This window comes from Schistocerca serialis, chromosome 4, assembly GCF_023864345.2.
Source record: "Schistocerca serialis cubense isolate TAMUIC-IGC-003099 chromosome 4, iqSchSeri2.2, whole genome shotgun sequence".
Classification (NCBI taxonomy): domain Eukaryota; kingdom Metazoa; phylum Arthropoda; class Insecta; order Orthoptera; family Acrididae; genus Schistocerca; species Schistocerca serialis.
The window spans coordinates 976,393,516-976,537,694 of record NC_064641.1 but is presented as its reverse complement, the minus strand read 5'-3'; positions in this window follow the sequence as shown (position 1 = coordinate 976,537,694).

Genomic DNA, 144,179 nt, shown 5'->3' with positions numbered 1-144,179 from the left:
TCTTATTGACGATGAAACACAGAAATTGCATCGGAATTAAATAGAAAAGGCACAATGCCGACTTAAGTACAAGAAGACTGACTCTTCCTACTGACTATATTTTGAACCATTCCTGTGACACTAGTTATGGATTCCGATGCTTCACTCCAGGTTTACTGTATCCCTTGGACCTTGTTATTGACGATTAAACACAGAAATTGAATCGGAATAAAATAGAAAAGGCACAATGCCGACTTAACTACAAGAAGACTGACTCTTCTTACTGACTATGTTTTGAACCATTCCTGTGACACAAGCCATAGATTCCGATGCTTCACTTCAGGATTAATGTATCCCTTGGACCTTCTTATTGACGATGAAATACAGATATTGCATCGGAATTTAATAGAAAAGGCACAATGCCGTCTTAAGTACAAGAAGACTGACTCTTCCTACTGTCTATGTTTTGAACCATTCCTGTGACACTAGTTATGGATTCCGATGCTTCACTCCAGGTTTACTGTATCCCTCTGACCTTCCTATTGACGATGAAACACAGAAATTGCATCGGAATTAAATAGAAAAGGCACAATGTCGACTTAAGTACAAGATGACTGACTCTTCTTACTGTCTATGATTTGAACCTTTCCTGTGACACAAGTTATAGATTCCGATGCTTCACTCCAGGTTTACTGTATCCCTTGGACCTTCTTATAACCGATGAAACACAGATATTGCATCGGAATTAAATAGAAAAGGCACAGTGCCGACTTAAGTACAAGAAGACTGACTCTTCCTACTGATTATGTTATGAACCATTCCTGTGACACTAGTTATAGATTCCTATGCTTCACTTCAGGGTTACTGTATACCTTGGACCTTCTTATTGACGATGAAACATAGAAATAGCATCGGAATTAAATACAAAAATCACAAAGCCGACTTAAGTACAAGAAGACTGACTCTTCCTACTGTCAATGTTTTGGACCATTCCTGTGACACTAGTTTTGGATTCCGATGCTTCACTTCACGTTAACTGTATCCCTCAGACCTTCCTATTGACAATGAAACACAGAAATTGCATCGGAATTAAATACAAAAGGCACAATGCCGACATAAGTACAAGAAGACTGACTCATCTTACTGTCTATGTTTTGAACCATTCCTGTGACACTAGTTATGGATTCCGATGCTTCACTCCAGGTTTACTGTATCCCTTGGACCTTGTTATTGACGATGAAACACAGAAATTGCATCGGAATTAAATAGAAAAGGCACAATGCCGACATAAGTACAAGAAGACTGACTCTTCTTACTGCCTATGTTTTGAACCATTCCTGTGACACTAGTTATAGATTCCGATGCTTCACTTCAAGTTTACTGTATCCCTTGGACCTTCTTATTGACGATGAAACACAGAAATTGCATCGGAATTAAATAGAAGAGCCACAATGCCGACTTAAATACAAGAAGACTGACTCTTCTTACTGACTATGTTTTGAACCATTCCTGTGACACTAGTTATGGATTCCGATGCATCACTCCAGGTTTACTGTATCCCTTGGACCTTATTGTTGACGATGAAACACAGAAATTGCATCGTAATTAAATAGAAAAGGCACAATGCCGAATCAAGTACAAGAAGACTGACTCTTCTTACTGACTATGTTTTGAACCATTCCTGTGACACTAGTCATAGATTCCGATGCTTCACTTCAGGTTTACTGTATCTCTTGGACCTTTTTATTGACGATGAAACACAGAAATTGCATCGGAATTAAATAAAAAAGGCACAATGCCGACTTAAGTACAAGAAGACTGACTCTTCTTACTGACTATATTTTGAACCATTCCTGTGACACTAGTTGTGGATTCCGATGCTTCACTCCAGGTTTACTGTATCCCTTGGACCTTGTTATTGACGATTAAACATAGAAATTGAATCGGAATAAAATATAAAAGGCACAATGCCGACTTAACTACAAGAAGACTGACTCTTCTTACTGTCTATGTTTTGAACCATTCCTGTGACACAAGTCATAGATTCCGATGCTTCACTTCAGGTTTAATGTATCCCTTGGACCTTCTTATTGACGATGAAACACAGAAATTGCATCGGAATTTAATAGAAAAGGCACAATGCCGTCTTAAGTACAAGACGACTGACTCTTCCTACTGTCAATGCTTTGAACCCTTCCTGTGACACTAGTTTTGGATTCCGATGCTTCACTACATGGTTAACTGTATCCCTCAGACCTTCTTATTGACAATGAAACACAGATATTGCATCGGAATTAAATACAAAACGCACAATGCCGACTTAAGTACAAGAAGACTGACTCTTCTTACCGTCTATGTTTTGAACCATTCCTGTGACACTAGTTATAGATTCCGATGCTTCACTTCGGGTATACTGTATCCCTCTGACCTTATTGCCGATGAAACACAGAAATTGCATCGGAATTAAATACAAAAGGCACAATGCCGACTTAAGAACAAGAAGACTGACTCTTCTTACTGACTATGTTAGAACCATTCCATTGACACTACTTATAGATTCCGATGTTTCACTCCAGGTTTACTGTATCCCTTGGACCTTCTTACTGACGACGAAACACAGAAATTGCATCGTAATTAAATAGAAAAGGCACAATACCGAATGAAGTACAAGAAGACTAACTCTTCTTACAGACTATGTTTTGAACCATTCCTGTGCCACTAGTTATAGATTCCGATGCTTCACTTCAGGTTTACTGTATCCCTTGGACCTTCTTATTGACGATGAAACACAGAAAATGCATCGGTATTAAATAGAAAAGGCACAATGCCGACTTAAATACAAGAAGACTGACTCTTCTTACTGTCTATGTTTTGAACCATTCCTGTGACACTAGTTATGGATTCCGATGCTTCACTCCAGGTTTACTGTATCCCTTGGACCTTATTGTTGACGATGAAACACAGAAATTGCATCGTAATTAAATAGAAAAGGCACAATGCCGAATCAAGTACAAGAAGACTGACTCTTCTTACTGACTATGCTTTTGAACCATTCCTGTGACACTAGTTATGGATTCCGATGCTTCACTCCAGGTTTACTGTATCCCTTGGACCTTGTTATTGACGATTAAACACAGAAATTGAATCGGAATAAAATAGAAAAGGCACAATGCCGACTTAACTACAAGAAGACTGACTCTTCTTACTGACTATGATTTGAACCATTCCTGTGACACAAGTCATAGATTCCGATGCTTCACTTCAGGTTTAATGTATCCCTTGGACCTTCTTATTGACGATGAAACACAGAAATTGCATCGGAATTTAATGGAAAAGGCACAATGCCGTCTTAAGTACAAGAAGACTGACTCTTCTTACTGTCTATTTTTTGAACCATGCCTGTGACACTAGTTATGGATTCCGATGCTTCACTCCAGGTTTACTGTATCCCTTGGACCTTATTATTGACGATGAAACACAGAAATTGAATCGGAATTAAATAGAAAAGGCACAATGCCGACTGAAGTACAAGAAGACTGACTCATCCTACCGTCTATGTTTTGAACCATTCCAGTGACACTAGTTATAGATTCCGATGCTTCACTTCAGGTTTACTGTATCCCTTGTACCTTCTTATTCACGACGAAACACAGAAAATGCATCGGAATAAATACAAAATGCACAATGCGAAATTAAGTACATGAAGACGGACTCTTCTTATTGACAATGATTTGAACCAATCCTGTGACACTAGTTATAGATTCCGATGCTTCACTTCAGGTCTACTGTTTCCCTTGGACCTTCTTATTGACGATGAAACACAGAAATTGCATCGGAATTGAATACAAAAGGCACAACGCCGACTTAAGTACAAGATGACTGACTCTTCTTACTGTCTATGTTGTGAACCATTTCTGTGACACTAGTTATAGATTCCGATGCTTCACTCCAGGTTTACTATATCCCTTGGACATTCTTATTGACGATGAAACAAAGAAATTGCATCGGAATTAAATACAAAAGGCACAATGCCGACTTAAGTACAAGAAGACTGACACTTCTTACTGACTATGCTTTGAACCATTCCGGTGACACTAGTTATAGATTCCGATGCTGCACTTCAGGATTATTGTATCACTCTGACCTTCTTATTGACGATGAAACTCAGAAATTCCATCGGAATTAAATACAAAAGGCACAATGCCGACTTAAGTACAAGAAGACTGTTTCTTCTAACTGTCAATGTTTTGAACCATTCCATTGACCCTAGTTATAAATTCCGATGCTTCACTGCAGGTTTACTGTATCCCTTGGACCTTCTTATTGACGATGAAACACAGAAATTGCATCGTAATTAAATAGAAAAATCACAATGCCGACTGAAGTACAAGAAGACTGACTCGTCTTACTGACTATATTTTGAACCATTCCTGTGACACTAGTTATAGATTCCGATGCTTCACTTCAGGTTTACTGTATCCCTTGGACCTTCTTATTGACGATGAAACACAGAAATTGCATTGGAATTAAATAGAAAAGGCACAATGCCGACATAAGGACAAGAAGACTGACTATTCTTACTGACTATGTTTTGAACCATTCCTGTGACACTAGCAATAGATTCCGATGAGTCACTTTGGGTTTTTCTGTATCCCTCTGACCTTCTTATTGACGATGAAACACAGATATTACATTGGAATTAAATACAAAAGACATAATGCCGACTTAAGTACATGAAGACTGACTCTTCTTACTGTATATGTTTTGAACCATTCCATTGACACTACTTGTAGATTCCGATACTTCAATTCAGGTTTATTGTATCCCTCTGACCTTCCTATTGACGATGAAACACAGAAATTGCATCGGAATTAAATAGAAAAGGCACAATGTCGACTTAAGTACAAGATGACTGACTCTTTTTACTGTCTATGTTTTGAACCTTTCCTGTGACACAAGTTATAGATTCCGATGCTTCACTCCAGGTTTACTGTATCCCTTGGACCTTCTTATAACCGATGAAACACAGATATTGCATCGGAATTAAATAGAAAAGGCACAGTGCCGACTTAAGTACATGAAGACTGACTCTTCCTACTGATTATGTTATGAACCATTCCTGTGACACTAGTTATAGATTCCTATGCTTCACTTCAGGGTTACTGTATACCTTGGACCTTCTTATTGACGATGAAACACAGAAATTGCATCGGAATTAAATACAAATGGCACAAAGCCGACTTAAGTACAAGAAGACTGACTCTTCCTACTGTCAATGTTTTGAACGATTCCTGTGACACTAGTTTTGGATTCCGATGCTTCACTTCACGTTAACTGTATCCCTCAGACCTTCTTATTGACAATGAAACACAGAAATTGCATCGGAATTAAATACAAAAGGCACAATGCCGACTTAAGTACAAGAAGACGGACTCTTCTTACTGTCTATATTTTAAACCATTCCTGTGACACTAGTTATAGATTCCGATGCTTCACTTCAGGTTTACTGTTTCCCTTGGACCTTCTTATTAACGATGAAACACAGAAATTTCATCAGAATTAAACACAAAAGGCACAATGCCGATTTAAGGACAAGAAGACTGACTCCTCTTACTGACTTTGTTTTGAACCATTCCTGTGACACTAGTTATAGATTCCGATGCTTCACTTCGGGGTTACTGTATACCTTGGACCTTCTTATTGACGATGAAACACAGAAATTGCATCGGAATTAAATACAAAAGGCACAATGCCGACTGAAGTACAAGAAGATTGACTCTTCCTACTGTCAATGCTTTCAACCATTCCTGTGATACTAGTTTTGGATTCCGATGCTTCACTTCAGGTTATCTGTATCTCTCAGACCTTCTTATTGACAATGAAACACAGAAATTGCATCGGAATTAAATACAAAAGGCCCAATGCCGACTTAAGAACAAGAGGACTGACTCTTCGTACTGACTATGTTTTGAACCATTCCTGTGACACTAGTTATAGATTCCGATGCTTCACTCCAGGTTTACTAAATCCCTTGGTCATTATTATTGACGATGAAACAAAGAAATTGCACCGGAATTAAATACAAAAGGCACAATGCCGACTTAAGTACAAGAAGACTGACACTTCTTACTGACAATGCTTTGAACCATTCCTGTGACACTAGTTATAGATTCCGATGCTTCACTTCAGGTTTATTGTATCACGCTGACCTTCTTATTTACGATGAAACTCAGAAATTCCATCGGAATTAAATACAAAAGGCACAATGCCGACTTAAGTACAAGAAGACTGTTTCTTCTTACTGTCTATGTTTTGAACCATTCCATTGACACTAGTTATAAATTCCGATGCTTCACTCCAGGTTTACTGTATCCCTTGGACCTTTTTATTGACGATGAAACATAGAAATTGCATCGTAATTAAATAGAAAAGGCACAATGCCGACTGAAGTACAAGAAGACCGACTCTTCTTTCTGACTATATTTTGGACCATTCCTGTGACACTAGTTATAGATTCCGATGCTTCACTTCAGGTTTACTGTATCCCTTGGAACTTCTTATTGACGATGAAACACAGAAATTGTATCGGAATTAAATAGAAAAGGCACAATGCCGACTTAAGTACAAGAAGACTGACTCTTCTTACTGTCTATGATTTGAACCATTCCTTTGACACTAGCTATGGGTTCCGATGCTTCACTCCAGGTTTACTGAATCCCTTGGACCTTATTATTGAGGATGAAACACAGAAATTGAATCGAAATTTAATAGAAAAGGCACAATGCCGACTTAAGTGCAAGAAGACTGACTCTTCATACTGATTATATTTTGAACCTTTCCTGTGGCACTAGTTATAGATTCCGATGCTTTACTACAGGTTTACTGTATACCTTGGACCTTCTTGTTGACAATGAAACGCAGAAATCGCATCGGAATTAAATACAAAACGCACAATGCCGACTTAAGTACAAGAAGACTGACTCTTCCTACTGTCTATGTTTGAACCATTCCTGTGACACTACTTGTGGATTCCGATGCTTCACTTCAGGTTTACTGTATACCTCTGACCTTCTTATTGACGATGAAACACAGAAATTGCATCGGAATTAAATACAAATGGCACAATGCCGACTTAAGGACAAGAAGACTGACTCTTCTTACTGACTATGTTTTGAACCATTCCTGTGACACTAGCAATAGATTCCGATGCTTCACTTTGGGTTTACTGTATCCCTCTGACCTTCTTATTGAAGATGAAACACAGATATTGCATTGGAAGTAAATACAAAAGGCATAATGCCGACTTAAGTACATTAAGACAGACTCTTCTTACTGTCTATGTTTTGCACCATTCCATTGACACTGCTTGTAGATTCCGATACTTCACTTCAGGTTGATTGTATCCCTCTGACCTTCCTATTGACGATGAAACACAGAAATTGCATCGGAATTAAATACAAAAGGCCCAATGCAGACTTAAGAACAAGAGGACTGACTCTTCGTATTGACTATGTTTTGATCCATTCCTGTGACACTAGATATAGATTCCGATGCTTCACTTCAGGTTACTGTATCCCTCTGACCATCTTATTGACTATGAAAGACAGAAATTGCATCGGAATTAAATACAAAAGACACAATGCCGACTTAATTACAAGAAGACTGACCCATCTTACTGTCTATGTTTTGAACCAATCCTGTGACACTAGTTATAGATTCCGATGCTTCACTTCAGGTTTACTGTTTCCATTGGACCGTCTTATTGACGATGAAACACAGATATTGCATCGGAATTAAATACAAAAGGCACAATGCCGACTTAAGTACAAGAAGACTGCCTCTTCTTACCGTCTATGTTTTGAACCATTTCTGTGACACTAGTTATAGATTCCGATGTTTCACTCCAGGTTTACTATATCCCTTGGACATTCTTATTGACGATGAAACAAAGAAATTGCATCGGAATTAAATACAAAAGGCACAATGCCGACTTAAGTACAAGAAGACTGACACTTCTTACTGACTATGCTTTGAACCATTCCTGTGACACTAGTTATAGATTCCGATGCTTCGCTTCAGGTTTATTGTATCCCTCTGACCTTCTTATTGACGATGAAACTCAGAAATTCCATCGGAATTAAATACAAAAGGCACAATGCCGACTTAAGTACAAGAAGACTGTTTCTTCTTACTGTCTATGTTTTGAACCATTCCATTGACACTAGTTATAAATTCCGATGCTTCACTTCAGGTTTACTGTATCCCTTGGACCTTCTTATCGACGATGAAACACAGAAATTGCATCGGAATTAAATAGAAAAGTCACAATGCCGACATAAGTACAAGAAGACTGACTCTTCTTACTGTCTATGTTTTGAACCATTCCTGTGACACTGGCTATGGATTCCGATGCTTCACTACAGGTTTACTGTATCCCTTGGACCTTATTATTGACGATGAAACACAGAAATTGAATCGAAATTAAATAGAAAAAGCACAATGCCGACTTAAGTGCAAGAAGACTGACTCTTCATACTGATTATTGTTTGAACCATTCCTGTGGCACTAGTTATAGATTCCGATGCTTTACTTCAGGTTTACTGTATACCTTGGACCTTCTTATTGCGATGAAACACGGAAATCGCATCGGAATTAAATACAAAAGGCACATTGCCGACTTAAGTACAAGAAGACTGACTCTTCCTACTGTCTATGTTTTGAACCATTCCTGTGACACTAGTTGTGGATTCCGTTGCTTCACTTCAGGTTTACTGTATCCCTCTGACCTTCTTATTGCCGATGAAACACAGAAATTGCATCGGAATTAAATACAAAGGCACAATGCCGACTTAAGGACAAGAAGACTGACTCTTCTTACTGACTATATTTTGAACCATTCCTGTGACACTAGCAATGGATTCCGATGCTTCACTTCGGGTTTACTGTACCCCTCTGACCTTCTTATTGACGATGAAACACAGATATTGCATTGGTATTAAATACAAAAGGCATAATGCCGACTTAAGTACATGAAGACTGACTCTTCTTACTGTCTATGTTTTGAACCATTCCATTGACACTACTTGTAGATTCCGATACTTCACTTCTGGTTTATTGTATCCCTCTGACCTTCCTGTTGACGATGAAACACTGAAATTGCATCGGAATTAAATAGAAAAGGCACAATGTCGACTTAAGTACAAGATGACTCACTCTTCTTACTGTCTAATTTTGGAACCTTTTCTGTGACACTAGATATAGATTCCGATGCTTCACTCCAGGTTTACTGTATCCCTTGGACCTTCTTATTGACGATGACACACAGAAATTGCATCGGAATTAAATAGAAAAGGCACAATGCCGACTTAAGTACAAGAAGACTGACTCTTCCTACTGACTATGTTTTGAACCATTCCTGTGACACTAGTTATAGATTCCTATGCTTTACTTCAGGGTTACTGTATATGTTGGACCTTCTTATTGACGATGAAACACAGAAATTGCATCGGGATTAAATACAAAAGGAACAATGCCGACTTTAGTACAATAAGACTGACTCATCCTACTGTCAATGTTTTGAACCATTCCTGTGACACTAGTTTTGGATTCCGATGCTTCACTTCAGGTTAACTGTATCTCTCAGACCTTCTTATTGACAATGAAACACAGAAATTGCATCGGAATTAAATACAAAAGGAACAATGCCGACTTAAGTACAAGAAGACTGACTCTTCCTACTGTCAATGTTTTGAACCATTCCTGTGACTCTAGTTTTGGATTCCGATGCTTCACTTCAGTTTAACTGTATCTCTCAGACCTTCTTATTGACAATGAAACACAGAAATTGCATCGGAATTAAATACAAAAGGCACAATGCCGACTTAAGTACAAGAAGACTGACTCTTCTTACTGTCTATGTTTTGCACCATTCCATTGACACTGCTTGTGGATTCCGATACTTCACTTCAGGTTGATTGTATCCCTCTGACCTTCCTATTGACGATGAAACACAGAAATTGCATCGGAATTAAATAGAAACGGCACAATGCCGACTGAAGTACAAGAAGACTGACTCTTCTTTCTGTCTATATTTTGAAACATTCCAGTGACACTAGATATAGATTCCGATGCTTCACTCCAGGTTTACTGTATCCCTTGGACCTTCTTATTGACGATGACACACAGAAATTGCATCGGAATTAAATAGAAAAGGCACAATGCCGACTTAAGTACAAGAAGACTGACTCTTCCTACTGACTATGTTTTGAACCATTCCTGTGACACTAGTTATAGATTCCTATGCTTTACTTCAGGGTTACTGTATATGTTGGACCTTCTTATTGACGATGAAACACAGAAATTGCATCGGGATTAAATACAAAAGGAACAATGCCGACTTAAGTACAATAAGACTGACTCATCCTACTGTCAATGTTTTGAACCATTCCTGTGACACTAGTTTTGGATTCCGATGCTTCACTTCAGGTTAACTGTATCTCTCAGACCTTCTTATTGACAATGAAACACAGAATTTGCATCGGAATTAAATACAAAAGGAACAATGCCGACTTAAGTACAAGAAGACTGACTCTTCCTACTGTCAATGTTTTGAACCATTCCTGTGACTCTAGTTTTGGATTCCGATGCTTCACTTCAGTTTAACTGTATCTCTCAGACCTTCTTATTGACAATGAATCACAGAAATTGAATCGAAATTAATTACAAAAGGCACAATACCGACTTACGTACAAAAAGACTGACTCTTCTTTCTGTCTATATTTTGAAACATTCCAGTGACACTAGATATAGATTCCGATGCTTCACTCCAGGTTTACTGTATCCCTTGGACCTTCTTATTGACGATGAAACACAGAAATTGCATCGGAATTAAATACAAAAGGCACAATGCCGACTTAAGGACAAGAAGACTGACATTTCTTACTGACTATGCTTTGAAACATCCTGTGACACTAGTTATAGATTCCGATGCTTCACTTCAGGTTTACTGTATCCCTCTGACCTTCTTATTGAAGATGAAACACAGATATTGCATTGGAAGTAAATACAAAAGGCATAATGCCGACTTAAGTACATGAAGACTGACTCTTCTTACTGTCTATGTTTTGCACCATTCCATTGACACTGCTTGTGGATTCCGATACTTCACTTCAGGTTGATTGTATCCCTCTGACCTTCCTATTGACGATGAAACACAGAAATTGCATCGGAATTAAATAGAAACGGCACAATGCCGACTGAAGTACAAGAAGACTGGCTCTTCCTACTGTCATTGTTTTCAACCATTCCTGTGATACTAGTTTTGGATTCCGATGCTTCACTTCAGGTTAACTGTATCTCTCAGACCTTCTTATTGACAGTGAAACACAGTTAATTCATCGGAATTAAATACAAAAGGCACAATGCCGACTTAAGTACAAGAAGACTGACTCTTCTTACTGTCTATGTTTTGAACCATTCCTGAGACACTAGTTATAGATTCCGATGCTTCACTTCAGGTTTAGTGTTTCCCTTGGACCTTCTTATTGACGATGAAACACTGAAATTGCATCGGAATTAAATACAAAAGGCATAATGCCGACTGAAGTACAAGAAGACTGACTCTTCCTACTGTCATTGTTTTCAACCATTCCTGTGATACTAGTTTTGCATTCCGATGCTTCACTTCACGTTAACTGTATCTCTCAGACCTTCTTATTGACAATGAAACACAGTTAACTCCTCGGAATTAAATACAAAAGGCACAATGCCGACTTAAGTACAAGAAGACTGACACTTCTTACCGTCTATGTTTTGAACCATTCCTGTGACACTAGTTATAGATTCCGATGCTTCACTTCAGGTTTACTTTATCCCTCTGACCTTATTGCCGATGAAACACAGAAATTGCATCGGAATTAAATACAAAAGGCCCAATACAGACTTAAGAACAAGAGGACTGACTCTTCGTATTGACTATGTTTTGAACCATTCCTGTGACACTAGATATAGATTCCGATGCTTCACTTCAGGTTTACTGTATCCCTCTGACCTTCTTATTGACTATGAAAGACAGAAATTGCATCGGAATTAAATACAAAAGACACAATGCCGACTTAATTACAAGAAGACTGACCCTTCTTACTGTCTATGTTTTGAACCAATCCTGTGACACTAGTTATAGATTCCGATGCTTCACTTCAGGTTTACTGTTTCCATTGGACCTTCTTATTGACGATGAAACACAGATATTGCATCGGAATTAAATACAAAGGGCACAATGCCGACTTAAGTACAAGAAGACTGCCTCTTCTTACTGTCTATGTTTTGAACCATTTCTGTGACACTAGTTATAGATTCCGATGTTTTACTCCAGGTTTACTATATCCCTTGGACAATCTTATTGACGATGAAACAAAGAAATTGCATCGGAATTAAATACAAAAGGCACAATGCCGACTTAAGTACAAGAAGACTGACACTTCTTACTGACTATGCTTTGAACCATTCCTGTGACACTAGTTATAGATTCCGATGCTTCGCTTCAGGTTTATTGTATCCCTCTGACCTTCTTATTGACGATGAAACTCAGAAATTCCATCGGAATTAAATACAAAAGGCACAATGCCGACTTAAGTACAAGAAGACTGTTTCTTCTTACTGTCTATGTTTTGAACCATTCCATTGACACTAGTTATAAATTCCGATGCTTCACTTCAGGTTTACTGTATCCCTTGGACCTTCTTATTGACGATGAAACACAGAAATTGCATCGGAATTAAATAGAAAAGTCACAATGCCGACATAAGTACAAGAAGACTGACTCTTCTTACTGTCTATGTTTTGAACCATTCCTGTGACACTGGCTATGGATTCCGATGCTTCACTACAGGTTTACTGTATCCCTTGGACCTTATTATTGACGATGAAACACAGAAATTGAATCGAAATTAAATAGAAAAAGCACAATGCCGACTTAAGTGCAAGAAGACTGACTCTTCATACTGATTATTGTTTGAACCATTCCTGTGGCACTAGTTATAGATTCCGATGCTTTACTTCAGGTTTACTGTATACATTGGACCTTCTTATTGCGATGAAACACAGAAATCGCATCGGAATGAAATACAAAAGGCACATTGCCGACTTAAGTACAAGAAGACTGACTCTTCCTACTGTCTATGTTTTGAACCATTCCTGTGACACTAGTTGTGGATTCCGTTGCTTCACTTCAGGTTTACTGTATCCCTCTGACCTTCTTATTGACGATGAAACACAGAAATTGCATCGGAATTAAATACAAAGGCACAATGCCGACTTAAGGACAAGAAGACTGACTCTTCTTACTGACTATATTTTGAACCATTCCTGTGACACTAGCAATGGATTCCGATGCTTCACTTCGGGTTTACTGTATCCCTCTGACCTTCTTATTGACGATGAAACACAGATATTGCATTGGAATTAAATACAAAAGGCATAATGCCGACTTAAGTACATGAAGACTGACTCTTCTTACTGTCTATGTTTTGAACCATTCCATTGACACTACTTGTAGATTCCGATACTTCACTTCAGGTTTATTGTATCCCTCTGACCTTCCTGTTGACGATGAAACACAGAAATTGCATCGGAATTAAATAGAAAAGGCACAATGTCGACTTAAGTACAAGGTGACTCACTCTTCTTACTGTCTAATCTTGGAACCTTTTCTGTGACACTAGATATAGATTCCGATGCTTCACTCCAGGTTTACTGTATCCCTTGGACCTTCTTATTGACGATGACACACAGAAATTGCATCGGAATTAAATAGAAAAGGCACAATGCCGACTTAAGTACAAGAAGACTGACTCTTCCTACTGTCTATGTTTTGAACCATTCCTGTGACACTAGTTACATAGTTCGATGCTTCACTTCAGGTTTACTGTATCCCTTGGACCTTCTTATTGACAATGAATCACAGAAATTGAATCGAAATTAAATACAAAAGGCACAATACCGACTTACGTACAAAAAGACTGACTCTTCTTTCTGTCTATATTTTGAAACATTCCAGTGACACTAGATATAGATTCCGATGCTTCACTCCAGGTTTACTGTATCCCTTGGACCTTCTTATTGACGATGAAACACAGAAATTGCATCGGAATTAAATACAAAAGGCACAATGCCGACTTAAGGACAAGAAGACTGACATTTCTTACTGACTATGCTTTGAAACATCCTGTGACACTAGTTATAGATTCCGATGCTTCACTTCAGGTTTACTGTATCCCTCTGACCTTCTTATTGAAGATGAAACACAGATATTGCATTGGAAGTAAATACAAAAGGCATAATGCCGACTTAAGTACATGAAGACTGACTCTTCTTACTGTCTATGTTTTGCACCATTCCATTGACACTGCTTGTGGATTCCGATACTTCACGTCAGGTTGATTGTATCCCTCTGACCTTCCTATTGACGATGAAACACAGAAATTGCATCGGAATTAAATAGAAACGGCACAATGCCGAATGAAGTACAAGAAGACTGGCTCTTCCTACTGTCATTGTTTTCAACCATTCCTGTGATACTAGTTTTGCATTCCGATGCTTCACTTCACGTTAACTGTATCTCTCAGACCTTCTTATTGACAATGAAACACAGTTAATTCATCGGAATTAAATACAAAAGGCACAATGCCGACTTAAGTACAAGAAGACTGACTCTTCTTACTGTCTATGTTTTGAACCATTCCTGAGACACTAGTTATAGATTCCGATGCTTCACTTCAGGTTTAGTGTTTCCCTTGGACCTTCTTATTGACGATGAAACACAGAAATTATATCGGAATTAAACACAAAAGGCACAATGCCGAATTTAGGACAAGAAGACTGACTCCTCTTACTGACTTTGTTTTGAACCATTCCTGTGACACTAGTTATAGATTCCGATGCATCACTTCAGGGTTACTGTATACCTTGGACCTTCTTATTGACGATGAAACACTGAAATTGCATCGGAATTAAATACAAAAGGCATAATGCCGACTGAAGTACAAGAAGACTGACTCTTCCTACGGTCATTGTTTTCAACCATTCCTGTGATTCTAGTTTTGCATTCCGATGCTTCACTTCACGTTAACTGTATCTCTCAGACCTTCTTATTGACAATGAAACACAGTTAACTCATCGGAATTAAATACAAAAGGCACAATGCCGACTTAAGTACAAGAAGACTGACACTTCTTACCGTCTAAGTTTTGAACCATTCCTGTGACACTAGTTATAGATTCCGATGCTTCACTTCAGGTTTACTGTATCCCTCTGACCTTATTGCCGATGAAACACAGAAATTGCATCGGAATTAAATACAAAAGGCCCAATACAGACTTAAGAACAAGAGGACTGACTCTTCGTATTGACTATGTTTTGAACCATTCCTGTGACACTAGATATAGATTCCGATGCTTCACTTCAGGTTTACTGTATCCCTCTGACCTTCTTATTGACTATGAAAGACAGAAATTGCATCGGAATTAAATACAAAAGACACAATGCCGACTTAATTACAAGAAGACTGACCCTTCTTACTGTCTATGTTTTGAACCAATCCTGTGACACTAGTTATAGATTCCGATGCTTCACTTCAGGTTTACTGTTTCCATTGGACCTTCTTATTGACGATGAAACACAGATATTGCATCGGAATTAAATACAAAGGGCACAATGCCGACTTAAGTACAAGAAGACTGCCTCTTCTTACTGTCTATGTTTTGAACCATTTCTGTGACACTAGTTATAGATTCCGATGTTTTACTCCAGGTTTACTATATCCCTTGGACAATCTTATTGACGATGAAACAAAGAAATTGCATCGGAATTAAATACAAAAGGCACAATGCCGACTTAAGTACAAGAAGACTGACACTTCTTACTGACTATGCTTTGAACCATTCCTGTGACACTAGTTATAGATTCCGATGCTTCGCTTCAGGTTTATTGTATCCCTCTGACCTTCTTATTGACGATGAAACTCAGAAATTCCATCGGAATTAAATACAAAAGGCACAATGCCGACTTAAGTACAAGAAGACTGTTTCTTCTTACTGTCTATGTTTTGAACCATTCCATTGACACTAGTTATAAATACCGATGCTTCACTTCAGGTTTACTGTATCCCTTGGACCTTCTTATTGACGATGAAACACAGAAATTGCATCGGAATTAAATAGAAAAGTCACAATGCCGACATAAGTACAAGAAGACTGACTCTTCTTACTGTCTATGTTTTGAACCATTCCTGTGACACTGGCTATGGATTCCGATGCTTCACTACAGGTTTACTGTATCCCTTGGACCTTATTATTGACGATGAAACACAGAAATTGAATCGAAATTAAATAGAAAAAGCACAATGCCGACTTAAGTGCAAGAAGACTGACTCTTCATACTGATTATTGTTTGAACCATTCCTGTGGCACTAGTTATAGATTCCGATGCTTTACTTCAGGTTTACTGTATACATTGGACCTTCTTATTGCGATGAAACACAGAAATCGCATCGGAATGAAATACAAAAGGCACATTGCCGACTTAAGTACAAGAAGACTGACTCTTCCTACTGTCTATGTTTTGAACCATTCCTGTGACACTAGTTGTGGATTCCGTTGCTTCACTTCAGGTTTACTGTATCCCTCTGACCTTCTTATTGACGATGAAACACAGAAATTGCATCGGAATTAAATACAAAGGCACAATGCCGACTTAAGGACAAGAAGACTGACTCTTCTTACTGACTATATTTTGAACCATTCCTGTGACACTAGCAATGGATTCCGATGCTTCACTTCGGGTTTACTGTATCCCTCTGACCTTCTTATTGACGATGAAACACAGATATTGCATTGGAATTAAATACAAAAGGCATAATGCCGACTTAAGTACATGAAGACTGACTCTTCTTACTGTCTATGTTTTGAACCATTCCATTGACACTACTTGTAGATTCCGATACTTCACTTCAGGTTTATTGTATCCCTCTGACCTTCCTGTTGACGATGAAACACAGAAATTGCATCGGAATTAAATAGAAAAGGCACAATGTCGACTTAAGTACAAGATGACTCACTCTTCTTACTGTCTAATCTTGGAACCTTTTCTGTGACACTAGATATAGATTCCGATGCTTCACTCCAGGTTTACTGTATCCCTTGGACCTTCTTATTGACGATGACACACAGAAATTGCATCGGAATTAAATAGAAAAGGCACAATGCCGACTTAAGTACAAGAAGACTGACTCTTCCTACTGTCTATGTTTTGAACCATTCCTGTGACACTAGTTACATAGTTCGATGCTTCACTTCAGGTTTACTGTATCCCTTGGACCTTCTTATTGACAATGAATCACAGAAATTGAATCGAAATTAAATACAAAAGGCACAATACCGACTTACGTACAAAAAGACTGACTCTTCTTTCTGTCTATATTTTGAAACATTCCAGTGACACTAGATATAGATTCCGATGCTTCACTCCAGGTTTACTGTATCCCTTGGACCTTCTTATTGACAATGAAACACAGAAATTGCATCGGAATTAAATACAAAAGGCACAATGCCGACTTAAGGACAAGAAGACTGACATTTCTTACTGACTATGCTTTGAAACATCCTGTGACACTAGTTATAGATTCCGATGCTTCACTTCAGGTTTACTGTATCCCTCTGACCTTCTTATTGAAGATGAAACACAGATATTGCATTGGAAGTAAATACAAAAGGCATAATGCCGACTTAAGTACATGAAGACTGACTCTTCTTACTGTCTATGTTTTGCACCATTCCATTGACACTGCTTGTGGATTCCGATACTTCACTTCAGGTTGATTGTATCCCTCTGACCTTCCTATTGACGATGAAACACAGAAATTGCATCGGAATTAAATAGAAACGGCACAATGCCGAATGAAGTACAAGAAGACTGGCTCTTCCTACTGTCATTGTTTTCAACCATTCCTGTGATACTAGTTTTGCATTCCGATGCTTCACTTCACGTTAACTGTATCTCTCAGACCTTCTTATTGACAATGAAACACAGTTAATTCATCGGAATTAAATACAAAAGGCACAATGCCGACTTAAGTACAAGAAGACTGACTCTTCTTACTGTCTATGTTTTGAACCATTCCTGAGACACTAGTTATAGATTCCGATGCTTCACTTCAGGTTTAGTGTTTCCCTTGGACCTTCTTATTGACGATGAAACACAGAAATTATATCGGAATTAAACACAAAAGGCACAATGCCGAATTTAGGACAAGAAGACTGACTCCTCTTACTGACTTTGTTTTGAACCATTCCTGTGACACTAGTTATAGATTCCGATGCATCACTTCAGGGTTACTGTATACCTTGGACCTTCTTATTGACGATGAAACACTGAAATTGCATCGGAATTAAATACAAAAGGCATAATGCCGACTGAAGTACAAGAAGACTGACTCTTCCTACGGTCATTGTTTTCAACCATTCCTGTGATTCTAGTTTTGCATTCCGATGCTTCACTTCACGTTAACTGTATCTCTCAGACCTTCTTATTGACAATGAAACACAGTTAACTCATCGGAATTAAATACAAAAGGCACAATGCCGACTTAAGTACAAGAAGACTGACACTTCTTACCGTCTAAGTTTTGAACCATTCCTGTGACACTAGTTATAGATTCCGATGCTTCACTTCAGGTTTACTGTATCCCTCTGACCTTATTGCCGATGAAACACAGAAATTGCATCGGAATTAAATACAAAAGGCCCAATACAGACTTAAGAACAAGAGGACTGACTCTTCGTATTGACTATGTTTTGAACCATTCCTGTGACACTAGATATAGATTCCGATGCTTCACTTCAGGTTTACTGTATCCCTCTGACCTTCTTATTGACTATGAAAGACAGAAATTGCATCGGAATTAAATACAAAAGACACAATGCCGACTTAATTACAAGAAGACTGACCCTTCTTACTGTCTATGTTTTGAACCAATCCTGTGACACTAGTTATAGATTCCGATGCTTCACTTCAGGTTTACTGTTTCCATTGGACCTTCTTATTGACGATGAAACACAGATATTGCATCGGAATTAAATACAAAAGGCACAATGCCGACTTAAGTACAAGAAGACTGCCTCTTCTTACTGTCTATGTTTTGAACCATTTCTGTGACACTAGTTATAGATTCCGATGTTTTACTCCAGGTTTACTATATCCCTTGGACAATCTTATTGACGATGAAACTAAGAAATTGCATCGGAATTAAATACAAAAGGCACAATGCCGACTTAAGTACAAGAAGACTGACACTTCTTACTGACTATGCTTTGAACCATTCCTGTGACACTAGTTATAGATTCCGATGCTTCGCTTCAGGTTTATTGTATCCCTCTGACCTTCTTATTGACGATGAAACTCAGAAATTCCATCGGAATTAAATACAAAAGGCACAATGCCGACTTAAGTACAAGAAGACTGTTTCTTCTTACTGTCTATGTTTTGAACCATTCCATTGACACTAGTTATAAATTCCGATGCTTCACTTCAGGTTTACTGTATCCCTTGGACCTTCTTATTGACGATGAAACACAGAAATTGCATCGGAATTAAATAGAAAAGTCACAATGCCGACATAAGTACAAGAAGACTGACTCTTCTTACTGTCTATGTTTTGAACCATTCTTGTGACACTGGCTATGGATTCCGATGCTTCACTACAGGTTTACTGTATCCCTTGGACCTTATTATTGACGATGAAACACAGAAATTGAATCGAAATTAAATAGAAAAAGCACAATGCCGACTTAAGTGCAAGAAGACTGACTCTTCATACTGATTATTGTTTGAACCATTCCTGTGGCACTAGTTATAGATTCCGATGCTTTACTTCAGGTTTACTGTATACATTGGACCTTCTTATTGCGATGAAACACAGAAATCGCATCGGAATTAAATACAAAAGGCACATTGCCGACTTAAGTACAAGAAGACTGACTCTTCCTACTGTCTATGTTTTGAACCATTCCTGTGACACTAGTTACATAGTTCGATGCTTCACTTCAGGTTTACTGTATCCCTTGGACCTTCTTATTGACAATGAATCACAGAAATTGAATCGAAATTAAATACAAAAGGCACAATACCGACTTACGTACAAAAAGACTGACTCTTATTTCTGTCTATATTTTGAACCATTCCAGTGACACTAGATATAGATTCCGATGCTTCACTCCAGGTTTACTGTATCCCTTGGACCTTCTTATTGACGATGAAACACAGAAATTGCATCGGAATTAAATACAAAAGGCACAATGCCGACTTAAGGACAAGAAGACTGACATTTCTTACTGACTATGCTTTGAAACATCCTGTGACACTAGTTATAGATTCCGATGCTTCACTTCAGGTTTACTGTATCCCTCTGACCTTCTTATTGACGGTGAAACACAGAAATTGCATCGGAATTAAATACAAAAGGCGCAATGCCGACTTAAGTACATGAAGACTGACTCTTCTTACTGAGAATGATTGAACCATTCCTGTGACACTAGTTATAGATTCCGATGCTTCACTCTAGGTTTACTATATCCCTTGGACCTTCTTATTGACGATGAAGCACAGAAATTGCATCGGAATTAAATACAAAAGGCAAAATGCTGACTTATGTACACGAAGACTGACTCTTCTTACTGCCTATGTTTTGAACCATTCCTGTGACACTAGTTATAGATTCAGATGCTTCACTCCAGGTTTACTGTATCCCTTGGACCTCCTTATTGACGATGAAACACAGAAATTGAATCGGAATTAAATAGAAAAGGCTCAATGCCGACTTAAGTACAAGAAGACTGACTCTTCTTACAAACTTTGTTTTGAACCATTCCTGTTACACTAGTTATAGATTCCGATGCTTCACTTCAGGTTTACTGTATACCTTGGACCTTCTTATTGACGATGAAACACAGAAATTGCATCGGAATTAAATACAAAAGGCACAATGCCGGCTTAAGGACAAGAAGACTGACTCTTCCTACTTTCTATGTTTTGAACCATTCCTGTGACACTAGTTTTGGATTCCGATGCTTCACTTCAGGTTTACTGTATCCCTCTGACCTTCTAATTGACAATGACACACAGAAATTGCATCGGAATTAAATACAAAAGGCACAAGGCCGACTTAAGTACAAGAAGACTGACTCTTCCTACTGTCTATGTTTTGAACCATTCCTGTGACACTAGTTATAGATTCCGATGCTTCAGTTCAGGTGTACTGTATCCCTCTGACCTTATTTACGATGAAACACAGAAATTGCATCGGAATTAAACACAAAAGGCACAACGCCGACTTAAGGACAAGAAGACTGACTCTTCTTACTGTCTATGTTTTGAACCATTCCTATGACTCTAGTTATAGATTCCGATGCTTCACTTCTGGTTTTCTGTATCCCTTGGACCTTCTTATTGACGATGAAACACAGGAATTGCTTCAGAATTAAATACAAAAGGCACAATGTCGACTTAAGTACAAGAAGACTGACTCTTCTTACTGACTATGTTTTGAACCATTCCTGTGACACTAGTTATCGATTCAGATGCTTCACTTCAGGTTTACTGTATCCTTTGGACCTTCTTATTGACGATGAAACACAGAAATTTCATCGGAATTAAACACAAAAAGCACAATGCCGACTTAAGGACAAGAAGACTGACTCTTCTTACTGCTTTGTTTTGAACCATTCCTGTGACACTAGTAATAGATTCCGATGCTTCACTTCTGGTTTACTATACCCCTCTGACCTTATTGCCATTGAAACGCAGAAATTGCATCGGAATTAAATACAAAAGGCACAATGCCGACTTAAGAACAAGAAGACTGACTCTTCTTACTGACTATGTTTTGAACCATTCCTGTGACACTAGTTGTAGATTCCGATGCTTCACTTCAGGTTTACTGTATCCCTCTGACCTTCTTATTGACTATAAAACACAGAAATTGCATCGGAATTAAACAGAAAAGGCACAATGCCGGCTTAAGAACAAGAAGACTGACACTTCTTACTGTCTATGTTTTGAACCATTCCTGTGACACTAGTTTTAGATTCCGATGCTTCACTTCAGGTTTACTGTATCCCTTGGACCTTCTTATTGACGATGAAACACAGAAATAGCATCGGAATTAAATACAAAAGGCACAATGCCGACTTAAGGACAAGAAGACTGACTCTTCTTACTGACTATGTTTTGAACCATTCCTGTGACACTAGCAATAGATTCCGATGCTTCACTTCGGGTTTACTGTATCTCTCTGACCTTCTTATTGACGATGAAACACAGATATTGCATCGGAATTAAATACAAAAGGCATAATGCCGACTTAAGTACATGAAGACTGACTCTTCTTACTGTCTATGATTTGAACCATTCCATTGACACTACTTGTACATTCCGATACTTCACTTCAGGTTTACTGTATCCCTTGGACCTTCTTATTGACGATGAAACACAGAAATTGCATCGGAATTAAATACAAAAGGCACAATGCAGACTTAAGTACAAGAATACTGACTCTTCTTACTGTCTATGTTTTGAACCATCACTGTGACACTAGTTGTAGATTCCGATGCTTCACTCCAGGTTTATTGCATCCCTTGGACCTTCTTATTGACGATGAAACACAGAAATTGCATCGGAATTAAATACAAAAGGCACAATGCCGACTTAAGGACAAGAAGACTGACTCTTCTTACTGACTATGCTTTGAACCATTCCTGTGACACTAGTTATAGATTCCGATGCTTCACTTCAGGTTTACTGTTTCCCTTGGACCTTCTTATTGACGATGAAACACAGAAATTGCATCGGAATTAAATACAAAAGACACAATGCCGACTTAAGTACGGGAAAACAGACTCTTCTTACTGTCTATGTTTGAACCATTTCTGCGACACTTGTTATAGATTCCGATGCTTCACTCCAGGTTTACTATATCCCTTGGACCTTCTAATTGACGATGAAACAAAGAAATTGCATCGGAATTAAATACAAAAGGCACAATGCCGACTTAAGGACAGGAAGACTGACTCTTCTTACTGACTATGCTTTGAACCATTCCTGTGACACTAGTTATAGATTCCGATGCTTCACTTCAGGTTTATTGTATCCCTCTCACCTTCTTATTGACGATGAAACTCAGAAATTCCATCGGAATTAAATACAAAAGGCACAATGCCGACTTAAGTACAAGAAGACCGTTTCTTCTTACTGTCTATGTTTTGAACCATTCCATTGACACTAGTTATAGATTCCGATGCTTCACTCCAGGTTTACTGTATCCCTTGGACCTTCTTATTGACGATGAAACACAGAAATTGAATCGGAATAAAATAGAAAAGGCACAATGCCGACTTAAGTACAATAAGACTGACTCTTCTTACTGACTATGTTTTGAACCACTCCTGTGACACTAGTTATAGATTCCGATGCTTCACTTCAGGTTTACTGTATCCCTTGGACCATCTTATTGGCGATGAAACACAGAAATTGCAGCGGAATTAAATAGAAAAGGCACAATGCCGACTTAAGTACAAGAAGACTGACTCTTCTTACTGGCTATGTTTTGAACCATTCCTGTGACACTAGTTATGGATGCCGATGCTTCACTCCAGGTTTACTGTATCCCTTGGACCTTCATATTGACGATGCAACACAGAAATTGCATCGGAATTAAATACAAAAGGCACAATGCCGACTTAAGTACAAGAAGACTGACTCTTCTTACTGTCTATGATTTGAACCATTCCTGTGACAATAGTTATAGATTCAGATGCTTCACTTCAGGGTTACTGTATACCTTGGACCTTCTTATTGACGATGAAACACAGTAATTGCATCGGAATTAAATACAAATGGCACAATTCCGACTTAAGTACAAGAGGACTGACTCTTCCTACTGTCAATGCTTTGAACCATTCCTGTGACAATAGTTATAGATTCCGATGCTTCACTCCAGGTTTACTATATCCCTTGGACCTTCTTATTGACGATGAAATACAGAAATTGCATCGGAATTAAATACAAAAGGCACAATGCCGACTTAAGTACAAGAAGACCGTTTCTTCTTACTGTCTATGTTTTGAACCATTCCATTGTCACTAGTTATAGATTCCGATGCTTCACTTAAGGTTTACTGTATCCCTCTGACCTTCTTATTGACTATGAAACATAGAAAATGCATCGGAATTAAATACAAAAGCCACAATGCCGACATAAGTAGAAGAAGACTGCCCCTTCTTACTGTCTATGTTTTGAACCATTCCTGTGACACTAGTTATAGATTCCGATGCTTCACTTCAGGTTTACTTTTTCCCTTGGACCTTCTTATTGACGATGAAACACAGAAATTGCATCGAAATTGAATACAAAAGGCACAATGCCGACTTAAGTACAAGAAGACTGACTCTTCCCACTGTCTATGTTATGAACCATTTCTGTGACACTAGTTACAGAGTTCGATGCTTCACTTCAGGTTTACTGTATCCCTTGGAAATTCTTATTGACAATGAATCACTGAAATTGCATCGGAATTATATACAAAAGGCAAAATGCCGACTTAAGTACAAGAAGACTGACTCTTCTTTCTGTCTATATTTTGAACCATTCCAGTGACACTAGTTATAGATTCCGATGCTTCACTTCAGGTTTACTGTATCCCTTGGACCTTCTTATTGACGATGAAACACAGAAATTGCATCGGAATTAAATTCAAAAAGCACAATGCAGACTTAAGTACAAGAATACTGACTCTTCTTACTGTCTATGTTTTGAACCATCACTGTGACACTAGTTGTAGATTCCGATGCTTCACTCCAGGTTTATTGCATCCCTTGGACCTTCGTATTGACGATGAAACACAGAAATTGCATCGGAATTAAATACAAAAGGCACAATGCCGACTTAAGGACAAGAAGACTGACTCTTCTTACTGACTATGCTTTGAACCATTCCTGTGACACTAGTTATAGATTCCGATGCTTCACTTCAGGTTTACTGTATCCCTCTGACCTTCTTATTGACGGTGAAACACAGATATTGCATCGGAATTAAATACAAAAGGCGCAATGCCGACTTAAGTACATGAAGACCGACTCTTCTTACTGAGAATGATATAACCATTCCTGTGACACTAGTTATAGATTCCGATGCTTCACATCAGGTTTACTGTATCCCTTGGACATTCTTATAAACAATGAAACACAGAAATTGCATCGGAATTGAATACAAAAGGCACAATGCCGACTTAAGTGCAAGAAGAGTAACTATTCTTACTGTATATATTTTGAACCATTCCTGTGACACTAGTTATAGATTCCGATGCTTCACTCCAGGTATACTGTATCCCTTGGACCTTCTTATTGACGATGAAACACAGAAATTGCATCGGAATTAAATACAAAAGGCACAATGCCGACTTAAGTACAAGCAGACTGACTCTTCTTACTATGTTTTGAACCATTCCTGTGACACTAGTTATATATTCCGATGCTTCACTTCAGGGTTACTGTATACCTTGGACCTTCTTATTGACGATGAAACACAGAAATTGCATCGGAATTAAATTCAAAAGGCACAATGCCGACTTAAGTACAAGAAGACTGACTCTTCCTCCTGTCAATGCTTTGAACCATTCCTGTGACACTAGTTTTGGATTCCGATGCTACACTTCAGGTTAACTGTATCCCTCAGACCTTCTTATTGATAATGAAACACAGATATTGCATCGGAATTAAATACAAAAGGCACAATGCCGACTTAAGTACAAGATGACTCACTCTTCTTACTGTCTACGATTTGAACCATTCCTGTGACAATAGTTATAGATTCCGATACTTCACTCCAGGTTTACTATATCCCTTGTACCTTCTTATTGATGATGAAACACAGAAATTGCATCGGAATAAATACAAAAGGCACAATGCCAACTTAAGTACATGAAGACCGACTCTTCTTATTGACAATGATATGAACCATTCCTGTGACACTAGTTATAGATTCCGATGCTTTACTTCAGGTTTACTGTATCCCTTGGACATTCTTAATGACGATGAAACACAGCAATTGCATCGGAATTAAATACAAAAGGCACTATGCCGACTTAAGTACAAGAAGACTGGCTCTTCTTACTGTCTATGATTTGAACCATTCCTGTGACAATAGTTATAGATTTCGATATTTCGCTCAAGGTTTACTATATCCCTTGGACCTTCTTATTGACGATGAAACACAGAAATTGCATCGCAATTATATACAAAAGGCACAATGCCGACATAAGGACAAGAAGGCTGACTCTTCTTACTGACTATCCTTTGAACCATTCCTGTGACACTAGTTATAGATTCCGATGCTTCACTTCAGGTTTATTGTATCCCTCTGACCTTCTTATTGACGATGAAACTCAGAAATTCCATCGGAATTAAATACAAAAGGCCCATTGCCGACTTAAGTACAAGACGACTGTTTCTTCTTACTGTCTATGTTTTGAACCATTCCATTGACACTAGTTATAAATTCCGATGCTTCAATCCAGGTTTACTGTATCCCATGGACCTTCCTAATGACGATGAAACACAGAAATTGCATCGTAATTAAATAGAAAAGGCACAATGCCGACTGAAGTACAAGAAGACTGACTTTTCTTACTGACTATATTTTGAACCATTCCTGTGACACTAGTTATAGATTCCGATGCTTCACTTCAGGTTTACTGTATCCCTTGGACCTTCTTATTGACGAGGAAACACAGGAATTACATCGGAATTACATAGAAAAGGCACAATGCCGACTTAAGTACAAGAAGACTGACTCTTCTTCCTGTCTATGTTTTGAACCATTCCTGTGACACTAGCTATGGTTTCCGATGCTTTTACCCAGGTTTAGTGTATCCCTTGGACCTTATTATTGACGATGAAACACAGATATCGAATCAGAATTAAATAGAAAAGGCACAATGCCGACTTAAGTACAAGAAGACTGACTCTTCATACTGATTATAGTTTGAACCATTCCTGTGGCACTAGTTATAGATTCTGATGCTTTACTTCAGGTTTACTGTATACCTTGGACCTTCTTATTGACAATGAAACACAGAAATCGCATCGGAATTAAATACAAAAGGCACAATGCCGACTTAAGTACAAGAAGACTGACTCTTCCTACTGTCTATGTTTTGAACCATTCCTGTGACACTAGTTGTGGATTCCGATGCTTCACTTCAGGTTTACTGTATCCCTCTGACCTTCTTATTGACGATGAAACACAGAAATTGCATCGGAATTAAATACAAAAGGCACAATGCCGACTTAAGGACAAGAAGACTGACTCTTCTTACTGACTAAGTTTTGAACCATTCCTGTGACACTAGAATAGATTCCGATGCTTCACTTCGGGTTTACTGTATCCCTCTCACCTTCTTATTGACGATGAAACACAGATATTGCATCGGAATTAAATACAAAAGGCATAATGCCGACTTAAGTACATGAAGACTGACTCTTCTTACTGTCTATGTTTTGCACCATTCCATTGACACTACTTGTAGATTCCGATACTTCTCTTCAGGTTTATTGTATCCCTCTTACCTTCCTATTGACGATGAAACACAGAAATTGCATCGGAATTAAATAGAAAAGGCACAATGTCGACTTAATTAAAAGACGACTGACTCTTCTTACTGTCTAAGATTTGAACCTTTCCTGTGACACTAGTTATAGATTCCGATGCATCACTCTAGGTTTACTGTATCCCTTGGACATTCTTATTGACGATGAAACACAGATATTGCACCGGAATTAAATAGAAAAGGCACAATGCCAACTTAAGTACAATAAGACTGACTCTTCTTACTGTCTATGTTTTGAACCATTCCTGAGACACTAGTTATAGATTCCGATGCTTCACTTCAGGTTTAGTGTTTCCCTTGGACCTTCTTATTGACGATGAAACACAGAAATTTCATCGGAATTAAACACAAAAGGCACAATGCCGACTTAAGTACAAGAAGACTGACTCTTCCTACTGTCAATGTTTTGAACCATTCCATTGACACTAGTTATAGATTCCGATGCTTCACTCCAGGTTTACTGTATCCCTTGGACCTTCTTATTGACGATGAAACACAGAAATTGAATCGGAATAAAATAGAAAAGGCACAATGCCGACTTAAGTACAATAAGACTGACTCTTCTTACTGACTATGTTTTGAACCACTCCTGTGACACTAGTTATAGATTCCAATGCTTCACTTCAGGTTTACTGTATCCCTTGGACCATCTTATTGGCGATGAAACACAGAAATTGCAGCGGAATTAAATAGAAAAGGCACAATGCCGACTTAAGTACAAGAAGACTGACTCTTCTTACTGGCTATGTTTTGAACCATTCCTGTGACACTAGTTATGGATTCCGATGCTTCACTCCAGGTTTACTGTATCCCTTGGACCTTATTATTGACGATGCAACACAGAAATTGCATCGGAATTAAATACAAAAGGCACATGGCCGACTTAAGTACAAGAAGACTGACTCTTCTTACTGTCTATGATTTGAACCATTCCTGTGACAATAGTTATAGATTCAGATGCTTCACTTCAGGGTTACTGTATACCTTGGACCTTCTTATTGACGATGAAACACAGAAATTGCATCGGAATTAAATACAAATGGCACAATTCCGACTTAAGTACAAGAAGACTGACTCTTCCTACTGTCAATGCTTTGAACAATTCCTGTGACACTAGCTCTCGATTCCGATGCTTCACTGCAGGTTAACTGTATCCCTCAGACATTCTTATTGACAATGAAACACAGATTTTGCATCGCAATTAAATACAAAAGGCACAATGCCGACTTAAGTACAAGAAGACTGACTCTTCTTACCGTCTATGTTTTGAACCATTCCTGTGACACTAGTTATAGATTCCAATGCTTCACTTCAGGTTTACTGTATCCCTTGGACCTTCTTATTGACGATGAAACACAGAAATTGCATCGGAATTAAATACAAAAGGCACAATGCAGACTTAAGTACAAGAATACTGACTCTTCTTACTGTCTATGTTTTGAACCATCACTGTGACACTAGTTGTAGATTCCGATGCTTCACTCCAGGTTTATTGCATCCCTTGGACCTTCTTATTGACGATGAAACACAGAAATTGCATCGGAATTAAATACAAAAGGCACAATGCCGACTTAAGGACAAGAAGACTGACTCTTCTTACTGACTATGCTTTGAACCATTCCTGTGACACTAGTTATAGATTCCGATGCTTCACTTCAGGTTTACTGTTTCCCTTGGACCTTCTTATTGACGATGAAACACAGAAATTGCATCGGAATTAAATACAAAAGACACAATGCCGACTTAAGTACGGGAAAACAGACTCTTCTTACTGTCTATGTTTGAACCATTTCTGCGACACTTGTTATAGATTCCGATGCTTCACTCCAGGTTTACTATATCCCTTGGACCTTCTAATTGACGATGAAACAAAGAAATTGCATCGGAATTAAATACAAAAGGCACAATGCCGACTTAAGGACAGGAAGACTGACTCTTCTTACTGACTATGCTTTGAACCATTCCTGTGACACTAGTTATAGATTCCGATGCTTCACTTCAGGTTTATTGTATCCCTCTCACCTTCTTATTGACGATGAAACTCAGAAATTCCATCGGAATTAAATACAAAAGGCACAATGCCGACTTAAGTACAAGAAGACCGTTTCTTCTTACTGTCTATGTTTTGAACCATTCCATTGACACTAGTTATAGATTCCGATGCTTCACTCCAGGTTTACTGTATCCCTTGGACCTTCTTATTGACGATGAAACACAGAAATTGAATCGGAATAAAATAGAAAAGGCACAATGCCGACTTAAGTACAATAAGACTGACTCTTCTTACTGACTATGTTTTGAACCACTCCTGTGACACTAGTTATAGATTCCGATGCTTCACTTCAGGTTTACTGTATCCCTTGGACCATCTTATTGGCGATGAAACACAGAAATTGCAGCGGAATTAAATAGAAAAGGCACAATGCCGACTTAAGTACAAGAAGACTGACTCTTCTTACTGGCTATGTTTTGAACCATTCCTGTGACACTAGTTATGGATGCCGATGCTTCACTCCAGGTTTACTGTATCCCTTGGACCTTCATATTGACGATGCAACACAGAAATTGCATCGGAATTAAATACAAAAGGCACAATGCCGACTTAAGTACAAGAAGACTGACTCTTCTTACTGTCTATGATTTGAACCATTCCTGTGACAATAGTTATAGATTCAGATGCTTCACTTCAGGGTTACTGTATACCTTGGACCTTCTTATTGACGATGAAACACAGTAATTGCATCGGAATTAAATACAAATGGCACAATTCCGACTTAAGTACAAGAGGACTGACTCTTCCTACTGTCAATGCTTTGAACCATTCCTGTGACAATAGTTATAGATTCCGATGCTTCACTCCAGGTTTACTATATCCCTTGGACCTTCTTATTGACGATGAAATACAGAAATTGCATCGGAATTAAATACAAAAGGCACAATGCCGACTTAAGTACAAGAAGACCGTTTCTTCTTACTGTCTATGTTTTGAACCATTCCATTGTCACTAGTTATAGATTCCGATGCTTCACTTAAGGTTTACTGTATCCCTCTGACCTTCTTATTGACTATGAAACATAGAAAATGCATCGGAATTAAATACAAAAGCCACAATGCCGACATAAGTAGAAGAAGACTGCCCCTTCTTACTGTCTATGTTTTGAACCATTCCTGTGACACTAGTTATAGATTCCGATGCTTCACTTCAGGTTTACTTTTTCCCTTGGACCTTCTTATTGACGATGAAACACAGAAATTGCATCGAAATTGAATACAAAAGGCACAATGCCGACTTAAGTACAAGAAGACTGACTCTTCCCACTGTCTATGTTATGAACCATTTCTGTGACACTAGTTACAGAGTTCGATGCTTCACTTCAGGTTTACTGTATCCCTTGGAAATTCTTATTGACAATGAATCACTGAAATTGCATCGGAATTATATACAAAAGGCAAAATGCCGACTTAAGTACAAGAAGACTGACTCTTCTTTCTGTCTATATTTTGAACCATTCCAGTGACACTAGTTATAGATTCCGATGCTTCACTTCAGGTTTACTGTATCCCTTGGACCTTCTTATTGACGATGAAACACAGAAATTGCATCGGAATTAAATTCAAAAAGCACAATGCAGACTTAAGTACAAGAATACTGACTCTTCTTACTGTCTATGTTTTGAACCATCACTGTGACACTAGTTGTAGATTCCGATGCTTCACTCCAGGTTTATTGCATCCCTTGGACCTTCGTATTGACGATGAAACACAGAAATTGCATCGGAATTAAATACAAAAGGCACAATGCCGACTTAAGGACAAGAAGACTGACTCTTCTTACTGACTATGCTTTGAACCATTCCTGTGACACTAGTTATAGATTCCGATGCTTCACTTCAGGTTTACTGTATCCCTCTGACCTTCTTATTGACGGTGAAACACAGATATTGCATCGGAATTAAATACAAAAGGCGCAATGCCGACTTAAGTACATGAAGACCGACTCTTCTTACTGAGAATGATATAACCATTCCTGTGACACTAGTTATAGATTCCGATGCTTCACATCAGGTTTACTGTATCCCTTGGACATTCTTATAAACAATGAAACACAGAAATTGCATCGGAATTGAATACAAAAGGCACAATGCCGACTTAAGTGCAAGAAGAGTAACTATTCTTACTGTATATATTTTGAACCATTCCTGTGACACTAGTTATAGATTCCGATGCTTCACTCCAGGTATACTGTATCCCTTGGACCTTCTTATTGACGATGAAACACAGAAATTGCATCGGAATTAAATACAAAAGGCACAATGCCGACTTAAGTACAAGCAGACTGACTCTTCTTACTATGTTTTGAACCATTCCTGTGACACTAGTTATATATTCCGATGCTTCACTTCAGGGTTACTGTATACCTTGGACCTTCTTATTGACGATGAAACACAGAAATTGCATCGGAATTAAATTCAAAAGGCACAATGCCGACTTAAGTACAAGAAGACTGACTCTTCCTCCTGTCAATGCTTTGAACCATTCCTGTGACACTAGTTTTGGATTCCGATGCTACACTTCAGGTTAACTGTATCCCTCAGACCTTCTTATTGATAATGAAACACAGATATTGCATCGGAATTAAATACAAAAGGCACAATGCCGACTTAAGTACAAGATGACTCACTCTTCTTACTGTCTACGATTTGAACCATTCCTGTGACAATAGTTATAGATTCCGATACTTCACTCCAGGTTTACTATATCCCTTGTACCTTCTTATTGATGATGAAACACAGAAATTGCATCGGAATAAATACAAAAGGCACAATGCCAACTTAAGTACATGAAGACCGACTCTTCTTATTGACAATGATATGAACCATTCCTGTGACACTAGTTATAGATTCCGATGCTTTACTTCAGGTTTACTGTATCCCTTGGACATTCTTAATGACGATGAAACACAGCAATTGCATCGGAATTAAATACAAAAGGCACTATGCCGACTTAAGTACAAGAAGACTGGCTCTTCTTACTGTCTATGATTTGAACCATTCCTGTGACAATAGTTATAGATTTCGATATTTCGCTCAAGGTTTACTATATCCCTTGGACCTTCTTATTGACGATGAAACACAGAAATTGCATCGCAATTATATACAAAAGGCACAATGCCGACATAAGGACAAGAAGGCTGACTCTTCTTACTGACTATCCTTTGAACCATTCCTGTGACACTAGTTATAGATTCCGATGCTTCACTTCAGGTTTATTGTATCCCTCTGACCTTCTTATTGACGATGAAACTCAGAAATTCCATCGGAATTAAATACAAAAGGCCCATTGCCGACTTAAGTACAAGACGACTGTTTCTTCTTACTGTCTATGTTTTGAACCATTCCATTGACACTAGTTATAAATTCCGATGCTTCAATCCAGGTTTACTGTATCCCATGGACCTTCCTAATGACGATGAAACACAGAAATTGCATCGTAATTAAATAGAAAAGGCACAATGCCGACTGAAGTACAAGAAGACTGACTTTTCTTACTGACTATATTTTGAACCATTCCTGTGACACTAGTTATAGATTCCGATGCTTCACTTCAGGTTTACTGTATCCCTTGGACCTTCTTATTGACGAGGAAACACAGGAATTACATCGGAATTACATAGAAAAGGCACAATGCCGACTTAAGTACAAGAAGACTGACTCTTCTTCCTGTCTATGTTTTGAACCATTCCTGTGACACTAGCTATGGTTTCCGATGCTTTTACCCAGGTTTAGTGTATCCCTTGGACCTTATTATTGACGATGAAACACAGATATCGAATCAGAATTAAATAGAAAAGGCACAATGCCGACTTAAGTACAAGAAGACTGACTCTTCATACTGATTATAGTTTGAACCATTCCTGTGGCACTAGTTATAGATTCTGATGCTTTACTTCAGGTTTACTGTATACCTTGGACCTTCTTATTGACAATGAAACACAGAAATCGCATCGGAATTAAATACAAAAGGCACAATGCCGACTTAAGTACAAGAAGACTGACTCTTCCTACTGTCTATGTTTTGAACCATTCCTGTGACACTAGTTGTGGATTCCGATGCTTCACTTCAGGTTTACTGTATCCCTCTGACCTTCTTATTGACGATGAAACACAGAAATTGCATCGGAATTAAATACAAAAGGCACAATGCCGACTTAAGGACAAGAAGACTGACTCTTCTTACTGACTAAGTTTTGAACCATTCCTGTGACACTAGAATAGATTCCGATGCTTCACTTCGGGTTTACTGTATCCCTCTCACCTTCTTATTGACGATGAAACACAGATATTGCATCGGAATTAAATACAAAAGGCATAATGCCGACTTAAGTACATGAAGACTGACTCTTCTTACTGTCTATGTTTTGCACCATTCCATTGACACTACTTGTAGATTCCGATACTTCTCTTCAGGTTTATTGTATCCCTCTTACCTTCCTATTGACGATGAAACACAGAAATTGCATCGGAATTAAATAGAAAAGGCACAATGTCGACTTAATTAAAAGACGACTGACTCTTCTTACTGTCTAAGATTTGAACCTTTCCTGTGACACTAGTTATAGATTCCGATGCATCACTCTAGGTTTACTGTATCCCTTGGACATTCTTATTGACGATGAAACACAGATATTGCACCGGAATTAAATAGAAAAGGCACAATGCCAACTTAAGTACAATAAGACTGACTCTTCTTACTGTCTATGTTTTGAACCATTCCTGAGACACTAGTTATAGATTCCGATGCTTCACTTCAGGTTTAGTGTTTCCCTTGGACCTTCTTATTGACGATGAAACACAGAAATTTCATCGGAATTAAACACAAAAGGCACAATGCCGACTTAAGTACAAGAAGACTGACTCTTCCTACTGTCAATGTTTTGAACCATTCCATTGACACTAGTTATAGATTCCGATGCTTCACTCCAGGTTTACTGTATCCCTTGGACCTTCTTATTGACGATGAAACACAGAAATTGAATCGGAATAAAATAGAAAAGGCACAATGCCGACTTAAGTACAATAAGACTGACTCTTCTTACTGACTATGTTTTGAACCACTCCTGTGACACTAGTTATAGATTCCAATGCTTCACTTCAGGTTTACTGTATCCCTTGGACCATCTTATTGGCGATGAAACACAGAAATTGCAGCGGAATTAAATAGAAAAGGCACAATGCCGACTTAAGTACAAGAAGACTGACTCTTCTTACTGGCTATGTTTTGAACCATTCCTGTGACACTAGTTATGGATTCCGATGCTTCACTCCAGGTTTACTGTATCCCTTGGACCTTATTATTGACGATGCAACACAGAAATTGCATCGGAATTAAATACAAAAGGCACATGGCCGACTTAAGTACAAGAAGACTGACTCTTCTTACTGTCTATGATTTGAACCATTCCTGTGACAATAGTTATAGATTCAGATGCTTCACTTCAGGGTTACTGTATACCTTGGACCTTCTTATTGACGATGAAACACAGAAATTGCATCGGAATTAAATACAAATGGCACAATTCCGACTTAAGTACAAGAAGACTGACTCTTCCTACTGTCAATGCTTTGAACAATTCCTGTGACACTAGCTCTCGATTCCGATGCTTCACTGCAGGTTAACTGTATCCCTCAGACATTCTTATTGACAATGAAACACAGATTTTGCATCGCAATTAAATACAAAAGGCACAATGCCGACTTAAGTACAAGAAGACTGACTCTTCTTACCGTCTATGTTTTGAACCATTCCTGTGACACTAGTTATAGATTCCGATGCTTCACTTCAGGTATACTGTATCCCTCTGACCTTATTGCCGTTGAAACACAGAAATTGCAACGGAATTAAATACAAAAGGCCCAATGCCGACTTAAGAACAAGAAGACTGACTCTTCTTACTGACTATGTTTTGAACCATTCCTGTGACACTAGTTATAGATTCCGATGCTTCACTTCAGGTTTACTGTATCCCTCTGACCCTCTTATTGACTATGAAACACAGAAATTGCATCGGATTAAATACAAAAGCCACAATGCCGAATTAAGCACAAGAAGACTGACTCTTCCTACTGTCTATGTTTTGAACCATTCCAGTGACACTAGTTATAGATTCCGATGTTTCACTTCAGGTTTACTGTTTCCCTTGGACCTTCTTATTGACGATGAAACACAGAAATTGCATCGGAATAAATACAAAATTCACAATGCGAACTTAAGTACATGAAGACCGACTCTTCTTATTGACAATGTTTTGAACCATTCCTGTGACACTAGTTATAGATTCCGATGCTTTACTTCAGGTTTAATGTATCCCTTGGACATTCTTAATGACGATGAAACAAAGAAATTGCATCGGAATTAAATACAAAAGTCACAATGCCGACTTAAGTACAAGAAGACTGACTCTTCTTACTGTCTATGATTTGAATCATTCCTGTGACAATAGTTATTGATTCCGATGCTTCACTCCAGGTTTACTATATCCCTTGGACCTTCTTATTGACGATGAAACACAGAAATTTCATCGGAATTAAACACAAAAAGCACAATGCCGACTTAAGGACAAGAAGACTGACTCTTCTTACTGACTTTGTTTTGAACCTTTCCTGTGACACTAGTTATAGATTCCGATGCTTCACTTCTGGTTTACTGTACCCCTCTGACCTTATTGCCATTGAAACGCAGAAATTGCATCGGAATTAAATACAAAAGGCCCAATGCCGACTTAAGAACAATAAGACTGACTCTTCTTACTGACTATGTTTTGAACCATTCCTGTGACACTAGTTGTAGATTCCGATGCTTCACTTCAGGTTCACTGTATCCCTCTGACCTTCTTATTGACTATGAAACACAGAAATTGCATCGGAATTAAACAGAAAAGGCACAATGCCGGCTTAAGGACAAGAAGACTGACACTTCTTACTGTCTATGTTTTGAACCATTCCTGTGACACTAGTTATAGATTCCGATGCTTCACTTCAGGTTTACTGTATTCCTTGGACCTTCTTATTGACGATGAAACACAGAAATTGCATCGGAATTAAATACAAAAGGCACAATGCCGACTTAAGGACAAGAAGACTGACTCTTCTTACTGACTATGTTTTGAACCATTCCTGTGACACTAGCAATAGATTCCGATGCTTCACTTCGGGTTTACTGTATCCCTCTGACCTTCTTATTGACGATGAAACACAGATATTGCATCGGAATTAAATACTAAAGGCATAATGCCGACTTAAGTACATGAAGACTGACTCTTCTTACTGTCTATGATTTGAACCATTCCATTGACACTACTTGTACATTCCGATACTTCACTTCAGGTTTATTGTATACCTCTGACCTTCCTATTGACGATGAAACGCAGAAATTGCATCGGAATTAAATACAAAAGGCCCAATGCCGACTTAAGAACAAGAAGACTGACTCTTCTTACTGACTATGTTTTGAACCATTCCTGTGACACTAGTTATAGATTCCGATGCTTCACTTAAGGTTTACTGTATCCCTCTGACCTTCTTATTGACTATGAAACACAGAAAATGCATCGGAATTAAATACAAAAGCCACAATGCCGACTTAAGTACAATAAGACTGACTTTTCCTACTGTCTATGTTTTGAACCATTCCTGTGACACTAGTTATAGATTCCGATGCTTCACTTCAGGTTTACTGTTTCCCTTGGACCTTCTTATTGACGATGAAACACAGAAATTGCATCGAAATTGAATACAAAAGGCACAATGCCGACTTAAGTACAAGAAGACTGACTCTTCCCACTGTCTATGTTTTGAACAATTTCTGTGACACTAGTTACAGAGTTCGATGCTTCACTTCAGGTTTACTGTATCCCTTGGAAATTCTTATTGACAATGAATCACTGAAATTGCATCGGAATTATATACAAAAGGCAAAATGCCGACTTAAGTACAAGAAGACTGACTCTTCTTTCTGTCTATATTTTGAACCATTCCAGTGACACTAGTTATAGATTCCGATGCTTCACTTCAGGTTCACTGTATCCCTTGGACCTTCTTATTGACGATGAAACACAGAAATTGCATCGGAATTAAATGCAAAAAGCACAATGCAGACTTAAGTACAAGAATACTGACTCTTCTTACTGTCTATGTTTTGAACCATCACTGTGACACTAGTTGTAGATTCCGATGCTTCACTCCAGGTTTACTGCATCCCTTGGACCTTCTTATTGACGATGAAACACAGAAATTGCATCGGAATTAAATACAAAAGGCACAATGCCGACTTAAGGACAAGAAGACTGACTCTTCTTACTGACTATGCTTTAAACCATTCCTGTGACACTAGTTATAGATTCCGATGCTTCACTTCAGGTTTACTGTATCCCTCTGACCTTCTTATTGACGGTGAAACACAGATATTGCATCGGAATTAAATACAAAAGGCGCAATGCCGACTTAAGTACATGAAGACCGACTCTTCTTACTGAGAATGATATAACCATTCCTGTGACACTAGTTACAGATTCCGATGCTTCACATCAGGTTTACTGTATCCCTTGGACATTCTTATAAACAATGAAACACAGAAATTGCATCGGAATTGAATACAAAAGGCACAATGCCGACTTAAGTGCAAGAAGACTAACTATTCTTACTGTATATATTTTGAACCATTCCTGTGACACTAGTTATAGATTCCGATGCTTCACTCCAGGTATACTGTATCCCTTGGACCTTCTTATTGACGATGAAACACAGAAATTGCATCGGAATTAAATACAAAAGGCACAATGCCGACTTAAGTACAAGCAGACTGACTCTTCTTACTATGTTTTCAACCATTCCTGTGACACTAGTTATAGATTCCGATGCTTCACTTCAGGGTTACTGTATACCTTGGACCTTCTTATTGACGATGAAACACAGAAATTGCATCGGAATTAAATTCAAAAGGCACAATGCCGACTTAAGTACAAGAAGACTGACTCTTCCTCCTGTCAATGCTTTGAACCATTCCTGTGACACTAGTTTGGATTCCGATGCTACACTTCAGGTTAACTGTATCCCTCAGACCTTCTTATTGATAATGAAACACAGATATTGCATCGGAATTAAATACAAAAGGCACAATGCCGACTTATGTACAAGATGACTCACTCTTCTTACTGTCTATGATTTGAACCATTCCTGTGACAATAGTTATAGATTCCGATACTTCACTCCAGGTTTACTATATCCCTTGTACCTTCTTATTGATGATGAAACACAGAAATTGCATCGGAATAAATACAAAAGGCACAATGCCAACTTAAGTACATGAAGACCGACTCTTCTTATTGACAAAGATATGAACCATTCCTGTGACACTAGTTATAGATTCCGATGCTTTACTTCAGGTTTACTGTATCCCTTGGACATTCTTAATGACGATGAAACACAGAAATTGCATCGGAATTAAATACAAAAGGCACTATGCCGACTTAAGTACAAGAAGACTGGCTCTTCTTACTGTCTATGATTTGAACCATTCCTGTGACAATAGTTATAGATTTCGATATTTCACTCCAGGTTTACTATATCCCTTGGACCTTCTTATTGACGATGAAACACAGAAATTGCATCGGAATTATATACAAAAGGCACAATGCCGACATAAGGACAAGAAGGCTGACTCTTCTTACTGACTATCTTTTGAACCATTCCTGTGACACTAGTTATAGATTCCGATGCTTCACTTCAGGTTTATTGTATCCCTCTGACCTTCTTATTGACGATGAAAAACAGAAACTCCATCGGAATGAAATACAAAAGGCACATTGCCGACTTAAGTACAAGAAGACTGTTTCTTCTTACTGTTTATGTTTTGAACCATTCCATTGACACTAGTTATAAATTCCGATGCTTCAATCCAGGTTTACTGTATCCCTTGGACCTTCCTAATGACGATGAAACACAGAAATTGCATCGTAATTAAATAGAAAAGGCACAATGCCGACTGAAGTACAAGAAGACTGACTTTTCTTACTGACTATATTTTGAACCATTCCTGTGACACTAGTTATAGATTCCGATGCTTCACTTCAGGTTTACTGTATCCCTTGGAGCTTCTTATTGACGAGGGAACACAGGAATTACATCGGAATTACATAGAAAAGGCACAATGCCGACTGAAGTACAAGAAGACTGACTAATCATACTGATTATAGTTTGAACCATTCCTGTGGCACTAGTTATAGATTCCGATGCTTTACTTCAGGTTTACTGTATACCTTGGACCTTCTTATTGACAATGAAACACAGAAATCGCATCGGAATTAAATACAAAAGGCACAATGCCGACTTAAGTACAAGAAGACTGACTCTTCCTACTGTCTATGTTTTGAACCATTCCTGTGACACTAGTTGTGGATTCCGATGCTTCACTTCAGGTTTACTGTATCCCTCTGACCTTCTTATTGACGATGAAACACAGAAATTGCATCGCAATTAAATACAAAAGGCACAATGCCGACTTAAGGACAAGAAGACTGACTCTTCTTACTGACTATGTTTTGAACCATTCCTGTGACACTAGAATAGATTCCGATGCTTCACTTCGAGTTTACTGTATCCCTTGGACCTTCTTATTGACGATGAAACACAGAAATTGAGTCGGAATTAAATACAAATGGCACAATGCCGACTTAAGTACAAGAAAACTGACTCTTCTTACTTTCTATGTTTTGAACCATTCGTGTGACACTAGTTATAGATTCCGATGCTTCACTTCAGGTTTACTGTATCCCTCTGACGTTATTGCCGATGAAACACAGATATTGCATCGGAATTAAATACAAAAGGAACAATGCCGACTTAAGGACAAGAAGACTGACTCTTCTTACTGACTATGTTTTGAACCATTCCTGTGACACTAGTTATAGATTCCGATGCTTCACTTCAGGTTTACTGTTTCCCTTGGACCTTCTTATTGACGATGAAACACAGAAATTGCATCGGGATTAAATACAAAAGGCACAATGCCGACTAAGGTACAAGAAGACTGACTCTTCTTACTGTCTATATTTTGAACCATTCCAGTGACACTAGTTATAGATTCCGATGCTTCACTTCAGGTTTACTGTATTCCGTGAACCTTCTTATTGACGATTAAAACACATAAATTGCATCGAAATTAAATACAAAAGGCACAATGTCGACTTAAGTACAAGAAGACAGACTCTTCTTACTGTCTATGTTTTGAACCATCACTGTGACACTAGTTTTAGATTACGATGCTTCACTCCAGGTTTACTGTATCCCTTGGACCTTCTTATTGACGATGAAACACAGAAATTGCATCGGAATTAAATACAAAAGGCACAATGCCGACTTAAGGACAAGAAGACTGACTCTTCTTACTGACTATGCTTTGAACCATTCCTGTGACACTAGTTATAGATTCCGATGCTTCACTTCAGGTTTACTGTATCCCTCTGACCTTCTTAAAGACGGAGAAACACAGAAATTGCATCGGGATTAAATACAAAAGGCGCAATGCCGACTTAAGTACATGAAGACCGACTCCTCTTACTGAGAATGATTGAACCATTCCTGTGACACTAGTTATAGATTCCGATGCTTCACTTCAGGTTTACTGTATCCCTTATACATTCTTATAAACAATGAAACACAGAAATTGCATCGGAATTGAATACAAAAGGCACAATGCCGACTTATGTGCAAGAAGAATAACTATTCTTACTGTCCATATTTTGAACCATTCCTGTGACACTAGTTATAGATTGCGATGCTTCACTCCCGGTATACTGCATCCCCTGGACCCTCTTATTGACGATGAAACACAGAAAATGCATCGGAATTAAATACAAAAGCCACAATGCCGACTAAAGTACTAGAAGACTGACTCTTCTTACTGTCTATGTTTGAACCATTACTGTGACACTAGTTATAGATTCCGATGCTTCACTCCAGGTTTACTGTATCCCTTGGACCATCTTATTGACGATGAAACACAGAAATTGCATCGGAATTAAATAGATAAGGCACAATGCCGACTGAAGTACAAGAAGACTGACTCTTCCTACTGTCTATGTTTTGAACCATTCCTGCGACACTAGTTTTGGATTCCGATGCTTCACTTCAGGTTTACTGTATCCCTCTGACCTTCATATGGGCGATGACACACATAAATTGCATCGGAATAAAATACAAAAGCCACAATGCCGACTTAAATACAAGAACACTGACTCTTCATACTGTCTATGATTTGAACCATTCCTGTGACACTAGTTATAGATTCCGATGCTTCACTTCAGGTTGACAGTAACCCTTGGACCTTTTTCTTGACGATGAAAAACAGAAATTGCATCGGAATTAAATAGAAAAGGCACAATGTCGACTTAAGTACAAGAAGACTGACTCATGTTACTGTCTATGTTTTGAACCATTCCTGTGACACTAGTTATAGATTCCGATGCTACACTCCAGGTTTACTGTATCCCTTGGACCTTCTTATTGACGGTGAAACAGAGAATTTGCATCGGAATTAAATAGAAAAGGCACAATGCCGACTTAAGTACAAGAAGACTGACTCTTCTTACTGCCTATGCTTTGAACCATTCCTGTGACACTAGTTATAGATTCCGGTGCTACACTTCAGGTTTACTGTATACCTTGGAAGTTCTTTTTGACGATGAAACACAGAAATTGCATCGGAATTAAATACAAAAGGCACAATGCCGACTTAAGTACAAGAAGACTGACTCTTCCTACTGTCTATGTTTTGAACCATTCCTGTGACACTAGTTTTGGATTCCGATGCTTCACTTCAGGTTTACTTTATCCCCCTGACCTTCTTATTGACAATAAAACACGGAAATTGCATGGGAATTAAATACAAAAGGCACAATGCCGACTTAAGTACAAGAAGACTGACTCTTCCTACTGTCTATGTTTCGAACCATTCCTGTGACACTAGTTATAGATTACGATACTTCACTTCAGGTTTACTGTATCCCTCTGACCTTATTGCCGATGAAACACAGAAATTGCATCGGAATTAAATACAAAAGGCACAATGGCGACTTAAGGACAAGAACACTGTCTCTTCTTACTGACTATGATTTGAACCATTCCTGTGAAACTAGTTATAGATTGCGATGCTTCACTTCAGGTTTACTGTTTCCCTTGGACCTTCTAATTGACGATGAAACACAGAAATTGCATCGGAGTTAAATACAAAAGGCACAATGCCGACATAAGTACAAGAAGACTGGCTCTTCCTACTGTGTATGTTTTGAACCATTTCTGAGACACTAGTTATAGAGTCCGATGCTGCACTTCAGGTTTACTGTATCCCTTGGACCTTCTTATTGACGATGAAACACAGAAATTGCATCGGAATTAAATAGAAAAGGCACAATGCCGACTTAAGTACAAGAAGACTGACTCTTCTTACTGATTATGTTTTGAACCATTCCTGTGGCACTAGTTGTAGATTCCGATGCTTCACCTCAGGTTTACTGTATCCCTTGGACCTTCTTATTGACGATGAAACACAGAAATTGCATCGGAATTAAATACAAAAGGCACAATGCAGATTTAAGTACAAGAAAACTGACTCTTCTTACTATGATTGAACCATTCCTGTGACACTAGTTATAGATTCCGATGCTTCACTTCAGGTTTACTGTATCCCACTGTCCTTCTTATTGACGGTGAAACAAGAAATTGCTTCGGAATTAAATACGAAAGGCACAATGCCGACTTAAGTGCTAGAAGACTGACTCTTCTTACTGACTATGTTATAAACCATTCCTGTGACACTAGTTATAGATTCCGATGCTTCACTTCAGGTTTACTGTATCCCTCTGACCTTCTTAAAGACGGAGAAACACAGAAATTGCATCGGGATTAAATACAAAAGGCGCAATGCCGACTTAAGTACATGAAGACCGACTCCTCTTACTGAGAATGATTGAACCATTCCTGTTACACTAGTTATAGATTCCGATGCTTCACTTCAGGTTTACTGTATCCCTTGGACATTCTTATAAACAATGAAACACAGAAATTGCATCGGAATTGAATACAAAAGGCACAATGCCGACTTAAGTGCAAGAAGAATAACTATTCTTACTGTCCATATTTTGAACCATTCCTGTGACACTAGTTATTGATTGCGATGCTTCACTCCCGGTATACTGCATCCCCTGGACCCTCTTATTGACGATGAAACACAGAAATTGCTTCGGAATTAATTACAAAAGCCACAATGCCGACTAAAGTACTAGAAGACTGACTCTTCTTACTGTCTATGTTTGAACCATTACTGTGACACTAGTTATAGATTCCGATGCTTCACTCCAGGTTTACTGTATCCCTTGGACCTTCTTATTGACGATGAAACACAGAAATTGCATCCGAATTAAATAGATAAGGCACAATGCCGACTGAAGTACAAGAAGACTGAGTCTTCCTACTGTCTATGCTTTGAATTATTCCTGCGACACTAGTTTTGGATTCCGATGCTTCACTTCAGGTTTACTGTATCCCTCTGACCTTCATATGGACGATGACACACATAAATTGCATCGGAATTAAATACAAAAGCCACAATGCCGACTTAAATACAAGAAGACTGTCTCTTCTTACCGGCTATGATTTGAACCATTCCTGTGACACTAGTTATAGATTCCGATGCTTCACTTCAGGTTTACTGTATCCCTGTGACCTTCTTATAGACGATGAAACACAGAGATTGCATCGGAATTAAATAGAAAAGGCACAATGCCGACTTAAGTACAAGAAGACTGACTCTTCTTCCTGTCTATGTTTTGAACCATTCCTGTGGCACTAGTTTTAGATTCCGATGCTTCACTTCAGGTTTACTGTTTCCCTTGGACCTTCTTATTGACGATGAAACACAGAAATTGCATCGGAATTAAATAGAAAAGGCGCAATGCCGACTAAAGTACAAGAAGACTGACTCTTCTTACTGTCTATATTTTGAACCATTCCAGTGACACTACTTATAGATTCCGATGCTTCACTTCAGGTTTACTGTATTGCTTGGACCTTCTTATTGACGATTAAAACACATAAATTGCATCGGAATTAAATACAAAAGGCACAATGCCGACTTAAGTACAACAAGACTGACTCTTCTTACTGTCTATATTTTGAACCATTACTGTGACACTAGTAATAGATTCTGATGCTTCACTCCAGGTTTACTGTACCCCTTGGACCTTCTTATTGACGATGAAACACAGAAATTGCATCGGAACTAAATACAAAAGGCACAATGCCGACTTAAGTACAAGAAGACTGACTCTTCTTACTGACTATGATTTGAACCATTCCCGTGACACTAGTTATAGATTCCGATGCTTCACTTCAGGTTTACTGTATCCCTTGGACCTTCTTATTGACGATGAAACACAGAAATTGCATCGGGCTTGAATAGAAAAGGCACAATGACGACTTAAGTACAAGAAGACAGACTCTTCTTACTGTCTATGTATTATACCATTCTTGTGACACTAGTTATAGATTCCGATGCTTCACTCCAGGTTTACTGTATCCCTTGGACCTTCTTATTGACGATGAAACACAGAAATTGCATCGGAATTAAATAGAAAAGGCACAATGCCGACTTAAGTACAACAAGACTGACTCTTCTTACTGATTATAGTTTGAACCATTCCTGTGACACTAGTTATAGATTCCGATACTTTACTTCAGGTTTACTGTGTACCTTGGACCTTCTTATTGACGATGAAACACAGAAAATGCATCGGAATTAAATACAAAAGCCACAATGCCGACTTAAATACAAGAAGACTGACTCTTCTTACTGTCTATGTTTTGAACCATTCCTGTGACACCAGTTATTGATTCCGATGCTTCACTCCAGGTTTACTGTATCCATTGGACCTTCTTATTGATGATGAAACACAGATATTGCATCGGAATTAAATACAAAAGGCACAATGCCGACTTAAGTACAAGAAGACTGACTCTTCTTACTGACTATGTCTTGAACCATTCCTGTGACACTAGTTATAGATTCCGATGCTTCACTTCAGGTTTACTGTATCCCTCTGACCGTCTTATTGACGATGAAACACAGAAATTGCATCGGAATTAAATACAAAAGGGACAATGCCGACTTAAGTACCCGAAGACTGACTCTTCTTACTGTGTATGTTTGAACCATTCCTGTGACACTAGTTGTAGATTTCGATGCTTCACTTCAGTTTTTCTGTATACCTTGGACGTTCTTATTGACGATGAAACACAGAAAATGCATCGGAATTAAATAGGAAAGGCACAATGCCGACTTAAGTACAAGTAGGCTGATTCTTCCTACTGTCTATGTTTTGAACCATTCCTGTGACACTAGTTGTGGATTCCGATGCTTCACTTCAGGTTTACTGTATCCCTCTGACCTTCTTATTGACGATGAAACACAGAAATTGCATCGGAAATAAATACAAAAGGCACAATGTCGACTTAAGTACAAGAAGACTGACCCTCTTTACTGTCTCTGTTTTGAACCATTCCTGTGACACTAGTTATAGATTCCGATGCTTCACTCCAGGTTTACTGTATCCCTTGGACCATCTTATTGACGATGAAACACAGAAATTGCATCGGAATTAAATAGAAAAGGCACAATGCCGACTTAAGTACAAGAAGACTGACTCTTCTTACGATGAAACACAGAAATTGCATCGGAATTAAATACAAAAGGCACAATGGCGACTTAAGGACAAGAAGAGTGTCTCTTCTTACTGACTATGTTTTGAACCATTCCTGTGACACTAGCTATAGATTGCGATGCTTCACTTCAGGTTTACTGTTTCCCCTGGACCTTCTTACTGACGATGAACACAGAAATTACATCGGAATTAAAAATAAAAGTCACAATGCCGACTTAAGTACAAGAAGACTGACTCTTCCTACTGTCTATGTTTTGAACCATTTCTGTGACACTAGTTATAGAGTCCGATGCTGCACTTCAGGTTTACTGTATCCCTTGGACCTTCTTATTGACGATGAAACACAGAAATTGCATCGGAATTAAATAGAAAAGGCACAATGCCGACTTAAGTACAAGAAGACTGACTCCTCCTACTGTCTATGGTTATAACCATTCCTATGACACTAGTTATAGATTCCGATGCTTCTCTTCAGGTTTACTGTATCCCTCTGACTTTATTGCCGATGAAACACAGAAATTGCATCGGAATTAAATGCAAAAGGCACAATGGCGACTTAAGGAAAAGAAGACTCTCTCTTCTAACTGACTATGTTTTGAACCATTCCTGTGACACTAGTTATAGATTGCGATGCTTCACTTCAGGTTTACTGTTTCCCTTGGACCTTCTTATTGACGATGAAACACAGAAATTGCATCGGAATTAAAAACAAAAGGCACAATGCCGACTTAAGTACAAGAAGACTGACTCTTCCTACTGTCTATGTTTTGAACCATTTCTGTGACACTAGTTATAGAGTCCGATGCTGTACTTCAGGTTTACTGTATCCCTTGGACCTTCTTATTGACGATGAAACACAGAAATTGCATCGGAATTAAATACAAAAGGCACAATGCCGACTTAAGTACAAGAACACTGACTCTTCTTACTGTCTATGTTTGAACCATTCCTGTGACACTAGTTAGAGATTCCGATGCTACACTTCCGGTTTACTGTATCCCTCTGACCTTCTTATTGACGGTGAAACACAGAAATTGCATCGGACTAAATACCAAAGGCACAATGCCGACTTAAGTACAAGAAGACTGACTCTTCTTACTGTCTATATTTTGAACCATTACTGTGACACTAGTAATAGATTCTGATGCTTCACTCCAGGTTTACTGTACCCCTTGGACCTTCTTATTGACGATGAAACACAGAAATTGCATCGGGATTGAATAGAAAAGGCACAATGACGACTTAAGTACAAGAAGACTGACTCTTCTTACTGTCTATGTATAATACCATTCTTGTGACACTAGTTATAGATTCCGATGCTTCACTCCAGGTTTACTGTATCCCTTGGACCTTCTTATTGACGATGAAACACAGAAATTGCATCGGAATTAAATAGAAAAGGCGCAATGCCGACTAAAGTACAAGAAGACTGACTCTTCTTACTGTCTATATTTTGAACCATTCCAGTGACACTACTTATAGATTCCGATGCTTCACTTCAGGTTTACTGTATTGCTTGGACCTTCTTATTGACGATTAAAACACATAAATTGCATCGGAATTAAATACAAAAGGCACAATGCCGACTTAAGTACAACAAGACTGACTCTTCTTACTGTCTATATTTTGAACCATTACTGTGACACTAGTAATAGATTCTGATGCTTCACTCCAGGTTTACTGTACCCCTTGGACCTTCTTATTGACGATGAAACACAGAAATTGCATCGGAACTAAATACAAAAGGCACAATGCCGACTTAAGTACAAGAAGACTGACTCTTCTTACTGACTATGATTTGAACCATTCCTGTGACACTAGTTATAGATTCCGATGCTTCACTCCAGGTTTACTGTATCCCTTGGACCATCTTATTGACGATGAAACACAGAAATTGCATCGGAATTAAATAGAAAAGGCACAATGCCGACTTAAGTACAAGAAGACTGACTCTTCTTACGATGAAACACAGAAATTGCATCGGAATTAAATACAAAAGGCACAATGGCGACTTAAGGACAAGAAGAGTGTCTCTTCTTACTGACTATGTTTTGAACCATTCCTGTGACACTAGTTATAGATTGCGATGCTTCACTTCAGGTTTACTGTTTCCCCAGGACCTTCTTACTGACGATGAACACAGAAATTACATCGGAATTAAAAATAAAAGTCACAATGCCGACTTAAGTACAAGAAGACTGACTCTTCCTACTGTCTATGTTTTGAACCATTTCTGTGACACTAGTTATAGAGTCCGATGCTGCACTTCAGGTTTACTGTATCCCTTGGACCTTCTTATTGACGATGAAACACAGAAATTGCATCGGAATTAAATAGAAAAGGCACAATGCCGACTTAAGTACAAGAAGACTGACTCCTCCTACTGTCTATGGTTATAACCATTCCTATGACACTAGTTATAGATTCCGATGCTTCTCTTCAGGTTTACTGTATCCCTCTGACTTTATTGCCGATGAAACACAGAAATTGCATCGGAATTAAATGCAAAAGGCACAATGGCGACTTAAGGAAAAGAAGACTCTCTCTTCTAACTGACTATGTTTTGAACCATTCCTGTGACACTAGTTATAGATTGCGATGCTTCACTTCAGGTTTACTGTTTCCCTTGGACCTTCTTATTGACGATGAAACACAGAAATTGCATCGGAATTAAAAACAAAAGGCACAATGCCGACTTAAGTACAAGAAGACTGACTCTTCCTACTGTCTATGTTTTGAACCATTTCTGTGACACTAGTTATAGAGTCCGATGCTGTACTTCAGGTTTACTGTATCCCTTGGACCTTCTTATTGACGATGAAACACAGAAATTGCATCGGAATTAAATACAAAAGGCACAATGCCGACTTAAGTACAAGAAGACTGACTCTTCTTACTGTCTATGTTTGAACCATTCCTGTGACACTAGTTAGAGATTCCGATGCTACACTTCCGGTTTACTGTATCCCTCTGACCTTCTTATTGACGGTGAAACACAGAAATTGCATCGGAATTAAATACCAAAGGCACAATGCCGACTTAAGTACAAGAAGACTGACTCTTCTTACTGTCTATATTTTGAACCATTACTGTGACACTAGTAATAGATTCTGATGCTTCACTCCAGGTTTACTGTACCCTTTGGACCTTCTTATTGACGATGAAACACAGAAATTGCATCGGGATTGAATAGAAAAGGCACAATGACGACTTAAGTACAAGAAGACTGACTCTTCTTACTGTCTATGTATTATACCATTCTTGTGACACTAGTTATAGATTCCGATGCTTCACTCCAGGTTTACTGTATCCCTTGGACCTTCTTATTGACGATGAAACACAGAAATTGCATCGGAATTAAAAACAAAAGGCACAATGCCGACTTAAGTACAAGAAGACTGACTCTTCTTACTGACTATGATTTGAACCATTCCTGTGACACCAGTTATAGATTCCGATGCTTCACTTCAGGTTTACTGTATCCCTTGCACCTTCTTATTGACGATGAAACACAGAAATTGCATCGGGATTGAATAGAAAAGGCACAATGACGACTTAAGTACAAGAAGACTGACTCTTCTTACTGTCTATGTATTATACCATTCTTGTGACACTAGTTATAGATTCCGATGCTTCACTCCAGGTTTACTGTATCCCTTGGACCTACTTATTGACGATGAAACACAGAAATTGCATCGGAATTAAATAGAAAAGGCACAATGCCGACTTAAGTACAACAAGACTGACTCTTCTTACTGATTATAGTTTGAACCATTCCTGTGACACTAGTTATAGATTCCGATACTTTACTTCAGGTTTACTGTGTACCTTGGACCTTCTTATTGACGATGAAACACAGAAAATGCATCGGAATTAAATACAAAAGCCACAATGCCGACTTAAATACAAGAAGACTGACTCTTCTTACTGTCTATGTTTTGAACCATTCCTGTGACACCGGTTATTGATTCCGATGCCTCACTCCAGGTTTACTGTATCCATTGGACCTTCTTATTGATGATGAAACACAGATATTGCATCGGAATTAAATACAAAAGGCACAATGCCGACTTAAGTACAAGAAGACTGACTCTTCTTACTGACTATGTCTTGAACCATTCCTGTGACACTAGTTATAGATTCCGATGCTTCACTTCAGGTTTACTGTATCCCTCTGACCGTCTTATTGACGATGAAACACAGAAATAGCATCGGAATTAAATACAAAAGGGACAATGCCGACTTAAGTACCCGAAGACTGACTCTTCTTACTGTGTATGTTTGAACCATTCCTGTGACACTAGTTGTAGATTTCGATGCTTCACTTCAGTTGTTCTGTATACCTTGGACGTTCTTATTGACGATGAAACACAGAAAATGCATCGGAATTAAATAGGAAAGGCACAATGCCGACTTAAGTACAAGTAGGCTGATTCTTCCTACTGTCTATGTTTTGAACCATTCCTGTGACACTAGTTGTGGATTCCGATGCTTCACTTCAGGTTTACTGTATCCCTCTGACGTTCTTATTGACGATGAAACACAGAAATTGCATCGGAAATAAATACAAAAGGCACAATGTCGACTTAAGTACAAGAAGACTGACCCTTTTTACTGTCTCTGTTTTGAACCATTCCTGTGACACTAGTTATAGATTCCGATGCTCCACTCCAGGTTTACTGTATCCCTTGGACCATCTTATTGACGATGAAACACAGAAATTGCATCGGAATTAAATAGAAAAGGCACAATGCCGACTTAAGTACTAGAAGACTGACTCTTCTTACGATGAAACACAGAAATTGCATCGGAATTAAATACAAAAGGCACAATGGCGACTTAAGGACAAGAAGAGTGTCTCTTCTTACTGACTATGTTTTGAACCATTCCTGTGACACTAGTTATAGATTGCGATGCTTCACTTCAGGTTTACTGTTTCCCTTGGACCTTCTTACTGACGATGAACACAGAAATTACATCGGAATTAAAAATAAAAGTCACAATGCCGACTTAAGTACAAGAAGACTGACTCTTCCTACTGTCTATGTTTTGAACCATTTCTGTGACACTAGTTATAGAGTCCGATGCTGCACTTCAGGTTTACTGTATCCCTTGGACCTTCTTATTGACGATGAAACACAGAAATTGCATCGGAATTAAATAGAAAAGGCACAATGCCGACTTAAGTACAAGAAGACTGACTCCTCCTACTGTCTATGGTTATAACCATTCCTATGACACTAGTTATAGATTGCGATGCTTCACTTCAGGTTTACTGTTTCCCTTGGACCTTCTTATTGACGATGAAACACAGAAATTGCATCGGAATTAAAAACAAAAGGCACAATGCCGACTTAAGTACAAGAAGACTGACTCTTCCTACTGTCTATGTTTTGAACCATTTCTGTGACACTAGTTATAGAGTCCGATGCTGTACTTCAGGTTTACTGTATCCCTTGGACCTTCTTATTGACGATGAAACACAGAAATTGCACCGGAATTAAATACAAAAGGCACAATGCCGACTTAAGTACAAGAAGACTGACTCTTCTTACTGTCTATGTTTGAACCATTCCTGTGACACTAGTTAGAGATTCCGATGCTACACTTCCGGTTTACTGTATCCCTCTGACCTTCTTATTGACGGTGAAACACAGAAATTGCATCGGAATTAAATACCAAAGGCACAATGCCGACTTAAGTACAAGAAGACTGACTCTTCTTACTGACTATGATTTGAACCATGCCTGTGACACTAGTTATAGATTGCGATGCTTCACTTCAGGTTTACTGTATCCCTTGGACCTTCTTATTGACGATGAAACACAGAAATTGCATCGGGATTAAATAGAAAGGCACAATGACGACTTAAGTACAAGAAGACTGACTCTTCTTACTGTCTATGTATTCTACAATTCCTGTGACACTGGTTATAGATTCCGATGCTTCACTTCAGGTTTACTGTATCCCTATGACCTTATTGCCGATGAAACACAGAAATTGCATCGGAATTAAATACAAAAGGCACAATGGCGACTTAAGGAAAAGAAGACTGTCTCTTCTAACTGACTATGTTTTGAACCATTCCTGTGACACTAGTTATAGATTGCGATGCTTCACTTCAAGTTTACAGTTCCCCTTGCACCTTCTTATTGACGTTGAAACACAGAAATTGCATCGGAATTAAAAACAAAAGGCACAATGCCGACTTAAGTACAAGAAGACTGACTCTTGCTACTGTCTATGTTTTGAACCATTTCTGTGACACTAGTTATAGAGTCCGAAGCTGCACTTCAGGTTTACTGTATCCCTTGGTCCTTCTTATTGACGATGAAACACAGAAATTGCATCGGAATTAAAGACAAAAGGCACAATGCCGACTTAAGTACAAGAAGGCTGATTCTTCCTACTGTCTATGTTTTGAACCATTCCTGTGACACTAGTTCTGGATTCCGATACTTCACTCCAGGTTCACTGTATCCCTTGGACCTTGTTATTGTTGATGAAACACAGAAATTGCATCGGAATTAAGTAGAAAAGGCACAATGCCGACTTAAATACAAGAAGACTGACTCTTCTTAACGGCTATGATTTGAACCATTCCTGTGACACTAGTTATAGATTCCGATGCTTCACTTCAGGTTTACAGTATCCCTTGGACATTTTTCTTGACGATAAAAAACAGAAATTGTATCGGAATTAAATAGAAAAGGCACAATGTCGACTTAAGTACAAGAAGACTGACTCATGTTACTGTCTATGTTTTGAACCATTCCTGTGATACTAGTTATAGATTCCGATGCTACACTCCAGGTTTACTGTATCCCTTGGACCTTCTTATTGACGGTGAAACACAGAATTTGCATCGGAATTAAATAGAAAAGGCACAATGCCGACTTAAGTACAAGAAGACTGACTCTTCTTACTGCCTATGCTTTGAACCATTCCTGTGACACTAGTTATAGATTCCGGTGCTACACTTCAGGTTTACTGTATCCCTCTGACCTTCTTATTGACGATGAAACACAGAAATTGCATCGGAAATAAATACAAAAGGCACAATGTCGACTTAAGTACAAGAAGACTGACCCATTTTACTGTCTCTGTTTTGAACCATTCCTGTGACACTAGTTATAGATTCCGATGCTTCACTCCAGGTTTACTGTATCCCTTGGACCATCTTATTGACGATGAAACACAGAAATTGCATCGGAATTAAATAGAAAAGGCACAATGCCGACTTAAGTACAAGAAGACTGACTCTTCTTACGATGAAACACAGAAATTGCATCGGAATTAAATACAAAAGGCACAATGGCGACTTAAGGACAAGAAGAGTGTCTCTTCTTACTGACTATGTTTTGAACCATTCCTGTGACACTAGTTATAGTTTGCGATGCTTCACTTCAGGTTTACTGTTTCCCTTGGACCTTCTTACTGACGATGAACACAGAAATTACATCGGAATTAAAAATAAAAGTCACAATGCCGACTTAAGTACAAGAAGACTGACTCTTCCTACTGTCTATGTTTTGAACCATTTCTGTGACACTAGTTATAGAGTCCGATGCTGCACTTCAGGTTTACTGTATCCCTTGGACCTTCTTATTGACGATGAAACACAGAAATTGCATCGGAATTAAATAGAAAAGGCACAATGCCGACTTAAGTACAAGAAGACTGACTCCTCCTACTGTCTATGGTTATAACCATTCCTATGACACTAGTTATAGATTCCGATGCTTCTCTTCAGGTTTACTGTATCCCTCTGACTTTATTGCCGATGAAACACAGAAATTGCATCGGAATTAAATGCAAAAGGCACAATGGCGACTTAAGGAAAAGAAGACTCTCTCTTCTAACTGACTATGTTTTGAACCATTCCTGTGACACTAGTTATAGATTGCGATGCTTCACTTCAGGTTTACTGTTTCCCTTGGACCTTCTTATTGACGATGAAACACAGAAATTGCATCGGAATTAAAAACAAAAGGCACAATGCCGACTTAAGTACAAGAAGACTGACTCTTCCTACTGTCTATGTTTTGAACCATTTCTGTGACACTAGTTATAGAGTCCGATGCTGTACTTCAGGTTTACTGTATCCCTTGGACCTTCTTATTGACGATGAAACACAGAAATTGCATCGGAATTAAATACAAAAGGCACAATGCCGACTTAAGTACAAGAACACTGACTCTTCTTACTGTCTATGTTTGAACCATTCCTGTGACACTAGTTAGAGATTCCGATGCTACACTTCCGGTTTACTGTATCCCTCTGACCTTCTTATTGACGGTGAAACACAGAAATTGCATCGGACTAAATACCAAAGGCACAATGCCGACTTAAGTACAAGAAGACTGACTCTTCTTACTGTCTATATTTTGAACCATTACTGTGACACTAGTAATAGATTCTGATGCTTCACTCCAGGTTTACTGTACCCCTTGGACCTTCTTATTGACGATGAAACACAGAAATTGCATCGGGATTGAATAGAAAAGGCACAATGACGACTTAAGTACAAGAAGACTGACTCTTCTTACTGTCTATGTATAATACCATTCTTGTGACACTAGTTATAGATTCCGATGCTTCACTCCAGGTTTACTGTATCCCTTGGACCTTCTTATTGACGATGAAACACAGAAATTGCATCGGAATTAAATAGAAAAGGCGCAATGCCGACTAAAGTACAAGAAGACTGACTCTTCTTACTGTCTATATTTTGAACCATTCCAGTGACACTACTTATAGATTCCGATGCTTCACTTCAGGTTTACTGTATTGCTTGGACCTTCTTATTGACGATTAAAACACATAAATTGCATCGGAATTAAATACAAAAGGCACAATGCCGACTTAAGTACAACAAGACTGACTCTTCTTACTGTCTATATTTTGAACCATTACTGTGACACTAGTAATAGATTCTGATGCTTCACTCCAGGTTTACTGTACCCCTTGGACCTTCTTATTGACGATGAAACACAGAAATTGCATCGGAACTAAATACAAAAGGCACAATGCCGACTTAAGTACAAGAAGACTGACTCTTCTTACTGACTATGATTTGAACCATTCCTGTGACACTAGTTATAGATTCCGATGCTTCACTCCAGGTTTACTGTATCCCTTGGACCATCTTATTGACGATGAAACACAGAAATTGCATCGGAATTAAATAGAAAAGGCACAATGCCGACTTAAGTACAAGAAGACTGACTCTTCTTACGATGAAACACAGAAATTGCATCGGAATTAAATACAAAAGGCACAATGGCGACTTAAGGACAAGAAGAGTGTCTCTTCTTACTGACTATGTTTTGAACCATTCCTGTGACACTAGTTATAGATTGCGATGCTTCACTTCAGGTTTACTGTTTCCCCAGGACCTTCTTACTGACGATGAACACAGAAATTACATCGGAATTAAAAATAAAAGTCACAATGCCGACTTAAGTACAAGAAGACTGACTCTTCCTACTGTCTATGTTTTGAACCATTTCTGTGACACTAGTTATAGAGTCCGATGCTGCACTTCAGGTTTACTGTATCCCTTGGACCTTCTTATTGACGATGAAACACAGAAATTGCATCGGAATTAAATAGAAAAGGCACAATGCCGACTTAAGTACAAGAAGACTGACTCCTCCTACTGTCTATGGTTATAACCATTCCTATGACACTAGTTATAGATTCCGATGCTTCTCTTCAGGTTTACTGTATCCCTCTGACTTTATTGCCGATGAAACACAGAAATTGCATCGGAATTAAATGCAAAAGGCACAATGGCGACTTAAGGAAAAGAAGACTCTCTCTTCTAACTGACTATGTTTTGAACCATTCCTGTGACACTAGTTATAGATTGCGATGCTTCACTTCAGGTTTACTGTTTCCCTTGGACCTTCTTATTGACGATGAAACACAGAAATTGCATCGGAATTAAAAACAAAAGGCACAATGCCGACTTAAGTACAAGAAGACTGACTCTTCCTACTGTCTATGTTTTGAACCATTTCTGTGACACTAGTTATAGAGTCCGATGCTGTACTTCAGGTTTACTGTATCCCTTGGACCTTCTTATTGACGATGAAACACAGAAATTGCATCGGAATTAAATACAAAAGGCACAATGCCGACTTAAGTACAAGAAGACTGACTCTTCTTACTGTCTATGTTTGAACCATTCCTGTGACACTAGTTAGAGATTCCGATGCTACACTTCCGGTTTACTGTATCCCTCTGACCTTCTTATTGACGGTGAAACACAGAAATTGCATCGGAATTAAATACCAAAGGCACAATGCCGACTTAAGTACAAGAAGACTGACTCTTCTTACTGTCTATATTTTGAACCATTACTGTGACACTAGTAATAGATTCTGATGCTTCACTCCAGGTTTACTGTACCCTTTGGACCTTCTTATTGACGATGAAACACAGAAATTGCATCGGGATTGAATAGAAAAGGCACAATGACGACTTAAGTACAAGAAGACTGACTCTTCTTACTGTCTATGTATTATACCATTCTTGTGACACTAGTTATAGATTCCGATGCTTCACTCCAGGTTTACTGTATCCCTTGGACCTTCTTATTGACGATGAAACACAGAAATTGCATCGGAATTAAAAACAAAAGGCACAATGCCGACTTAAGTACAAGAAGACTGACTCTTCTTACTGACTATGATTTGAACCATTCCTGTGACACCAGTTATAGATTCCGATGCTTCACTTCAGGTTTACTGTATCCCTTGCACCTTCTTATTGACGATGAAACACAGAAATTGCATCGGGATTGAATAGAAAAGGCACAATGACGACTTAAGTACAAGAAGACTGACTCTTCTTACTGTCTATGTATTATACCATTCTTGTGACACTAGTTATAGATTCCGATGCTTCACTCCAGGTTTACTGTATCCCTTGGACCTACTTATTGACGATGAAACACAGAAATTGCATCGGAATTAAATAGAAAAGGCACAATGCCGACTTAAGTACAACAAGACTGACTCTTCTTACTGATTATAGTTTGAACCATTCCTGTGACACTAGTTATAGATTCCGATACTTTACTTCAGGTTTACTGTGTACCTTGGACCTTCTTATTGACGATGAAACACAGAAAATGCATCGGAATTAAATACAAAAGCCACAATGCCGACTTAAATACAAGAAGACTGACTCTTCTTACTGTCTATGTTTTGAACCATTCCTGTGACACCGGTTATTGATTCCGATGCCTCACTCCAGGTTTACTGTATCCATTGGACCTTCTTATTGATGATGAAACACAGATATTGCATCGGAATTAAATACAAAAGGCACAATGCCGACTTAAGTACAAGAAGACTGACTCTTCTTACTGACTATGTCTTGAACCATTCCTGTGACACTAGTTATAGATTCCGATGCTTCACTTCAGGTTTACTGTATCCCTCTGACCGTCTTATTGACGATGAAACACAGAAATAGCATCGGAATTAAATACAAAAGGGACAATGCCGACTTAAGTACCCGAAGACTGACTCTTCTTACTGTGTATGTTTGAACCATTCCTGTGACACTAGTTGTAGATTTCGATGCTTCACTTCAGTTGTTCTGTATACCTTGGACGTTCTTATTGACGATGAAACACAGAAAATGCATCGGAATTAAATAGGAAAGGCACAATGCCGACTTAAGTACAAGTAGGCTGATTCTTCCTACTGTCTATGTTTTGAACCATTCCTGTGACACTAGTTGTGGATTCCGATGCTTCACTTCAGGTTTACTGTATCCCTCTGACGTTCTTATTGACGATGAAACACAGAAATTGCATCGGAAATAAATACAAAAGGCACAATGTCGACTTAAGTACAAGAAGACTGACCCTTTTTACTGTCTCTGTTTTGAACCATTCCTGTGACACTAGTTATAGATTCCGATGCTCCACTCCAGGTTTACTGTATCCCTTGGACCATCTTATTGACGATGAAACACAGAAATTGCATCGGAATTAAATAGAAAAGGCACAATGCCGACTTAAGTACTAGAAGACTGACTCTTCTTACGATGAAACACAGAAATTGCATCGGAATTAAATACAAAAGGCACAATGGCGACTTAAGGACAAGAAGAGTGTCTCTTCTTACTGACTATGTTTTGAACCATTCCTGTGACACTAGTTATAGATTGCGATGCTTCACTTCAGGTTTACTGTTTCCCTTGGACCTTCTTACTGACGATGAACACAGAAATTACATCGGAATTAAAAATAAAAGTCACAATGCCGACTTAAGTACAAGAAGACTGACTCTTCCTACTGTCTATGTTTTGAACCATTTCTGTGACACTAGTTATAGAGTCCGATGCTGCACTTCAGGTTTACTGTATCCCTTGGACCTTCTTATTGACGATGAAACACAGAAATTGCATCGGAATTAAATAGAAAAGGCACAATGCCGACTTAAGTACAAGAAGACTGACTCCTCCTACTGTCTATGGTTATAACCATTCCTATGACACTAGTTATAGATTGCGATGCTTCACTTCAGGTTTACTGTTTCCCTTGGACCTTCTTATTGACGATGAAACACAGAAATTGCATCGGAATTAAAAACAAAAGGCACAATGCCGACTTAAGTACAAGAAGACTGACTCTTCCTACTGTCTATGTTTTGAACCATTTCTGTGACACTAGTTATAGAGTCCGATGCTGTACTTCAGGTTTACTGTATCCCTTGGACCTTCTTATTGACGATGAAACACAGAAATTGCATCGGAATTAAATACAAAAGGCACAATGCCGACTTAAGTACAAGAAGACTGACTCTTCTTACTGTCTATGTTTGAACCATTCCTGTGACACTAGTTAGAGATTCCGATGCTACACTTCCGGTTTACTGTATCCCTCTGACCTTCTTATTGACGGTGAAACACAGAAATTGCATCGGAATTAAATACCAAAGGCACAATGCCGACTTAAGTACAAGAAGACTGACTCTTCTTACTGACTATGATTTGAACCATGCCTGTGACACTAGTTATAGATTGCGATGCTTCACTTCAGGTTTACTGTATCCCTTGGACCTTCTTATTGACGATGAAACACAGAAATTGCATCGGGATTAAATAGAAAGGCACAATGACGACTTAAGTACAAGAAGACTGACTCTTCTTACTGTCTATGTATTCTACAATTCCTGTGACACTGGTTATAGATTCCGATGCTTCACTTCAGGTTTACTGTATCCCTCTGACCTTATTGCCGATGAAACACAGAAATTGCATCGGAATTAAATACAAAAGGCACAATGGCGACTTAAGGAAAAGAAGACTGTCTCTTCTAACTGACTATGTTTTGAACCATTCCTGTGACACTAGTTATAGATTGCGATGCTTCACTTCAAGTTTACAGTTCCCCTTGCACCTTCTTATTGACGTTGAAACACAGAAATTGCATCGGAATTAAAAACAAAAGGCACAATGCCGACTTAAGTACAAGAAGACTGACTCTTGCTACTGTCTATGTTTTGAACCATTTCTGTGACACTAGTTATAGAGTCCGAAGCTGCACTTCAGGTTTACTGTATCCCTTGGTCCTTCTTATTGACGATGAAACACAGAAATTGCATCGGAATTACAGACAAAAGGCACAATGCCGACTTAAGTACAAGAAGGCTGATTCTTCCTACTGTCTATGTTTTGAACCATTCCTGTGACACTAGTTCTGGATTCCGATACTTCACTCCAGGTTCACTGTATCCCTTGGACCTTGTTATTGTTGATGAAACACAGAAATTGCATCGGAATTAAGTAGAAAAGGCACAATGCCGACTTAAATACAAGAAGACTGACTCTTCTTAACGGCTATGATTTGAACCATTCCTGTGACACTAGTTATAGATTCCGATGCTTCACTTCAGGTTTACAGTATCCCTTGGACATTTTTCTTGACGATAAAAAACAGAAATTGTATCGGAATTAAATAGAAAAGGCACAATGTCGACTTAAGTACAAGAAGACTGACTCATGTTACTGTCTATGTTTTGAACCATTCCTGTGATACTAGTTATAGATTCCGATGCTACACTCCAGGTTTACTGTATCCCTTGGACCTTCTTATTGACGGTGAAACACAGAATTTGCATCGGAATTAAATAGAAAAGGCACAATGCCGACTTAAGTACAAGAAGACTGACTCTTCTTACTGCCTATGCTTTGAACCATTCCTGTGACACTAGTTATAGATTCCGGTGCTACACTTCAGGTTTACTGTATCCCTCTGACCTTCTTATTGACGATGAAACACAGAAATTGCATCGGAAATAAATACAAAAGGCACAATGTCGACTTAAGTACAAGAAGACTGACCCATTTTACTGTCTCTGTTTTGAACCATTCCTGTGACACTAGTTATAGATTCCGATGCTTCACTCCAGGCTTACTGTATCCCTTGGACCATCTTATTGACGATGAAACACAGAAATTGCATCGGAATTAAATAGAAAAGGCACAATGCCGACTTAAGTACAAGAAGACTGACTCTTCTTACGATGAAACACAGAAATTGCATCGGAATTAAATACAAAAGGCACAATGGCGACTTAAGGACAAGAAGAGTGTCTCTTCTTACTGACTATGTTTTGAACCATTCCTGTGACACTAGTTATAGTTTGCGATGCTTCACTTCAGGTTTACTGTTTCCCTTGGACCTTCTTACTGACGATGAACACAGAAATTACATCGGAATTAAAAATAAAAGTCACAATGCCGACTTAAGTACAAGAAGACTGACTCTTCCTACTGTCTATGTTTTGAACCATTTCTGTGACACTAGTTATAGAGTCCGATGCTGCACTTCAGGTTTACTGTATCCCTTGGACATTCTTATTGACGATGAAACACAGAAATTGCATCGGAATTAAATAGAAAAGGCACAATGCCGACTTAAGTACAAGAAGACTGACTCCTCCTACTGTCTATGGTTATAACCATTCCTATGACACTAGTTATAGATTCCGATGCTTCACTTCAGGTTTACTGTATCCCTCTGACTTTATTGCCGATGAAACACAGAAATTGCATCGGAATTAAATGCAAAAGGCACAATGGCGACTTAAGGAAAAGAAGACTCTCTCTTCTAACTGACTATGTTTTGAACCATTCCTGTGACACTAGTTATAGATTGCGATGCTTCACTTCAGGTTTACTGTTTCCCTTGGACCTTCTTATTGACGATGAAACACAGAAATTGCATCGGAATTAAAAACAAAAGGCACAATGCCGACTTAAGTACAAGAAGACTGACTCTTCCTACTGTCTATGTTTTGAACCATTTCTGTGACACTAGTTATAGCGTCCGATGCTGTACTTCAGGTTTACTGTATCCCTTGGACCTTCTTATTGACGATGAAACACAGAAATTGCATCGGAATTAAATACAAAAGGCACAATGCCGACTTAAGTACAAGTAGACTGACTCTTCTTACTGTCTATGTTTGAAACATTCCTGTGACACTAGTTAGAGATTCCGATGCTACACTTCAGGTTTACTGTATCCCTCTGACCTTATTGCCGATGAAACACAGAAATTGCATCGGAATTAAATACAAAAGGCACAATGGCGACTTAAGGAAAAGAAGACTGTCTCTTCTAACTGACTATGTTTTGAACCATTCCTGTGACACTAGTTATAGATTGCGATGCTTCACTTCAAGTTAACAGGTTCCCTTGGACCTTCTTAATGACGATGAAACACAGAAATTGCATCGGAATTAAAAACAAAAGGCACAATGCCGACTTAAGTACAAGAAGACTGACTCTTGCTACTGTCTATGTTTTGAACCATTTCTGTGACACTAGTTATAGAGTCCGAAGCTGCACTTCAGGTTTACTGTATCCCTTGGTCCTTCTTGTTGACGATGAAACACACAAAATTGCATCGGAATTAAAGACAAAAGGCACAATGCCGACTTAAGTACAAGAAGGCTGATTCTTCCTACTGTCTATGTTTTGAACCATTCCTGTGACACTAGTTCTGGATTCCGATTCTTCACTCCAGGTTCACTGTATCCCTTGGACCTTGTTATTGTTGATGAAACACAGAAATTGCATCGGAATTAAGTAGAAAAGGCACAATGCCGACTAAAATACAAGAAGACTGACTCTTCTTACCGGCTATGATTTGAACCATTCCTGTGACACTAGTTATAGATTCCGATGCTTCACTTCAGGTTTACAGTATCCCTTGGACCTTTTTCTTGACGATAAAAAACAGAAATGGCATCGGAATTAAATAGAAAAGGCACAATGTCGACTTAAGTAGAAGAAGACTGACTCATGTTACTGTCTATTTTTTGAACCATTCCTGTGATACTAGTTATAGATTCCGATGCTACACTCCAGGTTTACTGTATCCCTTGGACCTTCTTATTGACGGTGAAACACAGAATTTGCATCGGAATTAAATAGAAAAGGCACAATGCCGACTTAAGTACAAGAAGACTGACTCTTCTTACTGCCTATGTTTTGAACCATTCCTGTGACACTAGTTAAAGATTCCGGTGCTACACTTCAGGTTTACTGTATACCTTGGAAGTTCTTATTGACAATGAAACACAGAAATTGCATCGGAATTAAATACAAAAGGCACAATGCCGACTTAAGTACAAGAAGACTGACTCTTCCTACTGTCTATGTTTTGAACCATTCCTGTGACACTAGTTTTGGATTCCGATGCTTCACTTCTGGTTTACTGTATCCCCCTGACCTTCTTATTGACAATGAAACACAGAAATTGCATCGGAATTAAATACAAAAGGCACAATGCCGACATAAGTACAAGAAAACTGACTCTTCTTACTATGATTGAACCATTCCTGTGACACTAGTTATAGATTCCGATGCTTCACTTCAGGTTCACTGTATGCCACTGTCCTTCTTATTGACGGTGAAACACAGAAATTGCATCGGAATTAAATACGAAAGGCACAATGCCGACTTAAGTGCTAGAAGACTGACTCTTCTTACTGACTATGTTACGAACCATTCCTGTGACACTAGTTATAGTTTCCGATGCTTCACTTCAGGTTTACTGTATCCCTGTGACCTTCTTATTGACGATGAAACACAGAGATTGCATCGGAATTAAATAGAAAAGGCACAATGCCGACTTAAGTAGAAGAAGACTGACTCTTCTTACTGTCTATGTTTTGAACCATTCCTGTGGCACTAGTTTTAGATTCCGATGCTTCACTTCAGGTTTACTGTTTCCCTTGGACCTTCCTATTGACGATGAAACACAGAAATTGCATCGGAATTAAATAAAAAGGCGCAATGCCGACTAAAGTACAAGAAGACTGACTCTTCTTACTGTCTATATTTTGAACCATTCCAGTGACACTACTTATAGATTCCGATGCTTCACTTCAGGTTTACTGTATCCCTCTGACCTTCTTATTGACGATGAAACACAGAAATTGCATCGGAAATAAATACAAAAGGCACAATGTCGACTTAAGTACAAGAAGACTGACCCTTTTTACTGTCTCTGTTTTGAACCATTCCTGTGACACTAGTTATAGATTCCGATGCTTCACTGCTGGTTTACTGTATCCCTTGGACCATCTTATTGACGATGAAACACAGAAGTTGCATCGGAATTAAATAGAAAACTCACAATGCCGACTTAAGTACAAGAAGACTGACTCTTCTTACGATGAAACACAGAAATTGCATCGGAATTAAATACAAAAGGCACAATGGCGACTTAAGGACAAGAAGAGTGTCTCTTCTTACTGACTATGTTTTGAACCATTCCTGTGACACTAGTTATAGATTGCGATGCTTCACTTCAGGTTTACTGTTTCCCTTGGACCTTCTTACTGACGATGAACACAGAAATTACATCGGAATTAAAAATAAAAGGCACAATGCCGACTTAAGTACAAGAAGACTGACTCCTCCTACTGTCTATGGTTATAACCATTCCTATGACACTAGTTATAGATTGCGATGCTTCACTTCAGGTTTACTGTATCCCTCTGAGTTTATTGCCGATGAAACACAGAAATTGCATCGGAATTAAATGCAAAAGGCACAATGGCGACTTAAGGAAAAGAAGACTCTCTCTTCTATCTGACTATGTTTTGAACCATTCCTGTGACACTAGTTATAGATTGCGATGCTTCACTTCAGGTTTACTGTTTCCCTTGGACCTTCTTATTGACGATGAAACACAGAAATTGCATCGGAATTAAAAACAAAAGGCACAATGCCGACTTAAGTACAAGAAGACTGACTCTTCCTACTGTCTATGTTTTGAACCATTTCTGTGACACTAGTTATAGCGTCCGATGCTGTACTTCAGGTTTACTGTATCCCTTGGACCTTCTTATTGACGATGAAACACAGAAATTGCATCGGAATTAAATACAAAAGGCACAATGCCGACTTAAGTACAAGTAGACTGACTCTTCTTACTGTCTATGTTTGAACCATTCCTGTGACACTAGTTAGAGATTCCGATGCTACACTTCAGGTTTACTGTATCCCTCTGACCTTATTGCCGATGAAACACAGAAATTGCATCGGAATTAAATACAAAAGGCACAATGGCGACTTAAGGAAAAGAAGACTGTCTCTTCTAACTGACTATGTTTTGAACCATTCCTGTGACACTAGTTATAGATTGCGATGCTTCACTTCAAGTTAACAGTTTCCCTTGGACCTTCTTAATGACGATGAAACACAGAAATTGCATCGGAATTAAAAACAAAAGGCACAATGCCGACTTAAGTACAAGAAGACTGACTCTTGCTACTGTCTATGTTTTGAACCATTTCTGTGACACTAGTTATAGAGTCCGAAGCTGCACTTCAGGTTTACTGTATCCCTTGGTCCTTCTTGTTGACGATGAAACACACAAAATTGCATCGGAATTAAAGACAAAAGGCACAATGCCAACTTAAGTACAAGAAGGCTGATTCTTCCTACTGTCTATGTTTTGAACCATTCCTGTGACACTAGTTCTGGATTCCGATTCTTCACTCCAGGTTCACTGTATCCCTTGGACCTTGTTATTGTTGATGAAACACAGAAATTGCATCGGAATTAAGTAGAAAAGGCACAATGCCGACTAAAATACAAGAAGACTGACTCTTCTTACCGGCTATGATTTGAACCATTCCTGTGACACTAGTTATAGATTCCGATGCTTCACTTCAGGTTTACAGTATCCCTTGGACCTTTTTCTTGACGATAAAAAACAGAAATGGCATCGGAATTAAATAGAAAAGGCACAATGTCGACTTAAGTAGAAGAAGACTGACTCATGTTACTGTCTATTTTTTGAACCATTCCTGTGATACTAGTTATAGATTCCGATGCTACACTCCAGGTTTACTGTATCCCTTGGACCTTCTTATTGACGGTGAAACACAGAATTTGCATCGGAATTAAATACGAAAGGCACAATGCCGACTTAAGTGCTAGAAGACTGACTCTTCTTACTGACTATGTTACGAACCATTCCTGTGACACTAGTTATAGTTTCCGATGCTTCACTTCAGGTTTACTGTATCCCTGTGACCTTCTTATTGACGATGAAACACAGAGATTGCATCGGAATTAAATAGAAAAGGCACAATGCCGACTTAAGTAGAAGAAGACTGACTCTTCTTACTGTCTATGTTTTGAACCATTCCTGTGGCACTAGTTTTAGATTCCGATGCTTCACTTCAGGTTTACTGTTTCCCTTGGACCTTCCTATTGACGATGAAACACAGAAATTGCATCGGAATTAAATAAAAAGGCGCAATGCCGACTAAAGTACAAGAAGACTGACTCTTCTTACTGTCTATATTTTGAACCATTCCAGTGACACTACTTATAGATTCCGATGCTTCACTTCAGGTTTACTGTATCCCTCTGACCTTCTTATTGACGATGAAACACAGAAATTGCATCGGAAATAAATACAAAAGGCACAATGTCGACTTAAGTACAAGAAGACTGACCCTTTTTACTGTCTCTGTTTTGAACCATTCCTGTGACACTAGTTATAGATTCCGATGCTTCACTGCTGGTTTACTGTATCCCTTGGACCATCTTATTGACGATGAAACACAGAAGTTGCATCGGAATTAAATAGAAAACTCACAATGCCGACTTAAGTACAAGAAGACTGACTCTTCTTACGATGAAACACAGAAATTGCATCGGAATTAAATACAAAAGGCACAATGGCGACTTAAGGACAAGAAGAGTGTCTCTTCTTACTGACTATGTTTTGAACCATTCCTGTGACACTAGTTATAGATTGCGATGCTTCACTTCAGGTTTACTGTTTCCCTTGGACCTTCTTACTGACGATGAACACAGAAATTACATCGGAATTAAAAATAAAAGGCACAATGCCGACTTAAGTACAAGAAGACTGACTCCTCCTACTGTCTATGGTTATAACCATTCCTATGACACTAGTTATAGATTGCGATGCTTCACTTCAGGTTTACTGTATCCCTCTGAGTTTATTGCCGATGAAACACAGAAATTGCATCGGAATTAAATGCAAAAGGCACAATGGCGACTTAAGGAAAAGAAGACTCTCTCTTCTAACTGACTATGTTTTGAACCATTCCTGTGACACTAGTTATAGATTGCGATGCTTCACTTCAGGTTTACTGTTTCCCTTGGACCTTCTTATTGACGATGAAACACAGAAATTGCATCGGAATTAAAAACAAAAGGCACAATGCCGACTTAAGTACAAGAAGACTGACTCTTCCTACTGTCTATGTTTTGAACCATTTCTGTGACACTAGTTATAGCGTCCGATGCTGTACTTCAGGTTTACTGTATCCCTTGGACCTTCTTATTGACGATGAAACACAGAAATTGCATCGGAATTAAATACAAAAGGCACAATGCCGACTTAAGTACAAGTAGACTGACTCTTCTTACTGTCTATGTTTGAACCATTCCTGTGACACTAGTTAGAGATTCCGATGCTACACTTCAGGTTTACTGTATCCCTCTGACCTTATTGCCGATGAAACACCGAAATTGCATCGGAATTAAATACAAAAGGCACAATGGCGACTTAAGGAAAAGAAGACTGTCTCTTCTAACTGACTATGTTTTGAACCATTCCTGTGACACTAGTTATAGATTGCGATGCTTCACTTCAAGTTAACAGTTTCCCTTGGACCTTCTTAATGACGATGAAACACAGAAATTGCATCGGAATTAAAAACAAAAGGCACAATGCCGACTTAAGTACAAGAAGACTGACTCTTGCTACTGTCTATGTTTTGAACCATTTCTGTGACACTAGTTATAGAGTCCGAAGCTGCACTTCAGGTTTACTGTATCCCTTGGTCCTTCTTGTTGACGATGAAACACACAAAATTGCATCGGAATTAAAGACAAAAGGCACAATGCCGACTTAAGTACAAGAAGGCTGATTCTTCCTACTGTCTATGTTTTGAACCATTCCTGTGACACTAGTTCTGGATTCCGATTCTTCACTCCAGGTTCACTGTATCCCTTGGACCTTGTTATTGTTGATGAAACACAGAAATTGCATCGGAATTAAGTAGAAAAGGCACAATGCCGACTAAAATACAAGAAGACTGACTCTTCTTACCGGCTATGATTTGAACCATTCCTGTGACACTAGTTATAGATTCCGATGCTTCACTTCAGGTTTACAGTATCCCTTGGACCTTTTTCTTGACGATAAAAAACAGAAATGGCATCGGAATTAAATAGAAAAGGCACAATGTCGACTTAAGTAGAAGAAGACTGACTCATGTTACTGTCTATTTTTTGAACCATTCCTGTGATACTAGTTATAGATTCCGATGCTACACTCCAGGTTTACTGTATCCCTTGGACCTTCTTATTGACGGTGAAACACAGAATTTGCATCGGAATTAAATAGAAAAGGCACAATGCCGACTTAAGTACAAGAAGACTGACTCTTCTTACTGCCTATGTTTTGAACCATTCCTGTGACACTAGTTAAAGATTCCGGTGCTACACTTCAGGTTTACTGTATACCTTGGAAGTTCTTATTGACAATGAAACACAGAAATTGCATCGGAATTAAATACAAAAGGCACAATGCCGACTTAAGTACAAGAAGACTGACTCTTCCTACTGTCTATGTTTTGAACCATTCCTGTGACACTAGTTTTGGATTCCGATGCTTCACTTCTGGTTTACTGTATCCCCCTGACCTTCTTATTGACAATGAAACACAGAAATTGCATCGGAATTAAATACAAAAGGCACAATGCCGACATAAGTACAAGAAAACTGACTCTTCTTACTATGATTGAACCATTCCTGTGACACTAGTTATAGATTCCGATGCTTCACTTCAGGTTCACTGTATGCCACTGTCCTTCTTATTGACGGTGAAACACAGAAATTGCATCGGAATTAAATACGAAAGGCACAATGCCGACTTAAGTGCTAGAAGACTGACTCTTCTTACTGACTATGTTACGAACCATTCCTGTGACACTAGTTATAGTTTCCGATGCTTCACTTCAGGTTTACTGTATCCCTGTGACCTTCTTATTGACGATGAAACACAGAGATTGCATCGGAATTAAATAGAAAAGGCACAATGCCGACTTAAGTAGAAGAAGACTGACTCTTCTTACTGTCTATGTTTTGAACCATTCCTGTGGCACTAGTTTTAGATTCCGATGCTTCACTTCAGGTTTACTGTTTCCCTTGGACCTTCCTATTGACGATGAAACACAGAAATTGCATCGGAATTAAATAAAAAGGCGCAATGCCGACTAAAGTACAAGAAGACTGACTCTTCTTACTGTCTATATTTTGAACCATTCCAGTGACACTACTTATAGATTCCGATGCTTCACTTCAGGTTTACTGTATCCCTCTGACCTTCTTATTGACGATGAAACACAGAAATTGCATCGGAAATAAATACAAAAGGCACAATGTCGACTTAAGTACAAGAAGACTGACCCTTTTTACTGTCTCTGTTTTGAACCATTCCTGTGACACTAGTTATAGATTCCGATGCTTCACTGCTGGTTTACTGTATCCCTTGGACCATCTTATTGACGATGAAACACAGAAGTTGCATCGGAATTAAATAGAAAACTCACAATGCCGACTTAAGTACAAGAAGACTGACTCTTCTTACGATGAAACACAGAAATTGCATCGGAATTAAATACAAAAGGCACAATGGCGACTTAAGGACAAGAAGAGTGTCTCTTCTTACTGACTATGTTTTGAACCATTCCTGTGACACTAGTTATAGATTGCGATGCTTCACTTCAGGTTTACTGTTTCCCTTGGACCTTCTTACTGACGATGAACACAGAAATTACATCGGAATTAAAAATAAAAGGCACAATGCCGACTTAAGTACAAGAAGACTGACTCCTCCTACTGTCTATGGTTATAACCATTCCTATGACACTAGTTATAGATTGCGATGCTTCACTTCAGGTTTACTGTATCCCTCTGAGTTTATTGCCGATGAAACACAGAAATTGCATCGGAATTAAATGCAAAAGGCACAATGGCGACTTAAGGAAAAGAAGACTCTCTCTTCTAACTGACTATGTTTTGAACCATTCCTGTGACACTAGTTATAGATTGCGATGCTTCACTTCAGGTTTACTGTTTCCCTTGGACCTTCTTATTGACGATGAAACACAGAAATTGCATCGGAATTAAAAACAAAAGGCACAATGCCGACTTAAGTACAAGAAGTCTGACTCTTCCTACTGTCTATGGTCTGAACCATTTCTGTGACACTAGTTATAGAGTCCGATGCTGCACTTCAGGTTTACTGTATCCCTTGGACCTTCTTATTGACGATGAAACACAGAAATTGCATCGGAATTAAATACAAAAGGCACAATGCCGACTTAAGTACATGGAGACTGACTCTTCTTACTGTCTATGTGTGAACCATTCCTGTGACACTAGTTATAGATTTCGATGCTAAACTTCCGGTTTACTGTATCCCTCTGACCTTCTTATTGACGGTGAAACACAGAAATTGCATCGGAATTAAATACCAAAGGCACAATGCCGACTTAAGTACAAGAAGACTGACTCTTCTTACTGACTATGTTTTGAACCATTCCTGTGACACTAGTTATAGTTTCCGATGCTTCACTTCAGGTTTACTGTATCCCTTGGACCTTCTTATTGACGATGAAACACAGAAATTGCATCAGGGATAAATAGAAAGGCACAATGACGACTTAAGTACAAGAAGACTGACTCTTCTTACTGTCTATGTATTCTACCATTCCTGTGACACTGGTTATAGATTCCGATGCTTCACTTCAGGTTTACTGTATCCCTCTGACCTTATTGCCGATGAAACACAGAAATTGCATCGGAATTAAATACAAAAGGCACAATGGCGACTTAAGGAAAAGAAGACTGTCTCTTCTAACTGACTATGTTTTGAACCATTCCTGTGACACTAGTTGTAGATTGCGATGCTTCACTTCAAGTTTACAGTTTCCCTTGGACCTTTTATTGACGATATAACACAGAAATTGCATCGGAATTAAAAACAAAAGGCACAATGCCGACTTAAGTACAAGAAGAAAGACTCTTGCTACTGTCTATGTTTTGAACCATTTCTGTGAGACTAGTTATAGAGTCCGAAGCTGCACTTCAGGTTTACTGTATCCCTTGGACCTTCTTATTGACGATGAAACACAGAAATTGCATCGGAATTAAAGACAAAAGGCACAATGCCGACTTAAGTACAAGAAGACCGACTCTTCCTACTGTCTATGTTTTGAACCATTTCTGTGACACTAGTTATAGGGTCCGATGCTGCACTTCAGGTTTACTGTATCCCTTGGACCTTCTTATTGACGATGAAACACAGATATTGCATCGGAATTAAATACAAAGGGCACAATGCCGACTTAAAGACAAGAAGACTGACTCTTCTTACTGTCTATGCTTTGAACCATTACTGTGACACTAGTTATAGATTCCGATGCTTCACTCCAGGTTTACTGTATCCCTTGGACCTTCTTATTCACGATGAAAAACAGAAATTGCGTCGGAATTAAATACAAAAGGCACAATGCCGTCTTAAGTACAAGAAGACTGACACTTCTTAATGACTATGCTTAGAAGCATTCCTGTGACACTAGTTATAGATTCCGATGCTTCACTTCAGGTTTACTGTATCCCTCTGACCTTCATATTGATGATGAAACACAGAAATTGCATCGGAATTAAATACAAAAGGGACAATGCCGACTTAAGTACCCGAAGACTAACTCCTCTTACTGTCAATGTTTGAACCATTCCTGTGACGATAGTTATAGATTCCGATGCTTCACTTCAGGTTTACTGTATCCCTCTGACCTTCTTATTGACGGTGAAACACAGAAATTGCATCGGAATTAAATACGAAAGGCACAATGCCGACTTAAGTACAAGAAGGCTGATTCTTCCTACTGTCTATGTTTTGAACCATTCCTGTGACACTAGTTCTGGATTCCGATTCTTCACTCCAGGTTCACTGTATCCCTTGGACCTTGTTATAGTTGATGAAACACAGAAATTGCATCGGAATTAAGTAGAAAAGGCACAATGCCGACTTAAATACAAGAAGACTGACTCTTCTTACCGGCTATGATTTGAACCATTCCTGTGACACTAGTTATAGATTCCGATGCTTCATTTCAGGTTTACAGTATCCCTTGGACCTTTTTCTTGACGATGAAAAACAGAAATTGCATCGGAATTAAATAGAAAAGGCACAATGTCGACATAAGCACAAGAAGACTGACTCTTCCTACTGTCTATATTTTGAACCATTCCTGTGACACTACTTTTGGTTTCCGATGCTATACTTAAGGTTTACTGTATACCTTGGAAGTTCTTATTGACGATGAAACACAGAAATTGCATCGGAATTAAATACAAAAGGCACAATGCCGACTTAAGTACAAGAAGACTGACTCTTCCTACTGTCTATGTTTTGAACCATTCCTGTGACACTAGTTTTGGTTTCCGATGCTTCACTTCTGGTTTACTGTATCCCCCTGACCTTCTTATTGACAATGAAACACAGAAATTGCATGGGAATTAAATACAAAAGGCACAATGCCGACATAAGTACAAGAAGACTGACTCTTCCTACTGTCTATGTTTTGAACCATTCCTGTGACACAAGTTATAGATTACGATACTTCACTTCAGGTTTACTGTATCCCACTGACATTATTGCCGATGAAACACAGAAATTGCATCGGAATTAAATACAAAAGGCACAATGGCGACTTAAGGACAAGAAGACTGTCTCTTCTTACTGACTATGATTTGAACCATTCCTGTGAAACTAGTTATAGATTGCGATGCTTCACTTCAGGTTTACTGTATCCCTTGGACCTTCTAATTGACGATGAAACACAGAAATTGCATCGGAATTAAATACAAAAGGCACAATGCCGACATAAGTACAAGAAAACTGACTCTTCTTACTATGATTGAACCATTCCTGTGACACTAGTTATAGATTCCGATGCTTCACTTCAGGTTTACTGTATGCCACTGTCGTTCTTATTGACGGTGAAACACAGAAATTGCATCGGAAATAAATACGAAAGGCACAATGCCGACTTAAGTGCTAGAAGACTGACTCTTCTTACTGACTATGTTATGAACCATTCCTGTGACACTAGTTATAGTTTCCGATGCTTCACTTCAGGTTTACTGTATCCCTGTGACCTTCTTATTGACGATGAAACACAGAGATTGCATCGGAATTAAATAGAAAAGGCACAATGCCGACTTAAGTAGAAGGAGACTGACTCTTCTTACTGTCTATGTTTTGAACCATTCCTGTGGCACTAGTTTTAGATTCCGATGCTTCACTTCAGGTTTACTGTTTCCCTTGGACCTTCCAATTGACGATGAAACACAGAAATTGCATCGGAATTAAATAAAAAGGCGCAATGCCGACTAAAGTACAAGAAGACTGACTCTTCTTACTGTCTATATTTTGAACCATTCCAGTGACACTACTTATAGATTCCGATGCTTCACTTCAGGTTTACTGTATTCCTTGGACCTTCTTATTGACGATTAAAACACATAAATTGCATCGGAATTAAATACAAAAGGCACAATGCCGACTTAAGTACAACAAGACTGACTCTTCTTACTGTCTATATTTTGAACCATTACTGTGACACTAGTTATAGATTCCGATGCTTCACTCCAGGTTTACTGTACCCCTTGGACCTTCTTATTGACGATGAAACACAGAAATTGCATCGGAACTAAATACAAAAGGCACAATGCCGACTTAAGTACAAGAAGACTGACTCTTCTTACTGACTATGATTTGAACCATTCCTGTGACACTAGTTATAGATTTCGATGCTTCACTTCAGCTTTACTGTATCCCTTGGACCTTCTTATTGACGATGAAACACAGAAATTGCATCGGGATTAAATAGAAAAGGCACAATGACGACTTAAGTACAAGAAGACTGACTCTTCTTACTGTCAATGTATTGTACCATTCTTGTGACACTAGTTATAGATTCCGATGCTTCACTCCAGGTCTACTGTATTCCTTGGACCTTCTTATTGACGATGAAACACAGAAATTGCATCGGAATTAAATAGAAAAGGCACAATGCCGACTTAAGTACAACAAGACTGACTCTTCTTACTGATTATAGTTTGAACCATTCCTGTGACACTAGTTATAGATTCCGATACTTTACTTCAGGTTTACTGTGTACCTTGGACCTTCTTATTGACGATGAAACACAGAAATTGCATCGGAATTAAATACAAAAGGCACAATGCCGACTTAAGTACAAGCAGTCTGATTCTTCTTACTATGTTTTGAACCATTCCTGTTACACTAGTTCTAGATTCCGATGCTTCACTTTAGGTTTACTGTATACCTTGGACCTTCTTAGTGACGATGAAGTACAGAAATTGCATCGGAATTAAATACAAAAGGCACAATGCCGACTGAAGTACAAAAAGACTGACTCATCCTACTGTCTATGTTTTGAACCATACCTGCGACACTAGTTTTTGATTCCGATGCTTCTCTTCAGGTTTACTGTATCACTCATACCTTCTAATTGACAATGAAGCACAGACATTGCATCGGAAATAAGTACAAAATTCACAATGCCGACTTAAGTACAAGAAGACTGACTCTTCCTACTGTCTATGTTTTGAAGAATTCCTGTGACACTAGCTATAGATTCCGATGCTTCACTTCAAGTTTACTGTATCCCTCTGACCTTATTGCCGATGAAACACAGAAATTGCATCGGAATTAAATACAAAAGGCACAATGCCGACTTATGTACAAGAAGACTGACTCTTCTTACTTGCTATGTATTGAACCATTCCTGTGACACTAGTTATAGATTCCGATGCTTCACTTCAGGTTTACTGTATCCCTCTGACCGTCTTATTGACGATGAAACACAGAAATTGCATCGGAATTAAATACAAAAAGGACAATGCCGACTTAAGTACCCAAAGACTGACTCTTCTTACTGTGTATGTTTGAACAATTCCTGTGACACTAGTTGTAGATTTCGATGCTTCACTTCAGGTCTTCTGTATACCTTGGACCTTCTTATTGACGATGAAACACAGAAAATGCATCGGAATTAAATAGAAAAGGCACAATGCCGACTTAAGTACAAGTAGGCTGATTCTTCCTACTGTCTATGTTTTCAACCATTCCTGTGACACTAGTTGTGGATTCCGTTGCTTCACTTCAGGTTTACTGTATCCCTCTGACCTTCTTATTGACGATGAAACACAGAAATTGCATCGGAATTAAATGCAAGAGGCACAATGTCGACTTAAGTACAAGAAGACTGACCCTTCTTACTGTCTCTGTTTTGAACCATTCCTGTGACACTAGTTATAGATTCCGATGCTTCACTCCAGGTTTACTGTATCCCTTGGACCATCTTATTGACGATGAAACACAGAAATTGCATCGGAATTAAATAGAAAAGGCACAATGCCGACTTAAGTACAAGAAGACTGACTCTTCTTACGATGAAACACAGAAATTGCATCGGAATTAAATACAAAAGGCACAAGGGCGACTTAAGGACAAGAAGAGTGTCTCTTCTTACTGACTATGTTTTGAACCATTCCTGTGACACTAGTTATAGATTGCGATGCTTCACTTCAGGTTTACTGTTTCCCTTGGACCTTCTTACTGACGATGAACACAGAAATTGCATCGGAATTAAAAACAAAAGTCACAATGCCGACTTAAGTACAAGAAGACTGACTCTTCCTACTGTCTATGTTTTGAACCATTTCTGTGACACTAGTTATAGAGTCCGATGCTGCACTTCAGGTTAACTGTATCCCTTGGACCTTCTTATTGACGATGAAACACAGAAATTGCATCGGAATTAAATACAAAAGGCACAATGCCGACTTAAGTACAAGAAGACTGACTCTTCTTACTGTCTATGTTTGAACCATTCCTGTGACACTAGTTATAGATTCCGATGCTACACTTCCGGTTTACTGTATCCCTCTGACCTTCTTATTGACGGTGAAACACAGAAATTGCATCGGAATTAAATACGAAAGGCACAATGCCGACTTAAGTACAAGAAGACTGACTCTTCTTACTGACTATGTTTTGAACCATTCCTGTGACACTGGTTATAGTTTCCGATGCTTCACTTCAGGTTTACTGTATCCCTTGGACCTTCTTATTGACGATGAAACACAGAAATTGCATCGGGATTAAATAGAAAGGCACAATGACGACTTAAGTACAAGAAGACTGACACTTCTTACTGTCTATGTATTCTACCATTCCTGTGACACTGGTTATAGATTCCGATGCTTCACTTCAGGTTTACTGTATCCCTCTGACCTTATTGCCGATGAATCACAGAAATTGCATCGGAATTAAATACAAAAGGCACAATGGCGACTTAAGGAAAAGAAGACTGTCTCTTTTAACTGACTATGTTTTGAACCATTCCTGTGACACTAGTTATAGATTGCGATGCTTCACTTCAAGTTTACAGTTTCCCTTGGACCTTCTTATTGACGATGAAACACAGAAATTGCATCGGAATTAAAAACAAAAGGCACAAAGCCGACTTAAGTACAAGAAGACCGACTCTTCCTACTGTCTATGTTTTGAACCATTTCTGTGACACTAGTTATAGAGTCCGATGCTGCACTTCAGGTTTACTGTATCCCTTGGACCTTCTTATTGACGATGAAACACAAATATTGCATCGGAATTAAATACAAAAGGCACAATGCCGACTTAAAGACAAGAAGACTGACTCTTCTTACTGGCTATGCTTTGAACTATTACTGTGACACTAGTTATAGATTCCGATGCTGCACTCCAGGTTTACTGTATCCCTTGGACCTTCTTATTGACGGTGAAACACAGAAATTGCATCGGAATTTAATACGAAAGGCACAATGCCGACTTAAGTACAAGAAGACTGACTCTTCTTACTGACTATGTTTTGAACCATTCCTGTGACACTGGTTATAGTTTCCGATGCTTCACTTCAGGTTTACTGTATCCCTTGGACCTTCTTATTGACGATGAAACACAGAAATTGCATCGGGATTAAATAGAAAGGCACAATGACGACTTAAGTACAAGAAGACTGACACTTCTTACTGTCTATGTATTCTACCATTCCTGTGACACTGGTTATAGATTCCGATGCTTCACTTCAGGTTTACTGTATCCCTCTGACCTTATTGCCGATGAAACACAGAAATTGCATCGGAATTAAATACAAAAGGCACAATGGCGACTTAAGGAAAAGAAGACTGTCTCTTTTAACTGACTATGTTTTGAACCATTCCTGTGACACTAGTTATAGATTGCGATGCTTCACTTCAAGTTTACAGTTTCCCTTGGACCTTCTTATTGACGATGAAACACAGAAATTGCATCGGAATTAAAAACAAAAGGCACAAAGCCGACTTAAGTACAAGAAGACCGACTCTTCCTACTGTCTATGTTTTGAACCATTTCTGTGACACTAGTTATAGAGTCCGAAGCTGCACTTCAGGTTTACTGTATCCCTTGGACCTTCTTATTGACGATGAAACACAGAAATTGCATCGGAATTAAAGACAAAAGGCACAATGCCGACTTAAGTACAAGAAGACTGACTCTTCCTACTGTCTATGTTTTGAACCATTTCTGTGACACTAGTTATAGAGTCCGATGCTGCACTTCAGGTTTACTGTATCCCTTGGACCTTCTTATTGACGATGAAACACAAATATTGCATCAGAATTAAATACAAAAGGCACAATGCCGACTTAAAGACAAGAAGACTGACTCTTCTTACTGTCTATGCTTTGAACTATTACTGTGACACTAGTTATAGATTCCGATGCTGCACTCCAGGTTTACTGTATCCCTTGGACCTTCTTATTGACGGTGAAACACAGAAATTGCATCGGAATTAAATACGAAAGGCTCAATGCCGACTTAAGTACAAGAAGACTGACTCTTCTTACTGACTATGTTTTGAACCATTCCTGTGACACTAGTTATAGTTTCCGATGCTTCACTTCAGGTTTACTGTATCCCTTAGACCTTCTTATTGACGATGAAACACAGAAATTGCATCGGGATTAAATAGAAAAGGCACTATGACGACTTAAGTACAAGAAGACTGACTCTTCTTACTGTCAATGTATTCTACCATTCTTGAGACACTAGTTATAGATTCCGATGCTTCACTCCAGGTTTACTGTATCCCCTGGACCTTCTTATTGACGATGAAACCCAGAAATTGCATCGGAATTAAATAGAAAAGGCACAATGCCGACTTAAGTACAAGAAGACTGACTCTTCTTACTGATTATAGTTTGAACCATTCCTGTGACACTAGTTATAGATTCCGATACTTTACTTCAGGTTTACTGTGTACCTTGGACCTTCTTATTGACGATGAAACACAGAAATTGCATCGGAATTAAATACAAAAGGCAGAATGGCGACTTAAGTACAAGCAGACTGACTCTTCTTACGGTGTTTTGAACCATTCCTGTGACACTAGTTATATATTCCGATGCTTCACTTCAGGTTTACTGTATCCTTTGGACCTTCTTATTGACGATGAAACACAGAAATTGCATCGGGATTAAATAGAAAAGGCACAATGACGACTTAAGTACAAGAAGACTGACTCTTCTTCCTGTCTATATATTCTACCATTCTTGTGACACTAGTTATTGATTCCGATGCTTCACTCCAGGATTACTGTATCCCTTGGACCTTCTTATTGACGATGAAACACAGAAATTGCATCGGAATTAAATAGAAAAGGCATAATGCCGACTTAAGTACAAGAAGACTGACTCTTCTTACTGATTATAGTTTGAACCATTCCTGTGACACTAGTTATAGATTCCGATACTTTACTTCAGGTTTACTGTGTACCTTGGACCTTCTTATTGACGATGAAACACAGAAATTGCATCGGAATTAAATACAAAAGGCAGAATGGCGACTTAAGTACAAGCAGACTGACTCTTCTTACGGTGTTTTGAACCATTCCTGTGACACTAGTTATAGATTCCGATGCTTCACTTCAGGTTTACTGTATCCCTTGGACCTTCTTATTGACGATGAAACACAGAAATTGCATCGGGATTAAATAGAAAAGGCACAATGACGACTTAAGTACAAGAAGACTGACTCTTCTTCCTGTCTATATATTCTACCATTCTTGTGACACTAGTTATTGATTCCGATGCTTCACTCCAGGATTACTGTATCCCTTGGACCTTCTTATTGACGATGAAACACAGAAATTGCATCGGAATTAAATAGAAAAGGCATAATGCCGACTTAAGTACAAGAAGACTGACTCTTCTTACTGATTATAGTTTGAACCATTCCTGTGACACTAGTTATAGATTCCGATACTTTACTTCAGGTTTACTGTGTACCTTGCACCTTCTTATTGACGATGAAACACAGAAATTGCATCGGAATTAAATAGAAAAGGCACAATGGCGACTTAAGTACAAGCAGACTGACTCTTCTTACTATGTTTTGAACCATTCCTGTGACACTAGTTATAGATTCCGATGCTCCACTTTAGGTTTACTGTATACCTTGGACCTTCTTAGTGACGAAGAAACACAGAAATTTCATCGGAATTAAATACAAAAGGCCCAATGCCGACTGAAGTACAAGAAGACCGACTCTTCTTACTGTCTATGTTATGAACCATTCCTGCGACACGAGTTTTGGATTCCGATGCTTCACTTTAGGATTACTGTATCACTCTCACCTTCTAATTGACAATGAACCATAGAAATTGCATCGGAAATAAGTACAAAAGGCACAATGCCGACATAAATACAAGAAGACTGACTCTTCTTAGTGTCTATGTTTTTAACCATTCCTGTGACACTAGTTATTGATTCCGATGCTTCACTCCAGGTTAACTGTATCCCTTGGACCTTCCTATTGACGATGAAACACAGAAATTGCATCGGAATTAAATACAACAGGGACAATGCCGACTTAAGTACAAGAAGACTGACTCTTCGTACTGACTATGTTTTGAACCATTCATGTGGCACTAGTTTTAGATTCCGATGCTTCACTTCAGGTTTACTGTTTCCCTTGGACCTTCTTATTGACGATGAAACACAGAGATTGCATCGGAATTAAATAGAAAAGGCACAATGCCGACGTAAGTACAAGAAGACTGACTCTTCTTACAGTCTATGTTTTGAACCATTCCTGTGACACTAGTTATAGATTCCGATGCTTCACTTCAGGTTTACTGTTTCCCTTGGACCTTCTTATTGACGATGAAACACAGAAATTGCATCGGAATTAAATAGAAAAGCACAATGCCGACTTAAGTACAAGAAGACTGACTCTTCCTACTGTCTATGGTTGAACCATTTCTTTGACACTAGTTATAGAGTCCGATGCTTCACTTCAGGTTTACTGTATCCCTTGGACCTTCTTATTGACGATGAATCACAGAAATGGCATCGGAATTAAATACAAAAAGCACAATGCCAACTAAAGTACAAGAAGACTGACTCTTCTTACTGTCTATATTTTGAACCATTCCAGTGACACTAGTTATAGATTCCGATGCTTCACTTCCAGTTTACTGTATTCCTTAGACCTTCTTATTGACGATTAAAACACATATATTGCATCGGAATTAAATACAAAAGGCACATTGCCGACTTAAGTACAAGAAGACTGACTCTTCTTACTGACTTTGTTTCGAAGCATTCCTGTGTCACTAGTTATAGATTCCGATGCTTCACATCAGGTTTACTGTATCCCTCTGACCATCTTATGTACGATGAAACACAGAAATTGCATCGGAATTAAATACAAAAGGCACAATGCCGACTTATGAACATGTATATTGACTTTTCCTACTGTCTATGATTTGAACCATTCCTGTGACACTAGTCATAGGATCCGATGGTTCATTTCAGGTTTACTGTATCACTCTGATCTTCTTAGTGACGATGAAACACAGAAATTGCATCGGAATTAAATACAAAAAGCGCAATGCCAAATAAAGTACAAGAAGACTGACTCTTCTTCTTGTCTACGTTTTGAACCATTCCTGTGACACTAGTTATAGACTCCGATGTTTCACTCCAGGTTTACTGTATCCCTTGGACCTTCTTATTGACGATGAAACACAGAAATTGCATCGGTATTAAATACAATAGGAACAATGTAGACTTAAGTACAAGTAGACTGACTCTTCCTACTGTCTATGTTTTGAACCATTCCTGTGACACTAGTTTTAATTACGATGCTTAACTTCAGGATTTCTGTATCCCTTGGACCTTCTTATTGACGATGAAACACAGAAATTGCATCGGAAATAAATACAAAAGGCACAATGCCGACTTAAGTACAAGAAGACTGACTCTTCTTACTGTCTATGTTTTGAACCATCCCTGTGACACTAGTTATAGATTCCGATGCTTCACTCCAGGTTAACTGTATCCCTTGGTCCTTCTTATTGACGATGAAACACAGAAATTGCATCGGATTTAAATACAAAAGACACAATGCCAACTTAAGTACAAGAAGACTGACTCTTCTTACTGATTATGATTTGAGCCATTCCTGTGACACTTAAATTCCGATGATTCACTTCAGGTTTACTGCATGCCTTGGAACTTCTTATTGACGATGAAATACAAAAATTGCATCGAATCTAAATACAAAAGGCACAATGCAGAATTAAGTACAAGAAGACTGACTCTTCTTACTGACTATGTTTTGAACCGTTGCTGTGACACTAGTTATAGATTCCGATGCTTCACCTCAGGATTTCTGTATCCCTTGGACCTTCTTACTGACGATGAAACACAGATATTGCATCGGAATTAAACAGAAATGGAACAATGCCGACTTAAGTACAAGAAGACTGACTCTTCTTACTGTTTATGTTTTGAACCATTCCTGTGACACTAGTTTTGGATTCCTATGCATCACTTCACGTTTACTGTATCCCTTGGACCTTCTTATTGACGATGAAACACAGAAATTGCATCTTAATTTAATAGAAAAGGCACAATGCCAACTAAAGTACAAGAAGACTGACTCTTCCTACTGTCAATGTTTTGAACCATTCCTGTCACACTAGTAATACATTCCGATGCTTCACTTCAGGTTTACTGTATACCTCTGATCTTCTTATTAACGATAAACACAGATATTGCATCGGAATAAAATAGAAAAGGCACAATGCCGACTTAAGTACAAGACGACCGACTTTTCTTACTGTCTAAGTTTTGAACCATTCCTGTGATACTAGTTGTAGATTCCGATGCTTCACTTCAGGTTTACTGTATCATTAGGACCTTCTTATTGACGATGAAACACAGAAATTGCATCGGAGTTAAATACAAAAGGCACAATGCTGACTTAAGTACAAGAAGACTGACTCTTCTTACTGACTATGTTTTGAACCATTCCTGTGACACTAGTTATAGATCCCGATGCTTCACTTCAGGTTTACTGTATCCCTCTGATCTTCTTATTGACGATGAATCACAAAAAAGTGCATCGGAATTAAACAGATACGCCACAGTGCCTACTTAAGTACGAGAAGACTGACTCTACTTACTGGCTATGATTTGAAACATTCCTGTGACACTAGTTATAGATTCCGATGCTTGACTTCGGTTTTACTGTATCCCTTGGACCTTATTATTGACGATGAAACACAGAAATTGCATCGGAATTAAATACAAAAGGCACAATGCCGACTTAAGTACATGAAGACTGACCCTTCTTACAGTCTATGTTTTGAACCATTCCTGTGACACTAGTTATAGATCCCGATGCTTAACTTCAGGTTTACTGTATCCCTTGGACCTTCTTATTGACGATGAAACACAGAAATTGCAGCGTAATTAAATAGAAAATGCACAATGCCGACTTAAGTTCATGAAGACTGATTCTTCTTACTGTCTATGATTTGCACAATTCCTGTGACACTAGTTATAGATTCCAATGCTTCACTTCAGGTTCACTGTATCCGTTGGACCTTCTTATTGACGATGAAACACAGAAATTGCATCGGAATAAAATAAATAAGGGACAATGCCGACTTAAGTACAAGAAGACTGACCCTTCCTACTGTCAATGTTTTCAACCATTCCTTTGACACTTGTTATAAACTCCGATGCTTCACTTCAGATTTACTGTATCCCTCTGATCTTCTTATTGACGATGAAACACAGAAATTGCATCGAAAATAAATACAAAAGGCACAATGCCGACTTAAGTACAAGAAGACTGACTCTTCTTGCTGTCTATGTTTTGAACCATTCCTGTGACACTAGTTATAGATTCCGATGCTTCACTTCAGGTTTACTGTATCCCTTGGACCTTCTTATTGACGATGAAACTCAGAAATTGCATCGGAATTAAAAAGAAATGGCACAATGCCGCCTTAAGTACAAGACGACTGACTTTTCTTACTGTCTATGTTTTGAACCATTCCTGTGACACTAATTATAGATCCCGATGCTTCACTTCCGGTTTACTGTATCCGTTGGACCTTCTCATTGACGATGAAACTCAGAAATTGCATCGGATTTAAATACAAAAGGCACAATACCGACTTAAGTACAAGAAGACTGACTCATCTTACTGACTATGTTTTGAACCATTCCTCTGACACTAGTTATAGATTCTGATGCTTGACTTCCGTTTTACTGTATCCCTTGGACCTTCTTACTGACGATGAAACACAGAAATTGCATCGGAATTAAATGCAAAAGGCACAATGCCGACTTAAGTACAAGAAGACTGACCCTTCTTAATGTCTATGCTTTGAACCATTACTGTGACACTAGTTACAGATTCCGATGCATCAATTCAGGTTTACTGTATCCCTCTGACCTTCCTATCGACGATGAAACACAGAACTTGCATCGGAATTAAATACAAAAGGCACAATGCCGACATAAGTACAAGGAGACTGACTCTTTTTACTGACTATGTTTTGAACCATTCCTGTGACACTAGTTATATATTGCAACGCTTCACTTCATGTTTACTGTATCCCTCTGACCTTCTTATTGACGATGAAACACTGTAATTGCATCGGAATTAATTAGAAAAGGCACTATGCCATCTTAAGTACAAGACGACTGACTTTTCTTACTGTCTATGTTTTGAACCGTTCCTGTGACACTAGTTATAGATTCCGACGCTTCACTCCAGGTTTACTGTGTCCCTTGGACCTACTTATTGACGATGAAACACAAAAGTTGCATCGGAATTAAATACAAAAGGAACAATGTCGACTTCAGTACAAGAAGACAGACTCTTCTTACTGTCTATGGTTTGAACCATCCCTTTGACACTAGTTATAGATTCCGATGCTTCACTCAAGGTTAACTGTATCCCTTGGTCCTTCTTATTGACGATGAAGCACAGAAATTGCATCGGATTTAAATACAAAAGGCACAATGCCGACTTAAGTACAAGAAGATTGACTCTTCTTCCTGACTATGTTTTGAACCATTCCTGTGACACTAGTCATAGATTCCGATGCTTAACTTCAGGATTACTGTATCCCTTGGACCTTCTTGTTGACGATGAAACACAGAAATTGCATCGGAATTAAATACAAAAGGCTCATTACCGACTTACGTACAAGAAAACTGACTCTTCTTACTGACTATGTTTCGGACCATTCCTGTGACACTAGTCATAGAATCCGATGCTTAACTTCAGGATTACTGTATCCCTCTGACTTTCTTATTGACGATGAAACACAGAAATTGCATCGGAATTAAATACATAAGGCACAATGCCGACTTAAGTACAAGAAGACTGACTCTTCTTACTGACTATGTTTTGAACCATTCCTAAGACACTAGTCATAGATTCCGATGCTTAACTTCAGGATTACTGTATCCCTTGGACCATCTTATTGACGATGAAACACAGAAATTGTATCGGAATTAAATACAAAAGGCACAATGCCGACTTAAGTACAAAAAGACTGACTCTTCTTACTGACTATGTTTTGAACAATTCTTGAGACACTAGTTATATGTTCCGATGCTTCAATTCAGGTCTACTGTATCCCATGTACCTTCTTATTGACGATGAAACATAGAAATTGCATCGGAATTAAATACAAAAGGCACAATGCCGATTTAAGTACATGAAGACTGACTCTTCTTACTGACTATGTTTTGAAGCATTCCTGTGACACTAGTTATAGATTCCGATGCTTCACATCAGGTTTACTGTATCCCTCTACCCATCTTATGTACGATGAAACACAGAAATTGCATCGGAATTAAATACATAAGGCACAATGCCGACTTATGTACATGTAGATTGACTTTTCCTACTGTCTATGATTTGAACCATTCCTGTGACACTAGTCATAGAATACGATGGTTCATTTCAGGTTTACTGTATCCCTCTGACCTTCTTAGTGACGATGAAACACAGAAATTGCATCGGAATTAAATACAAAAAGCGCAATGCCGAATAAAGTACAAGAAGACTGACTCTTCTTCCTGTCTACGTTTTGAACCATTCCTGTGACACTAGTTATAGACTCCGATGCTTCACTCCAGGTTTACTGTATCCCTTGGACCTTCTTATTGACGATGAAACACAGAAATTGCATCGGATTTAAATACAAAAGGCACAATGCCGACTTAAGTACAAGAAGACTGACTCTTCTAACTGACTATGTTTTGAACCATCCCTGTGACGGTAGTTATAGATTCCGATGCTTCACTCCAGGTATACTGTGTCCCTTGGACCTACTTATTGACGATGAAACACAGAAATTGAATCGGAATTAAATACAATAGGAACAATGTCGACTTAAGTACAAGTAGACTGAATCTTCCTACTGTCTATGTTTTGAACCATTCCTGTGACACTAGTTTTAATTCCGATGCTTAACTTCAGGATTACTGTATCCCTTGGCCCTTCTTATTGACGATGAAACACAGAAATTGCATCGGAAATAAATACAAAAGGCACAATGCTTACTTAAGTACAAGAAGACTGACTCTTCTTACTGTCTATGTTTTGAACCATCCCTGTGACACTAGTTATTGATTCCGATGCTTCACTCCAGGTTAACTGTATCCCTTGGTCCTTCTTATTGACGATGAAACACAGAAATTGCAGCGGATTTAAATACAAAAGGCACAATGCCGACTTAAGTACAAGAAGACTGACTCTTCTTACTGATTATGATTTGAGCCATTCCTGTGACACTTAAATTCCGATGATTCACTTCAGGTTTACTGCATCCCTTGGACCTTCTTATTGACGATGAAATACAAAAATTGCATCGGAATTAAATACAAAAGGCACAACGCAGAGTTAAGTACAAGAAGACTGACTCTTCTTACTGACTATGTTTTGAACGATTGCTGTGACACTAGTTATAGATTCAGATGCTTCACTTCAGGATTACTGTATCCTTTGGACCTTCTTACTGACGATAAAACACAGATATTGCATCGGAATTAAATAGAAAAGGAACAATGCCGACTTAAGTACAAGAAGACTGACTCTTCTTACTGTTTATGTTTTGAACCATTCCTGTGACACTAGTTTTGGATTCCGATGCATCACTTCAGGTTTACTGTATCCCATGGACCTTCTTATTGACGATGAAACACAGAAATTGCATCGGAATTTAATAGAAAAGGCACAATGCCAACTAAAGTACAAGAAGACTGACTCTTCTTTCACTCTATGTTTTAACCATTCCTGTGACACTAGTTATAGATTCCGATGCTTAACTCCAGGTTTACTGTATCCCTTGGACCTTCTTATTGACGATGAAACACAGAAATTACATCGGAATTAAATACAAAAGGAACAATGCCGACTTAAGTACAAGAAGACTGACTCTTCTTACTGACTATGACTTGAACCGTTCCTGTGACACTAGTTATAGATTCCGATGCTTCACTTCAGGTTTACTGTATCCCTTGGACCTTCTTATTGACGATGAAACACAGAAATTGCATCGGAATTAAATAGAAAAGGCACAATGCCGACTTAAGTACATGAAGACTGACTCTAATAACTGTCTATGTTTTGAACCATTCCTGTGACACTAGTTATAGTTTTCGATGCTTCACTTCAGGTTTACTGTATCCCTAGGACCTTCTTATTGACGATGAAACACAGAAATTGCATCGGAATTAAATACAAAATCACAATACCGACTTAAGTACAAGAAGACTGACTCATCTTACTGTCTATGTTTTGAACCATTTCTGTGACACTAGTTATAGTTTTTGATGCTTCACTTCAGGTATACTGTATCCCTTGGACCTTCTTATTGACGATGAAACACAGATATTGCATGGGAATTAAATAAAAAAGGCACAATGCCGACTTAAGTACAAGAAGACTGACTCTTCTTACTGTCTATGTTTTGAACCATTCCTGTGACACTAGTTATAGTTTTCGATGCTTCACTTCAGGTATACTGTATCCCTTGGACCTTCTTATTGACGATGAAACACAGAAATTGCATCGGAATTAAATAAAAAAGGCACAATGCCGACTTAAGTACAAGATGACTGACTCTTCTTACTGTCTATGTTTTGAACCATTCCTGTGACACTAGTTATAGATTCCGATGCTTCACTTCTGGTTTACTGTATCCCTTGGACCCTCTTATTGACGATGAAACATAGAAATTGCATCGGAATTAAATACAAAAGGCACAATGCCGACTTAAGTACAAGAAGACTGACTCTTCTTACTGTCTATGTTTTGAACCAATTCGTGACACTAGTTACAGATTCCGATGCTTCACTTCAGGTTTACTGTATCCCTTGGACCTTCTTGTAGACGATGAAACACAGAAATTGCATCGGAATTAAATACAAAAGGCACAATGCCGACTTAAGGACAAGAAGACTGACTCTTCTTACTGACTATGTTTTGAACCATTCCTGTAACACTAGTTATAGATTCCGATGCTTCACCCCAGGTTTACTGTATCCCTTGGACCTTCTTATTGACGATGAAACACAGGAATTGCATCGGAATTAAATAGAAAAGTCACAATGCCGACTTAAGTACAAGAAGACTGAGTCTTTTTACTGACTATGATTTGTACCATTCCTGTGACACTAGTTATAGATTCCGATGCTTCACTTCAGGTTTACTGTATCCCTTGGACCTTCTTATTGACGATGAAACACAGAAATTGCATCGGAATTAAATACAGAAGGCAAAATGCCGACTTAAGTACACGAAGACTGACTCTTCTTACTTTCTATGTTTTGAACGATTCCTGTGACACTGGTTATAGATTCCGATGCTACACTCCAGGTTTACTGTATCCCTTGGAACTTCTTATTGACGACGAAACACAGAAATTGCATCGGAATTAAATACAAAAGGCACAATGCCGACTTAAGGACAAGAAGGCTGACTTTTCTTACTGACTATGATTTGAACCATTACTGTGACACTAGTTATAGATTCCGATGCTTCACTTCAGGTTTATTGTATCCCTCTGACCTTCTTATTCACAACGAAACACAGAAATTGCATCGGATATAAATAGAAAAGGCACAATGTCGACTTAAGTACAAGAAGACTGACTCTTCTTACTGTCTAAGTTTTGAACCATTCCTGTGACACTAGTTATAGATTCCGATGCTTCACTCCAGGTTTACTGTATCCCTTGGACCTTCTTATTGACGATGAAACACAGAAATTGCATCGGAATTAAATGCAAAAGGCACAATGCCGACTTAAGTACTAGAAGACTGACGCTTCTTACTGACTATGTTTTGAACCATTCCTGTAACACTAGTTATAGATTCCGATGCTTCACTTCAGGTTTACTGTACACCTTGGACCTTCTTATTGACTATGAAACACAGAAATCGCATCGGAATTAAATACAAATGGCACAATGCCGACTTAAGTACAAGAAGACTGACTCTTCCTACTGTCTATATTTTGAACCATTCCTGTGACACTAGTTATAGATTCCGCTGCTTCACTTCAGGTTTACTGTATCCCTCTGACCTTGTTACCGATGAAACACAGAAATTGCATCGGAATTAAATAGAAAAGGCACAATGCAGACTTAAGTACATGAAGACTGTCTCTTCTTCTTTGTCTATGCTTCAAACCATTCCTGTGACACTAGTTATAGATTCCGATGCTTCACTTCAGGTTTACTGTACCCCTTGCACCTTCTTATTGACGATGAAACACAGAAATTGGTTCGGAATTCAATACAAAAGGCACAATGCCGACATAACAACAGGAAGACTGACTCTTCTCACTGACTATGCTTTGAACCATTCCTGTGACACTAGTTATAGATTCCGATGCTTAACATCAGGATTACTGTATCTCTCCGACCTTCTTAGTGACGATGAAACACAGATATTGCATCGGAATTAAATACATAAAGCACAATGCAGACTTAAGTAGAAGAATACTGACTCATCTTACTGTCTATGATTTGCACCATTCCTGTGACACTAGTTATACATTCCGATGCTTCACTCCAGGTTTACTGTATCCCTTGGACCTTCTTATAGACGATGAAACACAGAAATTGCATCGGAATTAAATGCAAAAGGCACAATGCCGACTTAAGTACAAGAAGACTGACGCATCTTACTAACTATGTTTTGAACTATTCCTGTGACACTAGTTATAGATTCCAATGCTTCACTTCAGGTTTACTGTATCCCTTGGACCTTCTTATTGACGATGAAACACAGAAATTGCATCAGAATAAAATACAAAAGGCAAAATGCCGACTTAAGTACACGAAGACTGACTCTTCTTACTTTCTATGTTTTGAACCATTCCTGTGACACTGGTTATGGATTCCGATGCTACACTCCAGGTTTACTGTATCCCTTGGACCTTCTTATTGACGATGAAACACAGAAATTGCATCGGAATTAAATACAAAAGGCACAATGCCGACTTAAGGACAAGAAGACTGACGCTTCTTTCTGACTATGCTTTGAACCATTCCTGTGACACTAGTTATAGATTCCGATGCATCACTTCAGGTTTACTGTATCCCTCTGACCTTCTTATTGACGATGAAACACAGAAATTGCATCGGAATTAAATGCAAAAGGCACAATGCCGACTTAAGGACAAGAAGACTGACCCTTTTTACTATCCATGCTTTGAACCATTCCTGTGACACTAGTTATAGATTCCGATGCTTCACTTCAGGTTTAATGTATCCCTTGGACCTTGTTATTTACGATGAATCACAGATATTGCATCGGAATTAAATACAAAAGGCACAATGCCGACTTAAGTACAAGAAGACTGACTCTTCTTACTGTCTATAATTTGAACCATTCCAGTGACACTAGTTATAGATTCCGATGCTTCACTTCATGTTTACTGTATCCCTTGGACCATCTTATTGACGATGAAACACAGAAATTGCATCGGAATTAAATACAAAAGGCACAATGCCGACTTAAGGACAAGAAGACTGACGCTTCTTTCTGACTATGCTTTGAACCATTCCTGTGACACTAGTTATAGATTCCGATGCATCACTTCAGGTTTACTGTATCCCTCTGACTTTCTTATTGACGATGAAACACAGAAATTGCATCGGAATTAAATACAAAAGGCACAATGCCGACTTAAGGACAAGAAGACTGACCCTTTTTACTATCCATGCTTTGAACCATTCCTGTGACACTAGTTATAGATTCAGATGCTTCACTTGAGGTTTACTGTTTCCCTTATACCTTCTTATTGACGATGAAACACAGAAATTGCATCGGAATTAAATACAAAAGGCACAATGCCGACTTATGTACAAGAAGACTGACTCTTCCTACTGTCTATGACTTGAACCATTTCTGTGACACTAGTTTTAGATTCCGATGCTTCACTTCAGGTTTACTATATCCCTTGGACCTTCTTATTGAGGGTGAAACACAGAAATTGCATCGGAATTAAATACGAAAGGCACAATGCCAACATAAGTACAAGAAGACTGACTCTTCTTACTGACTATGTTTTGAACCATTCCTGTGACACTAGTTATAGATTCCGATGCTTCACTTCAGGTTAACTGTGTCCCTCTGACCTTCTTATTGACGATGAAACACAGAAATTGCATCGGAATTAAATAGAAAAGGCACAATGCTGACTTAAGTACAAGTAGACTGACTCTTCTTACTGTCTATGCTTTGAACCATTCCTGTGACACTAGTTATAGATTCCGATGCTTCACTTCAGGTTTACTGTATCCCTTGCACTTTCTCATTGACGATGAAACACAGGAATTGGTTCGGAATTCAATACAAAAGGCACAATGCCGACTAAACTACAAGAAGACTGACTCTTCTTACTGACTATGCTTTGAACCATTCCTGTGACACTAGTTATAGATTCCGATGCTTAACTTCACGATTACTGTATCCCTCTGACCCTCTTAGTGACGATGAAACACAGAAATTGCATCGGAATTAAATACAAAAAGCACAATGCCTACTTAAGTCCAAGAATACTGACTCATCTTACTGTCTATGATTTTCGCCATTCCTGTGACACTAGTTATAGATTCCGATGCTTCACTTCAGGTTTAATGTATCCCTTGGACCTTGTTATTTACGATGAATCACAGATATTGCATGGGAATTAAATACAAAAGGCACAATGCCGACTTAAGTACAAGAAGACTGACTCTTCTTACTGTCTATTATTTGAACCATTCCAGTGACACTAGTTATAGATTCCGATGCTTCACTTCATGTTTACTGTATCCCTTGGACCTTCGTATTGACGATGAAACACAGAAATTGCATCGGAATTAAATACAAATTGCACAATGCCGACTTAAGTACAAGAAGACTGACTCTTCCTAATGTCTATGTTTTGAACCATTACTGTGACACTAGTTATAGATTCCGATGCGTCACTCCAGTTTTACTGTATCCCTCTGACCTTCTTATTGACGGTGAAAAACCAAAATTGCATCGGAATTAAATACGAAAAGCACAATGCCAACTTAAGTACAAGAAGACTGACTCTTCTTCCTGACTATGTTTTGAAACATTCCTGTGACACTAGCTGTAGATTCCGATGCTTCACTTCAGGTTTACTGTATCCCTTGGACCTTCATATTGACTATGAAACACATAAATAGCATCGGAATTAAATACAAAAGACACAATGCCGACTTAAGTACAAGAAGACTGACTCTTCCAACTGCCTATGTTTTGAACCATTCCTGTGACACTAGTTATTGATTCCGATGCTTCACTTCAGGTATACTGTATCCCCCTGACCGTCTTATTGACGATGAAACACAGAAAATGTATCCGAATTAAATAGGAAAAGCACAATGCCGACTTAAGTACTAGAAGACTGACTCTTCCTACTGTCTATGTTTTGAACCACTGCTAAGACCCTTGTTATAGATTCCGATGCTTCACTTCAGGTTTACTGTATCCCTTGGACCTTTTTATTGTCGATGAAACACAGAAATTGCATCGGAATTCAATACAAAAGGCACAAGGCTGACTTAACTACAAGAAGACTGACTCTTCTTACTGACTATGCTTTGAACCATTCCTTTGACTCTAGTTATAGATTCTGATGCTTAACTTCAGGATTACTGTATCCCTCTGACCTTCTTAGTGACGATGAAACACCGAAATTGCATCGGAATTAAATACAAAAAGCACAATGCCGACTTAAGTACAAGAAGACTGACTCTTCTTACTGTCTATAATTTGAACCATTCCAGTGACACTGGTTATAGATTCCGATGCTTCACTTCATGTTTACTGTATCCCTTGGACCTTCTTATTGACGATGAAACACAGAAATTGCATCGGAATTAAATACAAAAGGTACAATGCCTACTTAAGTACAAGAATACTGACTCATGTTACTGTCTATGTTTTGAACCGTTCCTGTGACACTAGTTACAGATTACGATGTTTCACTCCAGGTTGACTGTATCCCTTGGACCTTCTTATTGACGATGAAACACAGAAATTGCATCGGAATGAAATACAAAAGGCACAATGCCGACTTAATTACAAGAAGACTGACTCTTCTTACTGTCTATCATTTGAACCATCCCTGTGACACTCGTTATAGATTCCGATGCATCGCTGCAGGTTTACTGTGTCCCTTAGATCTTCTTATTGACGACGAAACACAGAAATTACATCGGAATTAAATACAATAGGCACAATGCCGACTTAAGTACAAGAAGACTGACTCTTCCTACTGTCTATGTTTTGAACCATTCCTGTGACACTAGTTATAGATTCCGATGCTTCACTTCAGGTTTACTGTATCCCTTGGACCGTGTTATTGACGATGAAACACAGAAATTGCATCGGAATTAAATACAAAGATCACAATACCGACTTAAGAACAAGAAGACTGACTCTTCTTACTGACTATGCTTTGAACCATTCCTCTGACACTAGTCATAGATTCCGCTGCTTAACTTCAGGATTACTGTATGCCTCTGACCTTCTTATTGACGATGAAACACAGAAATTGCATCCGAGTTATATAAAAAAGGCACAATGCAGACTTAAGTACAAGAAGACTGACTCTTCCTACTGTCTATGTTTTGAACCATTAATGTGACACTAGTTATAGATTCCGATGCTTCACTCCAGGTTTATTGTATCCCTTGGAACTTCTTATTGACGATGAAACACAGAAATTGGTTCGGAATTCAATACAAAAGGCACAATGCCGACTTAAGTACAAGAAGACTGACTCTTCTTACTGTCTATGTTTAAACCATTCCTGTGACACTAGTTAGAGTTTCCGATGCTTCACTTCAGGTTTACTGTATCCCTCTGACCCTCTTATTGACGGTGAAAGACAGAAATGGCATCGGAATTAAATACGAAAGGCTCAATGCCAACATAAGTAGAAGAAGACTGACTCTTCTTCCTGACTATGTTGTGCCCCATTCCTGTGACACTAGTTGTAGATTCCGATGCTTCACTTCAGGTTTACTGTATCCCTTGGACCTTCTTATTGACGATGAAACGCAGAAATTGCATCGGAATTAAATACAAAAGACACAATGCCGACTTAAGTACAAGAAGACTGACTCTTCCAACTGTCTATGTTTTGAACCATTCCTGTGACACTAGTTACACATTCCGATGCCTCACTTCAGGTTTACTGTATCCCTCTGACCGTCTTATTGACGATGAAACACAGAAATTGCATCCGAATTAAATAGAAAATTTCACAATGCCGACTTAAGTACTGGAAGACTGACTCTTCCTACTGTCTATGTTTTGAACTATTTTTGTGACACTAGTTATAGATTCCGTTGCTTCACTTCAGGTTTACTGAATCCCTCTGACCTTCTTATTGACGATGAAACACGGAAATTGCATCGGAATTAAATACAAAAGGCACAATGCCGAATTAAGTACAAAAAGATTGACACTTCTTACTGTCTATGCTTTTAACCATTCCTGTGACACTAGTTATAGACTCCGATGCTTCACAACAGGTTTACTGTATCCCTTCGACCTTCTTATTGACGATGAAACACAGAAATTGCATCGGAATTAAATACAAAAGGCACAATGCCGACTTAAGTACAAGAAGACTGACTCTTCCTAATGTCTATGTTTTGAACCATTACTGTGACACTAGTTATAGATTCCGATGCGTCACTCCAGTTTTACTGTATCCCTCTGACCTTCTTATTGACGGTGAAAAACCAAAATTGCATCGGAATTAAATACGAAAAGCACAATGCCAACTTAAGTACAAGAATACTGACTCTTCTTCCTGACTATGCTTTGAAACATTCCTGTGACACTAGCTGTAGATTCCGATGCTTCACTTCAGGTTTACTGTATCCCTTGGACCTTCATATTGACTATGAAACACATAAATAGCATCGGAATTAAATACAAAAGACACAATGCCGACTTAAGTACAAGAAGACTGACTCTTCCAACTGCCTATGTTTTGAACCATTCCTGTGACACTAGTTAAAGATTCCGATGCTTCACTTCAGGTATACTGTATCCCCCTGACCGTCTTATTGACGATGAAACACAGAAATTGTATCCGAATTAAATATGAAAAGCACAATGCCGACTTAAGTACTAGAAGACTGACTCTTCCTACTGTCTATGTTTTGAACCACTGCTAAGACCCTTGTTATAGATTCCGATGCTTCACTTCAGGTTTACTGTATCCCTTGGACCTTTTTATTGTCGATGAAACACAGAAATTGCATCGGAATTCAATACAAAAGCCACAAGGCTGACTTAACTACAAGAAGACTGACTCTTCTTACTGACTATGCTTTGAACCATTCCTTTGACTCTAGTTATAGATTCTGATGCTTAACTTCAGGATTACTGTATCCCTCTGACCTTCTTAGTGACGATGAAACACCGAAATTGCATCGGAATTAAATACAAAAAGCACAATGCCGACTTAAGTACAAGAATACTGACTCATCTTACTGTCTATGATTTGCACCATTCCTGTGACACTAGTTATAGATTTCGATGCTTCACTTCAGGTTTACTATATCCCTTGGACCTTGTTATTTACGATGAATCACAGAAATTGCATCGGAATTAAATACAAAAGGCACAATGCCGACTTAAGTACAAGAAGACTGACTCTTCTTACTGTCTATAATTTGAACCATTCCAGTGACACTAGTTATAGATTCCGATGCTTCACTTCATGTTTACTGTATCCCTTGGACCTTCTTATTGACGATGAAACACAGAAATTGCATCGGAATTAAATACAAAAGGCACAATGCCTACTTAAGTACAAGAATACTGACTCATCTTACTGTCTATGTTTTGAACCGTTCCTGAGACACTAGTTACAGATTACGATGTTTCACTCCAGGTTGACTGTATCCCTTGGACCTTCTTATTGACGATGAAACACAGAAATTGCATCGGAATTAAATACAAAAGGCACAATGCCGAGTTAATTACAAGAAGACTGACTCTTCTTACTGTCTATCATTTGAACCATCCCTGTGACACTCGTTATAGATTCCGATGCTTCGCTGCAGGTTTACTGTGTCCCTTAGATCTTCTTATTGACGACGAAACACAGAAATTACATCGGAATTAAATACAATAGGCACAATGCCGACTTAAGTACAAGAAGACTGACTCTTCCTACTGTCTATGTTTTGAACCATTCCTGTGACACTAGTTATAGATTCCGATGCTTCACTTCAGGTTTACTGTATCCCTTGGACCGTGTTATTGACGATGAAACACAGAAATTGCATCGGAATTAAATACAAAAATCACAATACCGACTTAAGAACAAGAAGACTGACTCTTCTTACTGACTATGCTTTGAACCATTCCTCTGACACTAGTCATAGATTCCGCTGCTTAACTTCAGGATTACTGTATGGCTCTGACCTTCTTATTGACGATGAAACACAGAAATTGCATCCGAGTTATATACAAAAGGCACAATGCAGACTTAAGTACAAGAAGACTGACTCTTCCTACTGTCTATGTTTTGAACCATTAATGTGACACTAGTTATAGATTCCGATGCTTCACTCCAGGTTTACTGTATCCCTCGGAACTTCTTATTGACGATGAAACACAGAAATTGGTTCGGAATTCAATACAAAAGGCACAATGCCGACTTAAGTACAAGAAGACTGACTCTTCTTACTGTCTATGTTTAAACCATTCCTGTGACACTAGTTAGAGATTCCGATGCTTCACTTCAGGTTTACTGTATCCCTCTGACCTTCTTATTGACGGTGAAAGACAGAAATGGCATCGGAATTAAATACGAAAGGCTCAATGCCAACATAAGTAGAAGAAGACTGACTCTTCTTCCTGACTATGTTTTGCCCCATTCCTGTGACACTAGTTGTAGATTCCGATGCTTCACTTCAGGTTTACTGTATCCCTTGGACCTTCTTATTGACGATGAAACGCAGAAATTGCATCGGAATTAAATACACAAGACACAATGCCGACTTAAGTACAAGAAGACTGACTCTTCCAACTGTCTATGTTTTGAACCATTCCTGTGACACTAGTTATACATTCCGATGCCTCACTTCAGGTTTACTGTAACCCTCTGACCGTCTAATTGACGATGAAACACAGAAATTGCATCCGAATTAAATAGAAAATTTCACAATGCCGACTTAAGTACTGGAACACTGACTCTTCCCACTGTCTATGTCTTGAACCATTCTTGTGACACTAGTTATAGATTCCGTTGCTTCACTTCAGGTTTACTGAATCCCTCTGACCTTCTTATTGACGATGAAACACAGAAATTGCATCGGAATTAAATACAAAAGGCACAATGCCGAATTAAGTACAAAAAGATTGACACTTCTTACTGTCTATGCTTTTAACCATTCCTGTGACACTAGTTATAGACTCCGATGCTTCACAACAGGTTTACTGTATCCCTTCGACCTTCTTATTGACGATGAAACACATAAATTGCATCGGAATTAAATACAAAAGGCACAATGCCGACTTAAGTACAAGAAGACTGACTCTTCTTACTGTCTATGCTTTGAACCATCCCTCTGACACTAGTTATAGATTCCGATGCTTCACTGCAGGCTTACTGTGTCCCTTAGACCTTCTTATTGACGATGAAACACAGAAATTACATCGGAATTAAATACAACAGGCACAATGCCGACTTGAGTCCAAGAAGACTGACTCTTCCTACTGTTTATGTTTTGAACCATTGCTGTGACACTAGTTATAGATTCCGATGCTTCACTTCAGGATTACTGTATCCCTCTGACCTTCTTATTGACGATGAAACACAGAAATTGCATCCGAATTAAATACAAAAGGCACAATGTCGACTTAAGTACAAGAAGACTGACTCTTCTTACTGTCTATGTTTTGAACCATCCCTGTGACACTAGTTATAGCTTCCGATTCTTCACTCCAGGTTTACTATATCCCTTGGTCCTTCTTATTGACGAAGAATCACAGAAATTGCATCGGTATTTAATGCAAAAGGCACAATGCCGACTTAAGTACAAGAAGATTGACTCTTATTACTGACTCTGTTTTGGACCATTCCTGTGACACTAGTTATAAATTCCGATGCTTAACTTCGGGTTTACTGTATACCTTGGACCATCGTATTGACGATGAAACACAGAAATTGCATCGGATATAAATAGAAAAGGCACAATGTCGATTTAAGTACAAGAAGACTGACTCTTCTTACTGTCTATATTTTGAACCATTCCTGTAACACTAGTTATAGATTGCGATGCTTCACTTCAGGTTTACTGTACACCTTGGACCTTCTTATTGACTATGACACACAGAAATCGCATCGGAATTAAATACAAAAGGCACAATTTTGACTTAAGTACAAGAAGACTGACTCTTCCTACTGTCTATATTTTGAACCATTCCGGTGACACTAGTTATAGATTCCGATGCTTCAATTTAGGTTTACTGTATCAGTCTGACCTTATTGCCGATGAAACATAGAAATTGAATCGGAATTGAATACAAAAGGCACAATGCAGACTTAAGGACAAGAAGACTGACCCTTCTTACTATCCATGTTTTGAACCAGTCCTGTGACACTAGTTATAGATTTCAATGCTTCACTTCAGGTTTAGTGTTTCCCTTGGACCTTCTTATTGACGATGAAACACAGAAATTGCATCGGAATTAAATACAAAAGGCACAATGCCGACTTATGTACAAGAAGACTGACTCTTCCTACTGTCTATGTTTTGAAACATTTCTGTGACACTAGTTATAGATTCCGATGCTTCACTTCAGGTTTACTGTATCCCTTGGACCTTCTTATTGACGGTGAAACACAGAAATTGCATCGGAATTAAATACGAAAGGCACAATGCCAACATAAGTTCAAGAAGACTGACTCTTCTTACTGACTATGTTTTGAACCATTCCTGTGACACTAGTTATAGATTCCGATGCCTAACTTCAGGATTACTGTATACCTTGCACCTTCTTATTGACGATGAAACACAGAAATTGGTTCGGAATTCGATACAAAAGGCACAATGCCGACTTAACTACAAGAATACTGACTCTTCTTACTGACTATGCTTTGAACCATTCCAGTGACACTAGTTATAGATTCCGATGCCTAACTTCAGGATTACTGTATCCCACTGACCTTGTTAGTGACGATGAAACACAGAAATTGCATCGGAATTAAATACAAAAAGCACAATGCCGACTTAAGTACAAGAAGACTGACTCTTCTTACTGTCTATGCTTTGAACCATTCCTGTGACACTAATTATAGATTCCGATGCTTCACTTCAGGTTTACTGTTTCCCTTGGACCTTCTTATTGACGATGAAACACAGAAATTGCATCGGAATTAAATACAAAATGCACAATGCCGACTTAACTACAAGAATACTGACTCTTCTTACTGACTATGCTTTGAACCATTCCAGTGACACAAGTTATAGATTCCGATGCCTAACTTCAGGATTACTGTATCCCACTGACCTTGTTAGTGACGATTAGTCACAGAAATTGTATCCGAATTAAATAGGAAAAGCACAATGCCGACGTAAGTACTAGAAGACTGACTCTTCCTACTGTCTATGTTTTGAACCACTGCTAAGACCCTTGTTATAGATTCCGATGCTTCACTTCAGGTTTACTGTATCCCATGGCCCTTCTTATTGTCGATGAAACACAGAAATTGCATCGGAATTCAATACAAAAGGCACAATGCCGACTTAGGTACAAGAAGACTGACTCTTCTTACTGTCTATAATTTGAACCATTCCAGTGACACTAGTTATCGATTCCGATGCTTCACTTCATGTTTAATGTATCCCTTGGACCTTCTTATTGACGATGAAACACAGAAATTGCATCGGAATTAAATACAAAATGCACAATGCCTACTTAAGTACAACAATACTGACTCATCTTACTGTCTATGTTTTGAACCGTCCCTGTGACACTAGTTACAGATTACGATGTTTCACTCCAGGTTGACTGTATCCCTCGGACCTTCTTTTTGACGATGAAACACAGAAATTGCATCGGAATTAAATACAAAAGGCACAATGCCGACTTAAGTACAAGAAGACTGACTCTTCTTACTGTCTATCATTTGAACCATCCCTGTGACACTAGTTATAGATTCCGATGCTTCACTGCAGGTTTACTGTGTCACTTAGACCTTCTTATTGACGACGAAACACAGAAATTACATCGGAATTAAATACAATAGGCACAATGCCGACTTAAGTACAAGAAGACTGACTCTTCCTACTGTCTATGTTTTGAACCATTCCTGTGACACTAGTTATAGATTCCGATGCTTCACTTCAGGTTTACTGTATCCCTTGGACCGTGTTATTGACGATGAAACACAGAAATTGCATCGGAATTAAATACAAAAATCACAATACCGACTTAAGAACAAGAAGACTGACTCTTCTTACTGACTAAGCTTTGAACCATTCCTCTGACACTAGTCATAGATTCCGCTGCTTAACTTCAGGATTACTGTATGCCTCTGACCTTCTTATTGACGATGAAACACAGAAATTGCATCCGAGTTATATACAAAAGTCACAATGCAGACTTAAGTACAAGAAGACTGACTCTTCCTACTGTCTATGTTTTGAACCATTAATGTGACACTAGTTATAGATTCCGATGCTTCACTCCAGGTTTACTGTATCCCTTGGAACTTCTTATTGACGATGAAACACAGAAATTGGTTCGGAATTCAATACAAAAGGCACAATGCCGACTTAAGCACAAGAAGACTGACTCTTCTTACTTTCTATGTTAGAACCATTCCTGTGAGACTAGTTAGAGATTCCGATGCTTCACTTCAGGTTTACTGTATCCCTCTGACCTTCTTATTGACGGTGATACACAGAAATGGCATCGGAATTAAATACGAAAGGCTCAATGCCAACTTAAGTACAAGAAGACTGACTCTTCTTCCTGACTATGTTTTGCCCCATTCCTGTGACACTAGTTGTAGATTCCGATGCTTCACTTCAGGTTTACTGTATCCCTTGGACCTTCTTATTGACGATGAAACGCAGAAATTGCATCGGAATTAAATACAAAAGACACAATGCCGACTTCAGTACAAGAAGACTGACTCTTCCAACTGTCTATGTTTTGAAACATTCCTGTGACACTAGTTAAACATTCCGATGCCTCACTTCAGGTTTACTGTATCACTCTGACCGTCTTATTGACGATGAAACACAGTAATTGCATCCGAATTAAATAGAAAATTTCACAATGCCGTCTTAAGTACTGGAAGACTGACTCTTCCTACTGTCTATGTTTTGAACCATTCTTGTGACAGTAGTTATAGATTCCGTTGCTTCACTTCAGGTTTACTGAATCCCTCTGACCTTCTTATTGACGATGAAACACTGAAATTGCATCGGAATTAAATACAAAAGGCACAATGCCTACTTAAGTACAAGAATACTGACTCATCTTGCTGTCTATGTTTTGAACCGTCCCTGTGACACTAGTTACAGATTACGATGTTTCACTCCAGGTTACTGTATCGATCGGACCTTCTTTTTGACGATGAAATACAGAAATTGCATCGGAATTAAATACAAAAGGCACAATGCCGACTTAAGTACAAGAAGACTGACTCTTCTTACTGTCTATCATTTGAACCATCCCTGTGACACTAGTTATAGATTCCGATGCTTCACTGCAGGTTTACTGTGTCACTTAGACCTTCTTATTGACGACGAAACACAGAAATTACATCGGAATTAAATACAATAGGCACAATGCCGACTTAAGTACAAGAAGACTGACTCTTCCTACTGTCTATGTTTTGAACCATTCCTGTGACACTAGTTATAGATTCCGATGCTTCACTTCAGGTTTACTGTATCCCTTGGACCGTGTTATTGACGATGAAACACAGAAATTGCATCGGAATTAAATACAAAAATCACAATACCGACTTAAGAACAAGAAGACTGACTCTTCTTACTGACTATGCTTTGAACCAATCCTCTGACACTAGTCATAGATTCAGCTGCTTAACTTCAGGATTACTGTATGCCTCTGACCTTCTTATTGACGATGAAACACAGAAATTGCATCCGAGTTATATACAAAAGGCACAATGCAGACTTAAGTACAAGAAGACTGACTCTTCCTACTGTCTATGTTTTGAACCATTAATGTGGCACTAGTTATAGATTCCGATGCTTCACTCCAGGTTTACTGTATCCCTTGGAACTTCTTATTGACGATGAAACACAGAAATTGGTTCGGAATTCAATACAAAAGGCACAATGCCGACTTAAGCACGAGAAGACTGACTCTTCTTACTGTCTATGTTAGAACCATTCCTGTGACACTAGTTATAGATTCCGATGCTTCACTCCAGGTTTACTATATCCCTTGGACCTTCTTATTGACGATGAAACACAGAAATTGCATCGGAATTAAATAGAAAAGGCACAATGCCGACTTAAGTACAAGAAGACTGACGCTTCTTACTGACAATGCTTTTAACCATTCCTGTAACACTAGTTATAGATTCCGATGCTTCACTTCAGGTTTACTGTACACCTTGGACCTTCTTATTGACTATGAAACACAGAAATCGCATCGGAATTAAATACAAAAGGCACAATTTTGACTTAAGTACAAGAAGACAGACTCTTCCTACTGTCTATATTTTGAACCATTCCGGTGACACTAGTTATAGATTCCGATGCTTCAATTTAGGTTTACTGTATCAGTCTGACCTTATTGCCTATGAAACATAGAAATTGAATCGGAATTAAATACAAAAGGCACAATGCCGACTTAAGGACAAGAACACTGACCCTCCTTACTATCTATGTTTTGAACCAGTCCTGTGACACTAGTTATAGATTCCGATGCTTCACTTCAGGTTTACTGTGTCCCTCTGACCGTCTTATTAACGATGAAACACAGAAATTGCATCGGAATTAAATAGAAAAGGCACAATGCTGACTTAAGTACAAGTAGACTGACTCTTCTTACTGTCTATGCTTTGAACCATTCCTGTGACACTAGTTATAGATTCCGATGCTTCACTTCAGGTTTACTGTATCCCTTGCACTTTCTCATTGACGATGAAACACAGGAATTGGTTCGGAATTCAATACAAAAGGCACAATGCCGACTAAACTACAAGAAGACTGACTCTTCTTACTGACTATGCTTTGAACCATTCCTGTGACACTAGTTATAGATTCCGATGCTTAACTTCAGGATTACTGTATCCCTCTGACCCTCTTAGTGACGATGAAACACAGAAATTGCATCGGAATTAAATACAAAAAGCACAATGCCGACTTAAGTCCAAGAATACTGACTCATCTTACTGTCTATGATTTTCGCCATTCCTGTGACACTAGTTATAGATTCCGATGCTTCACTTCAGGTTTAATGTATCCCTTGGACCTTGTTATTTACGATGAATCACAGATATTGCATGGGAATTAAATACAAAAGGCACAATGCCGACTTAAGTACAAGAAGACTGACTCTTCTTACTGTCTATAATTTGAACCATTCCAGTGACACTAGTTATAGATTCCGATGCTTCACTTCATGTTTACTGTATCCCTTGGACCTTCGTATTGACGATGAAACACAGAAATTGCATCGGAATTAAATACAAAATGCACAATGCCGACTTAAGTACAAGAAGACTGACTCTTCCTAATGTCTATGTTTTGAACAATTACTGTGTTTTGAACCACTGCTAAGACCCTTGTTATAGATTCCGATGCTTCACTTCAGGTTTACTGTATCCCTTGGACCTTTTTATTGTCGATGAAACACAGAAATTGCATCGGAATTCAATACAAAAGGCACAAGGCTGACTTAACTACAAGAAGACTGACTCTTCTTACTGACTATGCTTTGAACCATTCCTTTGACTCTAGTTATAGATTCTGTTGCTTAACTTCAGGATTACTGTATCCCTCTGACCTTCTTAGTGACGATGAAACACCGAAATTGCATCGGAATTAAATACAAAAAGCACAATGCCGACTTAAGTACAAGAAGACTGACTCTTCTTACTGTCTATAATTTGAACCATTCCAGTGACACTAGTTATAGATTCCGATGCTTCACTTCATGTTTACTGTATCCCTTGGACCTTCTTATTGACGATGAAACACAGAAATTGCATCGGAATTAAATACAAAAGGCACAATGCCTACTTAAGTACAAGAATACTGACTCATGTCACTGTCTATGTTTTGAACCGTTCCTGTGACACTAGTTACAGATTACGATGTTTCACTCCAGGTTGACTGTATCCCTTGGACCTTCTTATTGACGATGAAACACAGAAATTGCATCGGAATTAAATACAAAAGGCACAATGCCGACTTAATTACAAGAAGACTGACTCTTCTTACTGTCTATCATTTGAACCATCCCTGTGACACTCGTTACAGATTCCAATGCATCGCTGCAGGTTTACTGTGTCCCTTAGATCTTCTTATTGACGACGAAACACAGAAATTACATCGGAATTAAATACAATAGGCACAATGCCGACTTAAGTACAAGAAGACTGACTCTTCCTACTGTCTATGTTTTGAACCATTCCTGTGACACTAGTTATAGATTCCGATGCTTCACATCAGGTTTACTGTATCCCTTGGACCGTGTTATTGACGATGAAACACAGAAATTGCATCCGAATTAAATACAAAAATCACAATACCGACTTAAGAACAAGAAGACTGACTCTTCTTACTGACTATGCTTTGAACCATTCCTCTGACACTAGTCATAGATTCCGCTGCTTAACTTCAGGATTACTGTATGCCTCTGACCTTCTTATTGACGATGAAACACAGAAATTGCATCCGAGTTATATACAAGAGTCACAATGCAGACTTAAGTACAAGAAGACTGACTCTTCCTACTGTCTATGTTTTGAACCATTAATGTGACACTAGTTATAGATTCCGATGCTTCACTCCAGGTTTACTGTATCCCATGGAACTTCTTATTGACGATGAAACACAGAAATTGGTTCGGAATTCAATACAAAAGGCACAATGCCGACTTAAGTACAAGAAGACTGACTCTTCTTACTGTCTATGTTTAAACCATTCCTGTGACACTAGTTAGAGATTCCGATGCTTCACTTCAGGTTTACTGTAACCCTCTGACCTTCTTATTGACGGTGAAAGACAGAAATGGCATCGGAATTAAATACGAAAGGCTCAATGCCAACATAAGTAGAAGAAGACTGACTCTTCTTCCTGACTATGTTTTGCCCCATTCCTGTGACACTAGTTGTAGATTCCGATGCTTCACTTCAGGTTTACTGTATCCCTTGGACCTTCTTATTGACGATGAAACGCAGAAATTGCATCGGTATTAAATACAAAAGACACAATGCCGACTTAAGTACAAGAAGACTGACTCTTCCAACTGTCTATGTTTTGAACCATTCCTGTGACACTAGTTACACATTCCGATGCCTCACTTCAGGTTTACTGTATCCCTCTGACCGTCTTATTGACGATGAAACACAGAAATTGCATCCGAATTAAATAGAAAATTTCACAATGCCGACTTAAGTACTGGAAGACTGACTCTTCCTACTGTCTATGTTTTGAACCATTTTTGTGACACTAGTTATAGATTCCGTTGCTTCACTTCAGGTTTACTGAATCCCTCTGACCTTCTTATTGACGATGAAACACAGAAATTGCATCGGAATTAAATACAAAAGGCACAATGCCGAATTAAGTACAAAAAGATTGACACTTCTTACTGTCTATGCTTTTAACCATTCCTGTGACACTAGTTATAGACTCCGATGCTTCACAACAGGTTTACTGTATCCCTTCGACCTTCTTATTGACGATGAAACACAGAAATTGCATCGGAATTAAATAAAAAAGGCACAATGCCGACTTAAGTACAAGAAGACTTACTCTTCCTAATGTCTATGTTTTGAACCATTACTGTGACACTAGTTAGAGATTCCGATGCGTCACTCCAGTTTTACTGTATCCCTCTGACCTTCTTATTGACGGTGAAAAACCAAAATGGCATCGGAATTAAATACGAAAAGCACAATGCCAACTTAAGTACAAGAAGACTGACTCTTCTTTCTGTCTATAATTTGAACCATTCCAGTGACACTAGTTATAGATTCCGATGCTTCACTCCATGTTTACTGTATCCCTTGGACCTTCGTATTGACGATGAAACACAGAAATTGCATCGGAATTAAATACAAAATGCACAATGCCGACTTAAGTACAAGAAGACTGACTCTTCCTAATGTCTATGTTTTGAACCATTACTGTGTTTTGAACCACTGCTAAGACCCTTGTTATAGATTCCGATGCTTCACTTCAGGTTTACTGTATCCCTTGGACCTTCATATTGACTATGAAACACATAAATAGCATCGGAATTAAATACAAAAGACACAATGCCGACTTAAGTACAAGAAGACTGACTCTTCCAACTGCCTATGTTTTGAACCATTCCTGTGACACTAGTTATAGATTCCGATGCTTCACTTCAGGTATACTGTATCCCCCTGACCATCTTATTGACGATGAAACACAGAAATTGTATCCGAATTAAATAGGAAAAGCACAATGCCGACTTAAGTACTAGAAGACTGACTCTTCCTACTGTCTATGTTTTGAACCACTGCTAAGACCCTTGTTATAGATTGCGATGCTTCACTTCAGGTTTACTGTATCCCTTGGACCTTTTTATTGTCGATGAAACACAGAAATTGCATCGGAATTCAATACAAAAGGCACAAGGCTGACTTAACTTCAAGAAGACTGACTCTTCTTACTGACTATGCTTTGAACCATTCCTTTGACTCTAGTTATAGATTCTGATGCTTAACTTCAGGATTACTGTATCCCTCTGACCTTCTTAGTGACGATGAAACACCGAAATTGCATCGGAATTAAATACAAAAAGCACAATGCCGACTTAAGTACAAGAATACTGACTCATCTTACTGTCTATGATTTGCACCATTCCTGAGACACTAGTTATAGATTCCGATGCTTCAATTTAGGTTTACTGTATCAGTCTGACCTTATTGCCTATGAAACATAGAAATTGAATCGGAATTAAATACAAAAGGCACAATGCCGACTTAAGGACAAGTACACTGACCCTCCTTACTATCTATGTTTTGAACCAGTCCTGTGACACTAGTTATAGATTCCGATGCTTCACTTCAGGTTTACTGTGTCCCTCTGACCGTCTTATTGACGATGAAACACAGAAATTGCATCGGAATTAAATAGAAAAGGCACAATGCTGACTTAAGTACAAGTAGACTGACTCTTCTTACTGTCTATGCTTTGAACCATTCCTGTGACACTAGTTATAGATTCCGATGCTTCACTTCAGGTTTACTGTATCCCTTGCACTTTCTCATTGACGATGAAACACAGGAATTGGTTCGGAATTCAATACAAAAGGCACAATGCCGACTAAACTACAAGAAGACTGACTCTTCTTACTGACTATGCTTTGAACCATTCCTGTGACACTAGTTATAGATTCCGATGCTTAACTTCAGGATTACTGTATCCCTCTGACCCTCTTAGTGACGATGAAACACAGAAATTGCATCGGAATTAAATACAAAAAGCACAATGCCGACTTAAGTCCAAGAATACTGACTCATCTTACTGTCTATGATTTTCGCCATTCCTGTGACACTAGTTATAGATTCCGATGCTTCACTTCAGGTTTAATGTATCCCTTGGACCTTGTTATTTACGATGAATCACAGATATTGCATGGGAATTAAATACAAAAGGCACAATGCCGACTTAAGTACAAGAAGACTGACTCTTCTTACTGTCTATAATTTGAACCATTCCAGTGACACTAGTTATAGATTCCGATGCTTCACTTCATGTTTACTGTATCCCTTGGACCTTCGTATTGACGATGAAACACAGAAATTGCATCGGAATTAAATACAAAATGCACAATGCCGACTTAAGTACAAGAAGACTGACTCTTCCTAATGTCTATGTTTTGACCATTACTGTGTTTTGAACCACTGCTAAGACCCTTGTTATAGATTCCGATGCTTCACTTCAGGTTTACTGTATCCCTTGGACCTTTTTATTGTCGATGAAACACAGAAATTGCATCGGAATTCAATACAAAAGGCACAAGGCTGACTTAACTACAAGAAGACTGACTCTTCTTACTGACTATGCTTTGAACCATTCCTTTGACTCTAGTTATAGATTCTGTTGCTTAACTTCAGGATTACTGTATCCCTCTGACCTTCTTAGTGACGATGAAACACCGAAATTGCATCGGAATTAAATACAAAAAGCACAATGCCGACTTAAGTACAAGAAGACTGACTCTTCTTACTGTCTATAATTTGAACCATTCCAGTGACACTAGTTATAGATTCCGATGCTTCACTTCATGTTTACTGTATCCCTTGGACCTTCTTATTGACGATGAAACACAGAAATTGCATCGGAATTAAATACAAAAGGCACAATGCCTACTTAAGTACAAGAATACTGACTCATGTTACTGTCTATGCTTTGAACCGTTCCTGTGACACTAGTTACAGATTACGATGTTTCACTCCAGGTTGACTGTATCCCTTGGACCTTCTTATTGACGATGAAACACAGATATTGCATCGGAATTAAATACAAAAGGCACAATGCCGACTTAATTACAAGAAGACTGACTCTTCTTACTGTCTATCATTTGAACCATCCCTGTGACACTCGTTATAGATTCCAATGCATTGCTGCAGGTTTACTGTGTCCCTTAGATCTTCTTATTGACGACGAAACACAGAAATTACATCGGAATTAAATACAATAGGCACAATGCCGACTTAAGTACAAGAAGACTGACTCTTCCTACTGTCTATGTTTTGAACCATTCCTGTGACACTAGTTATAGATTCCGATGCTTCACATCATGTTTACTGTATCCCTTGGACCGTGTTATTGACGATGAAACACAGAAATTGCATCCGAATTAAATACAAAAATCACAATACCGACTTAAGAACAAGAAGACTGACTCTTCTTACTGACTATGCTTTGAACCATTCCTCTGACACTAGTCATAGATTCCGCTGCTTAACTTCAGGATTACTGTATGCCTCTGACCTTCTTATTGACGATGAAACACAGAAATTGCATCCGAGTTATATACAAAAGTCACAATGCAGACTTAAGTACAAGAAGACTGACTCTTCCTACTGTCTATGTTTTGAACCATTAATGTGACACTAGTTATAGATTCCGATGCTTCACTCCAGGTTTACTGTATCCCATGGAACTTCTTATTGACGATGAAACACATAAATTGGTTCGGAATTCAATACAAAAGGCACAATGCCGACTTAAGTACAAGAAGACTGACTCTTCTTACTGTCTATGTTTAAACCATTCCTGTGACACTAGTTAGAGATTCCGATGCTTCACTTCAGGTTTACTGTAACCCTCTGACCTTCTTATTGACGGTGAAAGACAGAAATGGCATCGGAATTAAATACGAAAGGCTCAATGCCAACATAAGTAGAAGAAGACTGACTCTTCTTCCTGACTATGTTTTGCCCCATTCCTGTGACACTAGTTGTAGATTCCGATGCTTCACTTCAGGTTTACTGTATCCCTTGGACCTTCTTATTGACGATGAAACGCAGAAATTGCATCGGAATTAAATACAAAAGACACAATGCCGACTTAAGTACAAGAAGACTGACTCTTCCAACTGTCTATGCTTTGAACCATTCCTGTGACACTAGTTACACATTCCGATGCCTCACTTCAGGTTTACTGTATCCCTCTGACCGTCTTATTGACGATGAAACACAGAAATTGCATCCGAATTAAATAGAAAATTTCACAATGCCGACTTAAGTACTGGAAGACTGACTCTTCCTACTGTCTATGTTTTGAACCATTTTTGTGACACTAGTTATAGATTCCGTTGCTTCACTTCAGGTTTACTGAATCCCTCTGACCTTCTTATTGACGATGAAACACAGAAATTGCATCGGAATTAAATACAAAAGGCACAATGCCGAATTAAGTACAAAAAGATTGACACTTCTTACTGTCTATGCTTTTAACCATTCCTGTGACACTAGTTATAGACTCCGATGCTTCACAACAGGTTTACTGTATCCCTTCGACCTTCTTATTGACGATGAAACACAGAAATTGCATCGGAATTAAATACAAAAGGCACAATGCCGACTTAAGTACAAGAAGACTGACTCTTCCTAATGTCTATGTTTTGAACCATTACTGTGACACTAGTTATAGATTCCGATGCGTCACTCCAGTTTTACTGTATCCCTCTGACCTTCTTATTGACGGTGAAAAACCAAAATGGCATCGGAATTAAATACGAAAAGCACAATGCCAACTTAAGTACAAGAAGACTGACTCTTCTTACTGTCTATAATTTGAACCATTCCAGTGACACTAGTTATAGATTCCGATGCTTCACTCCATGTTTACTGTATCCCTTGGACCTTCGTATTGACGATGAAACACAGAAATTGCATCGGAATTAAATACAAAATGCACAATGCCGACTTAAGTACAAGAAGACTGACTCTTCCTAATGTCTATGTTTTGAACCATTACTGTGTTTTGAACCACTGCTAAGACCCTTGTTATAGATTCCGATGCTTCACTTCAGGTTTACTGTATCCCTTGGACCTTCATATTGACTATGAAACACATAAATAGCATCGGAATTAAATACAAAAGACACAATGCCGACTTAAGTACAAGAAGACTGACTCTTCCAACTGCCTATGTTTTGAACCATTCCTGTGACACTAGTTATAGATTCCGATGCTTCACTTCAGGTATACTGTATCCCCCTGACCTTCTTATTGACGATGAAACACAGAAATTGTATCCGAATTAAATAGGAAAAGCACAATGCCGACTTAAGTACTAGAAGACTGACTCTTCCTACTCTCTATGTTTTGAACCACTGCTAAGACCCTTGTTATAGATTGCGATGCTTCACTTCAGGTTTACTGTATCCCTTGGACCTTTTTATTGTCGATGAAACACAGAAATTGCATCGGAATTCAATACAAAAGGCACAAGGCTGACTTAACTACAAGAAGACTGACTCTTCTTACTGACTATGCTTTGAACCATTCCTTTGACTCTAGTTATAGATTCTGATGCTTAACTTCAGGATTACTGTATCCCTCTGACCTTCTTAGTGACGATGAAACACCGAAATTGCATCGGAATTAAATACAAAAAGCACAATGCCGACTTAAGTACAAGAATACTGACTCATCTTACTGTCTATGATTTGCACCATTCCTGAGACACTAGTTATAGTTTCCGATGCTTCACTTCAGGTTTACTATATCCCTTGGACCTTGTTATTTACGATGAATCACAGAAATTGCGTCGGAATTAAATACAAAAGGCACAATGCCGACTTAAGTACAAGAAGACTGACTCTTCTTACTGTCTATAATTTGAACCATTCCAGTGACACTAGTTATAGATTCCGATGCTTCACTTCATGTTTACTGTATCCCTTGGACCTTCTTATTGACGATGAAACACAGAAATTGCATCGGAATTAAATACAAAAGGCACAATGCCTACTTAAGTACAAGAATACTGACTCATCTTACTGTCTATGTTTTGAACCGTTCCTGTGACACTAGTTACAGATTACGATGTTTCACTCCAGGTTGACTGTATCCCTTGGACCTTCTTATTGACGATGAAACACAGAAATTGCACCGGAATTAAATACAAAAGGCACAATGCCGAGTTAATTACAAGAAGACTGACTCTTCTTACTGTCTATCATTTGAACCATCCCTGTGACACTCGTTATAGATTCCGATGCTTCGCTGCAGGTTTACTGTGTCCCTTAGATCTTCTTATTGACGACGAAACACAGAAATTACATCGGAATTAAATACAATAGGCACAATGCCGACTTAAGTACAAGAAGACTGACTCTTCCTACTGTCTATGTTTTGAACCATTCCTGTGACACTAGTTATAGATTCCGATGCTTCACTTCAGGTTTACTGTATCCCTTGGACCGTGTTATTGACGATGAAACACAGAAATTGCATCGGAATTAAATACAAAAATCACAATACCGACTTAAGAACAAGAAGACTGACTCTTCTTACTGACTATGCTTTGAACCATTCCTCTGACACTAGTCATAGATTCCGCTGCTTAACTTCAGGATTACTGTATGCCTCTGACCTTCTTATTGACGATGAAACACAGAAAATGCATCCGAGTTATATACAGAAGGCACAATGCAGACTTAAGTACAAGAAGACTGACTCTTCCTACTGTCTATGTTTTGAACCATTAATGTGACACTAGTTATAGATTCCGATGCTTCACTCCAGGTTTACTGTATCCCTTGGAACTTCTTATTGACGATGAAACACAGAAATTGGTTCGGAATTCAATACAAAAGGCACAATGCCGACTTAAGTACAAGAAGACTGACTCTCCTTACTGTCTATGTTTAAACCATTCCTGTGACACTAGTTAGAGATTCCCATGCTTCACTTCAGGTTTACTGTATCCCTCTGACCTTCTTATTGACGGTGAAAGACAGAAATGGCATCGGAATTAAATACGAAAGGCTCAATGCCAACATAAGTAGAAGAAGACTGACTCCTCTTCCTGACTATGTTTTGCCCCATACCTGTGACACTAGTTGTAGATTCCGATGCTTCACTTCAGGTTTACTGTATCCCTTGGACCTTCTTATTGACGATGAAACGCAGAAATTGCATCGGAATTAAATACAAAAGACACAATGCCGACTTAAGTACAAGAAGACTGACTCTTCCAACTGTCTATGTTTTGAACCATTCCTGTGACACTAGTTATACATTCCGATGCCTCACTTCAGGTTTACTGTATCCCTCTGACCGTCTAATTGACGATGAAACACAGAAATTGCATCCGAATTAAATAGAAAATTTCACAATGCCGACTTAAGTACTGGAAGACTGTCTCTTCCTACTGTCTATGTTTTGAACCATTCTTGTGACACTAGTTATAGATTCCATTGCTTCACTTCAGGTTTACTGAATCCCTCTGACCTTCTTATTGACGATGAAACACAGAAATTGCATCGGAATTAAATACAAAAGGCACAATGGAGAATTAAGTACAAAAAGATTGACACTTCTTACTGTCTATGCTTTTAACCATTCCTGTGACACTAGTTATAGACTCCGATGCTTCACAACAGGTTTACTGTATCCCTTCGACCTTCTTATTGACGATGAAACACAGAAATTGCATCGGAATTAAATACAAAAGGCACAATGCCGACTTAATTACAAGAAGACTGACTCTTCTTACTGTCTATGCTTTGAACCATCCCTCTGACACTAGTTATAGATTCCGATGCTTCACTGCAGGCTTACTGTGTCCCTTAGACCTTCTTATTGACGATGAAACACAGAAATTACATCGGAATTAAATACAACAGGCACAATGCCGACTTGAGTCCAAGAAGACTGACTCTTCCTACTGTCTATGTTTTGAACCATTGCTATGACACTAGTTATAGATTCCGATGCTTCACTTCAGGTTTACTGTATCCCTTGGACCGTCTTATTGACGATGAAACACAGATATTGCATCGGAATTAAATACAAAAGGCACAATGCCGACTTAAGTACAAGAAGACTGACTCTTCTTACTGACTATGCTTTGAACCATTCCTGCGACACTAGTCATAGATTCCGATGCTTAACTTCAGGATTACTGTATCCCTCTGACCTTCTTATTGACGATGAAACACAGAAATTGCATCCGAATTAAATACAAAAGGCACAATGTCGACTTAAGTACAAGAAGACTGACTCTTCTTACTGTCTATGTTTTGAACCATCCCTGTGACACTAGTTATAGTTTCCGATTCTTCACTCCAGGTTTACTATATCCCTTGGTCCTTCTTATTGACGAAGAAGCACAGAAATTGCATCGGAATTTAATGCAAAAGGCACAATGCCGACTTAAGTACAAGAAGATTGACTCTTATTACTGACTCTGTTTTGGACCATTCCTGTGACACTAGTTATAAATTCCGATGCTTCACTTCGGGTTTACTGTATACCTTGGACCATCGTATTGACGATGAAACACAGAAATTGCATCGGATATAAATAGAAAAGGCACAATGGCGACTTAAGTACAAGAAGACTGACTCTTCTTACTGTCTATGTTTTGAACCATTCCTGTGACACTAGTTATAGATTCCGATGCTTCACTCCAGGTTTACTATATCCCTTGGACCTTCTTATTGACGATGAAACACAGAAATTGCATCGGAATTAAACAGAAAAGGCACAATGCCGACTTACGTACAAGAAGACTGACGCTACTTACTGACTTTGCTTTGAATCGTTCCTGTAACACTAGTTATAGATTGCGATGATTCACTTCAGGTTTACTGTACACCTTGGACCTTCTTATTGACTATGAAACACAGAAATCGCATCGGAATTAAATACAAAAGGCACAATTTTGACTTAAGTACAAGAAGACTGACTCTTCCTACTGTCTATATTTTGAACCATTCCGGTGACACTAGTTATAGATTCCGATGCTTCAATTTAGGTTTACTGTATCAGTCTGACCTTATTGCCGATGAAACATAGAAATTGAATCGGAATTAAATACAAAAGGCACAATGCCGACTTAAGGACAAGAAGACTGACCCTTCTTACTATCTATGTTTTGAACCAGTCCTGTGACACTAGTTATAGATTTCAATGCTTCACTTCAGGTTTAATGTTTCCCTTGGACCTTCTTATTGACGATGAAACACAGAAATTGCATCGGAATTAAATACAAAAGGCACAATGCCGACTTATGTACAAGAAGACTGACTCTTCCTACTGTCTATGTTTTGAAACATTTCTGTGACACTAGTTATAGATTCCAATGCTTCACTTCAGGTTTACTGTATCCCTTGGACCTTCTTATTGACGGTGAAACACAGAAATTGCATCGGAATTAAATACGAAAGGCACAATGCCAACATAAGTTCAAGAAGACTGACTCTTCTTACTGACTATGTTTTGAACCATTCCTGTGACACTAGTTTTAGATTCCGATGCCTAACTTCAGGATTACTGTATACCTTGCACCTTCTTATTGACGATGAAACACAGAAATTGGTTCGGAATTCGATACAAAAGGCACAATGCCGACTTAACTACAAGAATACTGACTCTTCTTACTGACTATGCTTTGAACCATTCCAGTGACACTAGTTATAGATTCCGATGCCTAACTTCAGGATTACTGTATCCCACTGACCTTGTTAGTGACGATGAAACACAGAAATTGCATCGGAATTAAATACAAAAAGCACAATGCCGACTTAAGTACAAGAAGACTGACTCTTCTTACTGTCTATGCTTTGAACCATTCCTGTGACACTAATTATAGATTCCGATGCTTCACTTCAGGTTTACTGTTTCCCTTGGACCTTCTTATTGACGATGAAACACAGAAATTGCATCGGAATTAAATACAAAATGCACAATGCCGACTTAACTACAAGAATACTGACTCTTCTTACTGACTATGCTTTGAACCATTCCAGTGACACAAGTTATAGATTCCGATGCCTAACTTCAGGATTACTGTATCCCACTGACCTTGTTAGTGACGATGAGTCACAGAAATTGTATCCGAATTAAATAGGAAAAGCACAATGCCGACTTAAGTACTAGAAGACTGACTCTTCCTACTGTCTATGTTTTGAACCACTGCTAAGACCCTTGTTATAGATTCCGATGCTTCACTTCAGGTTTACTGTATCCCATGGACCTTCTAATTGTCGATGAAACACAGAAATTGCATCGGAATTCAATACAAAAGGCACAAGGCTGACTTAATTACAAGGAGACTGACTCTTCTTACTGACTATGCTTTGAACCATTCCTTTGACTCTAGTAATAGATTCCGATGTTTAACTTCAGGATTACTGTATCCCTCTGACCTTCTTAGTGACGATGAAACACAGAAATTGCATCGGAATTAAATACAAAAAGCACAATGCCGACTTAAGTACAAGTATACTGACTCATCTTACTGTCTATGATTTGCACCATTCCTGTGACACTAGTTATAGATTCCGATGCTTCGCTTCAGGTTTACTGTATCCCTTGGACCTTGTTATTTACGATGAATCACAGAAATTGCATCGGAATTAAATACAAAAAGCACAATGCCGACTTAAGTACAAGAAGACTGACTCTTCTTACTGTCTATAATTTGAACCATTCCAGTGACACTACTTATCGATTCCGATGCTTCACTTCATGTTTAATGTATCCCTTGGACCTTCTTATTGACGATGAAACACAGAAATTGCATCGGAATTAAATACAAAAGGCACAATGCCTACTTAAGTACAACAATACTGACTCATCTTACTGTCTATGTTTTGAACCGTCCCTGTGACACTAGTTACAGATTACGATGTTTCACTCCAGGTTGACTGTATCCCTCGGACCTTCTTTTTGACGATGAAACACAGAAATTGCATCGGAATTAAATACAAAAGGCACAATGCCGACTTAAGTACAAGAAGACTGACTCTTCTTACTGTCTATCATTTGAACCATCCCTGTGACACTAGTTATAGATTCCGATGCTTCACTGCAGGTTTACTGTGTCACTTAGACCTTCTTATTGACGACGAAACACAGAAATTACATCGGAATTAAATACAATAGGCACAATGCCGACTTAAGTACATGAAGACTGACTCTTCCTACTGTCTATGTTTTGAACCATTCCTGTGACACTAGTTATAGATTCCGATGCTTCACTTCAGGTTTACTATATCCCTTGGACCGTGTTATTGACGATGAAACACAGAAAATGCATCGGAATTAAATACAAAAATCACAATACCGACTGAAGAACAAGAAGACTGACTCTTCTTACTGACTAAGCTTTGAACCATTCCTCTGACACTAGTCATAGATTCCGCTGCTTAACTTCAGGATTACTGTATGCCTCTGACCTTCTTATTGACGATGAAACACAGAAATTGCATCCGAGTTATATACAAAAGGCACAATGCAGACTTAAGTACAAGAAGACTGACTCTTCCTACTGTCTATGTTTTGAACCATTAATGTGACACTAGTTATAGATTCCGATGCTTCACTCCAGGTTTACTGTATCCCTTGGAACTTCTTATTGACGATGAAACACAGAAATTGGTTCGGAATTCAATACAAAAGGCACAATGCCGACTTAAGCACAAGAAGACTGACTCTTCTTACTGTCTATGTTAGAACCATTCCTGTGACACTAGTTAGAGATTCCGATGCTTCACTTCAGGTTTACTGTATCCCTCTGACCTTCTTATTGACGGTGAAACACAGAAATGGCATCGGAATTAAATACGAAAGGCTCAATGCCAACTTAAGTACAAGCAGACTGACTCTTCTTCCTGACTATGTTTTGCCCCATTCCTGTGACACTAGTTGTAGATTCCGATGCTTCACTTCAGGTTTACTGTATCCCTTGGACCTTCTTATTGACGATGAAACGCAGAAATTGCATCGGAATTAAATACAAAAGACACAATGCCGACTTAAGTACAAGAAGACTGACTCTTCCAACTGTCTATGTTTTGAAACATTCCTGTGACACTAGTTAAACATTCCGATGCCTCACTTCAGGTTTACTGTATCACTCTGACCGTCTTATTGACGATGAAACACAGAAATTGCATCCGAATTAAATAGTAAATTTCACAATGCCGTCTTAAGTACTGGAAGACTGACTCTTCCTACTGTCTATGTTTTGAACCATTCTTGTGACACTAGTTATAGATTCCGTTGCTTCACTTCAGGTTTACTGAATCCCTCTGACCTTCTTATTGACGATGATACACTGAAATTGCATCGGAATTAAATACAAAAGGCACAATGCCTACTTAAGTACAACAATACTGACTCATCTTACTGTCTATGTTTTGAACCGTCCCTGTGACACTAGTTACAGATTACGATGTTTCACTCCAGGTTACTGTATCCATCGGACCTTCTTTTTGACGATGAAACACAGAAATTGCATCGGAATTAAATACAAAAGGCACAATGCCGACTTAAGTACAAGAAGACTGACTCTTCTTACTGTCTATCATTTGAACCATCCCTGTGACACTAGTTATAGATTCCGATGCTTCACTGCAGGTTTACTGTGTCACTTAGACCTTCTTATTGACGACGAAACACAGATATTACATCGGAATTAAATACAATAGGCACAATGCCGACTTAAGTACAAGAAGACTGACTCTTCCTACTGTCTATGTTTTGAACTATTCCTGTGACACTAGTTATAGATTCCGATGCTTCACTTCAGGTTTACTGTATCCCTTGGACCGTGTTATTGACGATGAAACACAGAAATTGCATCGGAATTAAATACAAAATTCACAATACCGACTTAAGAACAAGAAGACTGACACTTCTTACTGACTATGCTTTGAACCAATCCTCTGACACTAGTCATAGATTCCGCTGCTTAACTTCAGGATTACTGTATGCCTCTGACCTTCTTATTGACGATGAAACACAGAAATTGCATCCGAGTTATATACAAAAGGCACAATGCAGACTTAAGTACAAGAAGACTGACTCTTCCTACTGTCTATGTTTTGAACCATTAATGTGACACTAGTTATAGATTGCGATGCTTCACTCCAGGTTTACTGTATCCCTTGGAACTTCTTATTGACGATGAAACACAGAAATTGGTTCGGAATTCAATACAAAAGGCACAATGCCGACTTAGGCACAAGAAGACTGACTCTTCTTACTGTCTATGTTAGAACCATTCCTGTGACACTAGTTATAGATTCCGATGCTTCACTCCAGGTTTACTATATCCCTTGGACCTTCTTATTGACGATGAAACACAGAAATTGCATCGGAATTAAATAGAAAAGGCACAATGCCGACTTAAGTACAAGAAGACTGACGCTTCTTACTGACTATGCTTTGAACCATTCCTGTAACACTAGTTATAGATTCCGATGCTTCACTTCAGGTTTACTGTACACCTTGGACCTTCTTATTGACTATGAAACACAGAAATCGCATCGGAATTAAATACAAAAGGCACAATTTTGACTTAAGTACAAGAAGACAGACTCTTCCTACTGTCTATATTTTGAACCATTCCGGTGACACTAGTTATAGATTCCGATGCTTCAATTTAGGTTTACTGTATCAGTCTGACCTTATTGCCTATGAAACATAGAAATTGAATCGGAATTAAATACAAAAGGCACAATGCCGACTTAAGGACAAGAAGACTGACCCTCCTTACTATCTATGTTTTGAACCAGTCCTGTGACACTAGTTATAGATTTCAATGCTTCACTTCAGGTTTAGTGTTTCCCTTGGACCTTCGTATTGACGATGAAACACAGAAATTGCATCGGAATTAAATACAAAAGGCACAATGCCGACTTATGTACAAGAAGACTGACTCTTCCTACTGTCTATGTTTTGAAACATTTCTGTGACACTAGTTATAGAGTCCGATGCATCACTTCAGGTTTACTGAATCCCTTGGACCTTCTTATTGACGGTGAAACACAGAAATTGCATCGGAATTAAATACGAAAGGCACAATGCCAACATAAGTTCAAGAAGACTGACTCTTCTTACTGACTATGTTTTGAACTGTTCCTGTGACACTAGTTATAGATTCCGATGCCTAACTTCAGGATTACTGTATCCCTTGCACCTTCTTATTGACGATGAAACACAGGAATTGGTTCGGAATTCGATACAAAAGGCACAATGCCGACTTAACTACAAGAATACTGACTCTTCTTACTGTGTATGCTTTGAACCATTCCTGTGACACTAATTATAGATTCCGATGCTTCACTTCAGGTTTACTGTTTCCCTTGGACCTTCTTATTGACGATGAAACACAGAAATTGCATCGGAATTAAATACAAAATGTACAATGCCGACTTATATACAAGATGACTGACTCTTCCTACTGGCTATGTTTTGAACCATTTCTGTGAAACTGGTTATAGAGTCCGATGCTTCACTTCAGGTTTACTGTATCCCTTGGACCTTGTTATTTACGATGAATCACAGAAATTGCATCGGAATTAAATACAAAAGGCACAATGCTGACTTAAGTACAAGAAGACCGACTCTTCTTACTGTCTATAATTTGAACCATTCCAGTGACACTAGTTATAGATTCCGATGCTTCACTTCAGGTTTACTGTATCCCTTGGACCATCTTATTGACGATGAAACACAGAAAGTGCATCGGAATTAAATACAAAAGGCACAATGCCGACTTAACTACATGAAGACTGACTCTTCTTACTCACTATGCTTTGAACCATTCCTGTGACTCTAGTTATAGATTCCGATGCTTAACTTCAAGATTACTGTATCCCTCTGACCTTCTTAGTGACGATGAAACACAGAAATTGCATCGGAATTAAATACAAAAAGCACAATGCCGACTTAAGTACAAGAATACTGACTCATCTTACTGTCTATGAATTGCACCATTCCTGTGACACTGTGCTTCACTTCAGGTTTACTGTATCCCTTGGACCTTGTTATTTACGATGAATCACAGAAATTGCATCGGAATTAAATTCAAAAGGCACAATGCCGACTTAAGTACGAGAAGACTGACTCTTCTTACTGTCTATAATTTGAACCATTCCAGTGACACTAGTTATAGATTCCGATGCTTCACTTCATGTTTACTGTTCCCCTTGGACCTTTTTTATTGACGATGAAACACAGAAATTGCATCGGAATTAAATACAAAAGGCACAATGCCGACTTCAGTACAAGAAGACTCACTCTTCCTACTGCCTATGTTTTGAACCATAACTGTGACACTAGTTACAGATTCCGATGCTTCACTCCAGGTTTACTGTATCCCTTGGACCTTCTTATTGACGGTGAAACACAGAAATTGCATCGGAATTAAATACAAAAGGCACAATGCCAACTTAAGTACAAGAAGACTGACTCTTCTTCCTGACTATGTTTTGAACCATTCCTGTGACACTAGTTGTAGATTCCGATGCTTCACTTCAGGTTTACTGTATCCCTCTGACCTTCTTAGTGACGATGAAACACAGAAATTGCATCGGAATTAAATACAAAAAGCACAATGCCGACTTAAGTACAAGTATACTGACTCATCTTACTGTCTATGATTTGCACCATTCCTGTGACACTAGTTATAGATTCCGATGCTTCGCTTCAGGTTTACTGTATCCCTTGGACCTTGTTATTTACGATGAATCACAGAAATTGCATCGGAATTAAATACAAAAAGCACAATGCCGACTTAAGTACAAGAAGACTGACTCTTCTTACTGTCTATAATTTGAACCATTCCAGTGACACTAGTTATCGATTCCGATGCTTCACTTCATGTTTAATGTATCCCTTGGACCTTCTTATTGACGATGAAACACAGAAATTGCATCGGAATTAAATACAAAAGGCACAATGCCTACTTAAGTACAACAATACTGACTCATCTTACTGTCTATGTTTTGAACCGTCCCTGTGACACTAGTTACAGATTACGATGTTTCACTCCAGGTTGACTGTATCCCTCGGACCTTCTTTTTGACGATGAAACACAGAAATTGCATCGGAATTAAATACAAAAGGCACAATGCCGACTTAAGTACAAGAAGACTGACTCTTCTTACTGTCTATCATTTGAACCATCCCTGTGACACTAGTTATAGATTCCGATGCTTCACTGCAGGTTTACTGTGTCACTTAGACCTTCTTATTGACGACGAAACACAGAAATTACATCGGAATTAAATACAATAGGCACAATGCCGACTTAAGTACATGAAGACTGACTCTTCCTACTGTCTATGTTTTGAACCATTCCTGTGACACTAGTTATAGATTCCGATGCTTCACTTCAGGTTTACTATATCCCTTGGACCGTGTTATTGACGATGAAACACAGAAATTGCATCGGAATTAAATACAAAAATCACAATACCGACTGAAGAACAAGAAGACTGACTCTTCTTACTGACTAAGCTTTGAACCATTCCTCTGACACTAGTCATAGATTCCGCTGCTTAACTTCAGGATTACTGTATGCCTCTGACCTTCTTATTGACGATGAAACACAGAAATTGCATCCGAGTTATATACAAAAGGCACAATGCAGACTTAAGTACAAGAAGACTGACTCTTCCTACTGTCTATGTTTTGAACCATTAATGTGACACTAGTTATAGATTCCGATGCTTCACTCCAGGTTTACTGTATCCCTTGGAACTTCTTATTGACGATGAAACACAGAAATTGGTTCGGAATTCAATACAAAAGGCACAATGCCGACTTAAGCACAAGAAGACTGACTCTTCTTACTGTCTATGTTAGAACCATTCCTGTGACACTAGTTAGAGATTCCGATGCTTCACTTCAGGTTTACTGTATCCCTCTGACCTTCTTATTGACGGTGAAACACAGAAATGGCATCGGAATTAAATACGAAAGGCTCAATGCCAACTTAAGTACAAGCAGACTGACTCTTCTTCCTGACTATGTTTTGCCCCATTCCTGTGACACTAGTTGTAGATTCCGATGCTTCACTTCAGGTTTACTGTATCCCTTGGACCTTCTTATTGACGATGAAACGCAGAAATTGCATCGGAATTAAATACAAAAGACACAATGCCGACTTAAGTACAAGAAGACTGACTCTTCCAACTGTCTATGTTTTGAAACATTCCTGTGACACTAGTTAAACATTCCGATGCCTCACTTCAGGTTTACTGTATCACTCTGACCGTCTTATTGACGATGAAACACAGAAATTGCATCCGAATTAAATAGTAAATTTCACAATGCCGTCTTAAGTACTGGAAGACTGACTCTTCCTACTGTCTATGTTTTGAACCATTCTTGTGACACTAGTTATAGATTCCGTTGCTTCACTTCAGGTTTACTGAATCCCTCTGACCTTCTTATTGACGATGATACACTGAAATTGCATCGGAATTAAATACAAAAGGCACAATGCCTACTTAAGTACAACAATACTGACTCATCTTACTGTCTATGTTTTGAACCGTCCCTGTGACACTAGTTACAGATTACGATGTTTCACTCCAGGTTACTGTATCCATCGGACCTTATTTTTGACGATGAAACACAGAAATTGCATCGGAATTAAATACAAAAGGCACAATGCCGACTTAAGTACAAGAAGACTGACTCTTCTTACTGTCTATCATTTGAACCATCCCTGTGACACTAGTTATAGATTCCGATGCTTCACTGCAGGTTTACTGTGTCACTTAGACCTTCTTATTGACGACGAAACACAGATATTACATCGGAATTAAATACAATAGGCACAATGCCGACTTAAGTACAAGAAGACTGACTCTTCCTACTGTCTATGTTTTGAACTATTCCTGTGACACTAGTTATAGATTCCGATGCTTCACTTCAGGTTTACTGTATCCCTTGGACCGTGTTATTGACGATGAAACACAGAAATTGCATCGGAATTAAATACAAAATTCACAATACCGACTTAAGAACAAGAAGACTGACACTTCTTACTGACTATGCTTTGAACCAATCCTCTGACACTAGTCATAGATTCCGCTGCTTAACTTCAGGATTACTGTATGCCTCTGACCTTCTTATTGACGATGAAACACAGAAATTGCATCCGAGTTATATACAAAAGGCACAATGCAGACTTAAGTACAAGAAGACTGACTCTTCCTACTGTCTATGTTTTGAACCATTAATGTGACACTAGTTATAGATTGCGATGCTTCACTCCAGGTTTACTGTATCCCTTGGAACTTCTTATTGACGATGAAACACAGAAATTGGTTCGGAATTCAATACAAAAGGCACAATGCCGACTTAAGCACAAGAAGACTGACTCTTCTTACTGTCTATGTTAGAACCATTCCTGTGACACTAGTTATAGATTCCGATGCTTCACTCCAGGTTTACTATATCCCTTGGACCTTCTTATTGACGATGAAACACAGAAATTGCATCGGAATTAAATAGAAAAGGCACAATGCCGACTTAAGTACAAGAAGACTGACGCTTCTTACTGACTATGCTTTGAACCATTCCTGTAACACTAGTTATAGATTCCGATGCTTCACTTCAGGTTTACTGTACACCTTGGACCTTCTTATTGACTATGAAACACAGAAATCGCATCGGAATTAAATACAAAAGGCACAATTTTGACTTAAGTACAAGAAGACAGACTCTTCCTACTGTCTATATTTTGAACCATTCCGGTGACACTAGTTATAGATTCCGATGCTTCAATTTAGGTTTACTGTATCAGTCTGACCTTATTGCCTATGAAACATAGAAATTGAATCGGAATTAAATACAAAAGGCACAATGCCGACTTAAGGACAAGAAGACTGACCCTCCTTACTATCTATGTTTTGAACCAGTCCTGTGACACTAGTTATAGATTTCAATGCTTCACTTCAGGTTTAGTGTTTCCCTTGGACCTTCGTATTGACGATGAAACACAGAAATTGCATCGGAATTAAATACAAAAGGCACAATGCCGACTTATGTACAAGAAGACTGACTCTTCCTACTGTCTATGTTTTGAAACATTTCTGTGACACTAGTTATAGAGTCCGATGCATCACTTCAGGTTTACTGAATCCCTTGGACCTTCTTATTGACGGTGAAACACAGAAATTGCATCGGAATTAAATACGAAAGGCACAATGCCAACATAAGTTCAAGAAGACTGACTCTTCTTACTGACTATGTTTTGAACTGTTCCTGTGACACTAGTTATAGATTCCGATGCCTAACTTCAGGATTACTGTATCCCTTGCACCTTCTTATTGACGATGAAACACAGGAATTGGTTCGGAATTCGATACAAAAGGCACAATGCCGACTTAACTACAAGAATACTGACTCTTCTTACTGTGTATGCTTTGAACCATTCCTGTGACACTAATTATAGATTCCGATGCTTCACTTCAGGTTTACTGTTTCCCTTGGACCTTCTTATTGACGATGAAACACAGAAATTGCATCGGAATTAAATACAAAATGTACAATGCCGACTTATATACAAGATGACTGACTCTTCCTACTGGCTATGTTTTGAACCATTTCTGTGAAACTGGTTATAGAGTCCGATGCTTCACTTCAGGTTTACTGTATCCCTTGGACCTTGTTATTTACGATGAATCACAGAAATTGCATCGGAATTAAATACAAAAGGCACAATGCTGACTTAAGTACAAGAAGACCGACTCTTCTTACTGTCTATAATTTGAACCATTCCAGTGACACTAGTTATAGATTCCGATGCTTCACTTCAGGTTTACTGTATCCCTTGGACCATCTTATTGACGATGAAACACAGAAAGTGCATCGGAATTAAATACAAAAGGCACAATGCCGACTTAACTACATGAAGACTGACTCTTCTTACTCACTATGCTTTGAACCATTCCTGTGACTCTAGTTATAGATTCCGATGCTTAACTTCAAGATTACTGTATCCCTCTGACCTTCTTAGTGACGATGAAACACAGAAATTGCATCGGAATTAAATACAAAAAGCACAATGCCGACTTAAGTACAAGAATACTGACTCATCTTACTGTCTATGAATTGCACCATTCCTGTGACACTGTGCTTCACTTCAGGTTTACTGTATCCCTTGGACCTTGTTATTTACGATGAATCACAGAAATTGCATCGGAATTAAATTCAAAAGGCACAATGCCGACTTAAGTACGAGAAGACTGACTCTTCTTACTGTCTATAATTTGAACCATTCCAGTGACACTAGTTATAGATTCCGATGCTTCACTTCATGTTTACTGTTCCCCTTGGACCTTTTTTATTGACGATGAAACACAGAAATTGCATCGGAATTAAATACAAAAGGCACAATGCCGACTTCAGTACAAGAAGACTCACTCTTCCTACTGCCTATGTTTTGAACCATAACTGTGACACTAGTTACAGATTCCGATGCTTCACTCCAGGTTTACTGTATCCCTTGGACCTTCTTATTGACGGTGAAACACAGAAATTGAATCGGAATTATATACAAAAGGCACAATGCCGACTTAAGTACAAGAAGACTGACTCTTATTAATGACTATGTTTTGGACCATTCCTGTGACACTAGTTATAAATTCCGATGCTTCACTTCAGGGTTACTGTATCCCTTGGACCATCTTATTGACGATGAAACACAGAAATTGCATCGGATGTAAATAGAAAAGGCACAATGTCGACTTAAGTACTAGAAGACTGACGCTTCTCACTGACTATGCTTTGAACCATTCCTGTGACACTAGTTATAGATTCCGATGCTTCACTTCAGGTTTACTGTACACCTTGGACCTTCATATTGACTATGAAACACAGAAATCGCATCGGAATTAAATAGAAAAGGCACAATACCGACTTAAGTACAAGAAGACTGACTCTTCCTACCGTCTATGTTTTGAACCATTCCTGTGACACTAGTTATAGATTCCGATGCTTAAATTTAGGTTTACTGTATCCCTCTGACCTTATTGCCGATGAAACACAGAAATTGCTTCGGAATTAAATACAAAAGGCACAATGCCGACTTAAGGACAAGAAGACTGACCCTTCTTACTATCTATGTTTTGAACCAGTCCTGTTACACTAGTAATAGATTCCGATGCTTTACTTCAGGTTTACTGTTTCCCTTGGACCTTCTTATTGACGATGAAACACAGAAATTGCATCGGAGTTAAATACAAAAGGCACAATGCCGACTTATGTACAAGGAGACTAACTCTTCCTACTGTCTATGTTTTGAACCATTTCTGTGACACTAATTATAGATTCCGATACTTCATTTCAGGTTTACTGTATCCTTCTGACCTTCTTATTGACGATGAAACACAGAAATTGCATCGGAATTAAATAGAAAAGGCACTATGCCGACTTAAGTACAAGAAGACTGACTCTTCTTACTGTCTATGCTTTGAACCATTCCTGTGACACTAGTTATAGATTCCGATGCCTAACTTCAGGTTTACTGTATCCCTTGCACCTTCTTATTGACGATGAAACACAGAAATTGTTTCGGAATTCAATACAAAAGGCACAATGCCGACTTAACTACAAGAAGACTGACTCTTCTTACTGGCTATGCTTTGAACCATTCCAGTGACACTAGTTATAGATTCCGTTGCCTAACTTCAGGATTACTGTATCCATGTGACCTTGTTAGTGACGATGAAACACAGAAATTGCATCGGAATTAAATACAAAAAGCACAATGCCGACTTAAGTACAAGAATACTGACTCATCTTACTGTCTATGAATTGCACCATTCCTGTGACACTAGTTATAGATTCCGATGCTTCACTTCAGGTTTACTGTATCCTTTGGACCTTGTTATTTACGATGAATCACAGAAATTGCATCGGAATTAAATACAAAAGGCACAATGCCGACTTATGTACAAGAAGACTGACTCTTCTTACTGTCTATGTTTTGAACCATTCCTGTGACTCTAGTTATAGATTCCGATGCTTAACTTCAGGATTACTGTATCCCCCTGACCGTCTTATTGACGATGAAACACAGAAATTGCATCGGAATTAAATACAAAAGGCACAATGCCGACTTAAGTACAAGAATACTGACTCATCTTACTGTCTATGATTTGCACCATTCCTGTGACACTAATTATAGATTCCGATGCTTCACTTCAGGTTTACTGTATCCCTTGGACCTTCTTATTGACGATGAAACACAGAAAGTGCATCGGAATTAAATACAAAAGGCACAATGCCGACTTAACTACAAGAAGACTGACTCTTCTTACTCACTATGCTTTGAACCATTCCTGTGACTCTAGTTATAGATTCCGATGCTTAACTTCAGGATTACTGTATCCCTCCGACCTTCTTAGTGACGATGAAACACAGAAATTGCATCGGAATTAAATACAAAAAGCACAATGCCGACTTAAGTACAAGAATACTGACTCATCTTACTGTCTATGAATTGCACCATTCCTGAGACACTAGTTATAGATTCCGATGCTTCACTTCAGGTTTACTGTATCCTTTGGACCTTGTTATTTACGATGAATCACAGAAATTGCATCGGAATTAAATACAAAAGGCACAATGCCGACTTAAGTACAAGAAGACTGACTCTTCTTACTGTCTATGATTTGAACCATTCCTGTGACTCTAGTTATAGATTCCGATGCTTAACTTCAGGATTACTGTATCCCCCTGACCGTCTTATTGACGATGAAACACAGAAATTGCTTCGGAATTAAATACAAAAGGCACAATGCCGACTTAAGTACTAGAAGACTGACTCTTCCTACTGTCTATGTTTTGAACCATTCCTAAGACACTTGTTATAGATTCCGATGCCTCACTTCAGGTTTACTGTATCGCTTGGACCTTCTTATTGTCGATGAAACACAGAAATTGCATCGGAATTGAATACAAAAGGCACAAGGCCGACTTAACTACAAGAAGACTGACTCTTCCTACTGTCTATGTTTTGAACCATTCGAGTGACACTAGTTAGGGATTCCGATGCTACACTTCAGGTTTACTGTATCCCTTGGACCGTGTTATTGCCGATGAAACACAGAAATTGCATCGGAAATAAATACAAAAAGCACAATACCGACTTAAGAACAAGAAGACTGACTCTTCTTATGGACTATGCTTTGAACCATTCCTGTGACACTAGTCATAGATTCCGAAGCTTAAATTCAGTATTACTGTATCCCTCTGACCTTCTCATTGACGATGAAACACAGAAATTGCATCCGAATGAAATACAAAAGGCACAATGCCGACTTAAGTACAAGAAGTCTGACTCATTTTACTGTCTATGTTTTGAACCATCCCTGTGACACTAGTTACAGTTTCCGATGCTTCACTCCAGGTTTACTGTATCCCTTGGTCCTTGTTATTGACGAAGAAACACAGAAATTGCATCGGAATTATATACAAAAAGCACAATGCCGATTTAAGTACAAGAAGACTGACTCTTATTAATGACTATGTTTTGGACCATTCCTGTGACACTAGTTACAAATTCCGATGCTTCACTTCGGGGTTACTGTATCCCTTGGACCATCTTATTGACGATGAAACACAGAAATTGCATCGGATATAAATAGAAATGGCACAATGTCTACTTAAGTACAAGAAGATTGACGCTTCTCACTGACTATGCTTTGAACCATTCCTGTGACACTAGTTACACATTCCGTTGCTCACTTCAGGTTTACTGTACACCTTGGACCTTCATATTGACTATGAAACACAGAAATCGCATCGGAATTAAATACAAAAGGCACAATACCGACTTAAGTACAAGAAGACTGACTCTTCCTACTGTCTATGTTTTGAACCATTCCTGTGGCACTAGTTATAGATTCCGATGCTTCAATTTAGGTTTACTGTATCCCTCTGACCTTATTGCCGATGATACACAGAAATTGCATCGGAATTAAATACAAAAGGCACAATGCCGACTTAAGGACAAGAAGACTGACCCTTCTTACTATCTATGTTTTGAACCAGTCCTGTGACAGTAGTTATAGATTCCGATGCTTCACTTCAGGTTTACTGTTTCCCTTGGACCTTCTTATTGACGATGAAACACAGAATATGCATCGGAGTTAAGTACAAAAGGCACAATGCCGACTTATGTACAAGAAGACTATCTCTTCCTACTGTCTATGTTTTGAACCATTTCTGTGACACTAATTATAGATTCCGATACTTCCCTTCAGGTTTACTGTATCCTTCTGACCTTCTTATTGACGATGAAACACAGAAATTGCATCGGAATTAAATAGAAACGGCAATATGCCGACTTAAGTACAAGAAGACTGACTCTTCTTACTGTCTATGCTTTGAACCATTCCTGTGACACTAGTTATAGATTCCGATGCTTCACTTCAGGTTTACTGTATCCCTTGCACCTTCTTATTGACGATGAAACACAGAAATCGGTTCGGAATTCAATACAAAAGGCACAATGCCGACTTAACTACAAGAAGACTGACTCTTCTTACTGACTATGCTTTGAACCATTCCTGTGACACTAGTTATAGATTCCGATGCCTAACTTCAGAATAACTGTATCCCAGTGACCTAGTTAGTGACGATGAAACACAGAAATTGCTTCGGAATTAAATACAAAAAGCACAATGCCGACTTAAGTACAAGAATACTGACTCATCTTACTGTCTATGATTTGCACCATTCCTGTGACACTAATCATAGATTCCGATGCTTCACTTCAGGTTTACTGTATCCCTTGGACCTTCTTATTGACGATGAAACACAGAAAGTGCACCGGAATTAAATACAAAAGGATCAATGCCGACTTAACTACAAGAAGACTGACTCTTCTTACTCACTATGCTTTGAACCATTCCTGTGACTCTAGTTATAGATTCCGATGCTTAACTTCAGGATTACTTTATCCCTCTGACCTTCTTAGTGACGATGAAACACAGAAATTGCATCGGAATTAAATGCAAAAAGCACAATGCCGACTTAAGTACAAGAATACTGACTCATCTTACTGTCTATGAATTGCACCGTTCCTGTGACACTAGTTATAGATTCCGATGCTTCACTTCAGGTTTACTGTATCCCTTGGACCTTGCTATTTACGATGAATCACAGAAATTGCATCGGAATTAAATACAAAAGGCACAATGCCGACTTATGTACAAGAAGACTGACTCTTCTTACTGTCTATAATTTCAACCATTCCAGTGACACTAGTTATAGATTCCGATGCTTCACTTCATGTTTACTGTATCCCTTGGACCTTATTATTGACGATGAAACACAGAAATTGCATCGGAATTAAATACAAAAGGCACAATGCCGACTTAAGTACAAGAAGACTCACTCTTCCTACTGTCTATGTTTTGAACCATTACTGTGACACTAGTAACAGATTCCGATGCTTCACTCTAGGTTTACTGTATCCCTTGGACCTTCTTATTGACGGTGAAAGACAGAAATTGCATCGGAATTAAATACAAAAGGCACAATGCCAACTTAAGTACAAGAAGACTGACTCTTCTTCCTGACTATGTTTTGAACCATTCCTGTGACACTAGTTGTAGATTCCGATGCTTCACTTCAGGTTTACTGTATCCTTTGGACCTTCTTATTGACGATGAAACACAGAAATAGCATCGGAATTAAATACAAAAGACACAATGCCGACTTAAGTACAAGAAGACTGACTCTTCAAACTGTCTATGTTTTGAACCATTCCTAAGACACTTGTTATGGATTCCGATGCTTCACTTCAGGTTTACTGTATCCCTTGGACCTTCTTATTGTCTATGAAACACAGAAATTGCATCGGAATTAAATATAAAAGGCACAAGGCCGACTTAACTACAAGAAGACTGACTCTTCTTACTGACTATGCTTTGAACTATTCCTGTGACTCTAGTTATAGATTCCGATGCTTAACTTCCGGATTACTGTATCCCTCTGACATTCTTAGTGACGATGAAACACAGAAATTGCATCGGAATTAAATACAAAAAGCACAATGCTGACTTAAGTACAAGAATACTGACTCATCTTACTGTCTATGTTTTGAACCGTCCCTGTGACACTAGTTATAGATTCCGATGTCTCACTCCAGGATGACTTTATCCCTTGGAACTTCTTATTGACGATGAAACACAGAAATTGCATCGGAATTAAATACAAAATGCACAATGCCGACTTAAGTACAAGAAGACTGACCCTTCTTACTGACAATGTTTTGAACCATTGCTGTGACACTAGTTATAGATTCCGTTGCTTCACTTCAGGTTTACTGTATCCCTCTGACCTTCTTATTGACGATGAAACACAGAAATTGCATCGGAAATAAATAAAAATGGCACAATGCCGAATTAAGTACAAGAAGAGTGACTCTTCTTACTGTCTATGCTTTTAACCATTCCTGTGACACTAGTTATAGACTCCGATGCTTCACTCCAGGTTTACTGTATCCCTTCGACCTTCTTATTGACGATGAAACACAGAAATTGCATCGGAATTAAATACAAAAGGCACAATGCCGACTTAAGTACAAGAAGACTGACTCTTCTTACTGTCTATGCTTTGAACCATCCCTGTGACACTAGTTATAGATTCCGATGCTTCACTGCAGGTTTACTGTGTCCCTTAGACCTTCTTATTGACGATGAAACACAGAAATTACATCGGAATGAAATGCAATAGGCACAATGCCGACTTAAGTACAAGAAGACAGAATCGTCCTACTGTCTATGTTTTGAACCATTCGAGTGACACTAGTTATAGATTCCGATGCTTCACTTCAGGGTTACTTTATCCCTTGGACCGTGTTATTGCCGATGAAACACAAAAATTGCATCGGAAATAAATACAAAAAGCACAATACTGACTTAAGAACAAGAAGACTGATTCTTCTTATGGACTATGCTTTGAACCATTAGTGTGACACTAGTCATAGATTCCGATGCTTAACTTCAGGATTACTGTATCCCTCTGACCTTCTTATTGACGATGAAACACAGAAATTGAATCTGAATTACATACAAAAGGCACAATGCCGACTTAAGTACAAGAAGTCTGACTATTCTTACTGTCTATGTTTTGAACCATCCCTGTGACACTAATTATAGTTTCCGATGCTTCACTCCAGGTTTACTGTATCCCTTGGTCCTTGTTATTGACGAAGAAACTCAGAAATTGCATCGGAATTATATACAAAAGGCACAATGCCGACTTAAGTACAAGAAGACTGACTCTTATTAATGACTATGTTTTGGACCATTCCTGTGACACTAGTTATAAATTCCGATGCTTCAATTTAGGTTTACTGTATCCCTCTGACCTTATTGCCGATGAAAAACAGAAATTGCATCGGAATTAGATACAAAAGGCACAATGCCGACTTAAGGACAAGAAGACTGACCCTTTTTGCTATCTATGTTTTGAACCAGTCCTGTGACACTAGTTATAGATTCCGATGCTTCACTTCAGGTTTACTGTGTCCCTTGGACCTTCATATTGACTATGAAACACAGAAATCGCATCGGAATTAAATACAAAAGGCACAATGCCGATTAAGTACAAGAAGACTGACTCTTCCTACTGTCTATATTTTGAACCATTCCTGTGACACTAGTTATAGATTCCGATGCTTCAATTTAGTTTTACTGTATCCCACTGACCTTATTGCCGATGAAACACAGAAATTGCATCGGAATTAAATACAAAAGGCACAATGCCGACTTAAGGACAAGAAGACCGACCCTTCTTACTATCTATGTTTTGAACCAGTCCTGTGACACTAGTTATAGATTCCGATGCTTCACTTCAGTTTTACTGTTTCCCTTGGACCTTCTTATTGACGATGAAACACAGAAATTGCATCGGAGTTAAATACAAAAGGCACAATGCCGACTTATGTACAAGACGACTAACTCTTCCTACTGTCTATGTTTTGAACCATTTCTGTGACACTAGTTATAGATTCCGATACTTCACTTCAGGTTTACTGTATCCTTCTGACCTTCTTATTGACGATGAAACGCAGAAATTGCATCGGAATTAAATAGAAAAGGTACTATGCCGACTTAAGTACAAGAAGACTGACTCTTCTTACTGTCTATGCTTTGAACCATTCCTGTGACACTAGTTATAGATTCCGATGCTTCACTTCAGGTTTACTGTATCCCTTGCACCTTCTTATTGACGATGAAACACAGAAATTGGTTCGGAATTCAATACAAAAGGCACAATGCCGACTTAACTACAAGAAGACTGACTCTTCTTACTGACTATGTTTTGAACCATTCCAGTGACACTAGTTATAGATTCCGATGCCTAACTTCAGGATTACTGTATCCCACTGACCTTGTTAGTGACGATGAAACACAGAAATTGCATCGGAATTAAATACAAAAAGCACAATGCCGACTTAAGTACAAGAATACTGACTCATCTTACTGTCTATGATTTGCACCATTCCTGTGACACTAATTATAGATTCCGATGCTTCACTTCAGGTTTACTGTTTCCCTTGGACCTTCTTATTGACGATGAAACACAGAAATTGCATCGGAATTAAATACAAAAGGCACAATGCCGACTTATGTACAAGAAGACTGACTATTCCTACTGTCTATGTTTTGAACCATTTGTGTGACACTAGTTATAGAGTCCGATGCTTCACTTCAGGTTTACTGTATCCCTTGGACCTTGTTATTTACGATGAATCACAGAAATTGCATCAGAATTAAATATAAAAGGCACAATGCTGACTTAAGTACAAGATGACCGACTCTTCTTACTGTCTATAATTTGAACCATTCCAGTGAACTAATTATAGATTCCGATGCTTCACTTCAGGTTTACTGTATCCCTTGGACCTTCTTATTGACGATGAAACACAGAAAGTGCATCGGAATTAAATACAAAAGGCACAATGCCGACTTAACTACAAGAAGACTGACTCTTCTTACTCACTATGCTTTGAACCATTCCTGTGACTCTAGTTATATATTCCGATGCTTAACTTCAGGATTACTGTATCCCTCTGACCTTCTTAGTGACGATGAAACACAGAAATTTCATCGGAATGATATACAAAAAGCACAATGCCGACTTAAGTACAAGTATACTGACTCATTTTACTGTCTATGAATTGCACCATTCCTGTGACACTAGTTATAGATTCCGATGCTTCACTTCAGGTTTACTGTATCCCTTGGACCTTCTTATTGACGATGAAACACAGAAATTGCATCGGAATTAAATACAAAAGGCACAATGCCGACTTAAGTACAAGAAGACTCACTCTTCCTACTGTCTATGTTTTGAACCATTACTGTGACACTAGTTACAGATTCCGATGCTTCACTCTAGGTTTACTGTATCCCTTGGACCTTCTTATTGACGGTGAAACACAGAAATTGCATCGGAATTAAATACAAAAGGCACAATTCCAACTTAAGTTCAAGAAGACTGACTCTTCTTCCTGACTATGTTTTGAACCATTCCTGTGACACTAGTTGTAGATTCCGATGCTTCACTTCAGGTTTACTGTATCCCTTGGACCTTCTTATTGACGATGAAACACAGAAATAGCATCGGAATTAAATACAAAAGACATAATGCCGACTTAAGTACAAGAAGACAGACTCTTCTTACTGTCTATGCTTTTAACCATACCTGTGACACTAGTTATAGACTTCGATGCTTCACTCCAGGTTTACTGTATCCCTTCGACCTTCTTATTGACGATGAAACTCAGAAATTGCATCGGAATTAAATACAAAAGGCACAATGCCAACTTAAGTACAAGAAGACTGACTCTTCTTACTGTCTATGCTTTGACCCATCCCTGTGACACTAGTTATAGATTCCAATGCTTCACTGCAGGTTTACTGTGTCCCCTAGACCTTCTTATTGACGATGAAACACCGAAATTACATCGGAATGAAATGCAATAGGCACAATGCCGACTTAAGTATGAGAAGACTGACTCTTCCTACTGTCTATGTTTTGAACCATTCGAGTGACACTAGTTATAGATTCCGATGCTTCACTTCAGGTTTACTGTATCCCTTGGACCGTGGTATTGCCGATGAAACACAGAAATTGCATCGGTAATAAATACAATAAGCACAATACCGACTTAAGAACAAGAAGAATGACTCTTCTTATGGACTTTGCTTTGAACCATTCCTGTGACACTAGTCATAGATTCCGATGCTTAACTTCAGGATTACTGTATCCCTCTGACCTTCTTATTGACGATGAAACACAGAAATTGCATCGGATATAAATAGAAAAGGCACAATGTAGACTTAAGTACAAGAAGACTGACGCTTCTCACTGACTATGCTTTGAACCATTGCTGTGACACTAGTTATAGATTCCGATGCTTCACTTCAGGTTTACTGTACACCTTGGACCTTCATATTGACTATGAAACACAGAAATCGCATCGGAATTAAATACAAAAGGCACAATGCCGACTTAAGTACAAGAAGACTGACTCTTCCTACTGTCTATATTTTGAACCATTCCTGTGACAACTAGTTATAGATTCCGATGCTTCCATTTAGGTTTACTGTATCCCTCTGACCTTATTGCCGATGAAACACAGAAATTGCATCGGAATTAAATACAAAAGGGACAATGCCGACTTAAGGACAAGAAGACTTACCCTTCTTACTATCTATGTTTTGAACCAGTCCTGTGACACTAGTTATAGATTCCGATGCTTCACTTCAGGTTTACTGTTTCCCTTGGACCTTCTTATTGACGATGAAACACAGAAATTGCATCGGAATTAAATAGAAAAGGCAGTATGCCGACTTAAGTACAAGAAGACTGACTCTTCTTACTGTCTATCCTTTGAACCATTCCTGTGACACTAGTTATAGATTCCGATGCTTCACTTCAGGTTTACTGTATCACTTGCACCTTCTTATTGACGATGAAACACAGAAATTGATTCGGAATTCAATACAAAAGGCACAATGCCGACTTAACTACAAGAAGACTGACTCTTCTTACTGACTATGCTTTGAACCATTCCAGTGACACTAGTTATAGATTCCGATGCCTACCTTCAGGATTACTGTATCCCACTGACCTTGTTAGTGACGATGAAACACAGAAATTGCATCGGAATTAAATACAAAAAGCACAATGCCGACTTAAGTACAAGAATACTGACTCATCATAATGTCTATGATTTGCACCATTCCTGTGACACTAGTTATAGATTCCGATGCTTCACTTCAGGTTTACTGTTTCCCTTGGATCTTCTTATTGACGATGAAACACAGAAATTGCATTGGAATTAAATACAAAAGGCACAATGCCGACTTATGTACAAGAAGACTGATTCTTCCTACTGTCTATGTTTTGAACCATTTCTGTGACACTAGTTATAGAGTCCCATGCTTCACTTCAGGTTTACTGTATCCCTTGGACCTTGTTATTTACGATGAATCACAGAAATTGCATCGGAATTAAATACTAAAGGCACAATGCCAACTTAAGTACAAGAAGACCGACTCTTCTTACTGTCTATATTTTGAGCCATTCCAGTGACACTAGTTATACATTCCGATGCTTCACTTCAGGTTTACTGTATCCCTTGGACCTTCTTATTGACGATGAAACACAGAAAGTGCATCGGAATTAAATACAAAAGGCACAATGCCGACTTAACTACAAGAAGACTGACTCTTCTTACTGACTATGCTTTGAACCATTCCTGTGACTCTAGTTACAGATTCCGATGCTTAACTTCAGGATTACTGTATCCCTCTGACCTTCTTAGTGACGATGAAACACAGAAATTGCATCGGAATTAAATACAAAAAGCACAATGCCGACTTAAGTACAAGAAGACTGACTCCTCTTACTGTCTATAATTTGAACCATTCCAGTGACACTAGTTATAGATTACGATGCTTCACTTCATGTTTACTGTATCCCTTGGACCTTCTTATTGACTATGAAAGACAGAAAATGCATCGGAATTAAATACAAAAGGCACAATGCCGACTTAAGTACAAGAAGACTGAATCTTCCTACTGTCTTTGTTTTGAACCATTACTGTGACACTAGTTATAGATTCCGATGCTTCACTCAAGGTTTACTGTATCCCTTGGACCTTCTTATTGACGGTGAAAAACAGAAATAGCATCGGAATTAAATACAAAAGACACAATGCCGACTTAAGTACAAGAAGACTGACTCTTCCAACTGTCTATGATTTGAACCATTCCTGAGACACTTGTTAAAGATTCCGATGCTTCACTTCTGGTTTACTGTATCCCCCTGACCGTCTTATTGACGATGAAACACAGAAATTGCATCCGAATTAAATTGAAAAGGCACAATACCGACTTAAGTACTAGAAGACTAACTCTTCCTACTGTCTATGATTTGAACCATTCCTAGGAGACTTGTTATAGATTCCGATGCTTCACTTCAGGTTTACTGTATCCCTTGGACCTTCTTAGTGTCGATGAAACACAGAAATTGCATCGGAATTCAATACAAAAGGCACAAGGCCGACTTAACTACAAGAAGACTGACTCTTCTTACTGACTATGCTTTGAACCATTCCTGTGACTCTAGTTATAGATTCCGATGCTTAACTTCCGGATTACTGTATCCCTCTGACCTTCTTAGTGACGATGAAACACAGAAATTGCATCGGAATTAAATACAAAATGCACAATGCCAACTTAAGTAAAAGAATACTGACTCATCTTACTGTCTATGTTTTGAACCGTCCCTGTGACACTAGTTATAGATTCCGATGTTTCACACCAGGTTGACTGTATCCCTTGGACCTTCTTATTGACGATGAAACACAGATATTGCATCGGAATTAAATACAAAATGCACAATGCCGACTTAAGTACAAGGAGACTGACCCTTCTTACTGACCGTGTTTTAAACCTTTCCTGTGACACTAGTTATAGATTCCGTTGCTTCACTTCAGGTTTACTGTATCCCTCTGACCTTCTTATTGACGATGAAACACAGAAATTGCATCGGAATTAAATACAAAAGGCACAATGCCGAATTAAGTACAAGAAGACTGACTCTTCTTACTGTGTATGCTTTTAACCATTCCTGTGACACTAGTTATAGACTCCGATGCTTCACTCGAGGTTTACTGTATCCCTTCGACCATCTTATTGACGATGAAACACAGAAATTGCAACGGAATTAAATACAATAGGCACAATGCCGACTTAAGTACAAGGAGACTGACTCTTCTTACTGTCTATGCTTTGAACCATCCCTGTGACAATAGTTATAGACTCCGATGTTTCACTTCAGGTTTACTGTATCCCGTGGACCGTGTTATTGACGATGAAACACAGAAATTGCATCGGAAATAAATACAAAAAAAACACAATACCGACTTAAGAACAAAAAGACTGACTCTTCTTATGGACTATGCTTTGAACCATTCCTGTGGCACTAGTCACAGATTCCGATGCTTAACTTCAGGATTACTGTATCCCTCTGACCTTCTTATTGACGATGAAACACAGAAATTGCATCCGTATTAAATACAAAAGGCACAATGCCGACTTAAGTACAAGATGTCTGACTCTTCTTACTGTCTATGTTTTGAACCATCCCTGTGACACTAGTTATAGTTTCTGATGCTTCACTCCAGGTTTACTGTATCCCTTGGTCCTTCTTATTGACGAAGAAACACAGAAATTGCATCGGAATTAAATACAAAAGGCACAATGCCGACTTATGTACAAGAAGACTGACTCTTATTAATGACTATGTTTTGGACCATTCCTGTGACACTAGTTATAAATTCCGATGCTTCACTTCGGGTTTACTGTATCCCTTGGACCATCTTATTGACGATGAAACAGGGATATTGCATCGGATATAAATAGAAAAGGCACAATGTCGACTTAAGTACAAGAAAACTGACGCTTCTCACTGACTATGCATTGAACCATTCCTGTGACACTAGTTATAGATTCCGATGCTTCTCTTCAGGTTTACTGTACACCTTGGACCTTCTTATTGACTATGAAACACAGAAATCGCATCGGAATTAAATACAAAAGGCACAATGCCGACTTAAGTACAAGAAGACTGACTCTTCCTACTGTCTATATTTTGAACCATTCCTGTGACACTAGTTATAGATTCCGATGCTTCACTTCAGGTTTACTGTACACCTTGCACCTTCTTATTGACGATGAGACACAGAAAATGGTTCGGAATTCAATACAAAAGGCACAATGCCGACTTAACTACAAGAAGACTGACTCTTCTTACTGACTATGCTTTGAACCATTCCAGTGACACTAGTTATAGATTCCGATGCCTACCTTCAGGATTACTGTATCCCACTGACCTTGTTAGTGACGATGAAACACAGAAATTGCATCGGAATTATATACAAAAAGCACAATGCCGACTTAAGTACAAGAATACTGACTCATCTTACTGTCTATGATTTGCACCATTCCTGTGACACTGGTTATAGATTCCGATGCTTCACATCAGGTTTACTGTATCCCTTGGACCTTGTTATATACGATGAATCACAGAAATTGCATCGGAATTAAATACAAAAGGCATAATGCCGACTTATGTACAAGAAGACTGACTCTTCCTACTGTCTATGTTTTAAACCATTTCTGTGACACTAGTTATAGATTCCGATGCTTCACTTCAGGTTTACTGTATCCCTTGGACCTTCTTATTGACGATGAAACACAGAAAGTGCATCGGAATTAAATACAAAAGGCACAATGCCGACTTAACTACAAGAAGACTGACTCTTCTTACTGACTATGTTTTGAACCATTCCTGTGACTCTAGTTATAGATTCCGATGCTTAACTTCCGGATTACTGTATCCCTCTGACCTTCTTAGTGACGATGAAACACAGAAATTGCATCGGAATTAAATACAAAAAGCACAATGCCGACTTAAGTACGAGAATACTGACTCATCTTATTGTCTATGAATTGCACCATTCCTGTGACACTAGTTATAGATTCCGATGCTTCACTTCAGGTTTACTGTATCCCTTGGTCCTTGTTATTTACGATGAATCACAGAAATAGCATCGGAATTAAATACGAAAGGCACAATGCCGACTTAAGTACAAGAAGACTGACTCTTCTTACTGTCTATAATTTGAACCATTCCAGTGACTCTAGTTATAGATTCCGATGCTTCACTTCATGTTTACTGTATCCCTTGGACCTCCTTATTGACGATGAAACACAGAAATTGCATCGGAATTAAATACAAAAGGCACAAGGCCGACTTAAGTACAAGAAGACTGACTCTTCCTACTGTCTATGTTTTGAACCATTACTGTGACACTAGTTATAGATTCCGATGCTTCACTCCAGGTTTACTGTATCCCTTGGACCTTCTTATTGACGGTGAAACACAGAAATTGCATCGGAATTAAATAGGAAAGGCACATTGCCAACTTAAGTACAAGAAGACTGACTCTTCTTCCTGACTATGTTTTGAACCATTACTGTGACACTAGTTATAGATTCCGATGCTTCACTCCAGGTTTACTGTATCCCTTGGACCTTCTTATTGACGATGAAACACAGAAATAGCATCGGAATTAAATACAAAAGACACAATGCCGACTTAAGTACAAGAAGACTGACTCTTCCAAAAGTCTATGTTTTGAACCATTCCTGAGACACTAGTTATGGATTCCGATGCTTCACTTCTGGTTTACTGTATCCCCCTGACCGTCTTATTGACGATGAAAAACAGAAATTGCATCCCAATTAAATAGAAGAGGCACAATGCCGACTTCAGTACTAGAAGACTGACTCTTCCTACTGTCTATGTTTTGAACCATTCCTAAGACACTTGTTATAGATTCCGATGCTTCACTTCAGGTTTACTGTATCCCTTGGACCTTCTTATTGTCGATGAAACACAGAAATTGCATCGGAATTAAATACAAAATTCACAATGCCGACTTAACTACAAGAAGACTGACTCTTCTTACTGACTATGCTTTGAACCATTCCTGTTACTCTAGTTATAGATTCCGATGCTTAACATCCGGATTACTGTATCCCTCTGGCCTCCTTAGTGACGATGAAACACAGAAATTGCATCGGTATTAAATACAAAAAGCACAATGCCGACTTAAGTACAAGAATACTGACTCATCTTACTGTCTATGTTTTGAACCGTCCCTGTGACACTAGTTATAGATTCCGAAGTTTCACTCCAGGTTGACTGTATCCCATGGACCTTCTTATTGACGATGAAACACATAAATTGCATCGGAATTAAATACAAAATGCACAATGCCGACTTAAGTACAAGAAGACTGACCATTCTTACTGACTGTGTTTTGAACCATTCCTGTGACACTAATTATAGATTCCGTTGCTTCACTTCAGGTTTACTGTATCCCTCTGACCTTCTTATTGACGATGAAACACAGAAATTGCATCGGAATTAAATACAAAATTCACAATGCCGAATGAAGTACAAGAAGACTGACTCTTCTTACTGTGTATGCTTTTAACCATTCCTGTGACACTAGTTATAGACTCCGATGCTTCACTCCAGGTTTACTGTATCCCTTCGACCTTCTTATTGACGATGAAACACAGATATTGCATCGTATTTAAATACAAAAGGCACAATGCCGACTTAAGTACTAGAAGTCTGACTCTTCTTACTGTCTATGTTTTGAACCATCCCTGTGACACTAGTTATAGTTTCCGATGCTTCACTCCAGGTTTACTGTATCCCTTGGTCCTTCTGATTGACGAAGAAACACAGAAATTGCATCGGAATTAAATACAAAAGGCACAATGCCGACTTAAGTACAAGAAGACTGACGCTTCTCACTCACTATGCTTTGAACCATTCCTGTGACACTAGTTATAGATTCCGATGCTTCACATCAGGTTTACTGTACACCTTGGACCTTCTTATTGACTATGAAACACAGAAATCGCATCGGAATTAAATACAAAAGGCACAATGCCGACTTAAGTACAAGAAGACTGACTCTTCCTACTGTCTATATTTTGAACCATTCCTGTGACACTAGTTATAGATTCCGATGCTTCAATTTAGGTTGACTGTATCCCTCTGACCTTATTGCCGATGAAACACAGAAATTGCATCGGAATTAAATACAAAAGGCACAATGCCGACTTAAGGGCAAGAAGACTGACACTTTTTACAATCTATGTTTTTAACCAGTCCTGTGACACTAGTTATAGATTCCGATGCTTCACTTCAGGTTTACTGTTTCCCTTGGACCTTCTTATTGACGATGAAACACAGAAATTGCATCGGAATTAAATACAAAAGGCACAATCCCGACTTATGTACAAGAAGACTAACTCTTCCTACTGTCTATGTTTTGAACCATTTCTGTGACACTAGTTATAGAGTCCGTTGCTTCACTTCAGGTTTACTGTATCCCTTGGGCCTTCTTATTGACGGTGAAACACAGAAATTGCATCGGAATTAAATACGAAAGGCACAATGCCAACTTAAGTTCAAGAAGAATGACTCTTCTTACTGACTATGTTTTGAACCGTTCCTGTGACACTAGTTATAGATTCCGATGCTTCACGTCAGGTTTACTGTATCCTTCTGACCTTCTTATTGACGATGAAACACAGAAATTGCATCGGAATTAAATAGAAAAGGCAGGATGCCGACTTAAGTACAAGAAGACTGACTCTTCTTACTGACTATGCTTTGAACCATTCCTGTGACACTAGTTATAGATTCCGATGCTTCACTCCAGGTTTACTGTATCCCTTGCACTTTCTTATTGACGATGAAACACAGAAATTGGTTCGGAATTCAATACAAAAGGCATAATGAAGACTTAACTACAAGAAGACTGACTCTTCTTACTGACTATGCTTTGAACCATTCCAGTGACACTAGTTATAGATTCCGATGCTTCACTTCAGGTTTACTGCATCCCTTGACCCTTCTTATTGACGATGAAACACAGAAATTGGTTCGGAATTCAATACAAAATGCACAATGCCGACTTAAGTACAAGAATACTGACTCATCTTACTGTCTATGATTTGCACCATTCCTGTGACACTAGTTATAGATTCCGATGCTTCACTTCAGGTTTACTGTTTCTCTTGGACCTTCTTAATGACGATGAAACACAGAAATTGCATCGGAATTAAATACAAAAGGCACAATGCCGACTTATGTACAAGAAGACTGACTCTTCCTACTGTCTATTTTTTGAACCATTTCTGTGACACTAGTTATAGAGTCCGATGCTTCACTTCAGGTTTACTGTATCCCTTGGACCTTGTTATTTACGATGAATCACAGAAATTGCATCGGAATTAAATACAAAAGGC